Below are 131284 nucleotides of genomic sequence, written 5' to 3'. Positions count from 1 at the left end.
TACAGGAATATAGCTACTATAATACTGCACCTATGTACAAGAATATATCTACTATAATACTGCTCCTATGTGCAAGAATATAACTACTATAATACTGCTCCTATGTGCAAGAATATAACTAATATAATACTGCTCCTATATACAGGAATATAGCTACTATAATACTGCTCCTATATACAAGAATATAACTACTATAATACTGCCCCCTATGTACAAGAATATAACTCCTATAATACTGCTCCTATGTACAAGAATATAACTACTATAATACTGCCACCTATGTACAAGAATATAACTACTATAATACTGCTCCTATGTATAAGAATATAACTACTATAATACTGTCACCTATGTACAAGAATATAACTACTATAATACTGCCCCTATATACAGGAATATAACTACTATAATACTGTCATATAGGGTCTACAACAGCACAAAACGTGAGCCACAGTACAAGTAATGCCACCACACAGTGCGCGGCGGCTTTAGTGTACATACACATACTATACCATGCTCAGATACTAGCATGCAGTCTGTAATACCACAATACCGTACACCACTGCGATAGAGGCCACGTAATACATTAGGGAAGTATTATTGGCCCATTCTCTTAAGGAATATCGTTACAAGATGCACAAATAATACTGCCATACCGCGTCCACACAACTCCCCGGACCTGCCATCACTGGGTGTGTTTGAGGTACTTGGACACTATATGGCAGTATTATGATGGAGAACACACTATTTCCCATCCTCCATGCTGCACCGCTCACACGTCTGTGCAACGATCACTATTGACAGCCGGGACACAGCGCTGTCACTGCACCTGCCAATAATAAATGCGCAGCGAGGGGAAGATAATGGAGGCGGCGTCCCGGGGGGAGACCCCGGCACATGGACGACGCTGATAAGACCCCGGCACAAAGGAGAGACGAGAAGTGACACCATCACAAGGTTAATGGACTGTTCTACAAAGCCGCAGCAGAACAGCAATCAGTACAGGTGTACAAAGCATAGTATAGGGGCATAATAGGAAGATACCCAGGTTATAGCAGCTGTACATATATAATTATATACAGGAGATGTCCAGGTTATAGCAGCTGTACATATATAATTATATACAGGAGATACCCAGGTTATACCAGCTGTACATATATAATTATATACAGGAGATGCCCAGGTTATACCAGCTGTACATATATAATTATATACAGGAGATGCCCAGGTTATACCAGCTGTACATATATAATTATATACAGGAGATGTCCAGGTTATACCAGCTGTACATATATAATTATATACAGGAGATGCCCAGGTTATACCAGCTGTACATATATAATTATATACCGGAGATGGCCAGGTTATACCGGCTGTACATATATAATTATATACAGGAGATACCCAGATTATACCGGCTGTATATATATAATTATATACAGGAGATACCCAGGTTATACCGGCTGTACATATATAATTATATACAGGAGATGCCCAGGTTATTCCAGCTGTACATATATAATTATATACAGGAGATGCCCAGGTTATACCAGCTGTACATATATAATTATATACAGGAGATGTCCAGGTTATACCGGCTGTACATATATAATTATATACAGGAGATGTCCAGGTTATACCGGCTGTACATATATAATTATATACAGGAGATGCCCAGGTTATACCGGCTGTACATATATAATTATATACAGGAGATACCCAGGTTATACCAGCTGTACATGTATAATTATATACAGGAGATGTCCAGGTTATACCGGCTGTACATATATAATTATATACAGAAGATGCCCAGGTTATACCGGCTGTACATATATAATTATATACAGGAGATGCCCAGGTTATACCAGCTGTACATATATAATTATATACAGGAGATGCCCAGGTTATACCAGCTGTACATATATAATTATATACAGGAGATGTCCAGGTTATACCAGCTGTACATATATAATTATATACAGGAGATGTCCAGGTTATACCAGCTGTACATATATAATTATACACAGGAGATGCCCAGGTTATACCAGCTGTACATATATAATTATATACAGGAGATGTCCAGGTTATACCAGCTGTACATATATAATTATATACAGGAGATGCCCAGGTTATACCGGCTGTACATATATAATTATATACAGGAGATGTCCAGGTTATACCAGCTGTACATATATAATTATACACAGGAGAGGCCCAGGTTATACCAGCTGTACATATATAATTATACACAGGAGATGCCCAGGTTACACCAGCTGTACATATATAATTATATACAGGAGATGCCCAGGTTATACCAGCTGTACATATATAATTATATAAGGAGATACCCAGGTTATACCAACTGTACATATATAATTATATACAGGAGATGCCCAGGTTATACCAGCTGTACATATATAATTATATACAGGAGATGCCCAGGTTATACCAGCTGTACATATATAATTATATACAGGAGATGCCCAGGTTATACCAGCTGTACATATATAATTATATAAGGAGATACCCAGGTTATACCAACTGTACATATATAATTATATACAGGAGATGCCCAGGTTACACCAGCTGTACATATATAATTATATACAGGAGATGCCCAGGTTACACCAGCTGTACATATATAATTATATAAGGAGATACCCAGGTTATACCAACTGTACATATATAATTATATACAGGAGATGCCCAGGTTATACCAGCTGTACATATATAATTATATACAGGAGATGCCCAGGTTATACCAGCTGTACATATCTAATTATATACAGGAGATGCCCAGGTTATACCAGCTGTACATATATAATTATATACAGGAGATACCCAGGTTATACCAGCTGTACATATATAATTATATACAGGAGATGCCCAGGTTATACCAGCTGTACATATATAATTATATACAGGAGATGCCCAGGTTATTCCAGCTGTACATATATAATTATATACAGGAGATGTCCAGGTTATACCAGCTGTACACATATAATTATATACAGGAGATGCCCAGGTTATACCAGCTGTACATATATAATTATATACAGGAGATGCCCAGGTTATACCAGCTGTACATATATAATTATATACAGGAGATGTCCAGGTTATACCAGCTGCACATATATAATTATATACCGGAGATACCCAGGTTATACCAGCTGTACATATATAATTATATACAGGAGATGTCCGGGTTATACCGGCTGTACATATATAATTATATACAGGAGATGCCCAGGTTATACCAGCTGTACACATATAATTATATACAGGAGATACCTAGGTTATACCGGCTGTACATATATAATTATATACAGGAGATGCCCAGGTTATACCAGCTGTACATATATAATTATATACAGGAGATGCCCAGGTTATACCGGCTGTATATATATAATTATATACAGGAGATGCCCAGGTTATACCAGCTGTACATATATAATTATATACAGGAGATGTCCAGGTTATACCAGCTGTACATATATAATTATATACAGGAGATGTCCAGGTTATACCGGCTGTACATATATAATTATATACAGGAGATGTCCAGGTTATACCGGCTGTACATATATAATTATATACAGGAGATGCCCAGGTTATACCGGCTGTACATATATAATTATATACAGGAGATGTCCAGGTTATACCAGCTGTACATATATAATTATATACAGGAGATGCCCAGGTTATACCGGCTGTACATATATAATTATATACAGGAGATGTCCAGGTTATTCCAGCTGTACATATATAATTATATACAGGAGATGCCCAGGTTATACCGGCTGTACATATATAATTATATACAGGAGATGCTCAGGTTATACCAGCTGTACATATATAATTATATACAGGAGATGCCCAGGTTATACCAGCTGTACATATATAATTATATACAGGAGATGTCCAGGTTATACCAGCTGTACATACATAATTATACACAGGAGATGCCCAGGTTATACCGGCTGTACATATATAATTATATACAGGAGATGCCCAGGTTATACCGGCTGTACATATATAATTATATACAGGAGATGCCCAGGTTATACCAGCTGTACATATATAATTATATACAGGAGATGTCCAGGTTATACCAGCTGTACATACATAATTATACACAGGAGATGTCCAGGTTATACCGGCTGTACATATATAATTATATACAGGAGATGCCCAGGTTATACCGGCTGTACATCTATAATTATATACAGGAGATGCCCAGGTTATACCGGCTGTACATATATAATTATATACAGGAGATGCCCAGGTTATACCGGCTGTACATATATAATTATATACAGGAGATGTCCAGGTTATACCAGCTGTACATATATAATTATACACAGGAGAGGCCCAGGTTACACCAGCTGTACATATATAATTATACACAGGAGATGCCCAGGTTACACCAGCTGTACATATATAATTATATACAGGAGATGCCCAGGTTATACCAGCTGTACATATATAATTATATAAGGAGATACCCAGGTTATACCAACTGTACATATATAATTATATACAGGAGATGCCCAGGTTATACCAGCTGTACATATATAATTATATACAGGAGATGCCCAGGTTATACCAGCTGTACATATATAATTATATACAGGAGATGCCCAGGTTATACCAACTGTACATATATAATTATATACAGGAGATGCCCAGGTTATACCAGCTGTACATATATAATTATATACAGGAGATGCCCAGGTTACACCAGCTGTACATATATAATTATATACAGGAGATGCCCAGGTTATACCAGCTGTACATATATAATTATATAAGGAGATACCCAGGTTATACCAATTGTACATATATAATTATATACAGGAGATGCCCAGGTTATACCAGCTGTACATATATAATTATATACAGGAGATGCCCAGGTTATACCAGCTGTACATATATAATTATATACAGGAGATGCCCAGGTTATACCAGCTGTACATATATAATTATATACAGGAGATGCCCAGGTTATAGAAGCTGTACATATATAAATATATACAGGAGATGCCCAGGTTATAGAAGCTGTACATATATAATTATATACAGGAGATGTCCAGGTTATACCAGCTGTACACATATAATTATATACAGGAGATGCCCAGGTTATTCCAGCTGTACACGTATAATTATATACAGGAGATGTCCAGGTTATACCAGCTGTACATATATAATTATATACAGGAGATGCCCAGGTTATAGAAGCTGTACATATATAAATATATACAGGAGATGCCCAGGTTATAGAAGCTGTACATATATAATTATATACAGGAGATGTCCAGGTTATACCAGCTGTACACATATAATTATATACAGGAGATGCCCAGGTTATTCCAGCTGTACATGTATAATTATATACAGGAGATGTCCAGGTTATACCAGCTGTACATATATAATTATATACAGGAGATGTCCAGGTTATACCAGCTGTACATATATAATTACATACAGGAGATGCCCAGGTTATACCAGCTGTACATATATAATTATATACAGGAGATGCCCAGGTTATACCGGCTGTACATATATAATTATATACAGGAGATGTCCAGGTTATACCAGCTGTACATATATAATTATATACAGGAGATGCCCAGGTTATACCGGCTGTACATATATAATTATATACAGGAGATGTCCAGGTTATACCAGCTGTACATATATAATTATATACAGGAGATGCCCAGGTTATACCAGCTGTACATATATAATTATATACAGGAGATGTCCAGGTTATACCAGCTGTACATATATAATTATATACAGGAGATGCCCAGGTTATACCGGCTGTACATATATAATTATATACAGGAGATGTCCAGGTTATACCAGCTGTACATATATAATTATACACAGGAGATGCCCTGGTTATACCAGCTGTACATATATAATTATACACAGGAGATGCCCAGGTTATACCAGCTGTACATATATAATTATATACAGGAGATGTCCAGGTTATACCAGCTGTACATATATAATTATATACAGGAGATGCCCAGGTTATACTGGCTGTACATATATAATTATATACAGGAGATGTCCAGGTTATACCAGCTGTACATATATAATTATACACAGGAGAGGCCCAGGTTATACCAGCTGTACATATATAATTATATACTGGAGATGCCCAGGTTATACCGGCTGTACATATATAATTATACACAGGAGATGCCCAGGTTATACCAGCTGTACATATATAATTATATACAGGAGGTGCCCAGGTTATACCAGCTGTACATATATAATTATATACAGGAGATGCTCAGGTTATACCGGCTGTACATATATAATTATATACAGGAGATACCCAGGTTATAGCGGCTGTACATATATAATTATATAAGGAGATACCCAGGTTATACCAACTGTACATATATAATTATATACAGGAGATGCCCAGGTTATACCAGCTGTACATATATAATTATATACAGGAGATGCCCAGGTTATTCCAGCTGTACATATATAATTATATACAGGAGATGTCCAGGTTATACCAGCTGTACATATATAATTATATACAGGAGATGTCCAGGTTATACCGGCTGTACATATATAATTATATACAGGAGATGCCCAGGTTATACCGGCTGTACATATATAATTATATACAGGAGATGTCCAGGTTATACCGGCTGTACATATATAATTATATACAGGAGATGCCCAGGTTATACCGGCTGTACATATATAATTATATACAGGAGATGTCCAGGTTATTCCAGCTGTACATATATAATTATATACAGGAGATGCCCAGGTTATACCGGCTGTACATATATAATTATATACAGGAGATGCTCAGGTTATACCAGCTGTACATATATAATTATATACAGGAGATGCCCAGGTTATACCAGCTGTACATATATAATTATATACAGGAGATGTCCAGGTTATACCAGCTGTACATATATAATTATATACAGGAGATGTCCAGGTTATACCAGCTGTACATATATAATTATACACAGGAGATGCCCAGGTTATACCAGCTGTACATATATAATTATACACAGGAGATGTCCAGGTTATACCAGCTGTACATATATAATTATATACAGGAGATGCCCAGGTTATACCGGCTGTACATATATAATTATATACAGGAGATGTCCAGGTTATACCAGCTGTACATATATAATTATACACAGGAGAGGCCCAGGTTATACCAGCTGTACATATATAATTATACACAGGAGATGCCCAGGTTACACCAGCTGTACATATATAATTATATACAGGAGATGCCCAGGTTATACCAGCTGTACATATATAATTATATAAGGAGATACCCAGGTTATACCAACTGTACATATATAATTATATACAGGAGATGCCCAGGTTATACCAGCTGTACATATATAATTATATACAGGAGATGCCCAGGTTATACCAGCTGTACATATATAATTATATACAGGAGATGCCCAGGTTATACCAACTGTACATATATAATTATATACAGGAGATGCCCAGGTTATACCAGCTGTACATATATAATTATATACAGGAGATGCCCAGGTTACACCAGCTGTACATATATAATTATATACAGGAGATGCCCAGGTTATACCAGCTGTACATATATAATTATATAAGGAGATACCCAGGTTATACCAACTGTACATATATAATTATATACAGGAGATGCCCAGGTTATACCAGCTGTACATATATAATTATATACAGGAGATGCCCAGGTTATACCAGCTGTACATATATAATTATATACAGGAGATGCCCAGGTTATACCAGCTGTACATATATAATTATATACAGGAGATGCCCAGGTTATAGAAGCTGTACATATATAAATATATACAGGAGATGCCCAGGTTATAGAAGCTGTACATATATAATTATATACAGGAGATGCCCAGGTTATACCAGCTGTACATATATAATTATATACAGGAGATGCCCAGGTTATACCAGCTGTACATATATAATTATATACAGGAGATGCCCAGGTTATACCAGCTGTACATATATAATTATATACAGGAGATGTCCAGGTTATACCAGCTGTACACATATAATTATATACAGGAGATGCCCAGGTTATTCCAGCTGTACACGTATAATTATATACAGGAGATGTCCAGGTTATACCAGCTGTACATATATAATTATATACAGGAGATGTCCAGGTTATACCAGCTGTACATATATAATTATATACAGGAGATGCCCAGGTTATACCAGCTGTACATATATAATTATATACAGGAGATGTCCAGGTTATACCAGCTGTACATATATAATTATACACAGGAGATGCCCTGGTTATACCAGCTGTACATATATAATTATACACAGGAGATGCCCAGGTTATACCAGCTGTACATATATAATTATATACAGGAGATGTCCAGGTTATACCAGCTGTACATATATAATTATATACAGGAGATGCCCAGGTTATACCGGCTGTACATATATAATTATACACAGCAGATGTCCAGGTTATACCAGCTGTACATATATAATTATACACAGGAGAGGCCCAGGTTATACCAGCTGTACATATATAATTATATACTGGAGATGCCCAGGTTATACCGGCTGTACATATATAATTATACACAGGAGATGCCCAGGTTATACCAGCTGTACATATATAATTATATACAGGAGGTGCCCAGGTTATACCAGCTGTACATATATAATTATATACAGGAGATGCTCAGGTTATACCGGCTGTACATATATAATTATATACAGGAGATACCCAGGTTATAGCGGCTGTACATATATAATTATATACAGGAGATGCCCAGGTTATACCAGCTGTACATATATAATTATATACAGGAGATGTCCAGGTTATACCAGCTGTACATATATAATTATATACAGGAGATGCCCAGGTTATACCGGCTGTACATATATAATTATATACAGGAGATGTCCAGGTTATACCAGCTGTACATATATAATTATATACAGGAGATGTCCAGGTTACACCAGCTATACATATATAATTATATACAGTAGATGCCCAGGTTATACCAGCTGTACATATATAATTATACACAGGAGATACCCAGGTTATACCAGCTGTACATATATAATTATATACAGGAGATGCCCAGGTTATACCAGCTGTACATCTATAATTATACACAGGAGATACCCAGGTTATACCGGCTGTACATCTATAATTATATACAGGAGATGCCCAGGTTATACCAGCTGTACATCTATAATTATACACAGGAGATACCCAGGTTATACCAGCTGTACATATATAATTATATACAGGAGATGCCCAGGTTATACCAGCTGTACATCTATAATTATACACAGGAGATACCCAGGTTATACCGGCTGTACATCTATAATTATATACAGGAGATGCCCAGGTTATACCAGCTGTACATCTATAATTATACACAGGAGATACCCAGGTTATACCAGCTGTACATCTATAATTATACACAGGAGATACCCAGGTTATACCGGCTGTACATATATAATTATATACAGGAGATGCCCAGGTTATACCAGCTGTACATCTATAATTATACACAGGAGATACCCAGGTTATACCGGCTGTACATCTATAATTATATACAGGAGATGCCCAGGTTATACCAGCTGTACATCTATAATTATACACAGGAGATACCCAGGTTATACCAGCTGTACATCTATAATTATACACAGGAGATACCCAGGTTATACCGGCTGTACATATATAATTATATACAGGAGATGCCCAGGTTATACCGGCTGTACATATATAATTATATACAGGACATGGCCAGGTTATACCAGCTGTACATATATAATTATATACAGGAGATGCCCAGGTTATACCGGCTGTACATATATAATTATATACAGGAGATGCCCAGGTTATACCAGCTGTACATCTATAATTATACACAGGAGATACCCAGGTTATACCGGCTGTACATCTATAATTATATACAGGAGATGCCCAGGTTATAGAAGCATGCTCCGCATCATCATATAGGAGAGACCCCAGTCACGCACCCAGAAGTAGTCGCAGTAGCTCCACTCTCCAGGCTTCAGCAGCTGCTGCTCCGGCATGGTGTCAGGATGAGGAAACGTCACACAGTTTATCTGGAGAAGACAAAAACTATTTACAATTAAAAAAGAGAAAAAGTTTTTTTTTCCCCCTATTTTATACCTAAATTATCGTACAGAATAAAGATGGTGGCGGCTTCACCTCATGGACCTTCACTCTCCTTGTCCTACGTTGTCCCTGACCAGGTCTGTCATAGGATTCTCATGTGACCGGACCTCTTTGGATTTCTTGGACATTAATAAGGACATCTATCATTGACCGTGTCTAGAAAATCCCCAACCCTCAGACTTCCTCATAGAAGGACCCTCAGAAGGTGGCCACCCATCTTAAAATCGGATGAGTTGGCTGCTCCTTGTGACGATACAGAGGAGCAGGTCGGAGGAAGAGGATTCAGCCATTGCATGAAGCCTTTAGTACCAGACATATTGTACGAGAACCTCAAATGTGATGGAGGACAACTCAACTCCACCCAGACAACAGGAATAAATGGAGGCCTTGACCCACCAAGCATAAATCTAAGAGAGTGAAGCGTCTGAGGAGACCAATCTCATCCTCACGATGTAGAAGGTTTGCGTACTCAACCTCAGTAGGGTCTTGAGCTTGAAGATCATGTAGGACCTCTTGGTTGAGTAAGATTTCTTAAGCATCTGACGAGACCAATCTCATCCTCACGAGGTAGAAGGTTTGTGTACTCAACCTCAGTAGGGTCTTGAGCTTGAAGATCATGTAGGACCTCTTGGTTGAGTAAGATTTCTTTAGCGTCTGAGGAGACCAATCTCATCCTCACGATGCAGAAGGTTTGTGTACTCAACCTCAGTAGGGTCTTGAGCTTTAAGATCATGTAGGACCTCTTGGTTGAGTAAGATTTCTTTAGCGTTTGAGGAGACCAATCTCATCCTCACGATGTAGAAGGTTTGCGTACTCAACCTCAGTAGGGTCTTGAGCTTGAAGATCATGTAGGACCTCTTGGTTGAGTAAGATTTCTTGGTCATTGAGAGTAATTTCAAGATTCTTTTCCTGGCTGCTCTTAAGCTGAATCTTTGTGTATACATGAGGTGACCATGTCTATTCTGTATTGATAGGGCATTATGGTGGCTACTGTATGGCTATACTTAAGGGTCTGAAAGACCATAAATGAGGTCACCTTTTGTTAGGCCCATAATTTTCATTCTCAGTGAAAGTTCTGTCATGGGGATACAAGAGATGTGTACGTATCCACTGTATGACATATGGTATGTTGTAAAGGACCAGGTTTTTTTGTTGTTTTTTTTACACATTTTTGAAAATTGCAGACCCTTCATCAGGACAGGTCAGTATGGATTAACAGAAAAGATGTAGCCAAAGAAATGGTGAAGAGAAGGATGTGAGTAGAAGGTGCAAGTAAAAAATTCTGATAACTCCTGTCTTCAATATTTTTGAAGTTTTCTTTAAAGAATAGGATGTGAAGGTCATCAGTAGAGAAGTCTAAGATGGAGATACCACTAACATGACCTCCAAAAAGGGTGGTCACACCATGAAACTTATGCAAAACTAGACTCCTTGACCAGCTAAAACGTTGCATCTGTCAGAAACTCTGAACCCCCGACCCGAGAAATCGAGGCAGCTCCCCCGACCCGAGAAATCGAGGCAGCTCCCCCGACCAGAGATATCGAGGCAGCTCCCCCGACCAGAGATATCGAGGCAGCTCCCCCGACCAGAGATATCGAGGCAGCTCCCCCGACCCGAGAAATAGAGGCAGCTCCCCCGACCCGAGAAATAGAGGCAGCTCCCCCGACCCGAGAAAGAGAGGCAGCTCCCCCGACCCGAGATATCGAGGCAGCTCCCCCGACCCGAGAAATAGAGGCAGCTCCCCCGACCCGAGAAATAGAGGCAGCTCCCCCGACCCGAGAAATAGAGGCAGCTCCCCCGACCCGAGAAATAGAGGCAGCTCCCCCGACCCGAGAAATAGAGGCAGCTCCCCCGACCCGAGAAATAGAGGCAGCTCCCCCGACCCGAGAAATAGAGGCAGCTCCCCCGACCCGAGAAATAGAGGCAGCTCCCCCGACCCGAGAAATAGAGGCAGCTCCCCAGACCCGAGAAATAGAGGCAGCTCCCCAGACCCGAGAAATAGAGGCAGCTCCCCAGACCCGAGAAATAGAGGCAGCTCCCCAGACCCGAGAAATAGAGGCAGCTCCCCAGACCCGAGAAATAGAGGCAGCTCCCCAGACCCGAGAAATAGAGGCAGCTCCCCAGACCCGAGAAATAGAGGCAGCTCCCCAGACCCGAGAAATAGAGGCAGCTCCCCCGACCCGAGAAATAGAGGCAGCTCCCCCGACCCGAGAAATAGAGGCAGCTCCCCCGACCCGAGAAATAGAGGCAGCTCCCCCGACCCGAGAAATAGAGGCAGCTCCCCCGACCCGAGAAATAGAGGCAGCTCCCCCGACCCGAGAAATAGAGGCAGCTCCCCCGACCCGAGAAATAGAGGCAGCTCCCCCGACCCGAGAAATAGAGGCAGCTCCCCCGACCCGAGAAATAGAGGCAGCTCCCCCGACCCGAGAAATAGAGGCAGCTCCCCCGACCCGAGAAATAGAGGCAGCTCCCCCGACCCGAGAAATAGAGGCAGCTCCCCCGACCCGAGAAATAGAGGCAGCTCCCCCGACCCGAGAAATAGAGGCAGCTCCCCAGACCCGAGAAATAGAGGCAGCTCCCCCGACCCGAGAAATAGAGGCAGCTCCCCAGACCCGAGAAATAGAGGCAGCTCCCCAGACCCGAGAAATAGAGGCAGCTCCCCCGACCCGAGAAATAGAGGCAGCTCCCCCGACCCGAGAAATAGAGGCAGCTCCCCCGACCCGAGAAATAGAGGCAGCTCCCCCGACCCGAGAAATAGAGGCAGCTCCCCCGACCCGAGAAATAGAGGCAGCTCCCCCGACCCGAGAAATAGAGGCAGCTCCCCCGACCCGAGAAATAGAGGCAGCTCCCCAGACCCGAGAAATAGAGGCAGCTCCCCCGACCAGAGATATCGAGGCAGCTCCCCCGACCCGAGAAATAGAGGCAGCTCCCCCGACCCGAGAAATAGAGGCAGCTCCCCAGACCCGAGAAATAGAGGCAGCTCCCCCGACCCGAGATATCGAGGCAGCTCCCCCGACCAGAGATATCGAGGCAGCTCCCCAGACCAGAGATATCGAGGCAGCTCCCCCGACCAGAGATATCGAGGCAGCTCCCCAGACCAGAGATATCGAGGCAGCTCCCCCGACCAGAGATATCGAGGCAGCTCCCCCGACCCGAGAAATAGAGGCAGCTCCCCCGACCAGAGATATCGAGGCAGCTCCCCCGACCCGAGAAAGAGAGGCAGCTCCCCCGACCCGAGAAAGAGAGGCAGCTCCCCAGACCCGAGAAATAGAGGCAGCTCCCCAGACCCGAGAAATAGAGGCAGCTCCCCCGACCCGAGAAATAGAGGCAGCTCCCCCGACCCGAGAAATAGAGGCAGCTCCCCCGACCCGAGAAATAGAGGCAGCTCCCCCGACCCGAGATATCGAGGCAGCTCCGCCGACCCGAGAAATAGAGGCAGCTCCGCCGACCCGAGAAATAGAGGCAGCTCCGCCGACCCGAGAAATAGAGGCAGCTCCCCAGACCCGAGAAATAGAGGCAGCTCCCCAGACCCGAGAAATAGAGGCAGCTCCGCCGACCCGAGAAATAGAGGCAGCTCCGCCGACCCGAGAAATAGAGGCAGCTCCCCCGACCCGAGAAATAGAAGCAGCTCCCCCGACCCGAGAAATAGAGGCAGCTCCCCCGACCCGAGAAATAGAGGCAGCTCCCCCGACCCGAGAAATAGAGGCAGCTCCCCAGACCCGAGAAATAGAGGCAGCTCCCCCGACCCGAGATATCGAGGCAGCTCCCCCGACCAGAGATATCGAGGCAGCTCCCCCGACCAGAGATATCGAGGCAGCTCCCCCGACCAGAGATATCGAGGCAGCTCCCCCGACCAGAGATATCGAGGCAGCTCCCCCGACCAGAGATATCGAGGCAGCTCCCCCGACCCGAGAAATAGAGGCAGCTCCCCCGACCCGAGAAAGAGAGGCAGCTCCCCAGACCCGAGAAATAGAGGCAGCTCCCCCGACCCGAGAAATAGAGGCAGCTCCCCCGACCCGAGAAATAGAGGCAGCTCCCCAGACCCGAGAAATAGAGGCAGCTCCCCAGACCCGAGAAATAGAGGCAGCTCCGCCGACCAGAGAAATAGAGGCAGCTCCCCCGACCCGAGAAATAGAGGCAGCTCCCCCGACCCGAGAAATAGAGGCAGCTCCCCAGACCCGAGAAATAGAGGCAGCTCCCCAGACCCGAGAAATAGAGGCAGCTCCCCAGACCCGAGAAATAGAGGCAGCTCCCCAGACCCGAGAAATAGAGGCAGCTCCCCAGACCCGAGAAATAGAGGCAGCTCCCCCGACCCGAGAAATAGAGGCAGCTCCCCCGACCCGAGAAATAGAGGCAGCTCCCCCGACCACAGATATCGAGGCAGCTCCCCCGACCCGAGAAATAGAGGCAGCTCCCCAGACCCGAGAAATAGAGGCAGCTCCCCAGACCCGAGAAATAGAGGCAGCTCCCCCGACCCGAGAAATAGAGGCAGCTCCCCCGACCAGAGATATCGAGGCAGCTCCCCCGACCAGAGATATCGAGGCAGCTCCCCCGACCAGAGAAATAGAGGCAGCTCCCCAGACCCGAGAAATAGAGGCAGCTCCCCCGACCAGAGATATCGAGGCAGCTCCCCCGACCAGAGATATCGAGGCAGCTCCCCAGACCAGAGATATCGAGGCAGCTCCCCAGACCCGAGATATCGAGGCAGCTCCCCAGACCCGAGATATCGAGGCAGCTCCCCAGACCCGAGAAATAGAGGCAGCTCCCCCGACCCGAGAAATAGAGGCAGCTCCCCCGACCAGAGAAATAGAGGCAGCTCCCCCGACCAGAGAAATAGAGGCAGCTCCCCAGACCCGAGAAATAGAGGCAGCTCCCCCGACCAGAGATATCGAGGCAGCTCCCCAGACCAGAGATATCGAGGCAGCTCCCCAGACCAGAGATATCGAGGCAGCTCCCCAGACCCGAGAAATAGAGGCAGCTCCCCCGACCCGAGAAATAGAGGCAGCTCCCCCGACCCGAGATATCGAGGCAGCTCCCCCGACCCGAGAAATAGAGGCAGCTCCCCCGACCCGAGAAATAGAGGCAGCTCCCCAGACCCGAGAAATAGAGGCAGCTCCCCAGACCCGAGAAATAGAGGCAGCTCCCCCGACCAGAGATATCGAGGCAGCTCCCCCGACCCGAGAAATAGAGGCAGCTCCCCCGACCCGAGAAATAGAGGCAGCTCCCCAGACCCGAGAAATAGAGGCAGCTCCCCCGACCAGAGATATCGAGGCAGCTCCCCCGACCAGAGATATCGAGGCAGCTCCCCAGACCAGAGATATCGAGGCAGCTCCCCAGACCCGAGATATCGAGGCAGCTCCCCAGACCCGAGATATCGAGGCAGCTCCCCCGACCCGAGAAATAGAGGCAGCTCCCCCGACCAGAGAAATAGAGGCAGCTCCCCCGACCAGAGAAATAGAGGCAGCTCCCCCGACCCGAGAAATAGAGGCAGCTCCCCCGACCAGAGAAATAGAGGCAGCTCCCCAGACCAGAGATATCGAGGCAGCTCCCCCGACCAGAGAAATAGAGGCAGCTCCCCAGACCCGAGAAATAGAGGCAGCTCCCCCGACCCGAGAAATAGAGGCAGCTCCCCCGACCCGAGAAATAGAGGCAGCTCCCCCGACCCGAGAAATAGAGGCAGCTCCCCAGACCCGAGAAATAGAGGCAGCTCCCCAGACCCGAGAAATAGAGGCAGCTCCCCAGACCCGAGAAATAGAGGCAGCTCCCCAGACCCGAGAAATAGAGGCAGCTCCCCAGACCCGAGAAATAGAGGCAGCTCCCCAGACCCGAGAAATAGAGGCAGCTCCCCAGACCCGAGAAATAGAGGCAGCTCCCCAGACCCGAGAAATAGAGGCAGCTCCCCAGACCCGAGAAATAGAGGCAGCTCCCCCGACCCGAGAAATAGAGGCAGCTCCCCCGACCCGAGAAATAGAGGCAGCTCCCCCGACCAGAGAAATAGAGGCAGCTCCCCCGACCAGAGAAATAGAGGCAGCTCCCCCGACCAGAGAAATAGAGGCAGCTCCCCCGACCAGAGAAATAGAGGCAGCTCCCCCGACCAGAGAAATAGAGGCAGCTCCCCCGACCAGAGAAATAGAGGCAGCTCCCCCGACCAGAGAAATAGAGGCAGCTCCCCCGACCAGAGAAATAGAGGCAGTTCCCCCGACCAGAGAAATAGAGGCAGCTCCCCCGACCAGAGAAATAGAGGCAGCTCCCCCGACCAGAGAAATAGAGGCAGCTCCCCCGACCCGAGAAATAGAGGCAGCTCCCCCGACCCGAGAAATAGAGGCAGCTCCCCCGACCCGAGAAATAGAGGCAGCTCCCCCGACCCGAGAAATAGAGGCAGCTCCCCAGACCAGAGAAATAGAGGCAGCTCCCCCGACCAGAGAAATAGAGGCAGCTCCCCCGACCCGAGAAATAGAGGCAGCTCCCCCGACCCGAGAAATAGAGGCAGCTCCCCCGACCCGAGAAATAGAGGCAGCTCCCCCGACCCGAGAAATAGAGGCAGCTCCCCCGACCCGAGAAATAGAGGCAGCTCCCCCGACCCGAGAAATAGAGGCAGCTCCCCCGACCAGAGAAATAGAGGCAGCTCCCCCGACCAGAGAAATAGAGGCAGCTCCCCCGACCAGAGAAATAGAGGCAGCTCCCCCGACCCGAGAAATAGAGGCAGCTCCCCCGACCCGAGAAATAGAGGCAGCTCCCCAGACCAGAGAAATAGAGGCAGCTCCCCCGACCAGAGAAATAGAGGCAGCTCCCCAGACCAGAGAAATAGAGGCAGCTCCCCCGACCCGAGAAATAGAGGCAGCTCCCCCGACCCGAGAAATAGAGGCAGCTCCCCCGACCCGAGAAATAGAGGCAGCTCCCCCGACCCGAGAAATAGAGGCAGCTCCCCCGACCCGAGAAATAGAGGCAGCTCCCCCGACCCGAGAAATAGAGGCAGCTCCCCCGACCCGAGATATCGAGGCAGCTCCCCCGACCCGAGATATCGAGGCAGCTCCCCCGACCCGAGATATCGAGGCAGCTCCCCCGACCCGAGATATCGAGGCAGCTCCCCCGACCAGAGATATCGAGGCAGCTCCCCCGACCAGAGATATCGAGGCAGCTCCCCCGACCAGAGATATCGAGGCAGCTCCCCCGACCAGAGATATCGAGGCAGCTCCCCCGACCAGAGATATCGAGGCAGCTCCCCAGACCCGAGAAATAGAGGCAGCTCCCCCGACCCGAGAAATAGAGGCAGCTCCCCAGACCCGAGAAATAGAGGCAGCTCCCCCGACCCGAGAAAGAGAGGCAGCTCCCCAGACCCGAGAAATAGAGGCAGCTCCCCAGACCCGAGAAATAGAGGCAGCTCCCCCGACCCGAGAAATAGAGGCAGCTCCCCCGACCCGAGAAATAGAGGCAGCTCCCCCGACCCGAGAAATAGAGGCAGCTCCCCCGACCCGAGAAATAGAGGCAGCTCCCCCGACCCGAGAAATAGAGGCAGCTCCCCCGACCCGAGAAATAGAGGCAGCTCCCCCGACCCGAGATATCGAGGCAGCTCCCCCGACCAGAGAAATAGAGGCAGCTCCCCCGACCAGAGATATCGAGGCAGCTCCCCCGACCAGAGATATCGAGGCAGCTCCCCAGACCCGAGAAATAGAGGCAGCTCCCCCGACCCGAGAAATCGAGGCAGCTCCCCCGACCCGAGAAATCGAGGCAGCTCCCCCGACCCGAGAAAGAGAGGCAACTTCCCCGACCCGAGAAATAGAGGCAGCTCCGCCGACCCGAGAAATAGAGGCAGCTCCCCCGACCCGAGAAAGAGAGGCAACTTCCCCGACCCGAGAAATAGAGGCAGCTCCCCCGACCCGAGAAATAGAGGCAGCTCCCCCGACCCGAGATATCGAGGCAGCTCCCCCGACCCGAGATATCGAGGCAGCTCCCCCGACCCGAGATATCGAGGCAGCTCCCCCGACCCGAGATATCGAGGCAGCTCCCCCGACCCGAGATATCGAGGCAGCTCCCCCGACCAGAGATATCGAGGCAGCTCCCCCGACCAGAGATATCGAGGCAGCTCCCCCGACCAGAGATATCGAGGCAGCTCCCCCGACCAGAGATATCGAGGCAGCTCCCCCGACCAGAGATATCGAGGCAGCTCCCCCGACCAGAGATATCGAGGCAGCTCCCCCGACCAGAGATATCGAGGCAGCTCCCCCGACCAGAGATATCGAGGCAGCTCCCCCGACCAGAGATATCGAGGCAGCTCCCCCGACCAGAGATATCGAGGCAGCTCCCCCGACCAGAGATATCGAGGCAGCTCCCCCGACCAGAGATATCGAGGCAGCTCCCCCGACCAGAGATATCGAGGCAGCTCCCCCGACCAGAGATATCGAGGCAGCTCCCCCGACCAGAGATATCGAGGCAGCTCCCCCGACCAGAGATATCGAGGCAGCTCCCCCGACCAGAGATATCGAGGCAGCTCCCCCGACCAGAGATATCGAGGCAGCTCCCCCGACCAGAGATATCGAGGCAGCTCCCCCGACCAGAGATATCGAGGCAGCTCCCCCGACCAGAGATATCGAGGCAGCTCCCCCGACCAGAGATATCGAGGCAGCTCCCCCGACCAGAGATATCGAGGCAGCTCCCCCGACCAGAGATATCGAGGCAGCTCCCCCGACCAGAGATATCGAGGCAGCTCAACATGACCTGAAGTATAGAGACACCTCCTGTGACCTGAGAAGGTCTCAAGTTCAGAAGCAGTGTCTATCAAAACGTTGAAGTTTAGGAGGACTAACATTGTCGAACTGGTCGGCTTTGCTCGCCTACGACCAGGAGAGGTCTGGATTTCAGTACCAGTTTTTCTGTGTGATAACTACCTGAGAGTTCACTGAAAGTCCGCAGAAGACAACATATGTGAACCCACCAACAAGGAGAACAGAAAAGGCTCTGCTCAGAAGGTCTTAGAGCATCTAAGGACAAGAATGGAGCAGGAGCATTGAAGTCTCAGAAAGCAAGTAACAAAAAGCAGAACATGCAGTGGACAGACGAAAGAAATTCCACCAGGAGACAACTGGATGATCAAGAGAACTGGTTGATATCGACAAGCAGAAGACGCAGGAGTCAGTCTCAATCTCTGACCTGATCCAAGAACTAGAGATTAAGAAAAATCAATGAACCAAGGACCATCGGTGAGCTGTCAGCTGCAAGAGCAGAAATCAATGACAGATTATTTTTTTGATACTCGAGATGTTACACTCCTCCAAATTCGATCCAGATGAAAATTCTATGGTTCGCCTACACAACATCACCAAACCATCACATGCTGTAAATACAGACAAAGCCTGAGTTCTGCTCCAGAATTAGCCACTCTTCACAATAAAGTCCTCCATGCCGTAAACACAAATCAGGTAAAAAAAAGTCACTTTTATCAATAGGTGTGAAAACGCAGCTGATTTTGATTCTGATATTTCACACACACCTCGGTCCCAGAACATGGCTAATATAGATGGATCACTCCACCAATCAACCTTCCCAATCCCTAAAACAGACAAGATGAGGACATGTCCACCAATAGCGAAGACCTGTTGAATCAGGGTTTCACCTCTGAGCTTCTTCCTGGGATGTGATGCCCCACCTACATACCTGAAGGTGTGTAGATGCCTAATGCCCCAGAAGAAGCAGAGGTGAAACCATGAATCAACAAGTCTTAACTATTGAAGGACATGTGCTCTTAAGGATGGCAGTAACGTTGAGCTGTATCCAAAGCCTATCATGCGTGAGCCACAAGGAACAAACCTAGTCGGAACAAGGACTGCCTGGTGGGGAGGTGGTCTAAAAAACGAGGGGGGAAACAAAATAATGCAGATGTCCGCTAATAAGTGGGGGACAAGATAAAGCAGAGGATCTGACCCCATCATGGGGCTCAAAATTGTCAACATAGTGTCCTCTACAATCCCGATCATTAGAGATCTGGACCACCATTCATAGAAGACCAAGCGCCAACAACTTCTCTAAATAGTCAACATTTTGCCCAAACAAAACACAAATGGAGCAAAAATAAAGAAAATTACGTCAATTCCAAATCTACCCAGAAACTCTGCACCGTTACAAAAATTTTCTCTTGGCTTTCATTTATAAAAAAAAAAACAAGATGGCAGCTTCTCCGAGGACTGAAAATCGTAATTCCTAGCAATGATCGGGAAGGAGGAGACAGAAGACCGTTGTGGATTGGATAAATATGGGATATACAGTCCTGGCTCTTCTGTTTTCCACCAGTTTCTTATTTTTCAGTAATTTTTTTCATAAAACATTTGCAGAAAATTGTTAAAAATTTATCAAAATTAATTACAAAATTGTATTGAAAATTGGAAAAAAAAAAAAAATCCATTAATTAGGATCTGGAGTAATAGGGTTAACAGGGGACGGAGGTTACATAATTTGGATTGCTGCAGTGTTCACATGACATTACATGAACGCTCGGAGGGAATTCCATCCACCACGGAGCAGCGTATGCATCTCATCTGCTGGGCATGAGCCCTCCCCCTCCGAAGCCCCCCTTACCCACACAGAGTCTCTCCTACTCGCTGTCAATCACCCAAGAATGCAGAAGAAGAGATTAATTACTTTACATTTTTTTTTTGTAAGAATTTAGAATTTTTGTGCCTTTTGGAGCAGATGGCGACAGTGGAGTCGGCAGCGGAGTCGACAGCGGAGTCGGCAGCAGAGACTTTTTTTTTTTTTTTTTTTTTGCCTGTTGCTTCCAGGGATGTAAACAGCTGATTAGACACCTGCACCTTTTTTTTTTTTTTTAATATTTCATAGACTGATGTAAATTCTACACTATTTCCGGATCAATCTTGAAGAATGAAAATAAAATTAAAAAAAAAAAAAAAAAAAAATCGATATTTTTTTTTTTACATTTTTTTTTCCCCTACCATAAAATGCAAATTCTAAGAATGCTCAAAAAAATGTTACATAAGAGAAAAAAAAATACATAGAAATTAACCCCTACGATATCAAAGATCAATTGTCCCTTGTGGGTAGAGGAGGAAATGTAAAAATATATAAAATTAACATGAATGAAAAATGTAAAAAAAAATAATCAGGTAATGAAGACCGTGAATTTTCACGCCTTCCACCCTCCTCCTCAGTAATAATTACGAGCCCCTCAGTATTTTAAGACCATTTTTTTTTTTTTTTGAGTTTGGATACAATGTAACGAGCCGCGGTCGTCTCCATATTTGCAGCTTCTTGCTGCAGTTCTCATGGCTACATTGTCATAGTAACAAGGATGAGGACACTCACCGTGATGGTGGTCTCCTTGTTCTGCTTTCTGGTGGGTGACGGGGACCCCGGACTCTGCGGAGAGAGGCAAGAAGCATCGTCAAAGCTGGTCTCAATGTCTGACATTTTTCTTTTTTTGGGAAGGCGATGTATCTGCTGCGGTGAGGAGGACGGACGGACGGACGGGCTCAGGAGCTGCACATTAGCCCTCCGCGCTCGCAGGGAGCTGCATTAATTCTGTCACCGTGTCCTGGAGGTATCAGCGACGATCGTTTGCCACATGAAGCTCATGTACTCTGCCCAGTCAAGCGGCACGCCGAGCCGAAACGCGCTCACACCTCCCCTCCTTCTCGGCACCGAAGGGTTAATCACAGCTGCTCACACACAAAAATATAGAAAAAAAAAAAAAATTCGAAGAGCAGGGAAACCCCAGAATGGAGACTGAATGAAAGGTAGAAAAATCCAACATCTACACGTCCCCGAGTGATGAAACCAAGCACAAGTCCAAGAAAAATCATCGACAGAGAGAGAAAAATATATAAGAGAAGAGAAAACAAAAGCTGTAACAAAAGAATCCTAAAAATCACAATGTATCTATCGTAAAAGCAAAATCCACTCTTCTATGCCTTTTGAACTCCAAAAATTAGTTTTATTATTTCCTCTATTTTCTTTTACACACGTCCTTCAGCGATCGTTACAAATCGCATCTAATAAAAAGGATCATCTACATAAATCATCTATATGGGAACATCTATATGGGAAAAATCATCGACAGAGAGATAAAAATATATAATACGAGAAGAGAAAACAAAAGCCGTAACAAAAGAATCCTAAAAATCACAATGTATCTATCGTAAAAGCAAAATCCACTCTTCTATGCCTTTTGAACTCCAAAAATTTGTTTGATTATTTCCTCTATTTTCTTTTACACACGTCCTTCAGCGATCGTTACAAATCGCATCTAATAAAAAGGATCATCTATATGGGAACATCTATATGGGAAAAATCATCGACAGAGAGATAAAAATATATAATACGAGAAGAGAAAACAAAAGCCGTAACAAAAGAATCCTAAAAATCACAATGTATCTATCGTAAAAGCAAAATCCACTCTTCTATGCCTTTTGAACTCCAAAAATTTGTTTTATTATTTCCTCTATTTTCTTTTACACACGTCCTTCAGCGATCGTTACAAATCGCATCTAATAAAAAGGATCATCTACATAAATCATCTATATGGGAACATCTATATGGGAAAAATCATCGACAGAGAGATAAAAATATATAATACGAGAAGAGAAAACAAAAGCCGTAACAAAAGAATCCTAAAAATCACAATGTATCTATCGTAAAAGCAAAATCCACTCTTCTATGCCTTTTGAACTCCAAAAATTTGTTTGATTATTTCCTCTATTTTCTTTTACACACGTCCTTCAGCGATCGTTACAAATCGCATCTAATAAAAAGGATCATCTATATGGGAACATCTATATGAGAAAAATCATCGACAGAGAGATAAAAATATATAATACGAGAAGAGAAAACAAAAGCCGTAACAAAAGAATCCTAAAAATCACAATGTATCTATCGTAAAAGCAAAATCCACTCTTCTATGCCTTTTGAACTCCAAAAATTTGTTTTATTATTTCCTCTATTTTCTTTTACACACGTCCTTCAGCGATCGTTACAAATCGCATCTAATAAAAAGGATCATCTACATAAATCATCTATATGGGAACATCTATATGGGAAAAATCATCGACAGAGAGATAAAAATATATAATACGAGAAGAGAAAACAAAAGCTGTAACAAAAGAATCCTAAAAATCACAATGTATCTATCGTAAAAGCAAAATCCACTCTTCGATGCCTTTTGAACTCCATGTCTTTTGAACTCTATGCCTTTTGAACTCCAAATTTGTTTTATTATTTTTTTCTATTTTCTTTTACACACGTCCTTCAGCGATCGTTACAAATCGCATCTAATTAAAAGGATCATTTGCATAAATCATCTATATGGGAACATATATACAGGTTTGATGATTATTTGTTTTTTTTTTTTTAGTGAGGAGGGGGGCGCTGCCTCCTTATGTCGGCCATTAATATCTGGACGCTGACATCCTCGCTGCCTCTTGTCACCGTTATATATTATAGCGGTGTAATGCACTTCAGGCAGCGATGATGGAGTAGATGATAATAATGTATGAAGCCCAGGGCGATAGAGATTCATCACAACAACTACAAAAAAAAATACAGATTGAAGTCGTGGAGTTAAAAAAAAAACAAAACAATTCTTAAATATAGGAAAATGGCCACATCTGATGGTCAGAAGTGTAGGGTGAGAGTTGTTTTAGGGGTTGGGTCATGGATAGCCGTCGCAGAGATTGATCAGCTGCAGGACCGACTCCTGGAACCCCAAGTGATCAGCTGCAGGACCGACTCCTGGAACCCCAAGTGATCAGCTGCAGGACCGACTCCTGGAACCCCAAGTGATCAGCTGCAGGACCGACTCCTGGAACCCCAAGTGATCAGCTGCAGGACCGACTCCTGGAACCCCAAGTGATCAGCTGCAGGACCGACTCCTGGAACCCCAAGTGATCAGCTGCAGGACCGACTCCTGGAACCCCAAGTGATCAGCTGCAGGACCGACTCTTGGAACCCCAAGTGGTCAGCTGTGGGTCCGACTCTTGGAACCCCAAGTGGTCAGCTGTGGGTCCAGCTCCTGGAACCCCCTCCAGTGATCGGCTAAGGGTCCAGCTCATGAATCTCCCCCCTAGTGATCAGCTAAGGGTCCAGCTCCTGGAACCCCACCCCCCCAGTGATCAGCTAAGGGCTCAGCTCCCGGAACCTCAAGTGGTCAGCTGAGGGTCCAGCTCCTGGAAGCCCAAGCGGTCAGCTGTGGGTTCAGCTCCTGGAACCCCAAGTGGTCAGCTGTGGGTCCAGTTTCTGGAACCACCCAATGATCAGCTAAGCGTCCAGCTCCTGGAACCTCCACCCCAGTGATCAGCTAAGGGTCCAGCTCATAAATCCCCCCCCCCAGTGATCAGCTAAGCGTCCAGCTCCTGGAACCCCCCCAGTGATCAGCTAAGGGTCCAGCTCCTGGAAGCCCAAGTGGTCAGCTAAGGGTCCAGCTCCTGGAAGCCCAAGTGGTCAGCTAAGGGTCCAGTTTCTGGATCCACCCAGTGATCAGCTAAGCGTCCAGCTCCTGGAACCTCCACCCCAGTGATCAGCTAAGGGTCCAGCTCATAAATCCCCCCCCCCAGTGATCAGCTAAGCGTCCAGCTCCTGGAACCCCCCCAGTGATCAGCTAAGGGTCCAGCTCCTGGAAGCCCAAGTGGTCAGCTAAGGGTCCAGTTTCTAGAACCACCCAGTGGTCAGCTAAAGGTCCAGCTGCTGGAACCCCAAGTGGTCAGCTGTGGGTCCAACTCCTGGAACCCCCTCCAGTGATCAGCTAAGCGTCCAGCTCCTAGACCCCCACTCCAGTGATCAGCTAAGGGTCCAGCTCATGAATCTCACCCCCAGTGATCAGCTAAGGGTCCAGCTCCTAGACCCCCCCCAGTGATCAGCTAAGGGTCCAGCTCCTGGAACCCCAAGTGGTCAGCTGAGGGTCCAGCTCCTGGAAGCCCAAATGGTCAGCTGTGGGTCCAGTTTCTGGAACCACCCAGTGGTCAGCTAAAGGTCCAGCTGCTGGAACCCTTCCCCCTCCAGTGATCAGCTAAGAGTCCAGTTCCTGGAATGCCCCAGTTATCAGTTAAAGGTCCAGCTCCAGAAACCACAAGTGATCAGCTAAAGGTCCATCTCCGGGATAATCAAAACGTGCTCCCTGCAGCTCACCAGGACAAAAAAGCCTCATTTCTTTCTTCTTCAACCTCTAAACCGTAACATTTTGATAAATTATCCATCCTCGTAATTGCCAACAATGAAGTTCCTCTGCAGAGGGGACTCCTACACAGATTCTAACATCCAAAAGCAAAGGGGTCGGGACCAACCAGAGATGGACCCAGCTGTCTCTAAGAACCCCAAAGGAGCTGCATGGGGTAAGTGGAGACAGACATGGTGGGAACTGCTCTTATTATGCTGAGATAGAAGGTTCTGAGTTAAGAACCATCCACTATGAGGTCTATATGGACATAAGGAGTTAAAAGGGGTATTCCAGTCTACATAAATTACCAGGCTTCTTTCCCGCCCTTGGCAGCTTCTATTGTCTGTTGACGGCTTAATTAGCTTTGAGGTTATCGGGTCACCGGAATATAAATGGATTCCATCACGAACAATAAATGGGAATCGGCCCGCGGTATTGATGGAGTCATGATGGTTAATTATCTGGTGGCAGGTCAACGGAGTTCCAAAGGAGGAACCTACCATTTCCTCATCTCCATACGTAATCAGGATGTACGGTGAAAAAAATGCAGAAATTATGGAAATTTTGTTTTAGTTTTTGGCCCCAATTTTTCTATGGACTGGAGGAGAGGAATCCATACACAGTGCTGCGCCACCACTCGCCTGACATTGAGCATACGTAACACTATTGACTTTTGGTTTTGAACAACTCCTCTGCCCATTGGACTCTACGGGCCTTTCGATAGACTGAGGTTGACTTCGGCCCTACCTTACAGGCCATTAGATTGGACAGATCAGGTTGACTTATCTCCTCTTGTGACCCTATGATGTGTTCCTTCTGAAGCCCTCGTCTGATGTTGGCTCTTAAAGCTTTTGAGTGGTGTCTTCATGACTCTAGCCTCCAACTTGATGATGATCGTAAAAGAGAAGGATGACCAAGTCTCCCGATCATAATGATTTTCTCCAGTAAGGTGGACCTTCCCAAGACAAGGAAAAGCGCCAGTCTGGCCCTAAAAGCTCCTGAAACACCCCCTTCCCTTATCAGTGATCAGCTGTGGGATGGCTCTTGGAACAACCCTTCCACCCCCAAGAAATCAGCAGCAGATCCAGCTCCTAGAATCCCCCTGGTGATCAGTCGCAGGTCCGTCTCCTTAAAACAGTCACCTCAGTGATCAGCTGCAGGTCAGCTTCGGAAACACTCCCCCCAGTCATCAGTTGTGGGAACTCTTTCGGTGATCGGACAATGGTCCAGCTCCTAGAATAACCCCTTGGTCAATACTGGGTCCGACCACTGGAAACCTCATCGGTGATCCGGTTCCTAGAACTCCCCCTACTTGTGGTCAATCGTGGGTCTGACTTCTGGAAACCCCTTCGGTAATCAGCCATGGGTCCGACTCCTAGAAAACCCCCATCACCACCACAGTGATCAGTCGTGAATTTTGCTTCAGGAACTCACAGCCTACCCACCCATCACCACAGTGATCAGTCACGGGTCCAGCTCCTGGAACCCACCGGAGATCAGCCATGAGTTCGGATCCTAGAACCTCAGTGATCAGATGTGAGCCCAGCTCTAGGAACCCATCAGTTACCAGCCATGGGTCCGGATCCTAGAACCTTAGTGATCAGTCTTGGGCTCCAGAAACCCACTAGTGATCAGTCATGAGTCTGGATCCTAGAACCTCAGTGATCAGTCATGGGTCCAGCTACAGGAACCCACCGGTGATCAACGATGGGTCCATATCCTAGACCCTCAGTGATCAGTTGTGAGCCCAGCTCTAGGAACCCATCAGTGACCAGCCATGGGTCCGGATCCTAGAACCTTAGTGATCAGTCGTGGGCTCCAGAAACCCACCAGTGATCAGTCATGAGTCTGGATCCTAGAACCTCAGTGATCAGTCGTGGGTCCAGCTACAGGAACCCACCGGTGATCAGCCATGAGTTCGGATCCTAGAACCTCAGTGATCAGTTGTGAGCCCAGCTCTAGGAACCCATCAGTGATCAACGATGGGTCCATATCCTAGAACCTCAGTGATCATGTTGTGGGCCCAGCTCCTGGATTTTCTCTAGTGATCAGGAGTCTAGCTCCTAGAATCCCCCGCTAGTACCCCCGTGGGCCCTGCTACCGGAAGCCTTGTGATCTACTTGTGGGTCTGCTTCTTGGACCCCATGGACATCAGCTTTGGTCTGGTAGAAGATCAGGTCTTGATTTCTTCTAGAAGCCAAATGTTTGTCCTCAAAAGGCGCCAATTTTTTTTTTCCTTTTCTTCTTCACCACTCCATCAAGAAGGGGCCTCCTCTCATATTGGAAAAACCGCCTCTAGTTCTTCGGTGATTGCCAAATTTACGTAGTAAAATAAAAATAAAAAATATAAAAAATATTAAAAAAAAAATACTAAAAAAATAAAGATATTTTAAAAGAAAAATCTTAAAAAGGAAAAATAATGGACAACAAAAAAAACTACAAAAATTCCCCCAAAAATGAGAATACGTAGAGTACAAGTGAATCGGACGTTGGTATTTTTGGGGCAGCAGGGGTTAAAGCGACAGATCATTAGCGGGGCTCTGCCTTCGCTGCCGCAGACGAGCGCGGATTTAGCAGAGCCGTTATGGCCGATGATACAAGATTGCTGCAATTTTTTTACACTCCACAAAACTCCGGCAGACGAGGAGATGCCGCATAAGGAGGGGGAAGAGCAGGGGCTGCGGAAGGCGGCAGGACCCGATAGGACCGGGATGGTGGATACCTTGATAACCGGGGTCCGCTATGCACCTACGTCACAGGTCCCCACAGCGATGCATAATTCCATGCACTGTGACAGATCATCCGTGGGGTGGGGGAACCGGCCGGCAGTGCACATCCCTGGCTTTCTAGCTCATGAATACAATGCCGTTATTACAGTGTGCACTGACACAGGAAAAGATCCAGAGTTGCAAATTGATTACTAGAGGTCGATTATGAGGTCGATATGGGGGGCTCCCCAGCTGAGACCCCTCTCTTCACCCCTAGCTGTGGGGTGACGTCACCTCCGTAAAGCCCACGGCCCCCCCAACGCGCGTTCTCCCGGCAGCTGCAGAGGAAAGCAGGATCTCCAGAGAACAGATGTTTCCTTACGGGGCCCGGCTGGACCGAGTCCATGATGAGAGACGGCACGGGGGAAAAAAATATATATTTAAAGGGGAACTCCACTTGTGATGAACGCCTGCTCACCTGGGGGTCCCCGCTGGGCTTTCGGACGGTCACATGACTCGTGTCGTGCTGATGTGAGGGGGATCCCGAGGGATGGAATCCATTTACTAGAAAAGAGAAAAAAGATCTGTTGTTACAACTGCTCTGGAATGACACATTATCTGCACTGATACATTGTAACAAACCTACATAAACAGGAATTTAGCTGACATTATCGTCTAGATGAGATACATTGTAACAAACCCGCATTACCCGACGATGAATATTCACTGATACACAAAGTTCTAAAACTTCACGACAATAATTACGTTGAACTTATAGACAATCCCTTTAATTAAAGAACGTGGCCCGTTTGCTGGATTTGGATGCCCTTCCCCCGACGCGTCCATCGCCGCCCGCCGACGAGCAGATTCAGCTGAGATCACACAATGTTACTTGATGACCCCGATATTTCCGGATTCCGCCGCCGGTCACATGACATTCATTATCATCAACACAAAAAACAAGAGAAATGGAACATTCCGGCGAATCCGAGAAGAATAATCGGATATTAATCAAATCTATTGTTCTGGAATCTGTGAAATAAAACATTAAAAAAAAATAAATAAAATCAGAATAAAGACTGAAAAGGACTATTAAAGGGGAAGTCCACCCTACAAAGAAATGCTTTGTTTTCAAGCGTTTCTCTGTGGCCGTCTTCTACATCCTCACCCACTGATCTCATTGCATTCATGACTTCAGCCATTTTTTTTCCAGAAGTCGCCTGACAGCTCTCCGCTTTCCCTTCATTTCTTATTTCCTGTGGTCATTGCATTATATTATGGATCCTTTAATATTTGCTTTCTGAATATCAGAGACCCAGACGTCTAGGTCATGTGAACCTATTCATTGTGTCCAGAGTCATCCAGGATAGTGCAGTTGTCTCCTTGGAATTTCACAGGGTGTCCTTCAGCGGTCACACTCTTTATGGATATTAGCCTTCCTTCTAGGTTGGGAATATACAACATGTCGTTTACTGGTACGGCTAAACTTTGTCCATTTTTACTGGGCACGTGAGGACGCCACATCCAGGACCTTCTGCATTTATTCTACTTGCACATTCTTCTGTCACTCGCCAGGTGACTTGTTGCTTCGCACTCGAAGTGCCATCCTCTGATCATAGCTTTATTCAGTCCCTAAAGTCCTCTGTTGTACAGTTTTTCTTGTATTTGTCACTATAAGGACGCAGTTAGACAGCCATATAAATCGGACCAAGATCGGACTACAATGCATGGACCCACTTCTCACCCAGCGTCTTACTTATGGTTTTGTAGCCCATTCCAGCTTTGTGCAGGTCCATGATCTTGTCCCTGACATCCTTAGACAGCTGTTTGGTCTTGCCCATGTTGTAGGGGTCAGAGTCTGACTGATTGAGTCTGTGGACAGGAGTCTTTTATACAGGTGACTATGTAAGACAGCTGTCTTTAATGCAGGTAACGAGTTGATTAGGAGCGTCTAACCGGTCTGTAGGGGATCAAATACTTATTTCCCCCACTGTATGTGCTTCCTTGCAGATGGAGGATTACAGGAAGGACAAATTCCTTGTATCCGTCTCTTCCCCGTGCTGTTCTCGGTGGGTGACCGGGCCGTATATCATGTCACACAGGTCTCACTACTGCCCCCTATTGATGTACATTCACTGTGTAGTCCAGGCCTCACAACGTGGCTTCAGTCCAATATGGCCGCCACACAATTAACACAGCGGTGACCAGGTGATATAACCTGCGGCTCGGCCCCTCGCTCCCCCCGGCGGCGCCCGTGTGTCGATCCCGTGGATCTGGTCCTCGGTGTCGGGATTTTTCTTATTTAAACAAGTCAGATATAAAAATAAATTGTCTCTTCCGAGGGTCTTAAGACGTTTTCCTGCAGCTCGGTTGCCGTAGCAACTGGATTTCCAAGCGTTCGAGGCAGCGAGATGCAGAAAGTCGAGGACGACGACGCGCAAAAGTACAAGGCGGGAACGCGCAGGGGGCGCCCACACTTATCCTTATTCAGCCATTTTTCTTGGTTGCCGGGAGACTAGTAAAAATGGCGGCTCCTCCCCTCCCCCAATAATTGAGAACGACGATTATAGTGTTAATATTACACTAATCTGAGGGTGAGTGAGGGACCCCCCACATATAGGGACTCCCGAGGGGACGTCGCCACAGACTATGGCCTCCCGAGGGGACGTCGCCACAGACTATGGCCTCCCGAGGGGACGTCGCCACAGACGGGGGGCCTTCCGAGGGGACGTGTCGCCACAGACGGGGGACCTTCCGAGGGGACGTGTCGCCACAGACGAGGGGGCCTTCCGAGGGGACGTGTCACCACAGACGAGGGGGCCTTCCGAGGGGACGTCGCCACGGGGGGGGGGATGGGGGCGCCTCCCGAGGGGACGTCGCCAGAGACAGGGGGGGACATCGCCACAGACGAGGGGGCCTCCTGAGGGGACGTCGCCACAAACGAGGGGGACCTCCCGAGTGGACGTCGCCACAGATGGGGGGGGGACGTCGCCACAGACGAGAGGGCCTCCTGAGGGGACGTCGCCACAAATGAGGGGGCCTCCCGAGGGGACGATGCCCCAGACAGGGGGGGACCTCCCGAGTGGACGTCGCCACAGATGGGGGGGGGGGGGGCGCCTCCCGAGGGGATGTCGCCACAGACAGGGGGGGGGGGCGCCTCCCGAGGGGATGTCGCCACAGACAGGGGGGGGCTCTCCAGGGGACGTCGCCACAGACAGGGGGGGGGCTCCCGAGGGAACATCGCCACGTACGGGGCCTACAGAGGGTACGTCGCCACAGACGGGGGGACCTCCCGAGGGGACATCACCAGAGACAGGGGGGGGTTACGTCGCCACAGACGGCGAGGGAGGGGACGTCGCCACAAACAGGGGGGGGGGGGTCTCCCGAGGTAACATCGCCACATACGGGGCCTACAGAGGGTACATCGCCACAGACGAGGGGGCCTCCCGATGGGACGTCGACTGAGACGGGGGGGACCTCCCAAGGGAACATCGCCACATACGGGGCCTACAGAGGGTACGTCGCCACAGAGTGGGATACATAGCTCAACAGAATACATAATAGGATTAGATACACGTCTCAGCAGAAAGTATCACACAGGATAGGCTTGGATACAGCAGTCGTCCATCTCACCTTGGGGCAGTGACGTCTTCTTCACCAGAGGACTTTTCATGCTCACAGGTGACGTGTTCGGTCTTTCCCACGTCGTCTCTTAAAAAGAAGCAGAGGACATTTACACGCGTGTGATACGAGACGTCACGTGTCAGCACATGGACACACAGAATATTCTCTTAAAGTGACAGACGCGGGGCGGTACGAGGGGGCGGACATGTGATGATCGGGCAGACTGCAGAGCTGCAGCATCTAGTGGCCGGACGTGGTACTGCAGGTTATTCCAGCTCGTTCTGACCCTCTATGTCCATGTCTGACCCCTTGGTACAGAGGAGGCACAGGTCAGCTGGACTAGTTCTTCATTATTGAGCTAAATTTTCTTAGTCCTTTCCAATGAACAATTGACTTTAAACCTCACTAAAAAGTTTTGCCAAATGTTTAGGGTGCGGAGCGGAGCTGGAAGAAAACGCACCTGCAGGAAGACTTTCACATTGAAGTCGGTCCTCACCTTTGCTAAACGGGACGACTCAACAACCTTCATCATATCTTCTGTGTCCCACAACCCCAAACAGTTAGTCTACACTTTTACCTCCTCCGCCCCCTCAGACCTCCCTAAACTCGGCAGGAGACTTTGCCGTACATTTCAAAAACAAGATCGACAAGGAAGCAAGGAAAGTCTTTACTGCTCAACCACCACAGCCCCAACGTATAACCGACCACTTCCCCCACCACAACCTTCATCATATCTTCTGTATCCCACAACCCCAAACAGTTATTCTACACTTTTACCTCCTCCGCCCCCTCAGACCTCCCTAAACTCGGCAGGAGACTTTGCCGTACATTTCAAAAACAAGATCGACAAGGAAGCAAGGAAAGTCTTTACTGCTCAACCACCACAGCCCCAACGTATAACCGACCACTGCCCCAACCACAACCTTCCTCCCCACCATCACTGAAAGAGAACTCACTCATCTCCTCTCCAAATCACCCCTCACCACTTCTGCTCTTGACCCCATCCCATCCCACCTCCTCCGCAACCTCACCACCACGCTGATCCCAGCCCCAACCCATCTCTTCAACCTATCACTAACTTCTGGTACCTTCCCTTTTGCTTTCAAACATGCCACAACCACACCTATCCTGAAGAAATTGCTCCCGTTCGCCTCCAAACTCCTCAAACAGCATGTCCATGATGAATTTTCCTCCCACCTCTCATCTAACCGACTCTTTGATAACCTTCAAACCGGCTTCCGTCTCCACCACTCCACCGAAACTGCCCTAACCAAAAATTATCAACCACTTACTGTCAAAGCCAATGGACAATTCTCTATACTCCTCCTTCTAGACTTGTCCTTTGCCTTCGACACAGTCGATCACTCGTTCCTACTACAAATCCTCTCTTCTTTTGGAGTCAAAGACCTGGATCTCCTCATACCTCTCTCCAAATGCACATTTAGCATCGCCAACTCCCACACTACATCCTGAACCCGCTCTTGGTGTTCCTTAGGGCTTTATCCTAAGACCCCTACTCTTATCAATCTATACCTTTGGCCTGGGACAACTCAAAGTCCCATGGCTTCCAATAACACCTATATTCTGATGACACTCAGATGTACATCTCTGGTCTAGACGTCACCTCTATACTTTCCAGAATCCCAGCCATATCCTCCTCCTTCTCCTCTCGCTTGCTAAAGCTCAATGTGAAGAAAACTGATCTCATCATCTTTCCTCCATCTCACCTAACTCTCCTACCTAATCATGCTTTCCCCTGTACCTGAAGTCCACTGCCTCGGAGTAACCCTAGACTTTGCCTTGTCCCTGAAACCGCACATCCAAGCTCTGACCACCTCAAAAATATTTCCAGAATCCATCCCTTCCTCAACCCCCGAATCTACTAAAATGCTTGTGCATGCCCTCGTCATCTCTGGACTTGGTTACTGCAATGTCCTCCTCTGTGGCCGCCTTAACACTCTCGCACCTCTCCAGTCCGTCCTTAACGCTGCAGCCCGACTAATCCACCTGTGCTCCCTACTCCTCTGCAAATCCCTTCGTTGGCTTCCAATTCCCCAATGTATCGAGTTCAAACTACCAACATTGACCTACAAAGTCGTCCATAATCTGCCTCCTCCGTATAGCTTTGAACTAATCTCCCAACAAGTAAATCTCAGGTTCTCTCAAGACCTCTTTTTCTCCTCCACACTTAGAAGTTTTGGAGGCGATTGGATGAGGAACATATCCCATGTATCCCGTCAACTGGAATTCTGTGCTCCAACACGTCATATTATTATCCACCACACTCGGCACTTTCAGACGGAACTTGAAAAACTCATCTCAAGAAAGCTACAGTCCTCATCACAACCTCACCACCACCAGAGCGGCCACCTCACCACCACCAGAGCGGCCACCTCACCACCACCAGAGCTGCCACCTCACCACCACCAGAGCTGCCACCTCACCACCACCAGAGCTGCCACCTCACCACCACCAGAGCTGCCACCTCACCACCACCAGAGCTGCCACCTCACCACCACCAGAGCTGCCACCTCAACACCACCAGAGCTGCCACCTCAACACCACCAGAGCTGCCACCTCAACACCACCAGAGCTGCCACCTTACCACCACCAGAGCTGCCACCTCGCCACCACCAGAGCTGCCACCTCACCACCACCAGAGCTGCCACCTCAACACCACCAGAGCTGCCACCTTACCACCACCAGAGCTGCCACCTCACCACCACCAGAGCTGCCACCTCAACACCACCAGAGCTGCCACCTCACCACCACCAGAGCTGCCACCTCAACACCACCAGAGCTGCCACCTCAACACCACCAGAGCTGCCACCTTACCACCACCAGAGCTGCCACCTCACCACCACCAGAGCTGCCACCTCACCACCACTAGAGCTGCCACCTCACCACCACTAGAGCTGCCACCTCACCACCACCAGAGCTGCCACCTCACCACCACAACCTATTATCATCTCCTCTACATTATCTTGTCGACCGTAAGCCCCGAGGGCAGGGCCTCTCCCTCTGTACCCGGTCAATCATTGTTCGTCTGTTCTTGGATCTTGTGTGTAACCCCTTCTCATGTACAGAACCGGGAATCAATGGTGCTCCAAAAATAATTTTAAGACCACATACAGCAACTGACTCTCTCCAATGAAAACCAGTGCATCTCCTACGTGAATCTCGATCTTCATGAGGTCGGTAGGTCATGGTGGCCACATCATCAGGAGATGAGGTCCCGTGCCGTTAAATTCTACGCCATATTTGACCCAGCACGATCAAAAACAAAAAACAACCTCAAAATTAAAAACCACAATTTGCACAAGGGATTGATTTGCTGCCATGAATTAATAATGTTGTTTACGAGGATGCGGGAAGGAGGGAAGAGATAAGAACGCCGCAGTCTCGCTGACTGATCCATCGCCCGATAAGTTCTGGAGTTTTGAATAATGGCATCGGGGCGGCTCCAAGCTTCAAACTGCTGACGCTCAAGGATTGGGGGAGAATTAATGAGTCTTCAGAGTCTGAGCCCAACCTAGAAGATGAGGCGGAAGATGAAGGGTCTCCTTATACAAAACACACAAGGTCTTGGGAAGTAACAAGGGCGGAACTTGGCTTGAACCTCGAGTAATGGCGACTTCACCACAAAAATATAGTGATGATGTAACCAGATAAATACTATGCATGAGGAACCATGGAGAACACTTCAAGGGGTCAACCATCCAGTGCCCAGAGGAAGAAGACGGGAGGTCTACCAGTTATTCAAAGATTGAAGATGTCTTAAGGTGCTGAGCCAAGAGAAGAGCAACCTGCCTCCCAGCGGCACATTGCCCAACACCCTGCCTCCCAGCGGCACATTGCCCAACACCCTGCCTCCCAGCGACACATTGCCCAGCACGTCGCCCAGCAGCCTGCCTCCAACCAGCACACCATCCAGCATCCTGCCTCCCAGCGACACATTGCCCAGCACGTCGCCCAGCAGCCTGCCTCCAACCAGCACACCATCCAGCATCCTGCCTCCCAGCGGCACATTGCCCAGCAGCCAGCCTCATGCCATCTAGCACCCTGCCTCCCGCCAGCATGTCGCCCAGCATCCTGCCTCCCAGCGACACATTGCCCAGCACGTCGCCCAGCAGCCTGCCTCCAACTGGCACACCACCCAGCATCCTGCCTCCCAGTGGCACATTGCCCAGCAGCCTGCCTCATGCCACCTAGCACCCTGCCTCCTGCTGGCACGCCATTCAGCACTCTGCCTCCCGCTGGCACGTCATTCAACACCCTGCCTTCCGCTGGCACACCATTCAGCACCCTGCCTTCCGCTGGCACACCATTCAGCACCCTGCCTTCCGCTGGCACGCCATTCAGCACCCTGCCTCCCCCTGGCACACCATTCAGCACCCTGCCTCCCACTGGCACGCCATTCAGCACCCAGCCTCCCACTGGCACGCCATTCAGCACCCTGCCTCCCCCTGGCACGCCATTCAGCACCCAGCCTCCCACTGGCACGCCATTCAGCACCCAGCCTCCCACTGGCACGCCATTCAGCACCCAGCCTCCCACTGGCACGCCATTCAGCACCCAGCCTCCCACTGGCACGCCATTCAGCACCCTGCCTCCCACTGGCACGCCATTCAGCACCCTGCCTCCCACTGGCACGCCATTCAGCACCCTGCCTCCCACTGGCACGCCATTCAGCACCCTGCCTCCCACTGGCACGCCATTCAGCACCCTGCCTCCCACTGGCACGCCATTCAGCACCCTGCCTCCCGCTGGCACGCCATTCAGCACCCTGCCTCCCGCTGGCACGCCATTCAGCACCCTGCCTCCCACTGGCACGCCATTCAGCACCCTGCCTCCCACTGGCACGCCATTCAGCACCCTGCCTCCCACTGGCACGCCATTCAGCACCCTGCCTCCCACTGGCACGCCATTCAGCACCCTGCCTCCCACTGGCACGCCATTCAGCACCCTGCCTCCCGCTGGCACGCCATTCAGCACCCTGCCTCCCACTGGCACGCCATTCAGCACCCTGCCTCCCACTGGCACGCCATTCAGCACCCTGCCTCCCACTGGCACGCCATTCAGCACCCTGCCTCCCACTGGCACGCCATTCAGCACCCTGCCTCCCGCTGGCACGCCATTCAGCACCCTGCCTCCCACTGGCACGCCATTCAGCACCCTGCCTCCCACTGGCACGCCATTCAGCACCCTGCCTCCCGCTGGCACGCCATTTAGCACCCAGCACTGATCGATGGCCGTCTGCACCGCACAAAAAAACTAGAAATTAAAGAAAATTCGTATAAAATCCTGTAAAACGTCCTCATTACGAGGAACAAAAATGAGATTTCTGACATCTAATGTGTAGCGGAGATCTGGAGCACAGCAAATCCGCAGCGAGGAGGCGAGCGCTGCGCAGATGATTGCCCCCTGCGATTACAACACTCGGCGCGGTGCAGGTGCCGTGGACTCATTGGTTTCAATCAGCTCCAGCTAATCAGCGGCAGCTAACGAGCCCAGGATTAATCAGGCGTGCCGGCGTGTCCGCACAGGTGCGCGACACAGCGGGAAACAATTACTGCTCATGTCTCCGGAGAGATGGGATTCATGGATCCAGGTCGCTCTTCATGGAAGGATCCATCACTGAACCTCCTGAGATCACAACTTATCGAAAGGGGTTGGAAATAGGTTCCCCGGCTTACTCCAGAGCATTCGCCCCCTCACCCGGCTTACTCCAGGGCATTCGCCCCCCTCACCCGCTTACTTCAGAGCATTCGCCCCCCGCACCCGGCTTACTCCAGGGCATTCGCCCCCTGCACCCGGCTTACTCCAGGGCATTCGCCCCCTTCACCCGGCTTACTCCAGAGCATTCGCCCCCCGCACCCGGCTTACTCCAGAGCATTCGCCCCCCGCACCCGGCTTACTCCAGAGCATTCGCCCCCCTCACCCGGCTTACTCCAGAGCATTCGTCCCCCTCACCCGGCTTACTCCAGAGCATTCGCCCCCTGCACCCGGCTTACTACAGAGCATTCGCCCCCTGCACCCGGCTTACTCCAGGGCATTCGCCCCCCTCACCCGGCTTACTCCAGAGCATTCGCCCCCTGCACCCGGCTTACTCCAGAGCATTCGCCCCCTGCACCCGGCTTACTCCAGAGAATTCGCCCCCTGCACCCGGCTTACTCCAGGGCATTCGCCCCCCTGCACCCGGCTTACTCCAGAGCATTCGCCCCCCGCACCCGGCTTACTCCAGAGCATTCGCCCCCCGCACCCGGCTTACTCCAGGGCATTCGCCCCCCGCACCCGGCTTACTCCAGAGCATTCGCCCCCCCGCACCCGGCTTACTCCAGGGCATTCGCCCCCCTCACCCGGCTTACTCCAGGGCATTCGCCCCCCGCACCCGGCTTACTCCAGGGCATTCGCCCCCCGCCCCCGGCTTACTCCAGGGCATTCGCCCCCCGCCCCCGGCTTACTCCAGGGCATTCGCCCCCCTCACCCGGCTTACTTCAGAGCATTCGCCCCCCTCATCCGGCTTACTCCAGAGCATTCGCCCTCTTCACCCGGCTTACTCCAGAGCATTCGCCCCCGCACCAGGCTTACTCCAGAGCATTCGCCCCCGCACCTGGCTTACTCCAGAGCATTCGCCCCCCTCACCCGGCTTACTCCAGAGCATTCGTCCCACCGCCCCCCCTGCTTACTCCAGGGCGTTTGCCCCCCTCACCCGCCTTACTCCAGGGCATTCGCCCCCCTCACCCGGCTTACTCCAGAGCATTCGCCCCCGCACCCGGCTTACTCCAGAGCATTCGCCCCCCTGCACCCGACTTACTCCAGAGCATTCGCCCCCTGCACCCGGCTTACTCCAGGGCATTCGCCCCCCTGCACCCGGCTTACTCCAGAGCATTCGCCCCCCGCACCCGGCTTACTCCAGGGCATTCGCCCCCCTCACCCGGCTTACTCCAGAGCATTCGCCCCCTGCACCCGGCTTACTCCAGAGCATTCGCCCCCTGCACCCGGCTTACTCCAGAGCATTCGCCCCCTGCACCCGGCTTACTCCAGGGCATTCGCCCCCCTGCACCCGGCTTACTCCAGAGCATTCGCCCCCCGCACCCGGCTTACTCCAGAGCATTCGCCCCCTTCACCCGGCTTACTCCAGGGCATTCGCCCCCCGCACCCGGCTTACTCCAGAGCATTCGCCCCCCCGCACCCGGCTTACTCCAGGGCATTCGCCCCCCTCACCCGGCTTACTCCAGGGCATTCGCCCCCCTCACCCGGCTTACTCCAGGGCATTAGCCCCCAGCACCCGGCTTACTCCAGGGCATTCGCCCCCCGCCCCCGGCTTACTCCAGGGCATTCGCCCCCCGCCCCCGGCTTACTCCAGAGCATTCGCCCCCCTCATCCGGCTTACTCCAGAGCATTCGCCCTCTTCACCCGGCTTACTCCAGAGCATTCGCCCCCGCACCAGGCTTACTCCAGAGCATTCGCCCCCGCACCCGGCTTACTCCAGAGCATTCGCCCCCCTCACCCGGCTTACTCCAGAGCATTCGTCCCACCGCCCCCCTGCTTACTCCAGGGCGTTTGCCCCCCTCACCCGCCTTACTCCAGGGCATTCGCCCCCTCACCCGGCTTACTCCAGAGCATTCGCCCCCGCACCCGGCTTACTCCAGAGCATTCGCCCCCCTGCACCCGACTTACTCCAGAGCATTCGCCCCTGCACCCGGCTTACTCCAGGGCATTCGCCCCCCTGCACCCGGCTTACTCCAGAGCATTCGCCCCCCGCACCCGGCTTACTCCAGGGCATTCGCCCCCCTCACCCGGCTTACTCCAGGGCATTCGCCCCCTCACCCGGCTTACTCCAGAGCATTCGCCCCCTGCACCCGGCTTACTCCAGAGCATTCGCCCCCTGCACCCGGCTTACTCCAGAGCATTCGCCCCCTGCACCGGCTTACTCCAGGGCATTCGCCCCCTGCACCGGCTTACTCCAGGGCATTCGCCCCCTGCACCCGGCTTACTCCAGAGCATTCGCCCCCCGCACCCGGCTTACTCCAGAGCATTCGCCCCCTTCACCCGGCTTACTCCAGGGCATTCGCCCCCCGCACCCGGCTTACTCCAGAGCATTCGCCCCCCCGCACCCGGCTTACTCCAGGGCATTCGCCCCCCTCACCCGGCTTACTCCAGGGCATTCGCCCCCCTCACCCGGCTTACTCCAGGGCATTCGCCCCCCGCCCCCGGCTTACTCCAGGGCATTCGCCCCCCGCCCCCGGCTTACTCCAGGGCATTCGCCCCCCGCCCCCGGCTTACTCCAGAGCATTCGCCCCCCTCACCCGGCTTACTTCAGAGCATTCGCCCCCCGCACCCGGCTTACTCCAGAGCATTCGCCCCCCGCACTCGGCTACTCCAGAGCATTCGCCCCCCGCCCCCGGCTTACTCCAGAGCATTCGCCCCCCGCCCCCGGCTTACTCCAGGGCATTCGCCCCCCTCACCCGGCTTACTCCAGAGCATTCGCCCCCCTCACCCGGCTTACTCCAGAGCATTCGCCCCCCTCACCCGGCTTACTCCAGAGCATTCGCCCCCTCACCCGGCTTACTCCAGGGCATTCGCCCCCCGCCCCCGGCTTACTCCAGAGCATTCGCCCCCCTCACCCGGCTTACTTCAGAGCATTCGCCCCCCCGCACCCGGCTTACTCCAGAGCATTCGCCCCCCGCACTCGGCTTACTCCAGAGCATTCGCCCCCCGCCCCCGGCTTACTCCAGAGCATTCGCCCCCCGCCCCCGGCTTACTCCAGGGCATTCGCCCCCCTCACCCGGCTTACTCCAGAGCATTCGCCCCCCTCACCCGGCTTACTCCAGAGCATTCGCCCCCCTCACCCGGCTTACTCCAGAGCATTCGTCCCACCGCCCCCCCTGCTTACTCCAGGGCGTTTGCCCCCCTCACCCGCCTTACTCCAGGGCATTCGCCCCCCTCACCCGGCTTACTCCAGAGCATTCGCCCCCGCACCCGGCTTACTCCAGAGCATTCGCCCCCCTGCACCCGACTTACTCCAGAGCATTCGCCCCCTGCACCCGGCTTACTCCAGGGCATTCGCCCCCCTGCACCCGGCTTACTCCAGAGCATTCGCCCCCGCACCCGGCTTACTCCAGGGCATTCGCCCCCCTCACCCGGCTTACTCCAGAGCATTCGCCCCCTGCACCCGGCTTACTCCAGAGCATTCGCCCCCTGCACCCGGCTTACTCCAGAGCATTCGCCCCCTGCACCCGGCTTACTCCAGGGCATTCGCCCCCTGCACCCGGCTTACTCCAGGGCATTCGCCCCCCTGCACCCGGCTTACTCCAGAGCATTCGCCCCCCGCACCCGGCTTACTCCAGAGCATTCGCCCCCTTCACCCCGGCTTACTCCAGGGCATTCGCCCCCCGCACCCGGCTTACTCCAGAGCATTCGCCCCCCCGCACCCGGCTTACTCCAGGGCATTCGCCCCCCTCACCCGGCTTACTCCAGGGCATTCGCCCCCCTCACCCGGCTTACTCCAGGGCATTCGCCCCCCGCACCCGGCTTACTCCAGGGCATTCGCCCCCCGCACCCGGCTTACTCCAGGGCATTCGCCCCCCGCCCCCGGCTTACTCCAGGGCATTCGCCCCCTTCACCCGGCTTACTCCAGGGCATTCGCCCCCCGCACCCGGCTTACTCCAGAGCATTCGCCCCCCGCACCCGGCTTACTCCAGAGCATTCGCCCCCCGCCCCCGGCTTACTCCAGAGCATTCGCCCCCCTCACCCGGCTTACTTCAGAGCATTCGCCCCCCCGCACCCGGCTTACTCCAGAGCATTCGCCCCCCGCACTCGGCTTACTCCAGAGCATTCGCCCCCCGCCCCCGGCTTACTCCAGAGCATTCGCCCCCCGCCCCCGGCTTACTCCAGGGCATTCGCCCCCCTCACCCGGCTTACTCCAGAGCATTCGCCCCCCTCACCCGGCTTACTCCAGAGCATTCGCCCCCCTCACCCGGCTTACTCCAGAGCATTCGCCCCCTCACCCGGCTTACTCCAGAGCATTCGCCCCCTTCACCCGGCTTACTCCAGGGCATTCGCCCCCCGCACCCGGCTTACTCCAGGGCATTCGCCCCCCTCACCCGGCTTACTCCAGGGCATTCGCCCCCTTCACCCGGCTTACTCCAGAGCATTCGCCCCCCTCACCCGGCTTACTCCAGGGCATTCGCCCCCCTCACCCGGCTTACTCCAGAGCATTCGCCCCCTTCACCCGGCTTACTCCAGAGCATTCGCCCCCTTCACCCGGCTTACTCCAGGGCATTCGCCCCCCTCACCCGGCTTACTCCAGAGCATTCGCCCCCTTCACCCGGCTTACTCCAGGGCATTCGTCCCCTTCACCCGGCTTACTCCAGAGCATTCGCCCCCGCACCCGGCTTACTCCAGAGCATTCGCCCCCCTCACCCGGCTTACTCCAGAGCATTCGTCCCACCGCCCCCCCTGCTTACTCCAGGGCGTTTGCCCCCCTCACCCGCCTTACTTCAGGGAATTCGTCCCCGGAACACTACAGGTGTTATGTATCCCACCATAAAGCCAGGACAAAGCTCGTTGCTGCTGCTGTGAGGACCCCGCAGCCGTCTGAGCAGGACTAGCTCATCCCTCTACTGCCCCCTGGTGTCTATCACTGGTACTACAGCTTTTATCCCACAACTTCACATTCCTCCACGATTCATTAATAAAATCTCCGGCTCTCGGTGAGAACATTCACGGGATCCGGCGGCGCTGGAGTGTAAGAACAAGTCAAGGAGCAGCCATAACAGTAATTAGCAAAATGATGAAATTACAGAAATCATCCCCGGCCCAGGAGGATAATAGCCGCTCTGCAAGGAGGAAAATCCCTAATTATCGTGCAAGAACAAAACCACTCGTCACAGGTACTGGGAGAAGAGCGGAAATACTGGGCGTCCCTCAGAAACTTAAGAAAAGACTAGAAGAAAATTGGTGCTGGAAGCAGACAGCAACATTAAAGGAGCTGCAGGAATGTGTGACCAGTCCAGGTTGTGTCCTGCATGTGACAGCAATCTCCCATATTCTTCATATGTCTGGCCAAATCCTCCATTCCAGAAGCGGAAACGTGTTCGGTCTGACGAGACAGAGGGGGAACTCTGTGGCCATGATTCCAAAAGGTGCAAAGCAGACACCGTACATCAGAAGATCACCATCCCCACAGTGAGGCATGGTGGGGGCAGCATTGTGCTCTGGGGCTGTTTTTAGGCAGCTGGAACTGGGGCTTTAGTCAAGAGGAAGGGGATTATGAACAGAACAAATTTTACATCAAAACCTTCAGGTCTCTGTTAAAAAGCTGAGGAATTTGACTTTTCAGCAGACAACGTCCCCGAGCGACCTCCAAATCACCAAAAAGAACGGATTCAAAAGAAGAAGATGGAAGTTCTGGAAGGGCCCGGCAAAGCCCGAGCCCAGACCTGAACACAAGGGTCAATCTGTGGCGACCTAAAGAGGGCGCTGTACACAGGAGATGCCCCCGCAATCTGACAGATGTGGAGCTGCTGCAAATAGGAGCCGGTGAAGATCGCCAATTCTAGATGTGCCGCGCTGATAGACCCCAACCCAGAAAGACAAAATGATTATAGAAATACACAGGGGGCAGCAACAAAGTGTTAGTCTAAAGGCAGGAGAGGGCAAATAATTTTCCCAAGGAGCCACGAGAGGCCCTGACTGTTCTGCATGCAGAATTCAATTCTGCTCATTATTATTCTTTTATATTACATTTTTATCACTTAATTTAGAGCAGAATTAAGTACCTTGATCAACAGCTGCCAAGACAGTATGACCTCACAGTCCCCTCACACAGTATGATGTCCCCATCATCCAATCACACAGTATGATGGCCCCACAGTCTCCTCACACAGTATGATGTCCCCACAGTCTCCTCACGCAGTATGATGGCCCCACAGTCTCCTCACGCAGTATGATGGCCCCACAGTCTCCTCACGCAGTATGATGTCCCCTCACACAGTATGATGTCCCCACAATCCCCTCACACAGTATGAAGTCCCCACAGTCCTCTCATACAGTATGTTGCTCCCAGTCTCCTCACACAGTATGATGGCCCCACAGTCTCCTCACGCAGTATGATGTCCTCACAGTCCCCTCACATAGTATGATGTCCCCACAGTCTCCTCACGCAGTATGATGGCCCCACAGTCTCCTCACACAGTATGATGGCCCCACAGTCTCCTCACGCAGTATGATGGCCCCACAGTCTCCTCACGCAGTATGATGGCCCCAGTCTCCTCACGCAGTATGATGGCCCCAGTCTCCTCACGCAGTATGATGTCCCCTCACACAGTATGATGTCCCCACAATCCCCTCACACAGTATGAAGTCCCCACAGTCCTCTCATACAGTATGTTGCTCCCAGTCTCCTCACACAGTATGATGGCCCCACAGTCTCCTCACGCAGTATGATGTCCCCTCACACAGTATGATGTCCCCACAATCCCCTCACACAGTATGAAGTCCCCACAGTCCTCTCATACAGTATGTTGCTCCCAGTCTCCTCACGCAGTATGATGGCCCCACAGTCTCCTCACGCAGTATGATGTCCCCTCACACAGTATGATGTCCCCACAATCCCCTCACACAGTATGAAGTCCCCACAGTCCTCTCATACAGTATGTTGCTCCCAGTCTCCTCACACAGTATGATGGCCCCACAGTCTCCTCACGCAGTATGATGTCCCCTCACACAGTATGATGTCCCCACAATCCCCTCACACAGTATGAAGTCCCCACAGTCCTCTCATACAATATGTTGCTCCCAGTCTCCTCACACTTTATTATATTCCCTCAGTCCGCTTATACAGTATGATGTCCCCACAGGCTCTTTCACGCAGTATGATGTCCTCACAGTCCAATCACATAGTATGATGGCCCCACAGTCTCCTCACACAGTATGATGTCCCCTCACACAGTATGATGTCCCTACAGTCCCCTCACACAGTATAATGTCCCTACAGTCCCCTCACACAGTATGATGTCCCCACAGTCCCCTCACACAGTATGATGTCCCTACAGTCCCCTCACACAGTATGATGTCCCTACAGTCCCCTCACACAGTATGATGTCCCTACAGTCCCCTCACACAGTATGATGTCCCCACAATCCCCTCACACAGTATGTTGTTCCCACAGTCCCCTCACACAGTATGATGTCCCCAGTCACCTCACACAGTATGTTGTTCCCAGTCTCCTCACACTTTATTATATCCCCTCAGTCCGCTTATACAGTCCCCTCACACAGTATGATGTCCCCACAGTCCCCTCACACAGTATGTTGTCCCCATAGTCCCCTCACACAGTATGATGTCCCCACAGTCCCCTCACACAGTATGATGTCCCCACAGTCCCTTCACACAGTATGATGTCCCCACAGTCCCCTCACACAGTATGATGTCCCCACAGTCCCCTCACACAGTATGTTGTTCCCACAGTCCTCTCACACAGTATGATGTCCCCACAGTCCCCTCACACAGTATGTTGTTCCCACAGTACCCCAGTTTTTCCATTCATTTAACCCCATTCCCCAGCTGCCTTAGTCCGTGCGGTGTACTGAGGCGCAGCTGGAGTGATATAGCGAGGTCATGGTGCCTGCTGCACTCTCAGAAGCACAGACTCAATGGTGGAACAAGGAGCGGACGGTTCTCTGCTCCACCATGTTGCTCACTGGTATCTGCATCCTCAGGATGAAATTGAGAGGGCAGGTGGCTGCGTCATGCAGGGGACACCATTGTTTCCAGCCTTTTGTTTGTCCCCATCCACACTTTGCTCAGGTCTAGTTTAAGGGTGTGAAGAATTATGCAACCACATTATTTTAGTTCTTTATTTTCCTTTTCCCACCCAAAATTTCAGTTTGTTTCTCAAATTAATTTGTACAATTTCTGGGCGACATTAAAAAGGGTAAAAAAAAAAGTTCTGAAATTATTTTCTTACATGACACAAATCTAGGATTTTACCAGGGGTGTGTAAACTTTCTGTATGCACTGCATATAGAGGAGCACGGAGCAGCACTGTATATAGGGAGGCTGCAGCCTCCATCGGCCTCGCTGATCGCAGCACAGAACATTTTCTCTCTTTTCACCACAACAAACTCATGAGACCCCGTGAATCTCGCAAAATCACACCCATTAGTCTCTGGATCACCGGAGAACACGATATTCCAAATGTCCTCGAGGTCACAGAGTAAAGTAAGTGCACCCTCCCTCCAAGTGTCCGATATTCTGGGATAGAGGGAGACGTCCGCATTTCATTTCTCCAAGAAAAAGGGGAGACGCCCGAGAACAGCTGCACGACATCAACCCCAGAGGGGAGACACTGACAAAGATCTTCCTGTAGAGAAGACATCACCACCCACACAAGGGGCTCGGCGTCCACAGAGCCGAGAAAAGGGTCTACACAATGCCTCGTAGAGGGGGGAGGGGATCAACGGGGGCAAAGAGGAGAGGGGATCAACGGGGGCAAAGAGGAGAGGGGATCAACGGGGGCAAAGAGGAGAGGGGATCAACGGGGGCAAAGAGGAGAGGGGATCAACGGGGGCAAAGAGGAGAGGGGATCAACGGGGGCAAAGAGGAGAGGGGATCAACGGGGGCAAAGAGGAGAGGGGATCAACGGGGGCAAAGAGGAGAGGGGATCAACGGGGGCAAAGAGGAGAGGGGATCAACGGGGGCAAAGAGGAGAGGGGATCAACGGGGGAGAAGAGGAGAGGGGATCAACGGGGGAGAAGAGGAGAGGGGATCAACGGGGGCGAAGAGGAGAGGGGATCAACGGGGGCAAAGAGGAGAGGGGATCAACGGGGGCAAAGAGGAGAGGGGATCAACGGGGGCGAAGAGGAGAGGGGATCAACGGGGGCGAAAAGGAGAGGGGATCAACGGGGGCGAAGAGGAGAGGGGATCAACGGGGGCAGAAGAGGAGAGGGGATCAACGGGGGCAGAAGAGGAGAGGGGATCAACGGGGGCAGAAGAGGAGAGGGGATCAACGGGGGCAGAAGAGGAGAGGGGATCAACGGGGGCAGAAGAGGAGAGGGGATCAACGGGGGCAGAAGAGGAGAGGGGATCAACGGGGGCAAAGAGGAGAGGGGATCAACGGGGGCAAAGAGGAGAGGGGATCAACGGGGGCAAAGAGGAGAGGGGATCAACGGGGGCAAAGAGGAGAGGGGATCAACGGGGGCAAAGAGGAGAGGGGATCAACGGGGGCAAAGAGGAGAGGGGATCAACGGGGGCAAAGAGGAGAGGGGATCAACGGGGGCAAAGAGGAGAGGGGATCAACGGGGGCAAAGAGGAGAGGGGATCAACGGGGGCAAAGAGGAGAGGGGATCAACGGGGGCAAAGAGGAGAGGGGATCAACGGGGGCAAAGAGGAGAGGGGATCAACGGGGGCAAAGAGGAGAGGGGATCAACGGGGGCAAAGAGGAGAGGGGATCAACGGGGGCAAAGAGGAGAGGGGATCAACGGGGGCAAAGAGGAGAGGGGATCAACGGGGGCAAAGAGGAGAGGGGATCAACGGGGGCAAAGAGGAGAGGGGATCAACGGGGGCAAAGAGGAGAGGGGATCAACGGGGGCAAAGAGGAGAGGGGATCAACGGGGGCAAAGAGGAGAGGGGATCAACGGGGGCAAAGAGGAGAGGGGATCAACGGGGGCAAAGAGGAGAGGGGATCAACGGGGCAAAGAGGAGAGGGGATCAACGGGGGCAAAGAGGAGAGGGGATCAACGGGGCAAAGAGGAGAGGGGATCAACGGGGCAAAGAGGAGAGGGGATCAACGGGGGCAGAAGAGGAGAGGGGGTCAACGGGGGCAGAAGAGGAGAGGGGATCAACGGGGGCAGAAGAGGAGAGGGGATCAACGGGGGCAGAAGAGGAGAGGGGATCAACGGGGGAAGAAGAGGAGAGGGGATCAACGGGGGGGAAAGGAGAGGGGATCAACGGGGGGGAAAGGAGAGGGGATCAACGGGGGGGAGGAGAGGGGATCAACGGGGGCAAAGAGGAGAGGGGATCAACGGGGGCAAAGAGGAGAGGGGATCAACGGGGCAAAGAGGAGAGGGGATCAACGGGGGGGGAAGAGGAGAGGGGATCAACGGGGGCAAAGAGGAGAGGGGATCAACGGGGCAAAGAGGAGAGGGGATCAACGGGGGCAGAAGAGGAGAGGGGATCAACGGGGGCAGAAGAGGAGAGGGGATCAACGGGGGCAGAAGAGGAGAGGGGATCAACGGGGGCAGAAGAGGAGAGGGGATCAACGGGGGCAGAAGAGGAGAGGGGATCAACGGGGGGGAAAGGAGAGGGGATCAACGGGGGGGAAAGGAGAGGGGATCAACGGGGGGGAGGAGAGGGGATCAACGGGGGGGAGGAGAGGGGATCAACGAGGGGGAAAGGAGAGGGGATCAACGAGGGGGAAAGGAGAGGGGATCAACGGGGGAGAAGAGGAGAGGGGATCAACGGGGGCAAAGAGGAGAGGGGATCAACGGGGGCAAAGAGGAGAGGGGATCAACGGGGGCAAAGAGGAGAGGGGATCAACGGGGGCAAAGAGGAGAGGGGATCAACGGGGGCAAAGAGGAGAGGGGATCAACGGGGGCAAAGAGGAGAGGGGATCAACGGGGGCAAAGAGGAGAGGGGATCAACGGGGGCAAAGAGGAGAGGGGATCAACGGGGCAAAGAGGAGAGGGGATCAACGGGGCAAAGAGGAGAGGGGATCAACGGGGCAAAGAGGAGAGGAGATCAACGGGGGCAAAGAGGAGAGGAGATCAACGGGGGCAAAGAGGAGAGGAGATCAACGGGGGCAAAGAGGAGAGGAGATCAACGGGGGGAAGAGGAGAGGGACTCAAAGGGGGAGAAGAGGAGAGGGGAAGAACAGGGGAGAAGAGGAGAGGGGATCAACGGGGGCAAAGAGGAGAGGGGATCAACGGGGGTGGGGGAGAGGAGAGGGGATCAACGGGGGCAAAGAGGAGAGGGGATCAACGAGAGGGGGGGAGAGGGGATCAACGGGGGAAGAAGAGGAGAGGGGATCAACGGGGGCAAAGAGGAGAGGGGATCAACGGGGGGGGAAGAGGAGAGGGGATCAACGGGGGGGGAAGAGGAGAGGGGAAGAACAGGGGAGAAGAGGAGAGGGGATCAACGGGGGCAAAGAGGAGAGGGGATCAACGGGGGTGGGGGAGAGGAGAGGGGATCAACGGGGGCAAAGAGGAGAGGGGATCAACGAGAGGGGGGGAGAGGGGATCAACGGGGGAAGAAGAGGAGAGGGGATCAACGGGGGCAAAGAGGAGAGGGGATCAACGGGGGGGGAAGAGGAGAGGGGATCAACGGGGGGGGAAGAGGAGAGGGGATCAAGGGGGGGGGAGAGGAGAGGGGATCAACGGGGGGGGAAGAGGAGAGGGGATCAACGGGGGAGAAGAGGAGAGGGGATCAACGGGGGAGAAGAGGAGAGGGGATCAACGGGGGGAAGAGGAGAGGGGATCAACGGGGGGGAAGAGGAGAGGGGATCAACGGGGGGGAAGAGGAGAGGAGATCAACGGGGGCAGAAGAGGAGAGGGGCTCAACGGGGCAGAAGAGGAGAGGGGCTCAACGGGGCAGAAGAGGAGAGGGGCTCAACGGGGGCAGAAGAGGAGAGGGGCTCAACGGGGGCAGAAGAGGAGAGGGGCTCAACGGGGGCAGAAGAGGAGAGGGGCTCAACGGGGGCAGAAGAGGAGAGGGGCTCAACGGGGGCAGAAGAGGAGAGGGGCTCAACGGGGGCAGAAGAGGAGAGGGGCTCAACGGGGGCAGAAGAGGAGAGGGGCTCAACGGGGGCAGAAGAGGAGAGGGGCTCAACGGGGGTAGAAGAGGAGAGGGGCTCAACGGGGGCAGAAGAGGAGAGGGGCTCAACGGGGGCAGAAGAAGAGAGGGGCTCAACGGGGGCAGAAGAAGAGAGGGGCTCAACGGGGCAGAAGAAGAGAGGGGCTCAACGGGGGCAGAAGAAGAGAGGGGCTCAACGGGGGCAGAAGAAGAGAGGGGCTCAACGGGGGGAGAAGAGGAGAGGGGCTCAACGGGGGGAGAAGAGGAGAGGGGATCAACGGGGGGAGAAGAGGGGAGGGGATTAACAGGGGGAGAGGAGAGGGGATCAACGGGGCGGGGGGGAGAGGAGAGGGGATCAACGGAGGGGGGAGAGGAGAGGGGATCAACGGGGCAAAGAGGAGAGGGGATCAACGGGGCAAAGAGGAGAGGGGATCAACGGGGCAAAGAGGAGAGGGGATCAACGGGGCAAAGAGGAGAGGGGATCAACGGGGCAAAGAGGAGAGGGGATCAACGGGGCAAAGAGGAGAGGGGATCAACGGGGCAAAGAGGAGAGGGGATCAACGGGGCAAAGAGGAGAGGGGATCAACGGGGCAAAGAGGAGAGGGGATCAACGGGGCAAAGAGGAGAGGGGATCAACGGGGCAAAGAGGAGAGGGGATCAACGGGGGCAAAGAGGAGAGGGGATCAACGGGGGCAAAGAGGAGAGGGGATCAACGGGGGCAAAGAGGAGAGGGGATCAACGGGGGCAAAGAGGAGAGGGGATCAACGGGGGCAAAGAGGAGAGGGGATCAACGGGGGAGAAGAGGAGAGGGGAAGAACGGGGGAGAAGAGGAGAGGGGATCAACGGGGGAGAAGAGGAGAGGGGATCAACGGGGCAAAGAGGAGAGGGGATCAACGGGGCAAAGAGGAGAGGAGAGGGGATCAACGGGGGGGGAGAGGAGATGGGATCAACGGGGGAGAAGAGGAGAGGGGATCAACGGGGGAGAAGAGGAGAGGGGATCAACGGGGGAGAAGAGGAGAGGGGAAGAACGGGGGAGAAGAGGAGAGGGGATCAACGGGGGCAAAGAGGAGAGGGGATCAACGGGGGCAAAGAGGAGAGGGGATCAACGGGGGCAAAGAGGAGAGGGGATCAACGGGGGCAAAGAGGAGAGGGGATCAACGGGGGCAAAGAGGAGAGGGGATCAACGGGGGCAAAGAGGAGAGGGGATCAACGGGGGCAAAGAGGAGAGGGGATCAACGGGGGCAAAGAGGAGAGGGGATCAACGGGGGCAAAGAGGAGAGGGGATCAACGGGGGCAAAGAGGAGAGGGGATCAACGGGGGCAAAGAGGAGAGGGGATCAACGGGGGCAAAGAGGAGAGGGGATCAACGGGGGAGAAGAGGAGAGGGGATCAACGGGGGCAAAGAGGAGAGGGGATCAACGGGGGCAAAGAGGAGAGGGGATCAACGGGGGCAAAGAGGAGAGGGGATCAACGGGGGCAAAGAGGAGAGGGGATCAACGGGGGCAAAGAGGAGAGGGGATCAACGGGGGCAAAGAGGAGAGGGGATCAACGGGGGCAAAGAGGAGAGGGGATCAACGGGGGCAAAGAGGAGAGGGGATCAACGGGGGCAAAGAGGAGAGGGGATCAACGGGGGGGAAAGGAGAGGGGATCAACGGGGGGGGAAAGGAGAGGGGATCAACGGGGGGGGAAAGGAGAGGGGATCAACGGGGGGGAAAGGAGAGGGGATCAACGGGGGGGAAAGGAGAGGGGATCAACGGGGGGGAAAGGAGAGGGGATCAACGGGGGGGAAAGGAGAGGGGATCAACGGGGGGGAAAGGAGAGGGGATCAACGGGGGGGAAAGGAGAGGGGATCAACAGGGGGGGAAAGGAGAGGGGATCAACAGGGGGGCAGAGAGGAGAGGGGATCAACGGGGGGGAGAAGAGGGGATCAACCGGGAGGGGGGGGGGGAGATAAGCAGGGGCAAACAGGAGAGGGGTTCAACGGGGGGGGGGGGGGAGGAGAGGGGATCAACGGGGGGGAAAGGAGAGGGGATCAACGGGGGGGAAAGGAGAGGGGATCAACGGGGGGGAAAGGAGAGGGGATCAACGGGGGGGAAAGGAGAGGGGATCAACAGGGGGGGGCAGAGAGGAGAGGGGATCAACGGGGGGAGAAGAGGGGATCAACCGGGAGGGGGGGGGAGAGGAGATCAGCAGGGGCAAACAGGAGAGGGGTTCAACAGGGGGGGGGGGGGAGAGGAGAGGGGATCAACGGGGGCAAAGAGGAGAGGGGATCAACGGGGGCAAAGAGGAGAGGGGATCAACGGGGGCAAAGAGGAGAGGGGATCAACGGGGGCAAAGAGGAGAGGGGATCAACGGGGGCAAAGAGGAGAGGGGATCAACGGGGCAAAGAGGAGAGGGGATCAACGGGGGCAAAGAGAGGGGATCAACAGGGGCAGAGAGGAGAGGGGATCAACAGGGGCAGAGAGGAGAGGGGATCAACAGGGGCAGAGAGGAGAGGGGATCAACAGGGGCAGAGAGGAGAGGGGATCAACGGTGGGGAGAGGAGAGGGGATCAACGGTGGGGAGAGGAGAGGGGATCAACGGTGGGGAGAGGAGAGGGGATCAACGGTGGGGAGAGGAGAGGGGATCAACGGTGGGGAGAGGAGAGGGGATCAACGGGGGGAGAGGAGAGGGGATCAACGGGGGGAGAGGAGAGGGGATCAACGGGGGCAAAAAGGTGAGAGGATCAACGGGGGCAAAAAGGTGACAGGATCAACGGGGGCAAAAAGGTGAGAGGATCAACGGGGGCAAAAAGGTGAGAGGATCAACGGGGGCAAAAAGGTGAGAGGATCAACGGGGGCAAAAAGGTGAGAGGATCAACGAGGGCATAGAAAATATTAAGAATTTCTCTCTCCCCAAACCCGTCTTCCTCCTCCCCTATACCATTTGTCAAAGGACGAGGAGCTAGCAATCTAGACAGCTGCTTTATGCAAATAGAAAAGGACAAAAGAAGCCCCAAACTCAATTATCTAGGCTAATTATCATACCAAACAGAGAGACATGGGTGATGAATAGGCACCTGGGTAACGAGGAAACAGCTCGTTTAAGCTTCAAAGAAATTATATCACACTCCGCACAATAGCAGGGTCATCCTCATTTGCAAACTCCTTTTGCTCACCAGTCTCGTAGGCACCAGCATGAAATATGGAATATCGGAAGTTCTATAATTCCGATAATGATGGGACCCACATTTTTAGCGGCGGGACTAGCTAAGGAACAATATGCACATTCTTCCGGATCTATGAGCCCTTCCGGTGAGCTATAACGCAAAAGTACAAAAATAAAGGACAGCAACCATGTCTTGTCTGGTCTCTACAGAAAAGTAAATTCGCAATAAAAAAATATGGCGTCACTTGCTAACTTCTGCGATCAGCCAACGAGAAGTTGACGCAGAAGTTTGAGGTTTAATAAAACCATGAGCGGCAGAGACCAGCCCACGTGAGGTCATCACAGGGGAGTGTGTGGGCAGGGTTCTCCCTTTGGCATAAAAGGTCCAGCTGAACATGGATCTATATTAATGCCGGGAGATAAATATTTTGTAAGCAGGGGTCACGTTCGATAACGGTCCATTGGAGCGCCTCCCCTCCAGCTAAACTGAATCGTCTCTGCGATCGGTCTAGTACGTTTCTTCCGTTAATCCCTTTTATTTTGTGTAACTTAATATTCTGTATTGTATTGTCCCCCTTTGTAAAATCTTTTGTATATTATTCATAAACACTGCCTCCCCTTTGGATTAAATATAAAACTTAATATTTCTGTTTCTTCTGTTTTGTAATCGTTCCTCCCCTGAAACCATATAAGCTAAGAGAAAGCAGGCGTCCGATCAGGCCTGTCTAGTATTTGAATATTTAAAACTGATTGGTGGTGGCAGCAGCGAATAATCTTAATTGGGGTATCGTGAAGCTGGCAGTGATCGTATGGGGCATATACATATATTCCAGGCGTTGGAATTTGGAGGTGTGTACACCATACTCTCACTGCTCGCTTGCTGATAGCTACGTAGTGAGTAATCGGGATCGTGCGTGTGCATGAATCCCTTACAAATTGGTGGCAGCGGCGGGATATTGTATGATCCTGCCGGTGTCTTGCAGACAAACGAGGGGGAAAGGGGGAGAAAGGGGGAGAAAGAGGAGAGGGGATCAACGGGGGCAAACATCACCTCAAAATATACACTGACAAATAGGGGGCAGTATTATAGTAGTTATATTCTTGTACATAGGAGCAGTATTATAGTAGTTATATTCTTGTACATAGGGGCAGTATTATAGTAGTTATATTCTTGTACAGAGGAGCAGTATTATAGCAGTTATATTCCTGTACATAGGGGGCAGTATTATAGCAGTTATATTCTTGTACATAGGGGGCAGTATTATAGTAGTTATATTCTTGTACATAGGGGGCAGTATTATAGTAGTTATATTCTTGTACATGGGGACAGTATTATAGTAGTTATATTCTTGTACATAGGGGCAGTATTATAGTAGTTATATTCTTGTACATAGGGGGCAGTATTATAGTAGTTATATTCTTGTACATAGGGGGCAGTATTATAGTAGTTATATTCTTGTACATAGAGGGCAGTATTATAGTAGTTATATTCTTGTACATAGGGGGCAGTATTATAGTAGTTATATTCTTGTACATAGGAGCAGTATTATAGTAGTTATATTCTTGTACATAGGGGCAGTATTATAGTAGTTATATTCTTGTACATAGGGGGCAGTATTATAGTAGTTATATTCTTGTACATAGGGGGCAGTATTATAGTAGTTATATTCTTGTACATAGGAGCAGTATTATAGTAGTTATATTCTTGTACATAGGGGCAGTATTATAGTAGTTATATTCTTGTACATAGGAGCAGTATTATAGTAGTTATATTCTTGTACATAGGGAGCAGTATTATAGTAGTTATATTCTTGTACATAGGAGCAGTATTATAGTAGTTATATTCTTGTACATAGGGGCAGTATTATAGTAGTTATATTCTTGTACATAGGAGCAGTATTATAGTAGTTATATTCTTGTACATAGGGAGCAGTATTATAGTAGTTATATTCTTGTACATAGGAGCAGTATTATAGTAGTTATATTCTTGTACATAGGGGCAGTATTATAGTAGTTATATTCTTGTACAGAGGAGCAGTATTATAGCAGTTATATTCCTGTATATAGGGGGCAGTATTATAGCAGTTATATTCTTGTACATAGGGGCAGTATTATAGTAGTTATATTCTTGTACATAGGGGGCAGTATTATAGTAGTTATATTCTTGTACATGGGGACAGTATTATAGTAGTTATATTCTTGTACATAGGGGCAGTATTATAGTAGTTATATTCTTGTACATAGGGGGCAGTATTATAGTAGTTATATTCTTGTACATAGAGGGCAGTATTATAGTAGTTATATTCTTGTACATAGGGGGGCAGTATTATTTAGTTTTAGTCTCGTTTCCATGTAATCAGCAGATATATAGGCTTGGTCTGTCCGCATTCTCTCCTACAGTGACGGGGTTAAGCCATTATCTGCTGCCTCGCCCTCCGCCCACATGGCAGAGATTACAGGGAGTCAGTACAATGTGAGATGTAACAGGAAACACATTTTGGGTCGGTTTCTGCTTGTTGCGGGATTCCTGTGCTTACATGGGATTAGACTTGGCTTGCGTCCACCAGGGATATGTAAAGTGACGGTTACATGGAGAACGCGGAGTGTCAGGCGGGAGAAGATGTTCTTCTGTTTCTGCACAGATCCTCCATCTACCTCCTTTTGGGTTTTTAGGGGAAACCACAATCTTTCTTACAACACGACTAACACAAAGTAACTTTGTAGTAAATGAACACGGCAGAGCCAAGATATCCTTTAATTCCTCCCCTAATAATATGTAATGAAACTCCAACAATTATGGCGCCCTCCCTCCTCCTTATCACCGGATTGCTTAAGATCCGCAAAACTCCCTGCACAACCCTGTAGAGTAAGAAACTTTTCCAGTCTCGGATCCTCAGGGGCGGAGCCTCCTCTCCTTATTTGGTAGCACTCTAATGCTTTGAACACCTTTGAACATACGGGACAGAGACTGAATGAGTTGTGTAGTTGACTAGAAGGAGATAGAAAACATCTCGCTAGGCTTCAAAGGGAATATATCACACTCCTGAGAATAGCTGGGTCATTCAGATTTTCCTTGAATCCCCAGACGCAGAGGCACTAAAATGTAATCTAGAATAGGAGAATTTCTATAACTCGGATTGTGATGGGACATATATTTTTAGCGGCGGGGCTAATTAAGGAACAATATGCATATTTTTCCATATCTGTGAGCTGTAACGCAACAGTGCTGAGATAACTGACAATGTTTGGTCATGTTTGATATCTAAGGAAAGGTAAAATACCAATAAAAAAATATGGCATCACTTGCTAACTTCTGTGATCATCGAGAAGCGAGATATCACAGAAATTAGAGATTTAATAAAACCATGAAGGGCGGAGACCAGCCCACGTGAGGTCATCACAGGGCCCAATCCTGCATAAAAGATCAAGCCGAATATTGATCTATGGTCATGCTGGGAGATGCATATTCGCGGAACGGCAAAATCAATTGGGGTGCTCCCCTCCGACTAAACTGAATCATCTCTGCGATCGGTATAGTAAGTTCTTCTACTAATCCCCTTTATTTTGTTTAACTGTATATGCTGTATTGTTTTGTTCCCCTTTGTAAAATCTTGTGTATATTTTTTCATAAACACTGCCTCCCTTTGGATTAAATATAAAATGTAATAGTTCTCTTTCTTCTGTTCTGTAATCGTTCCTCCCCCGAAACCACATGCTACCAATAAGGAGTCCAATCAGGCCTGTGTTTAAAACTGATCGGTGGTGGCAGCAATAATCTTTCTTGGGTTATCGTGAAGCTAGCAGTGATCGTAAGAGGGTGTATACATATATTCCATGTGTTGGAAGGAGGTGTGTACGCCATACGCTCACTGTTATCTTTCCAATAACTAATAAGTGAGTACAGTCTGTGGTCCCCTCGGTTGATCGTCGGCCAATCATGCAATTGTCTGGACGATAGTGGACGGCAGAGAGCTGTTCACTACAGGGATCACAGTGGTTGGTCTCTGTGAGTAATCGGGATTGGGTGACTATCCCTGACAAGCCTGGTCAAGATTCCATCATTCACTGCGCTCTGGTGCATCATGGGATGTCAGACTGCTTTATAGAGCCCCGAATAAAACCTCGCACTTCATCTCAGTGTAAACAGTGCCGTCGCGTGACCATCAAGAGGCGCCAAGCCATAAACTCCTGGTCCGGGGTCACTGAGGATATATTTATGTATACAGGGGAGGAGAGAAGGGTCAGGGGGATATGTTCATGTAGAGTCTTATACTCCTGTCACATCCGGAGCTGCATTCACAATCGGGGAATGGTCTGCCATGTTTTCCAGGGCATAACAGTGAGTTCGGTACAGTTTCTGACCCCAAGGTATTAAAGCCTGGCCGAAGTTGGAGAGGACCGACTGTCAGGGTTTCACAAGGACGACATCGGGGAGACCACGCAATATCTCGCTGTTGCCGTCACTCTGTCAGGATTTTGTCACAGATTCGCGAGCACACGATCCAGACTACTCCCTACTTAGGTATCGGCAAGCGACCAGTGAGCGTATGGTGTCACACATCTGGATTCCAACGCATGGAATATGTGTATACGACCCCCGTACGGTCACTGTCAGCTTCACGATAGCCCAATTATTGTTATTCGCTGCCACCACCATCTAGATTTGAAATATAATACAGGCCTGGCCGGACGCCTGCTTTCTGGTAGCGTATATGGCTTCGGGGGACAGAACGATTACAGAGCAAAAGAAACAGAGCTATTAAATTTTATATTTAATCCAAAAGGGAGGCAGTGTTTAGGAAAAATATACAAAGATTTTACAAATGGACATTTACAGTACAGAATAGACAGTTACATAAAATAAACAGGATTACAGAAGAAACTTACTATAGAGTTCGTAGAGACGAGTCAGTATAGCTGGAGGAGGGGCTCCCCGATTTGATTTGAGCGTTATCGAACGTGATCTGTTGCTAATAGTATCTGTACCCCCCTGGCAATGAATATGGATCAAACTTCAGTTGGCTCTTTTATGCGGAAGCAGGAGACCGGCCCACACGCCATTTGCGCTGACAACATGTGGGCACGGGCTCCACCCTTCATGTTTTTATTAAAATATCTAACTTCCGCGATAACTTGTCCCTGGTTGCCCGCAGAAGCGTGCAAGCGACGCCATATTACCCGTTATGAATTTACCTTTCTTTGGAGAGCAGGCATTCTGTAGCTGCGATCCGTTATTCTGGTACTTTTGCATTACCGCCCCCTGGAGGGGCTCAAAGCTAAGGAAAAATAAGCATATGGTTCCTTGGCTGACCCTGCCACTAAAAATATAGTTCCCGTTATTATCAGAATTATGGAACTTGAGCTATTGCATATTTTGTATCGGTCCCGGATGTCCTGGGAACTTGTAGCTGGGAATTGTTCTGATTATTTGCGAGAGTGTTTGAAGCCAAACGAGCTATTTCCTCTTTCCTTCAGTCTCTGCCCCTCTGCTGGAGGGGTCAATTTCACAGGTCTGTGTTTAATTCTCCCCTGCCTCTACCAGGGAGAAAGACCCTCACATGTTAACTAGGCTATAGCTTTACAAGTCACTTCTGCTGTAGGTGATAATTTGCAGAGAGATCACTCTTGAGATTGGTTCATATTTTGTATATATCTCCATGTCACTAACATTTAAAGGGCCAGTAACAATTATTTTCTCATCCAAACCTTCAAACAATACAACTAATTGCAACATCCCCAACTTCTACCCACAAAATGCATTGGTCACGCATTGCTTGTCTCATAAAGAGGGGGTTTAGGTCCCATTACATGACAGAAAGGTGCATTTGCCCCTCCTATTCTCAATCACCGCTCCTCGGGGGCGGATCTTACTGTCTATATAGTAACATTAGGATTCTCTGCATTAATTGAAGTGATTCGATGTAACTAAGCGCCTGCAAATATACAACCTGGCCCCATGGTAATGTCTTCTATGGAAAAGCCAGCTCCCCATGATTGTCTCCTCACTCTCTCTATAAGTGGAAGCCTTGTGTTTCCGCGATGCCTTTTGGCTTTGTAACTTCGCAGCTGGAGACACTTGAGAAGTAAAGTCTCTGCCCCTCCTCCCCCCCCAAACACGCCCGGATCCATACACAACACTCGAACCCTGCAGATGTTACATTTCTGTCCCCGCAGCACATTTCTTCCTCAGATAATAAAGCCGCCACTCTCGCCAGGATTATTCATGCGCCACTTACACAAAGAATCAAGATGTGCAAGTTCTGCTGATTATTTAATATTGTCGCTGATTTATCACAAACTTTAACTGGAATCATCAAAACGATTTGTGCCAGTAACAAAACCGCCAGCGGGAACTTATTAAAGGGGTTATTGTCAAAGCAGAAGTGTAGTAGTTATATTCCTGTACATAGGGGGCAGTATTATAGTAGTTATATTCTTATACATAGGAGCAGTATTATAGTAGTTATATTCTTATACATAGGGGGCGGTATTATAGTAGTTATATTCTTGTACATAGGGGCAGTATTATAGTAGTTATATTCTTGTACATAGGAGCAGTATTATAGTAGTTATATTCTTGTACATAGGGGCAGTATTATAGTAGTTATATTCTTGTACATAGGGGGCAGTATTATAGTAGTTATATTCTTGGACATAGGAGGCAGTATTATAGTAGTTATATTCTTGTACATAGGGGCAGCATTATAGTAGTTATATTCTTGTACATAGGGGGCAGTATTATAGTAGTTATATTCTTGTACATAGGGGGCAGTATTATAGTAGTTATATTCTTGTACATAGGGAGCAGTATTATAGTAGTTATATTCTTATACATAGGAGCAGTATTATAGTAGTTATATTCTTGTACATAGGGGGCAGTATTATAGTAGTTATATTCTTGTACATAGGGGGCAGTATTATAGTAGTTATATTCTTGTACATAGGAGCAGTATTATAGTAGTTATATTCTTGTACATAGGGGGCAGTATTATAGTAGTTATATTCTTGTACATAGGGAGCAGTATTATAGTAGTTATATTCTTGTACATAGGGGGCAGTATTATAGTAGTTATATTCTTGTACATAGGGGGCAGTATTATAGTAGTTATATTCTTGTACATAGGGGCAGTATTATAGTAGTTATATTCTTGTACATAGGGGGCAGTATTATAGTAGTTATATTCTTGTACATAGGGGGCAGTATTATAGTAGTTATATTCTTGTACATAGGGGCAGTATTATAGTAGTTATATTCTTGTACATAGGGGGCAGTATTATAGTAGTTATATTCTTGTACATAGGAGGCAGTATTATAGTAGTTTTATTCTTGTACATAGGGGGCAGTATTATAGTAGTTATATTCTTGTACATAGGAGCAGTATTATAGTAGTTATATTCTTGTACATAGGAGCAGTATTATAGTAGTTATATTCTTGTATATAGGAGCAGTATTATAGTAGTTATATTCCTGTACATAGGGGGCAGTATTATAGTTGCACATGTGGTAGTAGATCTTGCTCACTCACCATTGGTGTTGGTATTTACATAGTACCTCCGACCCTGTGGGGACATATAACACTGCCACCCCAGGGGTAGGGGACCTTGGCTTGAATCTTCTATTCTCTGTGGGTTCATCATTCCTGGTTTCTGTGGGTAAAAAAAAAACAAAAATGCAATTTAACAATTTGCTATAAGATGTTATTATATAAGTAGTAAATGTCCATTTCTGCAGTTAATGATGTAACAGAAGCTCTGATTTTTCACGGATCGTTGTGATACGTTCCTTTTATTTCGCATACTTCCCCTTTAAGACTCGGCGTCATCTATGACCTCTGACTATCCAGTGTATGATGGCGGTTGGGCTGCAGAGCTTACGATCACGCTGCTCGGGGAGATAAGATTATCTTCCTTATTGCTTCTGTGGTTTTTCTAAAGCAATAAGTAAACATTTCCTGTGGTCCCGTGACGCGCGTCTGGAGACCAGATACGCACTGGAGTATATAGTATACGGCTTAAACCGAAAAATAATCACCTTCAACAAATGAAAACCAGATCCACCAAAATAATATCCAACTGTGGAAGAACCACAACTCCCACAATGCTTTGGCAATTTTCTACATCTAAAGGCTGCCAGACCCCAAAGAAAAATCTGTGCCTCCTGTCATCATCCACAGTAAGATTAGGGACCCCTCAGGGGCCCGGGCCTAGGTGGGACAGTCATCTTTGCTCCCTCTTGAACTTCATTCCTATTTACATTAATTTTAAGTAAAAAAGAAACATTATTGCTCCATCTACAAGTTTTGGTGCTCCTCGGGGGCGTGGCAGTATAAGCATGGGCGGTATTTAAAGTTTAAAAATTACTTTTTATCCCTTTAAAAATACTTTTTTGGGGCACGTAATTAATGCTTTTAGGGATAATTTCCCATAACTTGGGTGTCTTCTACCGGATTGAAGGGGGTTTCTTCACTTCCTATATTAAAGGGAGTGACAACCTGACAAATGTCCTTAATTTTAGAGGAAAAAAAAAATATGTTTTACGAAATGAGTCTTCTGCTAAAAATAAAATGTTCCCCATTGCATTTTGGTGATGAATCCATCAGTCCATCATCACCAACCAGTGACAAAGACAAGTGGCCTGGTAGCAATGACCACACCGGCCCTGAGAACAGAATGACCCGATGTTTGTTTGGCCAGGTCAATGACTCTTGGATTTTTGACCCCAAGATATTGGTCCGATATGTATGGAAATGGACCATGACCAAGAATATTTAAACTATTTTGAGGAAGACGATGAGGGTAATACTCTAGCAAAAAAAAGAGGAAAGCAATACATATGGATTTCCTTGGAGGCTCGGCCAGGTCCAGCATGACGGGAGCTCCGTGTAGCACACTTCACCTCCTAACCCGACCCCCGAGGGCCGCACGCTTCGCCTCCTAACCCAACCTCCAGGGGCCAGAAAATTCACCTCGTGTCCCGACCTCCGAAGGCCGCACACTTCACCTCCTAAGCCGACCCCCAGGGCTGCACAGTTCACCTCCTAAGCGGACCTCCAAAGGCTGCAACACTTCACTTCCTATCCCGACCTCCGAGGGCCGCACACTTCACCTCCTATCCCGACCTCCGAGGGCCGCACACTTCACCTCCTATCCCGACCTCCGAGGGCCGCACACTTCACCTCCTATCCCGACCTCCGAGGGCCGCACACTTCACCTCCTATCCCGACCTCCGAGGGCCGCACACTTCACCTCCTATCCCGACCTCCGAGGGCCGCACACTTCACCTCCTAAGCCGACCCCCAGGGCTGCACAGTTCACCTCCTATCCCGACCTCCCAGGGCCGCACACTTCACCTCCTATCCCGACCTCCCAGGGCCGCACACTTCACCTCCTATCCCGACCTCCCAGGGCCGCACACTTCACCTCCTATCCCGACCTCCCAGGGCCGCACACTTCACCTCCTATCCCGACCTCCCAGGGCCGCACACTTCACCTCCTATCCCGACCTCCCAGGGCCGCACACTTCACCTCCTATCCCGACCTCCCAGGGCCGCACACTTCACCTCCTATCCCGACCTCCCAGGGCCGCACACTTCACCTCCTATCCCGACCTCCGAGGGCCGCACACTTCACCTCCTATCCCGACCTCCGAGGGCCGCACACTTCACCTCCTATCCCGACCTCCGAGGGCCGCACACTTCACCTCCTATCCCGACTTCCGAGGGCCGCACACTTCACCTCCTATCCAGACCTCCGAGGGCCGCACACTTCACCTCCTATCCAGACCTCCGAGGGCCGCACACTTCACCTCCTATCCAGACCTCCGAGGGCCGCACAGTTCACCTCCTAAGCCGACCCCCAGGGCTGCACAGTTCACCTCCTAAGCGGACCTCCAAAGGCTGCAACACTTCACATCCTATCCCGACCTCCGAGGGCCGCACAGTTCACCTCCTATCCCGACCTCCGAGGGCCGCACAGTTCACCTCCTAAACCGACCTCCAAAGGCTGCAACACTTCACTTCCTATCCCGACCTCAGAGGGCCGCACACTTCACCTCCTATCCCGACCTCCGAGGGCCGCACACTTCACCTCCTATCCCGACCTCCGAGGGCCGCACAGTTCACCTCCTATCCCGACCTCCGAGGGCTGCACAGTTCACCTCCTATCCCGACCTCCGAGGGCCGCACAGTTCACCTCCTATCCCGACCTCCCAGGGCCGCACACTTCACCTCCTATCCCGACCTCCCAGGGCCGCACACTTCACCTCCTATCCCGACCTCCCAGGGCCGCACACTTCACCTCCTATCCCGACCTCCCAGGGCCGCACACTTCACCTCCTATCCCGACCTCCGAGGGCCGCACACTTCACCTCCTATCCCGACCTCCGAGGGCCGCACACTTCACCTCCTATCCAGACCTCCGAGGGCTGCACACTTCACCTCCTATCCCGACCTCCCAGGGCCGCACACTTCACCTCCTATCCCGACCTCCCAGGGCCGCACACTTCACCTCCTATCCCGACCTCCGAGGGCCGCACACTTCACCTCCTAAGCCGACCCCCAGGGCCGCACACTTCACCTCCTATCCCGACCTCCCAGGGCCGCACACTTCACCTCCTATCCCGACCTCCCAGGGCCGCACACTTCACCTCCTATCCCGACCTCCCAGGGCCGCACACTTCACCTCCTATCCCGACCTCCCAGGGCCGCACACTTCACCTCCTATCCCGACCTCCGAGGGCCGCACACTTCACCTCCTATCCCGACCTCCGAGGGCCGCACAGTTCACCTCCTAAGCCGACCCCCAGGGCTGCACAGTTCACCTCCTAAGCGGACCTCCAAAGGCTGCAACACTTCACATCCTATCCCGACCTCCGAGGGCCGCACAGTTCACCTCCTATCCCGACCTCCGAGGGCCGCACAGTTCACCTCCTAAACCGACCTCCAAAGGCTGCAACACTTCACTTCCTATCCCGACCTCAGAGGGCCGCACACTTCACCTCCTATCCCGACCTCCCAGGGCTGCACAGTTCACCTCCTAAACCGACCTCCAAAGGCTGCAACACTTCACTTCCTATCCCGACCTCAGAGGGCCGCACACTTCACCTCCTATCCCGACCTCCGAGGGCCGCACAGTTCACCTCCTATCCCGACCTCCGAGGGCTGCACAGTTCACCTCCTATCCCGACCTCCCAGGGCCGCACACTTCACCTCCTATCCCGACCTCCCAGGGTCGCACACTTCACCTCCTATCCCGACCTCCGAGGGCCGCACACTTCACCTCCTATCCCGACCTCCGGGGGCCGCACACTTCACCTCCTATCCCGACCTCCGAGGGCCGCACAGTTCACCTCCTATCCCGACCTCCGAGGGCCGCACAGTTCACCTCCTATCCCGACCTCCCAGGGCCGCACACTTCACCTCCTATCCCGACCTCCCAGGGCCGCACACTTCACCTCCTATCCCGACCTCCGAGGGCCGCACACTTCACCTCCTATCCCGACCTCCGAGGGCCGCACACTTCACCTCCTATCCCGACCTCCGAGGGCCGCACACTTCACCTCCTATCCCGACCTCCGAGGGCCGCACACTTCACCTCCTATCCCGACCTCCGAGGGCCGCACACTTCACCTCCTATCCAGACCTCCGAGGGCCGCACACTTCACCTCCTATCCAGACCTCCGAGGGCCGCACACTTCACCTCCTATCCAGACCTCCGAGGGCCGCACAGTTCACCTCCTAAGCCGACCCCCAGGGCTGCACAGTTCACCTCCTAAGCGGACCTCCAAAGGCTGCAACACTTCACATCCTATCCCGACCTCCGAGGGCCGCACAGTTCACCTCCTATCCCGACCTCCGAGGGCCGCACAGTTCACCTCCTAAACCGACCTCCAAAGGCTGCAACACTTCACTTCCTATCCCGACCTCAGAGGGCCGCACACTTCACCTCCTATCCCGACCTCCGAGGGCCGCACACTTCACCTCCTATCCCGACCTCCGAGGGCCGCACACTTCACCTCCTATCCCGACCTCCGAGGGCTGCACAGTTCACCTCCTAACCTGACCTCCCAGGGCTGCACAGTTCACCTCCTATCCCGACCTCCCAGGGCTGCACAGTTCACCTCCTATCCCGACCCCCGAGGGCTGCACAGTTCACCTCCTAACCTGACCTCCCAGGGCTGCACAGTTCACCTCCTATCCCGACCTCCGAGGGCCGCACAGTTCACCTCCTATCCCGACCTCCGAGGGCTGCACAGTTCACCTCCTATCCCGACCTCCCAGGGCTGCACAGTTCACCTCCTATCCCGACCTCCGAGGGCTGCACAGTTCACCTCCTATCCCGACCTCCGAGGGCTGCACAGTTCACCTCCTATCCCGACCTCCCAGGGCTGCACAGTTCACCTCCTATCCTGACCTCCGAGGGCTGCACAGTTCACCTCCTATCCCGACCTCCGAGGGCCGCACAGTTCACCTCCTATCCCGACCTCCGAGGGCTGCACACTTCACCTCCTATCCCGACCTCCGAGGGCTGCACAGTTCACCTCCTATCCCGACCTCCGAGGGCCGCACACTTCACCTCCTATCCCGACCTCCGAGGGCTGCACAGTTCACCTCCTATCCCGACCTCCGAGGGCTGCACACTTCACCTCCTATCCCGACCTCCGAGGGCTGCACACTTCACCTCCTATCCCGACCTCCGAGGGCTGCACAGTTCACCTCCTATCCCGACCTCCCAGGGCTGCACAGTTCACCTCCTATCCCGACCTCCGAGGGCTGCACACTTCACCTCCTATCCCGACCTCCGAGGGCTGCACAGTTCACCTCCTATCCCGACCTCCGAGGGCTGCACACTTCACCTCCTATCCCGACCTCCGAGGGCTGCACACTTCACCTCCTATCCCGACCTCCGAGGGCTGCACACTTCACCTCCTATCCCGACCTCCGAGGGCTGCACACTTCACCTCCTATCCCGACCTCCGAGGGCTGCACACTTCACCTCCTATCCTGACCTCCGAGGGCTGCACACTTCACCTCCTATCCCGACCTCCCAGGGCTGCACAGTTCACCTCCTATCCCGACCTCCCAGGGCTGCACAGTTCACCTCCTATCCCGACCTCCGAGGGCTGCACACTTCACCTCCTATCCCGACCTCCGAGGGCTGCACACTTCACCTCCTATCCCGACCTCCGAGGGCTGCACACTTCACCTCCTATCCCGACCTCCGAGGGCTGCACACTTCACCTCCTATCCCGACCTCCGAGGGCTGCACAGTTCACCTACTATCCTGACCTCCGAGGGCTGCACACTTCACCTCCTATCCCGACCTCCCAGGGCTGCACACTTCACCTCCTATCCTGACCTCCGAGGGCTGCACAGTTCACCTCCTATCCCGACCTCCCAGGGCTGCACAGTTCACCTCCTATCCCGACCTCCGAGGGCCGCACAGTTCACCTCCTATCCCGACCCCCGAGGGCTGCACAGTTCACCTCCTATCCCGACCTCCGAGGGCTGCACAGTTCACCTCCTATCCCGACCTCCGAGGGCTGCACAGTTCACCTCCTATCCCGACCTCCGAGGGCTGCACAGTTCACCTCCTATCCCGACCTCCGAGGGCTGCACAGTTCACCTCCTATCCCGACCTCCGAGGGCTGCACAGTTCACCTCCTATCCCGACCTCCCAGGGCTGCACACGCTGTCTATTTCCTTACTGCAGAAATACATGGAGAAGGCTGTCCTGCTATTTCACTCATCACCTCCAGGTGGCACTGATGTCACTGCAGAAATATATACAGAGAAAGTTCGACAGATAGACAGATCAATAACAGATAGAAGATATAGAATGAGATTGATACATGGACGGATACAGTTATGGACAGTGCCCAGGGTTTCCCCAGTAATTATCTGCACATTACAGATATTTCCCTCTAAATCTTTAACTCTTTCAGCGCCAGCTTTCTCTTCTATGAGGCCTGGAGACGCCCGGACTTCGCTCCCGTCCGCCCAATCCGGCACAATGGCCCCATTCTCCCCAGAATACAATGCAGGATTGTGTGCGACGGGAGCCACATTCCTGACATAGCCCCGATTCCGACACCTCCACATCACACGCCCTGCCAGCCAAGGGCCAAAACATCCTCTGTGCTGCCTCCTCTCCTGAAATACTCTGTGCTGCTGCCCAACCTTATGGGCCAGAAAATGATCAAAATCAGCCAAGGAGGCTTTTACTAATGGGCAACCACCCCATGTTCCCCTTCCCCACCCATCGGATATCTGGAGGGACGGCAAAAAAAAGATGTCGAGCAGAAGAGGAAAATATTCTCTATTTTTTTTTTTCCAAATCTGTACTGGCCCTTTAAATGCTGGAGCAGATAGGAGAGGGTTAAAGTATATTGGGGGGGGGGGCTTTAATCCGGGGGTTCAACTCATTCACGGCTGATAAAACAAAAAAAAACGGAAGGAAACAATGAAAAATAAATCATAAACTAAGTAACAAAATGTAGCAAAAAAAAAAGGGAACTTCCTCTTTGCAACGTTACGCTGCTCCGGTCCGAGGACGATCAAAAGGGAAGAAAAATTAAAAAAAATCTAATATCCTAGGGCCTAAAACAGAGGGGGGAAAAAAGACGACACCCTCCGGACACCAGTGAAGGACGACCGAAAATATTTGGGTGTGTACCCCTTTAAAAAAAAAAATATTAAAAGGGGGTGTTAATATTGTAATATGCTCAGTTGGGAATGAGCAGGAGGAGGGGGGGGGGGATGCAGCTTCACATAATGGAGATGTATGGGTCAGTCAGAAGTGGTGGAAAGTTGGCCGACGATCCCTTCGATGGTGGCAATCATTAGGGATCTGTATCCAGCACCTGAGGGACGGAGGAGGAGAACCTGGTGAGTGTAAGCAGTAAATCAGAGCATTCTGTTTCTAGGCAGATACATTGTATGTTTCCATGACAACGCTCGTCCCCGACGCGCGTTTCTCGGTCAGGCTGGAAATCTTTTGATATCGCTCATTAATAGATCCGCTGTGATTCGGTGACAGCAATCGGCGGATTCGTAGAAAAGAAAAAAAAAAAAAAACGTGACGTTCCAGACGACGGGCGCCCGGGGGGGGGAAGCCTTTCATTCACGGCACCCTTTCAAGTCCGGATCAAAGAATTTCCCGGTTGTAAAGGCTGGACGGAATCTCCATGGAAATAGGATGCGGAAAAAAAAAAAAGGGCAAATATGAGAAATTTCCTGGACTCGAGAAAATAACATTTATCGAGCTTTATCTCAATGTCAGTAAGCTGCAAGTAAAGCTTGACAATTTGGTAAGACCCACCAAAATTAAATCATACATCTTATAGATTTCCCTAGTGGTCACGGCAATGACAGCCACATTTTAATCTCCAGAATTACAATTGCTGCTAAAGAAGAAGCTCAAGATACGGCAGAACGTAGCGGAGTAGGTTTCCGAGCCCTCAGGTTTCAGTCTTTATGTTTGGAGATATAGGAGGCCTAGGACTCTACGGCTGCCCCATGGCACCACTCAATACTCCTCGACTTTGTACAGCTTGGCTCGCCTTCAGGTCCCACAAAATCAGGTCTGTAGGTTCCTCCATTAAACCATTCTCATTCCGACACGAGCAAGAAGAAACAAACAAGACACAAACATCTCCAATCCTTCTGACCTCTGCCAGACGTGTAAGACTAGCTGCCAAACCCCAGATTAGACCCATGTGTCTCAGATGGAAAGAGGTGGATAAAAGGGCGATTAGGAGGGTTGCAAACATCTAATGAGGTCTCCTGAGCTACTAGACTATTGGGAGGTGGAGAGAGTCCAGACCTCCTAACGATCAGTGATGAGATGTTGGCATGGATGTGGCGTCGTGGCCCCGGCATTGTCTTGGCCGCTTCTTCAAGAACTTGTTCAAATCTCACTCCACAGGAGGTCCTGACGTTGGCCAGATGTTTGAACGCTGCAACATGAAAAGAGACTGGCTTATTAGAAAGAAAATCCATTCTTGGCCACATTGGTTGGAGCTAGAATTTCCACAGATTCGAGAAAGGAGGCGGAAGACATGCATGGTAGTGAATTCAAAGCTCATGGACATATTGGAGGAAATCGATGTGTAGTCCGAGATTCCCTGGCCCTCTGATGGTGGCAGCACACTGACAGTGGGGACAACACCAAGGAGAATGGCTCTTCAGAAGAAACTTTATCAGACTTTTCTTCTTCACCCCGGTTGCAAAGTAACTCAAAGGGTTTTTGAGTTTCAGAAGAAACTTTATCCGACTTTTCTTCTTGACCCTGGTTGCAAAGTAACTCATTGGGTTTTAGAGTTTCAGAAGAAACTTTATCCGACTTTTCTTCTTGACCCTGGTTGCAAAGTAACTCAGTGGGTTTTTAGAGTTTCAGAAGAAACTTTGTATCAGACTTTGAAATATTTTCCGACAAAGTCACATGCTGGGAAATCAAAGTAGGGGGACAGAGGAGTCAACCCACTAATGTTACCTATAAACACAGTTCTATCAATAAAAAGTACAATTACACAAAAAAAGTACAATTACGACTCTTTTGGGTGGGGATTGTGGTCATGGCCTATGTCCAAGACCAAAAATAATGAAAACACCCCATCCCCAGCGCAGGATTCGAGCAACGAGTTTTCTTTCTGGTTTTGCGTGGAGCGGTAATGTTAACGTAAGTAGTCGCTGACCGTTCGGAGACCTCTTTTTCAATTAAGAGTCTGTGTTGTGTCTCCAAATTACAAGTTATTTTCCTACCATCATTATTATTTATGTTCAAAAAGACTGATTGAGCCAAGAGGGAGGACAACTGAAAGACAAAGGTGTGAGATATCATTAGCTGAACTCAACTCTTTCCCAAGACATCCAACTTAGTCCATGGCTACATGACCACAGGGTTGTTCTGGAAGAACTGTACAACTTGGCCACCAGGATCCATTGCTTACAGAGACCAAGTTGTTTCTCAAACATCCTACAAATTCAATTGTGCAAGCCTTAGGCCATCAACAAAAGCCCTTGACCTTCAAAAAACCCTTTGATCCTATCAATGAGGCATGGAGGACAAAAACACCCGCATGTTTTCCCGAAATCCAACAATCTCAAAAAGTTCTTCTGAGTCTCATCTGTAGACGTGGAAGAATTGTATAAAATCAGAATCGGAACATTTCCCAACAACAACAAGACCAAAAACCATACTGAAATAATTTCATCGGGGGTGCACCACCCGAAAACATCTACCACATTTGTGACACTACCGCCTTAGCTCTGTTACAGGACTTAAGCTACATAGGTGTTTTTACACCTTGGTTAGGAGAAGTCCGTCTCCACCTGACCATGGCTTTTCGATCTCTCACTTCTTAGCCTCCTTCACAAACATCCTGTCACACACAGTGTGGGAAGACTAAGTGCAACACAAAGGGATGAGGGGAAGGAAGTCCAGACACCAGGAAAAGGGGGAGTGGAGACCCCTAGGCTGATCTAATAACACCCTACCTATCCTACCGTCCCTATATTGGTTCCACACCAATCATCAAGCAGGAAACTTAAGCCCTAGAGCTAGGCCCTTGATGGGGGGGGTGAATACTGGTCAGTCCCCACTATAAACTAAAGACAACAAGGGAGACAAACAAAGAGGGGAAACTTAGCTTGAGCACATACAAAAGAGTTAACACCAAACGTCTTCCCAGGGCACCAGAGAGGAAGTTAACTGACTACTATAGCTCCAAGCCTTCACAAGGGAAAATGTGAATATTACCGGCGACTCCCTGAAGCTGACAGAGTTTATAAACACCCAGACCAACCAGGGTGTGTCAATCAAAGCAGGAGGGAGGTTGCCGCTGGGTCCAAAAGTCAGAAGGATTAAGAAGGCGTTTGCTACAGTGAAGCTACTCGAGAGTTTGTTGTCAAAATGTTTGGAGGTGGTAAATCTTATAAAATCTTAAAACTGAATATGTAAAAGCCACCCAAGAGCAAGATAACTTAATGTAACGACTTTTCATCCATTGATGATGATGGAGAAACAGTTCAGTCCTGCAAACTATAGGTAAAAAGTGTATATGAGATGGAGCGGTAATATTTAGCCAATTCTAACATCTCAGATCCAAAGGCAAAAAGAAAACAACAAACTAAACATCAAGAAACCTGCAACAAATGTGACAAAACGGCGAAACACTGAAACCAGTTGGAAAATGCTGATCCATCTACTCAAACCAAGGAAGAAGATAGCAAAGCGATTTTAAGATGCCCTTTTCCTCAGTTTGAAATATATCTAAGAAATGTTAGTTACCTGGAACAGTGGAGGTCAAGATAAGGTCTGGAAGACCAAGCAAAATGTCAGCGAGGGCTGCTCGTAGGATTGCTAAAGAGGCAAATTAGAACCCCTGCTTGACTTCAAAAGACCTTCAGCAAGATTTAGCAGACTCTGGAGTTGTGGTACATTGTTCTATTGTTCAGAGACACCTGCACAAATATGGCCTTCATGGAAGAGTCATCAGAAGAAAACCTCTCCATAAAATTCAGAGTCAGAAGTTTGTAAAAGAACATCTAAACAAGCCTGATGCATTGTGGAAAAAAGTCCTGTGGACCGATGAGGTTAAAATAGAAATCTTTGACCACAATGATCAAAAGGTATGTGTTGAGAAAAAAGGGCACAGAATTTCAGGAAAAGAACATCCTGCCAACCATTAAGCATGGGGGTGGATCAATTATGCTTTGGGGTTCTGTTGCAGCCAATGGCACAGGGAACATTTCATGGGTAGAGGGAAGAATAGATTCAATGCAATTTCAACAAATTCTTGATGCAAACAGGACACCATCTGTAAAAAAAAGCTGAATTCGATAAGAGGATGGCTTCTACAAATGGAGAATGATCCTAAACACACGTCACAATCCACAGTAGACGACCTCAAAAAGCGCAAGATGAAGGTTTTACAATGACCCTCACAGTCCCCTGATCTGAACATCATTGAAAATCTGTGTCTGGACCTCAAAAGGATCAGAGCATGCAAGACGTCCCAGGAATCTCACAGAACTGGAAGAAGTCTCCAAGGAAGAACGCATTGAAATCCCCCAAACAAGGAGATCATTTCATCGTCCACTTGCCGAATTGTTCACAATAACAGTAATTTTGACCAGGGGTGCCTAAACTTTTACACGCCACTTACGCGCCCGGCGGACAGATCTGTAATGCAGTTTAGAGGGAGATTGGGTCTCTGGCTACATAAATTCTGCGGGATTAACGGGAATAAGTGAAAGGAATATTGATAATATCCATCCACCACTGCAACGTCCTCAGGAAGGGGATGAATTTGTATCGCATGAGCAATGCTTATGTTATACCGGCTGTACATATATAATTATACGCAGAATATGCCCAGGTTATAGCAGTGTGATTCGCCCCTTCTCGGACCCCCTGCAGAACCTTTCCTACGTCTCATCGATGTCGTTCAAGCCAAACATGTGAATCACAAACAGCAGAATAACATTTCTCGCTTTCACTCCGACATTGGCAGCGAGTTTGTTGTGCTGGAGAAGAATGAATTACGTGGCAGCGCTGGCAGAGGGCCTCCATGTCATCGTTATTGTCACACATGAGGCTGGGAAGAGACAGAACTAAGCGATGAATAAGTTATTAACCAGCGTTCCGCCATCAATCTACTTTAGCTTTCTGGTGTTTGGCATCCTCGAATTTAAAGAGAACCTGTCACCGGGTCCTTAGCGTCCGATGTAGATTCTTATTTTATTCCCGATGGTCCACTGATCATTCTATTTTTTGTTTCGTTAAAATCCGCCATACGGTTCCAGAGTTATGGGCTTTACATCTATGTGGCGGATCCTCGGGGGCGTGTATTTAAACTGCTCTGCATAAATTACCCCGTGAGCCACGCCCCCTACTAGAAAAAGTAGCACTAAATAAAACTGCCCATATCTCCGGAACCGTATGGCGGATTTTAAGGAAACAAAAAGCAAAATAATCAATGGCACAACGGGAAGAAAATTAAAAGAAAATCTTGCCACTTCTGACCTGGTGACAGGTGCTTCTTAAGATGGATTTTTACTAAAAAATAATACGAAAAATACGATAAAACATTATGATATGTCATTTAGATTAGTGCTAGGTAGCAGCAGAGCGAGCCGTCAGCAGTGAGAGACACACAACACTCCCCCAATAACAGTGCCCCCCAAAAGTCAGCCAGCCTATCTCCTGTGGGTCCACATTGGTGGCTTTCAAAATCCCCTTCCTATGTGAATATTGTGATTTTTGGAGGTAATTATGAAGGTTGCCCACAAAAATCAAGTAATCCCAGCCCCAGGGACCATGAGCAGTCCTTACCGAGTCCTCAGTTCCTCGGATCGTAGCTCTGGACGTCTCCGCTCGTGATCACTATGCTTGCAGGAAGTGATTACAGAAACAGAAGGGTAACACAAGGGCGATGGATGGGGCAATGCGGGTGACTCTCCTGCCCATCACCAACCATTCAAAACTTTCATTCGCACTTGTCACTTAGAGGAAGAGCAAAGACGAAAAAGGCTCAAAGTCCTCCCTCCTCCCGTCCCCTCCACCCTCTCCAGTCTGCACAGCCGGTTAGATCATACGGAGGACACAGCGGATACTTGTGGTCAAGTTTAGGGGAAGAAAAAGAAAGGATTGTAGTACATGACCTTGGACGTGAGCCCAATCCCTGAACATGTACAAAGAGCCCTATCAGGAGAAAAGTGAGGCAGCTCTGTTGTCTGGATGGTCGTCTCTTCTTCATGTCCTCCGGGCAGATCCATCAGTATCTGCCCCTCAAAAAGCTGGATGGACAGACACAGGACACATGGCAGAAAGCTTACACATAAATCACTATCCATCCCATATTATGTGACCTCCATCCTATAAATATCCATCCTATATAGAGACCTCCGTCCCATCGCTATCCATCCAATATCCAGAAACCTCTGTCCTGTCTCTATCCAACCCATGTTCAGAGACCTCTGTCCCATCGTTCTCCAGCACATATCCAGAGACCTCTGGCCAGCTTCTATCCATCCCATAACCAGAGACCTCCATCCTGTCTCTATGCATCCCACGTCTAGAGACCTCCATCCCATCGTTCACTATCCCATATCCAGAGACTTCTGCCCTGTCTCTATCCATTCCAAATCCAGAGACCTCCATCCAGCTTCTATCCATCCCATATCCAGAGACCTCTGCCTCATCTCATATCCAGAGACCTCCATCCCGTCTCTACCCATACCATGGCTATCTATCCCAAATCCAGAGACCTCCAGCCAGCCTCTATCCATCCCATATCCAGAGACCTCTGCCTCATCTCATATCCAGAGACCTCCATCCCATCGCTATCCATCCCATATCCATGACCTCCGGCCAGCCTCTATCCATCCCATATCCAGAGACCTCTGCCTCATCTCATATCCAGAGACCTCCATCCCATCGCTATCCATCCCATATCCATGACCTCTGGCCAGTATCTATCCATCCTAAATCCAGAGACCTCCAGCCAGCCTCTATCCGTCCCATATCCAGAGACCTCTGCCTCATCTCATATCCAGAGACCTCCATCCCATCGCTATCCATCCCATATCCATGACCTCCGGCCAGTATCTATCCATCCTAAATCCAGAGACCTCCAGCCAGCCTCTATCCATCCCATATCCAGAGACCTCTGCCTCATCTCGTATCCAGGACCTCCATCCCATTTCTACCCATACCATGGCTATCTATCCCAAATCCAAAGACCTCCGGCCAGCCTCTATCCATCCCATATCCAGAGACCTCCATCCCGTTTCTACCCATACCATGGCTATCTATCCCAAATCCAGAGACCTCCGGCCAGCCTCTATCCATCCCATATCCAGAGACCTCTGCCTCATCTCATATCCAGAGACCTCCATCCCATCGCTAGCCATCCCATATCCATGACCTTCGGACAGTATCTATCCATCCTAAATCCAGAGACCTCCAGCCAGCCTCTATCCATCCCATATCCAGAGACCTCGGCCTCATCTTATATCCAGAGACCTCCATCCCGTTTCTACCCATACCATGGCTATCTATCCCAAATCCAGAGACCTCCGGCCAGCCTCTATCCATCCCATATTATGTGATCTCCATCCTATCCATCCCAAATCCAGAGACCTCCGTCCCATCCCTATCCATCCCATATTATGTGATCTCCATCCTATCCATCCCAAATCCAGAGACCTCCGTCCCATCGCTATCCATCCCATATGTGACCTCCATCCTGGCCATCCCAAATCCAGAGACCTCCATCCCATCCCTATCCATCCCATATTATGTGACCCCCCATCTTATCCATCCCAAATCCAGAGACCTCCGTCCTATCATTATTCATCCCATATACATAGACCTCTATCCCATCACTATTTATCCCATATTATACGACTTCCATTCTATAGACCTCTGTCCCACCGCTATCCATCCCATTTCTAGACTTCTCTTTTTCCCTCTCTTGAGGTCCACTCCCCACCTTTGCAGAGGCTAAGTCCATGACAACCTGGAGATGAGCTTCTCGACCTGGTCAGTCTACTGATATCTCTCGACCCACAACCCATGCAATCCATAACCCAAGTCCTACTTCATCCCACCTTAGAATAAGTGGTCACCACAAGGCTTCAGACATGGATAACCCTTGAGAAGAATGTCGGGGACCGTGTATCATAGTGTGGAGCACGCCTTTCTAACATATTGTCCTCCTGCTGTGAGAAAGGATTAGACCCTCACAATACAGGCTGTCAAGAAGCTGGAGGGCGCAGGAGACGACTTGCGTACACTGGACAATACCATCCGGTTTCCTTCCTTGAGCACCACAAGCCTAGAACTGTAAGTGACATGTTTATAAGCAAGTGGAGTGCTGTACAAAGATACCGCAACTCGCCACTCGGAAGAATCAAGAAGGTCTTGGAGAGTATGTGAAGTAATGCAGTCTACTGATGGACTTGTATTGTTTTCGAAAATGATACAGATGGTTGTGACCTTTAAAACCAATTAAACATAATTCAAGGGGGCTAAAGGGGACCCAACACCTCTAACACCAACTTAACCTCATACATGGGTCTCCTAACACTTGGCCGGAGTCTCCTGAAAAAGTGAATATAGAAGACATTCAACGTCAGAGTTATCAAGAAAAAGGCGGGGAAGACCCTGGTGGACATATCTAGGCTCGAGTTCGAGTCGAAGGCCGTTAAAGAAAAATATAGTGTCACCACACAAGATTAAGACATAACCTTCAAAGTACCAGAAAAGCTTGTAATGGACCAAACTCTGACAAGTAAATAAGTCCTCTTAACACCGTCAACCTAAGGGGTAAAAATGGAAGCGAGATTATGGCGATTGACCTCCATCACGGTCATCTAGGAGGAATATGGAGACTAAAGGGGTTGGGGATATATCGACTGACATTTCAGCTTCAAAATTGATGGTAATTGATTGGTCTGATAATAGTCCATGTTGGTTGCATAGCATTACCTTCTCCAGATGACCATCTTCATGGTCACCTAGAACGTAGACATGGTGGAAGGATGGGACTAGGGTTGGAGATACTTTGGACTCTTGACTCAAAACTGATAGTATTTCTTAGCAAACAAAGACCATTATCGACCCAATCTATTACAGTATGCCACCAGATTTCCAGTAAACTATGGAGATACTTTGACTTGTCACCTTCACTTAAAACTCCCACATCAAGCAAGCTAACAAGAATGGGCCACGTTGGTGGCCTTTAACTAAGATTCTTTTGGAAATTTACTTGTGAGTGCTCCTCAAAGGCACTTCCGTTCCTAAATGAGAAGGTATTGGAAATTTACTTGTGAGTGCTCCTCAAAGGCACTTCCGTTCCTAAATGAGAAGTTATTGGAAATTTACTTGTGAGTGCTCCTCAAAGGCACTTCCGTTCCTAAATGAGAAGGTATCGGAAATTTACTTGTGAGTGCTCCTCAAAGGCACTTCCGTTCCTAAATGAGAAGGTATTGGAAATTTACTTGTGAGTGCTCCTCAAAGGCACTTCCGTTCCTAAATGAGAAGTTATTGGAAATTTACTTGTGAGTGCTCCTCAAAGGCACTTCCGTTCCTAAATGAGAAGGTATCGGAAATTTACTTGTGAGTGCTCCTCAAAGGCACTTGCGTTCCTAAATGAGAAGGGATTGGAAATTTACTTGTGAGTGCTCCTCAAAGGCACTTCCGTTCCTAAATGAGAAGGTATTGGAAATTTATTTGTGAGTGCTCCTCAAAGGCACTTCCGTTCCAAAACGAGAAGGTATTGGAAATTTACTTCTGAGTGCTCCTCAAAGGCACTTCCGTTCCTAAATGAGAAGTTATTGGAAATTTACTTGTGAGTGCTCCTCAAAGGCACTTCCGTTCCTAAATGAGAAGGTATTGGAAATTTATTTGTGAGTGCTCCTCAAAGGCACTTCCGTTCCTAAATGAGAAGTTATTGGAAATTTACTTGTGAGTGCTCCTCAAAGGCACTTCCGTTCCTAAATGAGAAGGTATTGGAAATTTATTTGTGAGTGCTCCTCAAAGGCACTTCCGTTCCAAAATGAGAAGGTATTGGAAATTTACTTCTGAGTGCTCCTCAAAGGCACTTCCGTTCCTAAATGAGAAGTTATTGGAAATTTACTTGTGAGTGTTCCTCAAAGGCACTTCCGTTCCTAAATGCGAAGGTATTGGAAATTTACTTCTGAGTGCTCCTCAAAGGCACTTCCGTTCCTAAATGAGAAGGTAGGGATCAGGATTTTGGGGGTATATCCAAGCGTCCAAAAACTGTATGGCCTACCATATTCAAGATGGCAACTTTAATCTCTTATGAATCGAGAGAGGGCATGAAGTTCCTACAGAAGTGACTTCCCCCATTGCCTTTGTATGTGTCAATAAAGGAAATCCCGAAGGAAGGAAGAACGACTTGTAAGTGTCCTCCTGAGAACGTGACTTTCTACATGGTGTAATGCTATGACCGGCAGAAGACGTCATCAGAAAACACGACATCTCTACGTCATCAGAAGCCACAACTCTGCTGCCCTTCTGTTGGCTCTCAGGATGGAGACTGCAGTGTGAGCGCCGCTCTGGAGGTGATCAGTGGTAATTGGGGCACAATGAGCTAGACGATGGCATTGTATAATGTGGAGTCCTGGATGCAGCAAGATATTCCGGCCGGAATATTAACATTTACAAGATGCCCGAGTGCGTAAGAGGCTCAATATCTGGAGTTTCCGCAAGTGACACCGGTCCTGACATCTGCGGTTTACGAGAAGCCGACACGAGTTCTGCTTTTTACACTTTCTTCATCCTATAACTTTTTTTTTTCTATGTTCATATATGACAGAATAATATTTGGTTTCTATGGTTTTCCGACTCTCCGTGCCCAAAAGTTCAGCAGCTTCTTACAGTGTTTGAGGCTTCAGTTACCATGGAGATGATTCACCGAGTGACAAAAGAAGGTAGATATAAATCCGAGCACTCGCTATAAAGCAACAACCACCACCACCAACACCACCACCACCACCATCACCAACATCACCACCACCACCACCACCATCTCAAGGTAACGAAGGAAAAAAACACAACGCGACGCCCAGATCACCAAGGAAGAGGCTGCGAAAACACAGAAAAGTACGGAGGATACAAGTATAATGTGAAAGAATACTATGTATACTAATTATTACTGCCCCCATGTACTATAATACTGCCCCCTATGTACAAAAATATAACTACTATAATACTGTTCCTATGTACAAGAATATAACTACTATAATACTGCCCCCTATGTACAAGAATATAACTACTATAATACTGCCCCCTATGTACAAGAATATAACTACTATAATACTGCTCCTATGTACAAGAATATAACTACTATAATACTGCTCCTATATACAAGAATATAACTACTATAATACTGCCCCCTATGTACAAGAATATAACTACTATAATACTGCCCCCTATGTACAAGAATATAACTACTATAATACTGCTCCCTATGTACAAGAATATAACTACTATAATACTGCCCCTATGTACAAGAATATAACTACTATAATACTGCCCCTATGTACAAGAATATAACTACTATAATACTGCTCCCTATGTACAAGAATATAACTACTATAATACTGCTCCTATGTACAAGAATATAACTACTATAATACTGCCCCCTATATACAAGAATATAACTACTATAATACTGCCCCTATGTACAAGAATATAACTACTATAATACTGCCCCTATGTACAAGAATATAACTACTATAATACTGCTCCCTATGTACAAGAATATAACTACTATAATACTGCCCCCTATGTACAAGAATATAACTACTATAATACTGCTCCTATGAATACTGTGACAATGACGTATGGTTTATAGATTTGCGGTACGTTACATTCGGGGTCGGGGTTATGAATCTTCTCTGTGTATTGGGGGTTTTCCGGTCTTTGATACTTCTGGTGGTGACAGATTGTTATACAGTAATATTTGCTTTGGGCCATTGAACTCTTTAAAGAACAAACCACAGAGATTCCTCTCCGTTCTGTTGAGGTTTTTTGGTCAGTTTTGATGGAAAGCTTTCTTAAGTCGCTTGGTTTTCCATAATACTTAAAATAAACCCACAAGCGCAGTAATTATTGGAGAGGAGGAGACCCTGGAAGTGGCGGAAATGAGAGGAAAGGTCTCCGCATATAATGTTTCGACACATGGTTCATCGAGAATAGTGCATTCTAATAGCGAGCATAGGGAACAGAGCATTCTAATAGCGAGCATAGGGAACAGAGCATTCTAATAGCGAGCAGAGGGAACAGAGCATTCTAATAGCGAGCAGAGGGAACAGAGCATTCTAATAGCGAGCAGAGGGAACAGAGCATTCTAATAGCGAGCATAGGGAACAGAGCATTCTAATAGCGAGCAGAGGGAACAGAGCATTCTAATAGCGAGCAGAGGGAACAGAGCATTCTAATAGCGAGCAGAGGGAACAGAGCATTCTAATAGCGAGCAGAGGGAACAGAGCATTCTAATAGCGAGCAGAGGGAACAGAGCATTCTAATAGAGAGCAGAGGGAACAGAGCATTCTAATAGCGAGCAGAGGGAACAGAGCATTCTAATAGAGAGCATAGGGAACAGAGCATTCTAATAGCGAGCAGAGGGAACAGAGCATTCTAATAGAGAGCATAGGGAACAGAGCATAGGGAACAGAGCATTCTAATAGAGAGCAGAGGGAACAGAGCATTCTAATAGCGAGCAGAGGGAACAGAGCATTCTAATAGAGAGCAGAGGGAACAGAGCATTCTAATAGCGAGCAGAGGGAACAGAGCATTCTAATAGCGAGCAGAGGGAACAGAGCATTCTAATAGAAAGCAGAGGGAACAGAGCATTCTAATAGCGAGCAGAGGGAACAGGGCATTCTAATAGCGAGCAGAGGGAACAGAGCATTCTAATAGAAAGCAGAGGGAACAGAGCATTCTAATAGAAAGCATAGGGAAGAGAGCATTCTAATAGCGAGCATAGGGAAGAGAGCATTCTAATAGCGAGCATAGGGAAGAGAGCATTCTAATAGCGAGCAGAGGGAAGAGAGCATTCTAATAGCGAGCAGAGGGAACAGAGCATTCTAATAGCGAGCAGAGGGAACAGAGCATTCTAATAGCGAGCAGAGGGAACAGAGCATTCTAATAGCGAGCAGAGGGAACAGGGCATTCTAATAGCGAGCAGAGGGAACAGGGCATTCTAATAGCGAGCAGAGGGAACAGAGCATTCTAATAGCGAGCAGAGGGAACAGAGCATTCTAATAGCGAGCAGAGGGAACAGAGCATTCTAATAGCGAGCAGAGGGAACAGAGCATTCTAATAGCGAGCAGAGGGAACAGAGCATTCTAATAGCGAGCAGAGGGAACAGAGCATTCTAATAGCGAGCAGAGGGAACAGAGCATTCTAATAGCGAGCAGAGGGAACAGAGCATTCTAATAGCGAGCAGAGGGAACAGAGCATTCTAATAGCGAGCAGAGGGAACAGAGCATTCTAATAGCGAGCAGAGGGAACAGAGCATTCTAATAGCGAGCAGAGGGAACAGAGCATTCTAATAGCAAGCAAAGGGAAGAGAGCATTCTAATAGCGAGCATAGGGAAGAGAGCATTCTAATAGCGAGCATAGGGAAGAGAGCATTCTAATAGCGAGCATAGGGAAGAGAGCATTCTAATAGCGAGCATAGGGAAGAGAGCATTCTAATAGCAAGCATAGGGAAGAGAGCATTCTAATAGCGAGCATAGGGAAGAGAGCATTCTAATAGCGAGCAAAGGGAAGAGAGCATTCTAATAGCGAGCAAAGGGAAGAGAGCATTCTAATAGCGAGCAAAGGGAAGAGAGCATTCTAATAGCGAGCATAGGGAAGAGAGCATTCTAATAGCGAGCATAGGGAAGAGAGCATTCTAATAGCAAGCATAGGTAAAAGAGCATTCTAATAGCAAGCATAGGTAAAAGAGCATTCTAATAGCAAGCAGAGGGAACAGAGCATTCTAATAGCAAGCAGAGGGAACAGAGCATTCTAATAGAGAGCATAGGGAACAGAGCATTCTAATAGCGAGCAGAGGGAACAGAGCATTCTAATAGCAAGCAGAGGGAACAGAGCATTCTAATAGCGAGCAGAGGGAACAGAGCATTCTAATAGAAAGCATAGGGAACAGAGCATAGGGAACAGAGCATTCTAATAGAGAGCAGAGGGAACAGAGCATTCTAATAGCGAGCAGAGGGAACAGAGCATTCTAATAGCGAGCAGAGGGAACAGAGCATTCTAATAGCGAGCAGAGGGAACAGAGCATTCTAATAGAAAGCAGAGGGAACAGAGCATTCTAATAGAAAGCAGAGGGAACAGAGCATTCTAATAGAAAGCAGAGGGAACAGAACATTCTAATAGCGAGCAGAGGGAACAGAGCATTCTAATAGCGAGCAGAGGGAACAGAGCATTCTAATAGCGAGCAGAGGGAACAGAGCATTCTAATAGCAAGCAGAGGGAACAGAGCATTCTAATAGCAAGCAGAGGGAACAGAGCATTCTAATAGCAAGCAGAGGGAACAGAGCATTCTAATAGCAAGCAGAGGGAACAGAGCATTCTAATAGCAAGCAGAGGGAACAGAGCATTCTAATAGCGAGCAGAGGGAACAGAGCATTCTAATAGCGAGCAGAGGGAACAGAGCATTCTAATAGCGAGCAGAGGGAACAGGGCATTCTAATAGCGAGCAGAGGGAACAGGGCATTCTAATAGCGAGCAGAGGGAACAGGGCATTCTAATAGCGAGCAGAGGGAACAGGGCATTCTAATAGCGAGCAGAGGGAACAGGGCATTCTAATAGCGAGCAGAGGGAACAGAGCATTCTAATAGCGAGCAGAGGGAACAGAGCATTCTAATAGCGAGCAGAGGGAACAGAGCATTCTAATAGCGAGCAGAGGGAACAGAGCATTCTAATAGCGAGCAGAGGGAACAGAGCATTCTAATAGCGAGCAGAGGGAACAGAGCATTCTAATAGCGAGCAGAGGGAACAGAGCATTCTAATAGAGAGCAGAGGGAACAGAGCATTCTAATAGCGAGCAGAGGGAACAGAGCATTCTAATAGCGAGCAGAGGGAACAGAGCATTCTAATAGCAAGCAAAGGGAAGAGAGCATTCTAATAGCGAGCATAGGGAAGAGAGCATTCTAATAGCGAGCATAGGGAAGAGAGCATTCTAATAGCGAGCATAGGGAAGAGAGCATTCTAATAGCGAGCATAGGGAAGAGAGCATTCTAATAGCGAGCATAGGGAAGAGAGCATTCTAATAGCGAGCAAAGGGAAGAGAGCATTCTAATAGCGAGCAAAGGGAAGAGAGCATTCTAATAGCGAGCAAAGGGAAGAGAGCATTCTAATAGCGAGCATAGGGAAGAGAGCATTCTAATAGCGAGCATAGGGAAGAGAGCATTCTAATAGCAAGCATAGGTAAAAGAGCATTCTAATAGCAAGCAGAGGGAACAGAGCATTCTAATAGCAAGCAGAGGGAACAGAGCATTCTAATAGAGAGTATAGGGCACAGGGCATTCTAATAGCGAGCATAGGGCACAGGGCATTCTAATAGCGAGCAAAGGGAAGAGAGCATTCTAAAAGCTAGCATAGGGAACAGAGCAATCTAACAGTGAGCATAGGGCACTGGCGCAGGGCATTCTAATAGCAAGCATAGGGAACAGGGCATGCTAATCTCGAGCATAGGGCATGCTAATCGCGAGCATAGGGCATGCTAATCGCGAGCATAGGGCATGCTAATCGCGAGCATAGGGCATGCTAATCGCGAGCATAGGGCATGCTAATCGCGAGCATAGGGCATGCTAATCGCGAGCATAGGGCATGCTAATCGCGAGCATAGGGCATGCTAATCGCGAGCATAAGGAAGAGAGCATTCTAATATCGAGTAAAAGGAACATGGCATTCTAATAGCGAGCATAGGGCATCATAATAGAGATAGTAAGTCACAAGGAATTCTAATGGGGAACATAGAATGCTCTGTGCCCCACATTTTATTAGAATGCCTTGTGACTTACAATCGCTATTATGATGCACTATGCTCGCTATTAGAATGCCATGTTCCTTTTACTCGATATTAGAATGCTCTCTTCCTTATGCTCGAGATTAGCAAACTCTGTTGTCGATATTAGAATGCTCTGTGCCCTTTAATTTATCAGAATGCCCTAATATAGAGCATAGGGCATACTAATAAAATGTAGGGCACAGGACATTATAATAGTGCGCATAAGGTACAAGGCATTCTAATAGCGAACACAGCACTATAAGAAAGAATGTAGACCATAGGCAAATGTACTAAGTGTAATCCAGAGAGCATTCTAATAATGAGCCCAGGACACTGAGCATTCTAATAATGAGCCCAGGACACTGAGCATTCTAATAATGAGCCCAGGACACTGAGCATTCTAATAATGAGCCCAGGACACTGAGCATTCTAATAATGAGCCCAGGACACTGAGCATTCTAATAATGAGCACAGGACACTGAGCATTCTAATAAAGAATGTTCTAAGGCTTTTCTTTGTAATGGAGCTAAGAACAAGAAGTTCATAAGGAGTGGTTAATCGTTGTTTCCATTAACTGCCCTGTCGGGCTAAGAGCTGGTGCCGGCACTGGATGCCATCTTGTATCATCACTACATGAATACATCTTTCTTTACGCGAGCAGGGGGACAGCGGGACCGCACGTTCTGGCAGTGACTGCTTTCCTGTGCGCGGATCGGGTGTGATCTCTGCTCCTGTGCTGCGGAGGGAGGTGATGTCATCATATTTATTTATTTATGCTAATTTCTCCAGCTCATTAGAGCGGCTCCTACTTAATGCTTTAATTTATCACAAAACAAGAGCAGCTGTTTCCTCTCTGCAAATTTCACTTTCAGCTGTTGCGGCGTCTGGGGTTTTCTACGATGGAGATCATTACCGCCGGTAGGCGCCGAGCGGAGACGTCGAGAAAGAAGAATTTTATATAAAGACGGCGACTTAAAGCAGACGGAACACTGTTACCAAAAGCATTTATACCGGTGTGGTCTACAAGGGTCCTGGTGGTCTAGAGTATATCGAAGTCATTGTGTCCACTGCTGCCAGTCCTGTAAAGTGTCGACAGGAGAACATCGTACGCAACTCCAGGGAAAGAAGCAAAAATTTTAGGTGTTCATATTTTGAGGCGAGAACAAGCTCCCATTAATGGCTCCTGGCAGCAAAGCACAAAGAGCGGCTCTACCCCTACAGCTTCATAAACAGGGAGGAGATCAGAGTGTACCCCGCGACGCGCGTCCAGCAAAAAAACAGATCATTAGCCCATAAGCTGCAGCACGGTGCCGACACTTATGGCACGGACCGGGGGAAAGTTCTTGCAAAGTTTATTCCTGTTCTTCAAAAAATAAAAATCCATCATCGATTTGGGCATCAATAGACGACGAAGTCTGATAAGATTTCAGAAACTAAAGGGTCTATGGAGACCAAGTAAGAACAGTAAATGTCAAAAGAAGAAGAGTAAATGAGAGACCCCCCAGGACCCCAGAGACACTGGACAACTTCCTGCACTACAGATGATAAAGTATCCCCATCATCAGAGGATAAAGGAGACAAGGAACATCTGTGGGGTCCAGAGAAACATCCCAGCCGGAGACCATCAATAACGTCCCACAGTGGGAGGTCAACAGCGACTACAATGTATCACCAGTCTGAGAGTCTGTTTCATAGGATACATCATCTTATATTCTTCTACATAGGGGCAGTATTATAGTAGTTATATTCTTGTACATAGGGGGCAGTATTATAGTAGTTATATTCCTGTACATAGGGGCAGTATTATAGTAGTTATATTGTTGTATATAGGGGGCAGTATTATAGTAGTTATATTCTTGTACATAGGGGGCAGTATTATAGTAGTTATATTCTTGTACATAGGGGGCAGTATTATAGTAGTTATATTCTTGTATATAGGGGGCAGTATTATAGTAGTTATATTCCTGTACATAGGGGCAGTATTATAGTAGTTATATTGTTGTATATAGGGGGCAGTATTATAGTAGTTATATTCTTGTACATAGGAGCAGTATTATAGTAGTTATATTCTTGTACATAGGGGCAGTATTATAGTAGTTATATTCTTGTACATAGGGGACAGTATTATAGTAGTTATATTCTTGTACATAGGGGGCAGTATTATAGTAGCTATATTCTTGTACATAGGAGCAGTATTATAGTAGTTATATTCTTGTACATAGGGGCAGTATTATAGTAGTTATATTCTTGTACATAGGAGCAGTATTATAGTAGTTATATTCTTGTACATAGGAGCAGTATTATAGCAGTTATATTCTTGTACATAGGGGGCAGTATTATAGTAGTTATATTCTTGTACATAGGGGCAGTATTATAGTAGTTATATTCTTGTACATAGGAGCAGTATTATAGTAGTTATATTCTTGTACATAGGGGCAGTATTATAGTAGTTATATTCTTGTACATAGGAGCAGTATTATAGTAGTTATATTCTTGTACATAGGGGCAGTATTATACTAGTTATATTCTTGTACATAGGAGCAGTATTATAGTAGTTATATTCTTGTACATAGGGGCAGTATTATAGTAGTTATATTTTTGTACATAGGGGCAGTATTATAGTAGTTATATTCTTGTACATAGGGGGCAGTATTATAGTAGTTATATTCTTGTACATAGGGGCAGTATTATAGTAGTTATATTCTTGTACATAGGGGCAGTATTATAGTAGTTATATTCTTGTACATAGGAGCAGTATTATAGTAGTTATATTCTTGTACATAGGGGCAGTATTATAGTAGTTATATTCTTGTACATAGGGGCAGTATTATAGTAGTTACATTCTTGTACATAGGGGCAGTATTATAGTAGTTATATTCTTGTACATAGGAGCAGTATTATAGTAGTTATATTCTTGTACATAGGGGCAGTATTATAGTAGTTATATTCTTGTACATAGGAGCAGTATTATAGTAGTTATATTCTTGTACATAGGGGCAGTATTATACTAGTTATATTCTTGTACATAGGAGCAGTATTATAGTAGTTATATTCTTGTACATAGGGGCAGTATTATAGTAGTTATATTCTTGTACATAGGGGCAGTATTATAGTAGTTATATTCTTGTACATAGGAGCAGTATTATAGTAGTTATATTCTTGTACATAGGGGGCAGTATTATAGTAGTTATATTCTTGTACATAGGGGACAGTATTATAGTAGTTATATTCTTGTACATAGGAGCAGTATTATAGTAGTTATATTCTTGTACATAGGGGCAGTATTATAGTAGTTATATTCTTGTACATAGGAGCAGTATTATAGTAGTTATATTCTTGTACATAGGGGCAGTATTATACTAGTTATATTCTTGTACATAGGGGCAGTATTATAGTAGTTATATTCTTGTACATAGGAGCAGTATTATAGTAGTTATATTCTTGTACATAGGGGCAGTATTATAGTAGTTATATTCTTGTACATAGGGAGCAGTATTATAGTAGTTATATTCTTGTACATAGGGGCAGTATTATAGTAGTTATATTCTTGTACATAGGAGCAGTATTATAGTAGTTATATTCTTGTACATAGGGGCAGTATTATACTAGTTATATTCTTGTACATAGGGGCAGTATTATAGTAGTTATATTCTTGTACATAGGGGCAGTATTATAGTAGTTATATTCTTGTACATAGGAGCAGTATTATAGTAGTTATATTCTTGTATATAGGGGGCAGTATTATAGTAGTTATATTCTTGTACATAGGAGCAGTATTATAGTAGTTATATTCTTGTACATAAGGGGCAGTATTATAGTAGTTATATTCTTGTACATAGGGGCAGTATTATAGTAGTTATATTCTTGTACATAGGGGGCAGTATTATAGCAGTTTACATCTAGCATTACTCAGTAGTGCCCCCTGAGTTTGGTATAATGTACCTCCCCCAAGTGTATACAGGCAGTATATCCGGTCTTCCCCTCCCGGGTGACATGAGGTGGAGGACACAGATGTTGGGGTCGGATCTCGTGCTCGCTCAGGATCCCCCGATGTTCCTGGGAGACCCCCGCGTCGGGCTGACATTACAGACAGCTGTGCTCCATCTGTGCCGGGACGAAAACCTTAATGGGGGAAACCTGTACCTGGGCCAATAGAGGAGGAATAGAGCCGCTGCTGACGATCGCGCTCCACATCCAGATACACAGAAGATTCCGATAATCCACAATGTCTGATCCGTTACATCGCACTGCGGGAGTCTCCGCTGTTACTGCAGATCGTCCCAATAACTCTGTCAAATAATTCCATTTGATTTGTGCTGATATCCCCATTATTGGGGGTGCGATGCTCTGCACCTCTATCGCCCCAGGGTGCTGATATCCCCATTATTGGGGGTGCGATGCTCTGCACCTCTATCGCCCCCTGGGTGCTGATATCCCCAGTATTGGGGGTGCGATGCTCTGCACCTCCATCGCCCCAGGGTGCTGATATCCCCAGTATTGGGGGTGCGATGCTCTGCACCTCTATTGCCCCCTGGGTGCGGATATCCCCAGTATTGGGGGGTGTGATGCTCTTGGGGGTGTGTGATGCTCTGCACCTCTATCGCCCCAGGGTGCTGATATCCCCATTATTGGGGGTGCGATGCTCTGCACCTCTATCGCCCCCTGGGTACTGATATCCCCAGTATTGGGGGTGCGATGCTCTGCACCTCTATCGCCCCCTGGGTGCTGATATCCCCAGTATTGGGGGTGCGATGCTCTGCACCTCTATCGCCCCCTGGGTGCTGATATCCCCAGTATTGGGGGTGCGATGCTCTGCACCTCTATCGCCCCAGGGTGCTGATATCCCCAGTATTGGGGGTGCGATGCTCTGCACCTCTATTGCCCCCTGGGTGCGGATATCCCCAGTATTGGGGGGTGTGATGCTCTTGGGGGGGTGTGATGCTCTGCACCTCTATCGCCCCAGGGTGTGGATATCCCCAGTATTGGGGGTGCAATGCTCTGCACCTCTATCGCCCCAGGGTGCTGATATCCCCAGTATTAGGGGTGCGATGCTCTGCACCTCTATCGCCCCAGGGTGCTGATATCCCCAGTATTAGGGGTGCGATGCTCTGCACCTCTATCGCCCCAGGGGGCTGATATCCCCAGTATTGGGGATGCGATGCTCTGCACCTCCATCGCCCCAGGGGGCTGATATCCCCAGTATTGGGGATGCGATGCTCTGCACCTCCATCGCCCCAGGGGGCTGATATCCCCAGTATTGGGGGTGCGATGCTCTGCACCTCCATCACCCCAGGGGGCTGATATCACCAGTATTGGTGGTGCGATGCTCTGCACCTCCATCGCCCCAGGGTGCTGATATCCCCAGTATTGGGGGTGCAATGCTCTGCACCTCTATTGCCCCAGGGTGCTGATATCCCCAGTATTGGGGGTGCAATGCTCTGCACCTCCATCGCTCCCTGGGTGCGGATATCCCCAGTATTGGGGAGGTGTGAAGCTCTTGGGTGGGTGTGATGCTCTGCACCTCCATCGCTCCCTGGGTGCGGATATCCCCAGTATTGGGGGTGTGTGATGCTCTTGGGTGGGTGCGATGCTCTGCACCTCTATCGCCCCAGGGTGCTGATATCCCCAGTATTGGGGATGCAATGCTCTGCACCTCTATCGCCCCACGGTGCTGATATCCCCAGTATTAGGGGTGTGATGCTCTGCACGTCTATCGCCCCGGGGTGCTGATATCCCCAGTATTAGGGGCATGTCTGGTGGGCTCCTTGGTTTTCAGCTTTATCCCTGACCTGTCTGGGGGGCTCCTTGGTTTTCAGTTTTATCCCTGACCTGTCTGGTGGGCTCCTTGATTTTCAGCTTTATCCCTGACCTGTCTGGTGGGCTCCTTGGTTTTCAGCTTTATCCCTGACCTGTCTGGTGGGCTCTTTGGTTTTCACGTTTTATCCTTGACCTGTCTGGTGGGCACCTTGGTTTTCAGCTTTATCCCTGACCTGTCTGGTGGGCTCCTTGGTTTTCACGTTTTATCCCTGACCTGTCTGGTGGGATCCTTGGTTTTCAGCTTTATCCCTGACCTGTCTGGTGGGCTCCTTGGTTTTCAGCTTTATCCTTGACTTGTCTGGTGGGCTCCTTGGTTTTCAGCTTTATCCTTGACTTGTCTGGTGGGCACCTTGGTTTTCATGGTTTTGCTTGATCCCTAATGTTCTCACACAAACCTCTGAGGCCTTCACAGAACAGCTGTAGTTATACTGAGAAGAAATCACACCTAGGGGGACGCAATGTACTAATTATGTGACTTCAGGAGGCGATTGGTCACTCAGGATGTTATTTGAAGAGATCAGACTACAGGGGGCTGAATACTAATGCACAGAACAACTATCAGATTTATATTTGTAAGATAATTAGTGACCTCATATCATTTCCTTTACACATCGCAAATACTTATTACTTTGTGTCATCACAAAAAATCCCAATAAAATACATGGAAGTCTGTGGGTGTAATGTGGAAAATGTTCACAGGGCGTGAAGACTTTTCCAAGGCTTATCAGCCCCTTCTAACGCTCCGAAGCTGATGGAACCGCAGAATTTCGCTTTCACATTTGCTCTCAACCTTCCGGTTTTTCCCGTCAGCGACATTCGAGCCCAGATCCGTCCAATCGCAACAAAGGGAGAAGTGACGACTCTGAGCGAAAAGTACCACAACCCCCATCATCACCGGACGAGGAACGGGAACCGAAACTTCAACCCCCGACCACAAGGAGCAAAGCCACAGCGGTATCACATGGATTAGATACATGGCTCAGCAGACAGTATCACACAGGAGAGGATTAGATACACGGGTCAGCAGACAGTATCACACAGGAGAGGATTAGATACACGGGTCAGCAGACAGTATCACACAGGAGAGGATTAGATACACGGCTCAGCAGACAGTATCACACAGGAGAGGATTAGATACACGGCTCAGCAGACAGTATCACACAGGAGAGGATTAGATACACGGCTCTGCAGACAGTATCACACAGGAGAGGATTAGATACACGGCTCAGCAGACAGTATCACACAGGATAGGATTAGATACACGGCTCAGCAGACAGTATCACACAGGAGAGGATTAGATACACAGCTCAGCAGACAGTATCACACAGGATAGGATTAGATACACGGCTCAGCAGTCAGTATCACACAGGAGAGGATTAGATACACGGGTCAGCAGACAGTATCACACAGGAGAGGATTAGATACACAGCTCAGCAGACAGTATCACACAGGATAGGATTAGATACACGGCTCAGCAGTCAGTATCACACAGGAGAGGATTAGATACACGGGTCAGCAGACAGTATCACACAGGATAGGATTAGATACACGGCTCAGCAGTCAGTATCACACAGGAGAGGATTAGATACACGGCTCAGCAGACAGTATCACACAGGAGAGGATTAGATACACGGGTCAGCAGACAGTATCACACAGGAGAGGATTAGATACACAGCTCAGCAGTCAGTATCACACAGGAGAGGATTAGATACACGGCTCAGCAGTCAGTATCACACAGGAGAGGATTAGATACACGGCTCAGCAGTCAGTATCACACAGGAGAGGATTAGATACACGGCTCAGCAGACAGTATCACACAGGAGAGGATTAGATACACAGCTCAGCAGACAGTATCACACAGGATAGGATTAGATACACGGCTCAGCAGTCAGTATCACACAGGAGAGGATTAGATACACGGGTCAGCAGACAGTATCACACAGGAGAGGATTAGATACACAGCTCAGCAGACAGTATCACACAGGATAGGATTAGATACACAGCTCAGCAGTCAGTATCACACAGGATAGGATTAGATACACGGCTCAGCAGTCAGTATCACACAGGATAGGATTAGATACACAGCTCAGCAGACAGTATCACACAGGATAGGATTAGATACACGGCTCAGCAGTCAGTATCACACAGGAGAGGATTAGATACACGGCTCAGCATTCAGTATCACACAGGAGAGGATTAGATACACGGCTCAGCAGACAGTATCACACAGGATAGGATTAGATACACGGCTCAGCCGACAGTATCACACAGGAGAGGATTAGATACACGGCTCAGCAGTCAGTATCACACAGGATAGGATTAGATACACGGCTCAGCCGACAGTATCACACAGGAGAGGATTAGATACACGGCTCAGCAGACAGTATCACACAGGATAGGATTAGATACACAGCTCAGCAGTCAGTATCACACAGGATAGGATTAGATACACGGCTCAGCAGTCAGTATCACACAGGAGAGGATTAGATACACGGCTCAGCAGACAGTATCACACAGGAGAGGATTAGATACACGGCTCAGCAGTCAGTATCACACAGGATAGGATTAGATACACAGCTCAGCAGACAGTATCACACAGGATAGGATTAGATACACGGCTCAGCAGTCAGTATCACACAGGATAGGATTAGATACACAGCTCAGCAGACAGTATCACACAGGAGAGGATTAGATACACGGCTCAGCAGACAGTATCACACAGGAGAGGATTAGATACACGGCTCAGCAGTCAGTATCACACAGGATAGGATTAGATACACAGCTCAGCAGTCAGTATCACACAGGATAGGATTAGATACACGGCTCAGCAGACAGTATCACACAGGAGAGGATTAGATACACGGCTCAGCAGTCAGTATCACACAGGATAGGATTAGATACACAGCTCAGCAGACAGTATCACACAGGAGAGGATTAGATACACAGCTCAGCAGTCAGTATCACACAGGAGAGGATTAGATACAGGGCTCAGCAGACAGTATCACACAGGATAGGATTAGATACACGGCTCAGCAGTCAGTATCACACAGGATAGGATTAGATACACAGCTCAGCAGTCAGTATCACACAGGAGAGGATTAGATACAGGGCTCAGCAGACAGTATCACACAGGATAGGATTAGATACACAGCTCAGCAGACAGTATCACACAGGATAGGATTAGATACACGGCTCAGCAGACAGTATCACACAGGATAGGATTAGATACACGGCTCAGCAGACAGTATCACACAGGAGAGGATTAGATACACGGCTCAGCAGACAGTATCACACAGGAGAGGATTAGATACATGGCTCAGCAGTCAGTATCACACAGGGAGAGGATTAGATACACGGCTCAGCAGGCAGTATCACACAGGATAGGATTAGATACACGGCTCAGCAGACAGTATCACACAGGATAGGATTAGATACACGGCTCAGCAGACAGTATCACACAGGATAGGATTAGATACACGGCTCAGCAGTCAGTATCACACAGGATAGGATTAGATACACAGCTCAGCAGTCAGTATCACACAGGATAGGATTAGATACACAGCTCAGCAGAGAGTATCACACAGGATAGGATTAGATACACGGCTCAGCAGACAGTATCACACAGGAGAGGATTAGATACACGGGTCAGCAGACAGTATCACACAGGATAGGATTAGATACACGGCTCAGCAGACAGTATCACACAGGATAGGATTAGATACACGGCTCAGCAGACAGTATCACACAGGAGAGGATTAGATACACGGCTCAGCAGACAGTATCACACAGGATAGGATTAGATACACGGCTCAGCAGACAGTATCACACAGGATAGGATTAGATACACGGCTCAGCAGACAGTATCACACAGGATAGGATTAGATACACGGCTCAGCAGACAGTATCACACAAGATAGGATTAGATACACGGCTCAGCAGACAGTATCACACAGGATAGGATTAGATACACAGCTCAGCAGACAGTATCACACAGGATAGGATTAGATACACGGCTCAGCAGACAGTATCACACAGGAGAGGATTAGATACACGGCTCAGCAGACAGTATCACACAGGATAGGATTAGATACACGGCTCAGCAGACAGTATCACACAGGAGAGGATTAGATACACGGCTCAGCAGACAGTATCACACAGGGAGAGGATTAGATACACGGCTCAGCAGGCAGTATCACACAGGATAGGATTAGATACACGGCTCAGCAGACAGTATCACACAGGATAGGATTAGATACACGGCTCAGCAGACAGTATCACACAGGATAGGATTAGATACACGGCTCAGCAGACAGTATCACACAGGATAGGATTAGATACACGGCTCAGCAGACAGTATCACACAGGAGAGGATTAGATACACGGCTCAGCAGACAGTATCACACAGGATAGGATTAGATACACGGCTCAGCAGACAGTATCACACAGGAGAGGATTAGATACACGGCTCAGCAGGCAGTATCACACAGGATAGGATTAGATACACGGCTCAGCAGGCAGTATCACACAGGATAGGATTAGATACACGGCTCAGCAGACAGTATCACACAGGATAGGATTAGATACACGGCTCAGCAGACAGTATCACACAGGATAGGATTAGATACACGGCTCAGCAGACAGTATCACACAGGATAGGATTAGATACACGGCTCAGCAGACAGTATCACACAGGATAGGATTAGATACACGGCTCAGCAGACAGTATCACACAGGATAGGATTAGATACACGGCTCAGCAGTCAGTATCACACAGGATAGGATTAGATACACGGCTCAGCAGTCAGTATCACACAGGGAGAGGATTAGATACACGGCTCAGCAGGCAGTATCACACAGGATAGGATTAGATACACGGCTCAGTAGACAGTATCACACAGGAGAGGATTAGATACACAGCTCAGCAGTCAGTATCACACAGGAGAGGATTAGATACACGGCTCAGCAGACAGTATCACACAGGAGAGGATTAGATACACGGCTCAGCAGACAGTATCACACAGGATAGGATTAGATACACGGCTCAGCAGTCAGTATCACACAGGATAGGATTAGATACACGGCTCAGCAGACAGTATCACACAGGAGAGGATTAGATACACGGCTCAGCAGACAGTATCACACAGGATAGGATTAGATACACGGCTCAGCAGTCAGTATCACACAGGGAGAGGATTAGATACACGGCTCAGCAGGCAGTATCACACAGGATAGGATTAGATACACGGCTCAGCAGACAGTATCACACAGGAGAGGATTAGATACACAGCTCAGCAGTCAGTATCACACAGGAGAGGATTAGATACACGGCTCAGCAGACAGTATCACACAGGAGAGGATTAGATACACGGCTCAGCAGACAGTATCACACAGGATAGGATTAGATACACGGCTCAGCAGTCAGTATCACACAGGATAGGATTAGATACACAGCTCAGCAGTCAGTATCACACAGGATAGGATTAGATACACGGCTCAGCAGACAGTATCACACAGGATAGGATTAGATACACGGCTCAGCAGACAGTATCACACAGGATAGGATTAGATACACGGCTCAGCAGACAGTATCACACAGGAGAGGATTAGATACACGGCTCAGCAGACAGTATCACACAGGATAGGATTAGATACACGGGTCAGCAGACAGTATCACACAGGATAGGATTAGATACACGGCTCAGCAGACAGTATCACACAGGATAGGATTAGATACAGGGCTCAGCAGACAGTATCACACAGGATAGGATTAGATACACGGCTCAGCAGACAGTATCACACAGGATAGGATTAGATACACAGCTCAGCAGACAGTATCACACAGGGGAGGATTAGATACACGGCTCAGCAGACAGTATCACACAGGATAGGATTAGATACACGGCTCAGCAGTCAGTATCACACAGGATAGGATTAGATACACGGGTCAGCAGACAGTATCACACAGGATAGGATTAGATACATGTCACCTTTATGCCTTTATGTTTTCACACCTATGTGGCCATTAAGGGGCCCCCGCAGACATGGTTCCGGGGGGGATTCTGGGTATACTTGGTCACCTGATGTTCCTATTGGCCAATGACAGGAGAGGAGGTTGGGGATTATTTTTGGACATTCGCCACTTGGTGTGATTCCTCCGCCCCCTCCTACCTCCTGACTGTCTCCTTCATATATCTGAGGATGTCAGACCTCCGCCCCCTCCTACCTCCTGACTGTCTCCTTCACATATCTGAGGATGTCAGACCTCCGCCCCCTCCTACCTCCTGACTGTCTCCTTCACATATCTGAGGTTGTCATACCTCCGCCCCCTCCTACCTCCTGTCTCCTTCATATATCTGAGGATGTCAGACCTCCGCCCCCTCATACCTCCTGACTGTCTCCTTAATATATCTGAGGATGTCAGACCTCCGCCCCCTCCTACCTCCTGACTGTCTCCTTCACATATCTGAGGATGTCAGACCTCCGCCCCCTCCTACCTCCTGTCTCCTTCATATATCTGAGGATGTCAGACTTCCGCCCCCTCCTACCTCCTGACTGTCTCCTTCATATATCAGAGGATGTCAGACCTCCGCCCCCTCCTACCTCCTGTCTCCTTCATATATCTGAGGTTGTCATACCTCCACCCCCTCCTACCTCCTGACTGTCTCCTTCATATATCAGAGGATGTCAGACCTCCACCCCCTCCTACCTCCTGACTGTCTCCTTCATATATCTGAGGATGTCAGACCTCCGCCCCCTCCTAAATCCTGACTGTCTCCTTCATATATCTGAGGATGTCAGACCTCCGCCCCCTCCTAAATCCTGACTGTCTCCTTCATATATCTGAGGATGTCAGACCTCCGCCCCCTCCTACCTCCTGACTGTCTCCTTCATATATCTGAGGATGTCAGACCTCCGCCCCCTCCTACCTCCTGACTGTCTCCTTCATATATCCGAGGATGTCACACCTCCACCCCCTCCTACCTCCTGACTGTCTCCTTCATATATCTGAGGATGTCAGACCTCCGCCCCCTCCTAAATCCTGACTGTCTCCTTCATATATCTGAGGATGTCAGACCTCCGCCCCCTCCTACCTCCCGACTGTCTCCTTCATATATCCGAGGATGTCAGACCTCCGCCCCCTCCTACCTCCTGTCTCCTTCATATATCTGAGGATGTCAGACTTCCGCCCCCTCCTACCTCCTGTCTCCTTCATATATCTGAGGTTGTCATACCTCCACCCCCTCCTACCTCCTGACTGTCTCTTTAATATATCTGAGGATGTCAGACCTCCGCCCCCTCCTACCTCCTGTCTCCTTCATATATCTGAGGATGTCAGACCTCCGCCCCCTCCTACCTCCTGACTGTCTCTTTAATATATCTGAGGATGTCAGACCTCCGCCCCCTCCTACCTCCTGACTGTCTCCTTCATATATCTGAGGATGTCAGACCTCCGCCCCCTCCTACCTCCTGACTGTCTCCTTCATATATCCGAGGATGTCAGACCTCCGCCCCCTCCTACCTCCTGACTATCTCCTTCATATATCTGAGGATGTCAGACCTCCGCCCCCTCATACCTCCTGACTGTCTCCTTCACATATCTGAGGATGTCAGATCTCCGCCCCCTCCTACCTCCTGACTGTCTCCTTCACATATCTGAGGATGTCAGACCTCCGCCCCCTCCTACCTCCTGACTGTCTCCTTCATATATCTGAGGATGTCAGACCTCCGCCCCCTCCTACCTCCCGACTGTCTCCTTCATATATCCGAGGATGTCAGACCTCCGCCCCCTCCTACCTCCTGACTATCTCCTTCAAATATCGGAGGATGTCAGACCTCCGCCCCCTCCTACCTCCTGACTGTCTCATTCCTACAATCGGCGGATGTCAGACCTCCGCCCCCTCCTACCTCCTGACTGTCTCATTCCTACAATTGGCGGATGTCAGACCTCCGCCCCCTCCTACCTCCCGACTGTCTCCTTCATATATCCGAGGATGTCAGACCTCCGCCCCCTCCTACCTCCTGACTATCTCCTTCAAATATCGGAGGATGTCAGACCTCCGCCCCCTCCTACCTCCTGACTGTCTCATTCCTACAATCGGCGGATGTCAGACCTCCGCCCCCTCCTACCTCCTGACTGTCTCATTCCTACAATTGGCGGATGTCAGACCTCCGCCCCCTCCTACCTCCTGACTGTCTCCTTCATATATCAGAGGATGTCAGACCTCCGCCCCCTCCTACCTCCTGACTGTCTCCTTCCTATAATATTAGGATGTCAGACCTCCGCCCCCTCCTACCTCCTGACTGTCTCCTTCATATATCTGAGGATGTCAGACCTCCGCCCCCTCCTACCTCCTGACTGTCTCCTTCCTATAATATTAGGATGTCAGACCTCCGCCCCCTCCTACCTCCTGACTGTCTCCTTCATATATCCGAGGATGTCAGACCTCCGCCCCCTCCTACCTCCTGACTGTCTCTTTAATATATCTGAGGATGTCAGACCTCCGCCCCCTCCTACCTCCTGACTGTCTCCTTCATATATCTGAGGATGTCAGACCTCCGCCCCCTCCTACCTCCTGACTGTCTCCTTCATATATCCGAGGATGTCAGACCTCCGCCCCCTCCTACCTCCTGACTATCTCCTTCATATATCTGAGGATGTCAGACCTCCGCCCCCTCATACCTCCTGACTGTCTCCTTCACATATCTGAGGATGTCAGATCTCCGCCCCCTCCTACCTCCTGACTGTCTCCTTCACATATCTGAGGATGTCAGACCTCCGCCCCCTCCTACCTCCTGACTGTCTCCTTCATATATCTGAGGATGTCAGACCTCCGCCCCCTCCTACCTCCCGACTGTCTCCTTCATATATCCGAGGATGTCAGACCTCCGCCCCCTCCTACCTCCTGACTATCTCCTTCAAATATCGGAGGATGTCAGACCTCCGCCCCCTCCTACCTCCTGACTGTCTCATTCCTACAATCGGCGGATGTCAGACCTCCGCCCCCTCCTACCTCCTGACTGTCTCATTCCTACAATTGGCGGATGTCAGACCTCCGCCCCCTCCTACCTCCCGACTGTCTCCTTCATATATCCGAGGATGTCAGACCTCCGCCCCCTCCTACCTCCTGACTATCTCCTTCAAATATCGGAGGATGTCAGACCTCCGCCCCCTCCTACCTCCTGACTGTCTCATTCCTACAATCGGCGGATGTCAGACCTCCGCCCCCTCCTACCTCCTGACTGTCTCATTCCTACAATTGGCGGATGTCAGACCTCCGCCCCCTCCTACCTCCTGACTGTCTCCTTCATATATCAGAGGATGTCAGACCTCCGCCCCCTCCTACCTCCTGACTGTCTCCTTCCTATAATATTAGGATGTCAGACCTCCGCCCCCTCCTACCTCCTGACTGTCTCCTTCATATATCTGAGGATGTCAGACCTCCGCCCCCTCCTACCTCCTGACTGTCTCCTTCCTATAATATTAGGATGTCAGACCTCCGCCCCCTCCTACCTCCTGACTGTCTCCTTCATATATCTGAGGATGTCAGACCTCCGCCCCCTCCTACCTCCTGACTGTCTCCTTCATATATCAGAGGATGTCAGACCTCCGCCCCCTCCTACCTCCTGACTGTCTCCTTCATATATCAGAGGATGTCAGACCTCCGCCCCCTCCTACCTCCTGACTGTCTCCTTCCTATAATATTAGGATGTCAGACCTCCGCCCCCTCCTACCTCCTGACTGTCTCCTTCATATATCAGAGGATGTCAGACCTCCGCCCCCTCCTACCTCCTGACTGTCTCCTTCACATATCTGAGGATGTCAGACCTCCGCCCCCTCCTACCTCCTGACTGTCTCCTTCACATATCTGAGGATGTCAGACCTCCGCCCCCTCCTACCTCCTGACTGTCTCCTTCATATATCTGAAGATGTCAGACCTCCGCCCCCTCCTACATCCTGACTGTCTCCTTCATCTGATGCTTCGTGTTCTGGTCACTGAGAACAGACCACATTAGGAGGATGACGACACGCAGGCTCGGCCTCCACCGCCGCGGACTTCCTTCCCAAATGCTAAGTATCAGCCAGAGATTCATTTCCTCATGAGCGGAGGAGACTTCGGCTTCTTCTGAGAAAAGCGACGAGGAAACAAGTTTGGTTTATTAAGGAAATTTTAAAATAAAATCTTGAAAATGAAAACGTCTGATATCAGTGACACCGGAGAGTGTAATGCGATACCTAAATAATACCGCAATACAGCGCCTACAGACTGCCACCATACAGAGCCTACATAATACCGCCAGACAGCACCTACATAAAACCGCCACACAGCGCCTACATAAAACCGCCATACAACGCCTACATAAAACCGCCATACGCCTACATAAAACCGCCATACGCCTACCTAAAACCGACACACAGCGCCTACATAAAACCGCCATACAGTGCTCAAGTAGCAGTTCCATATGTTTCACAAACAATACTGCAATTCAGCAACCAAATTAAAGAAAACTTACATACAATGCAAAAAAAAAGAAAAAATCATGAAAGGCGAATATTACCGCTATACAGTGCTCAGTACCAAAGAAAAATGATAAACTGCACCGAAATACTACTACCGTTTAATACCCAAATAATGCCGTCATACCACGCTGTAGTAAACCACCACCATACAGTGATCACACTACGAAGCCCACGTATGTCACATATCATTACTAGAAATACCGCCATACAATGTCCACACAACTTAGGATTTTCTCATTCTGCGCTCTCTACTTGCCCGGGTCCTGGTGGCTCAGACTGAAGGCGGTCGGGTCACTGGGCCATTATACCGCCAAGTCCTCCTCACTGACAGCAAATCCTGGGGTGGAGCAGAGGATCCGGACTGTGAATAGTCACCGGAAACCGAATATATGTATCACCCAGACAAGCGACAAATCAGAGCCGACCCGCAACGTGTGCGGCCGACGTAACACCGATATCCTCCAACACTGCAGCCCATCCCCCGCCCAAAACACAGAAAAAACTGCTCCCAGTGATTCACCCCGCAAACAACCCTCCTGTGTAACATCAAATGCTGGCAGCAAAGAACTCCGACCATACTGCTCATATACTCAGGAAAACGGGACGGAGGTCAGAGCGGCCAGAAGAGAAGAGAAAGAGGGGAGACCTGAGTACAGGAGGGATCACAGGAAGAGGAGAGCGCTATACACTATAATACTGCCCCCTATAGACAAGACTATAACTACTATAACACTGCCCCCTATGTACAAGAATATAACTACTATAATACTGCCCCTATGTACAAGAATATAACTACTATAATACTGCTCCTATGTACAAGAATATAACTACTATAATACTGCCCCTATGTACAAGAATATAATTACTATAATACTGCCCCTATGTACAAGAATATAACTACTATAATACTGCTCCCTATGTACAAGAATATAACTACTATAATACTGCCCCTATGTACAAGAATATACTATAATACTGCTCCTATGTACAAGAATATAACTACTATAATACTGCCCCCTATGTACAAGAATATAACTACTATAATACTGCTCCTATGTACAAGAATATAACTACTATAATACTGCCCCTATGTACAATAATATAACTACTATAATACTGCCCCCTATGTACAAGAATATAACTACTATAATACTGCCCTCTATAGACAAGAATATAACTACTATAATACTGCTCCTATGTACAAGAATATAACTACTATAATACTGCTCCTATGTACAAGAATATAACTACTATAATACTGCCCCCTATGTACAAGAATATAACTACTATAATACTGACCCCTATGTACAAGAATATAACTACTATAATACTGCTCCTATGTACAGGAATATAACTACTATAATACTGCTCCTATGTACAAGAATATAACTACTATAATACTGCCCCTATGTACAAGAATATAACTGCTATAATACTGCCCCCTATGTACAAGAATATAACTACTATAATACTGACCCCTATGTACAAGAATATAACTACTATAATACTGCTCCTATGTACAGGAATATAACTACTATAATACTGCCCCCTATGTACAAGAATATAACTACTATAATACTGCCCCTATGTACAAGAATATAACTACTATAATACTGACCCCTATGTACAAGAATATAACTACTATAATACTGCCCCCTATGTACAAGAATATAACTACTATAATACTGCCCCTATATACAAGAATATAACTACTATAACACTGCCCCCTATGTACAAGAATATAACTACTATAATACTGCCCCCTATGTACAAGAATATAACTACTATAATACTGCCCCCTGTGTACAAGAATATAACTACTATAATACTGCTCCTATGTACAAGAATATAACTACTATAATACTGCCCCCTATGTACAAGAATATAACTACTATAATACTGCCCCCTATGTACAAGAATATAACTACTATAATACTGCCCCCTATGTACAAGAATATAACTACTATAATACTGCCCCCTATGTACAAGAATATAACTACTATAATACTGCTCCTATGTACAAGAATATAACTACTATAATACTGCTCCTATGTACAAGAATATAACTACTATAATACTGCCCCTATATACAAGAATATAACTACTATAATACTGCCCCTATGTACAAGAATATAACTACTATAATACTGCCCCTATGTACAAGAATATAACTACTATAATACTGCTCCTATGTACAAGAATATAACTACTATAATACTGCCCCTATGTACAAGAGTATAACTACTATAATACTGCTCCTATGTACAAGAATACTATAATACTGCCCCTATATACAAGAATATAACTACTATAATACTGCTCCTATGGACAAGAATATAACTGCTATAATACTGCTCCTATGGACAAGAATATAACTACTATAATACTGCCCCCTATATACAAGAATATAACTACTATAATACTGCCCCTATGTACAAGAGTATAACTACTATAATACTGCTCCTATGTACAAGATTATAACTACTATAATACAGCCCGCTATGTACAAGAATATAACTACTATAATACTGCCCCTATGTACAAGAATATAACTACTATAATACTGACCCCTATGTACAAGAATATAACTACTATAATACTGACCCCTATGTACAAGAATATAACTACTATAATACTGCCCCTATATACAAGAATATAACTACTATAACACTGCCCCCTATGTACAAGAATATAACTACTATAATACTGCCCCCTATGTACAAGAATATAACTACTATAATACTGCCCCCTGTGTACAAGAATATAACTACTATAATACTGCTCCTATGTACAAGAATATAACTACTATAATACTGCCCCCTATGTACAAGAATATAACTACTATAATACTGCCCCCTATGTACAAGAATATAACTACTATAATACTGCCCCCTATGTACAAGAATATAACTACTATAATACTGCCCCCTATGTACAAGAATATAACTACTATAATACTGCTCCTATGTACAAGAATATAACTACTATAATACTGCTCCTATGTACAAGAATATAACTACTATAATACTGCCCCTATATACAAGAATATAACTACTATAATACTGCCCCTATGTACAAGAATATAACTACTATAATACTGCCCCTATGTACAAGAATATAACTACTATAATACTGCTCCTATGTACAAGAATATAACTACTATAATACTGCCCCTATGTACAAGAGTATAACTACTATAATACTGCTCCTATGTACAAGAATACTATAATACTGCCCCTATATACAAGAATATAACTACTATAATACTGCTCCTATGGACAAGAATATAACTGCTATAATACTGCTCCTATGGACAAGAATATAACTACTATAATACTGCCCCCTATATACAAGAATATAACTACTATAATACTGCCCCTATGTACAAGAATATAACTACTATAATACTGCTCCTATGTACAAGAATATTACTACTATAATACTGCTCCTATGTACAAGACTATAACTACTATAATACTGCCCCTATGTACAAGAATATAACTACTATAATACTGCCCCCTATAGACAAGAATATAACTACTATAATACTGCCCCCTATGTACAAGAATATAACTACTATAATACTGCCCCTATGTACAAGAATATAACTACTATAATACTGCTCCTATGTACAAGAATATTACTACTATAATACTGCTCCTATGTACAAGAATATAACTACTATAATACTGCTCCTATGTACAAGAATATAACTACTATAATACTGCTCCTATGTACAAGAATATAACTGCTATAATACTGCTCCTATGTACAAGAATATTACTACTATAATACTGCTCCTATGTACAAGAGTATAACTACTATAATACTGCTCCTATGTACAAGAATATAACTACTATAATACTGCCCCTATGTACAAGAATATAACTACTATAATACTGCTCCTATGTACAAGAATATAACTGCTATAATACTGCTCCTATGTACAAGAATATAACTGCTATAATACTGCTCCTATGTACAAGAATATAACTACTATAATACTGCTCCTATGTACAAGAATATAACTACTATAATACTGCTCATATGTTCAAGAATATAACTACTATAATACTGCTCCTATGTACAAGAATATAACTACTATAATACTGCTCCTATGTACAAGAATATAACTGCTATAATACTGCTCCTATGTACAAGAATATAACTACTATAATACTGCTCCTATGTACAAGAATATAACTACTATAATACTGCTCCTATGTACAAGAATATAACTACTATAATACTGCTCCCTATGTACAAGAATATAACTACTATAATACTGCCCCCTATGTACAAGAATATAACTACTATAATACTGCCCTCTATAGACAAGAATATAACTACTATAATACTGCTCCTATGTACAAGAATATAACTACTATAATACTGCTCCTATATACAAGAATATAACTACTATAATACTGCCCCTATGTACAAGAATATAACTGCTATAATACTGCTCCTATGTACAAGAATATAACTACTATAATACTGCTCCTATGTACAAGAATATAACTACTATAATACTGCCCCTATGTACAAGAATATAACTACTATAACACTGCTCCCTATGTACAAGAATATAACTACTATAATACTGCCCCCTATGTATAAGAATATAACGGCTATAATGCTGCCCCTATGTACAAGAATATAACTACTATAATACTGCTCCTATGTACAAGAATATAACTACTATAATACTGCCCCTATGTACAAGAATATAACTACTATAATACTGCCCCTATATACAAGAATATAACTACTATAACACTGCTCCCTATGTACAAGAATATAACTACTATAATACTGCCACCTATGTACAAGAATATAACTACTATAATACTGCCACCTATGTACAAGAATATAACTACTATAATACTGCTCCTATGTACAAGAATATAACTACTATAATACTGCCCCTATGTACAAGAATATAACTACTGTAATACTGCTCCCTATGTACAAGAATATAACTACTATAATACTGCTCCTATATACAAGAATATAACTACTATAATACTGCTCCTATGTACAAGAATATAACTACTATAATACTGCCACCTATGTACAAGAATATAACTACTATAATACTGCTCCTATATACAAGAATATAACTACTATAATACTGCTCCTATATACAAGAATATAACTACTATAATACTGCCACCTATGTACAAGAATATAACTACTATAATACTGCCACCTATGTACAAGAATATAACTACTATAATACTGCTCCTATGTACAAGAATATAACTACTATAATACTGCCCCTATGTACAAGAATATAACTACTGTAATACTGCTCCCTATGTACAAGAATATAACTACTATAATACTGCTCCTATATACAAGAATATAACTACTATAATACTGCCCCTATGTACAAGAATATAACTACTATAATACTGCCCCTATGTACAAGAATATAACTACTATAATACTGCCCCTATGTACAAGAATATAACTACTATAATACTGCCCCTATGTACAAGAATATAACTACTATAATACTGCTCCTATGTACAAGAATATAACTACTATAATACTGCCCCTATGTACAAGAATATAACTACTGTAATACTGCCACCTATGTACAAGAATATAACTACTATAATACTGCCCCTATGTACAAGAATATAACTACTATAATACTGCTCCTATGTACAAGAATATAACTACTATAATACTGCCCCTATGTACAAGAATATAACTACTGTAATACTGCTCCTATATACAAGAATATAACTACTATAATACTGCCCCCTATGTACAAGAATATAACTACTATAATACTGCCCCTATGTACAAGAATATAACTACTATAATACTGCCCCTATGTACAAGAATATAACTACTATAATACTGCCCCTATGTACAAGAATATAACTACTATAATACTGCCCCTATGTACAAGAATATAACTACTATAATACTGCTCCTATATACAAGAATATAACTACTATAATACTGCTCCTATGTACAAGAATATAACTACTATAATACTGCTCCTATGTACAAGAATATAACTACTATAATACTGCTCCTATGTACAAGAATATAACTACTATAATACTGCCCCCTATGTACAAGAATATAACTACTATAATACTGCCCCCTATGTACAAGAATATAACTACTATAATACTGCCCCTATGTACAAGAATATAACTACTATAATACTGCTCCTATGTACAAGAATATAACTACTATAATACTGCCCCTATGTACAAGAATATAACTACTGTAATACTGCTCCTATGTACAAGAATATAACTACTATAATACTGCCCCTATGTACAAGAATATAACTACTATAATACTGCTCCTATATACAAGAATATAACTACTATAATACTGCCCCTATGTACAAGAATATAACTACTATAATACTGCCCCTATGTACAAGAATATAACTACTATAATACTGCTCCTATATACAAGAATATAACTACTATAATACTGCCCCTATGTACAAGAATATAACTACTATAATACTGCCCCTATGTACAAGAATATAACTACTATAATACTGCCCCTATGTACAAGAATATAACTACTATAATACTGCCCCCTATGTACAAGAATATAACTACTATAATACTGCTCCTATGTACAAGAATATAACTACTATAATACTGCTCCTATGTACAAGAATATAACTACTATAATACTGCCCCTATGTACAAGAATATAACTACTATAATACGGCCCCTATGTACAAGAATATAACTACTATAATACTGCCCCCTATTTACAAGAATATAACTACTATAATACTGCCCCTATGTACAAGAATATAACTACTATAATACTGCCCCTATGTACAAGAATATAACTACTATAATACTGCCCCTATGTACAAGAATATAACTACTATAATACTGCCCCTATGTACAAGAATATAACTACTATAATACTGCTCCTATGTACAAGAATATAACTACTATAATACTGCCCCCTATGTAGAAGAATATAACTATGATAATACTGCTCCTATATACAAGAATATAACTACTATAATACTGCCCCCTATGAACAAGAATATAACTACTATAATACTGCCCCTATATACAAGAATATAACTACTATAATACTGCTTCCTATGTACAAGAATATAACTACTATAATACTGCTCCTATATACAAGAATATAACTACTATAATACTGCTTCCTATGTACAAGAATATAACTACTATAATACTGCCCCTATGTACAAGAATATAACTACTATAATACTGCCCCTATGTACAAGAATATAACTACTATAATACTGCTCCTATATACAAGAATATAACTACTATAATACTGCCCCTATGTACAAGAATATAACTACTATAATACTGCCCCTATATACAAGAATATAACTACTATAATACTGCCCCTATGTACAAGAATATAACTACTATAATACTGCCCCTATGTACAAGAATATAACTACTATAATACTGCCCCTATGTACAAGAATATAACTACTATAATACTGCCCCTATGTACAAGAATATAACTACTATAATACTGCCCCTATGTACAAGAATATAACTACTATAATACTGCCCCTATGTACAAGAATATAACTACTATAATACTGCTCCTATGTACAAGAATATAACTACTATAATACTGCCCCCTATGTAGAAGAATATAACTATGATAATACTGCTCCTATATACAAGAATATAACTACTATAATACTGCCCCCTATGAACAAGAATATAACTACTATAATACTGCCCCTATATACAAGAATATAACTACTATAATACTGCTTCCTATGTACAAGAATATAACTACTATAATACTGCTCCTATATACAAGAATATAACTACTATAATACTGCTTCCTATGTACAAGAATATAACTACTATAATACTGCCCCTATGTACAAGAATATAACTACTATAATACTGCCCCTATGTACAAGAATATAACTACTATAATACTGCTCCCTATGTACAAGAATAGAACTACTATAATACTGCCCCTATATACAAGATATAACTACTATAATACTGCTCCTATGTACAGGAATATAACTACTATAATACTGCTCCTATGTACAGGAATATAACTACTATAATACTGCCCCTATGTACAAGAATATAACTACTATAATACTGCCCCTATGTACAAGAATATAACTACTATAATACTGCCCCTATGTACAAGAATATAACTACTATAATACTGCTCCTATGTACAGGAATATAACTACTATAATACTGCCCCTATGTACAAGAATATAACTACTATAATACTGCTCCTATGTACAAGAATATAACTACTATAATACTGCCCCCTATGTAGAAGAATATAACTACGATAATACTGCTCCTATATACAAGAATATAACTACTATAATACTGCTCCTATGTACAAGAATATAACTACTATAATACTGCTCCTATGTACAAGAATATAACTACTATAATACTGCTCCTATGTACAAGAATATAACTACTATAATACTGCCCCCTATGTACAAGAATATAACTACTATAATACTGCCCCCTATGTACAAGAATATAACTACTATAATACTGCCCCTATGTACAAGAATATAACTACTATAATACTGCTCCTATGTACAAGAATATAACTACTATAATACTGCCCCTATGTACAAGAATATAACTACTATAATACTGCTCCTATATACAAGAATATAACTACTATAATACTGCTCCTATGTACAAGAATATAACTACTATAATACTGCTCCTATGTACAAGAATATAACTACTATAATACTGCTCCTATGTACAAGAATATAACTACTATAATACTGCCCCCTATGTACAAGAATATAACTACTATAATACTGCCCCCTATGTACAAGAATATAACTACTATAATACTGCCCCTATGTACAAGAATATAACTACTATAATACTGCTCCTATGTACAAGAATATAACTACTATAATACTGCCCCTATGTACAAGAATATAACTACTGTAATACTGCTCCCTATGTACAAGAATATAACTACTATAATACTGCTCCTATATACAAGAATATAACTACTATAATACTGCCCCTATGTACAAGAATATAACTACTATAATACTGCCCCTATGTACAAGAATATAACTACTATAATACTGCCCCTATGTACAAGAATATAACTACTATAATACTGCCCCCTATGTACAAGAATATAACTACTATAATACTGCTCCTATGTACAAGAATATAACTACTATAATACTGCCCCTATGTACAAGAATATAACTACTATAATACTGCCCCTATGTACAAGAATATAACTACTATAATACTGCCCCCTATGTACAAGAATATAACTACTATAATACTGCCCCTATGTACAAGAATATAACTACTATAATACTGCCCCTATGTACAAGAATATAACTACTATAATACTGCCCCTATGTACAAGAATATAACTACTATAATACTGCCCCTATGTACAAGAATATAACTACTATAATACTGCTCCTATGTACAAGAATATAACTACTATAATACTGCCCCCTATGTAGAAGAATATAACTATGATAATACTGCTCCTATATACAAGAATATAACTACTATAATACTGCCCCCTATGAACAAGAATATAACTACTATAATACTGCCCCTATATACAAGAATATAACTACTATAATACTGCTTCCTATGTACAAGAATATAACTACTATAATACTGCTCCTATATACAAGAATATAACTACTATAATACTGCTTCCTATGTACAAGAATATAACTACTATAATACTGCCCCTATGTACAAGAATATAACTACTATAATACTGCCCCTATGTACAAGAATATAACTACTATAATACTGCTCCTATATACAAGAATATAACTACTATAATACTGCCCCTATGTACAAGAATATAACTACTATAATACTGCCCCTATATACAAGAATATAACTACTATAATACTGCCCCTATGTACAAGAATATAACTACTATAATACTGCCCCTATGTACAAGAATATAACTACTATAATACTGCCCCTATGTACAAGAATATAACTACTATAATACTGCCCCTATGTACAAGAATATAACTACTATAATACTGCCCCTATGTACAAGAATATAACTACTATAATACTGCCCCTATGTACAAGAATATAACTACTATAATACTGCTCCTATGTACAAGAATATAACTACTATAATACTGCCCCCTATGTAGAAGAATATAACTATGATAATACTGCTCCTATATACAAGAATATAACTACTATAATACTGCCCCCTATGAACAAGAATATAACTACTATAATACTGCCCCTATATACAAGAATATAACTACTATAATACTGCTTCCTATGTACAAGAATATAACTACTATAATACTGCTCCTATATACAAGAATATAACTACTATAATACTGCTTCCTATGTACAAGAATATAACTACTATAATACTGCCCCTATGTACAAGAATATAACTACTATAATACTGCCCCTATGTACAAGAATATAACTACTATAATACTGCTCCCTATGTACAAGAATAGAACTACTATAATACTGCCCCTATATACAAGATATAACTACTATAATACTGCTCCTATGTACAGGAATATAACTACTATAATACTGCCCCTATGTACAAGAATATAACTACTATAATACTGCCCCTATGTACAAGAATATAACTACTATAATACTGCCCCTATGTACAAGAATATAACTACTATAATACTGCTCCTATGTACAGGAATATAACTACTATAATACTGCCCCTATGTACAAGAATATAACTACTATAATACTGCTCCTATGTACAAGAATATAACTACTATAATACTGCCCCCTATGTAGAAGAATATAACTATGATAATACTGCTCCTATATACAAGAATATAACTACTATAATACTGTCCCCTATGTACAAGAATATAACTACTATAATACTGCTCCCTATATACAAGAATATAACTACTATAATACAGCCCCCTATGTACAGGAATATAACTACTATAATACTGCCCCCTATATACAAGAATATAACTACTATAATACTGCTCCCTATGTACAAGAATATAACTACTATAATACTGCCCCTATGTACAAGAATATAACTACTATAATACTGCCCCTATGTACAAGAACATAACTACTATAATACTGCCCCTTATGTACAAGAATATAACTACTATAATACTGCTCCCTATGTACAAGAATATAACTACTATAATACTGCACCCTATGTACAAGAATATAACTACTATAATACTGCCCCTATGTACAAGAATATAACTACTATAATACTGCACCCTATGTACAAGAATATAACTACTATAATACTGCCCCTATGTACAAGAATATAACTACTATAATACTGCTCCCTATGTACAAGAATATAACTACTATGATACTGCCCCCTATGTAGAAGAATATAACTATGATAATACTGCTCCTATATACAAGAATATAACTACTATAATACTGCCCCTATGTACAAGAATATAACTACTATAATACTGCCCCCTATGTAGAAGAATATAACTATGATAATACTGCTCCTATATACAAGAATATAACTACTATAATACTGCACCCTATGTACAAGAATATAACTACTATAATACTGCCCCCTATGTAGAAGAATATAACTATGATAATACTGCTCCTATATACAAGAATATAACTACTATAATACTGCCCCTATGTACAAGAATATAACTACTATAATACTGCCCCCTATGTAGAAGAATATAACTATGATAATACTGCTCCTATATACAAGAATATAACTACTATAATACTGCCCCTATGTACAAGAATATAACTACTATAATACTGTCCCCTATGTACAAGAATATAACTACTATAATACTGCTCCCTATATACAAGAATATAACTACTATAATACAGCCCCCTATGTACAGGAATATAACTACTATAATACTGCCCCCTATATACAAGAATATAACTACTATAATACTGCTCCCTATGTACAAGAATATAACTACTATAATACTGTCCCCTATGTACAAGAACACACGACGACACACTCGGCTCCGCCCCGCCGGGGCGCCTGCCGACACACTCGGCTCCACCCCGCCGGGGCGCCTGCCTTTGGGAGGCTTGTCCGCATTAGGAGAGGGGTTACCACTTTCAGCATCTTCCCTTTCATGTGAGGTTTCTGTTACAATGTGTCATTCCAGCTCCTTTATTCCACACACCACTAACTTTCGTGCCAAACTTTTTGAACTTTTTCCAAGCAGCTTGTAAGCAGCCGGCTCGCCCTGCCGTGTCCTGAAGCTGCACTGATGACTCACGCGCCTCACGGGGGGGGGGATCATCGCTCCATCCCACGAGTCACCGACGGGGCGAGCGGCGCCCGGAGGGTTAAACTGCGCCGTGAACCCGATCGTGGCGCAAACACGAGAAACGTGGCGGCCAAAACAAACGCCAACGAGAGCGGAACAAGACACGGCTCCGAATACTGGGAGGCTTAGATACACAGCAGGATCAGATACACTGGACAACTGATGGTATCACACATTGGGCTTAGATACACCGGTGCTGATAGGGTACCACCAGTCGAACTGCTGCATCTCATCCTATAGCATAGGATTGGGTACACTCCTTGATGGTATCCTGTTATAGGCTGAGATACAGCAGCTCACCAGATCGTACCACACATGGTAGAATTAGATACATAGCTCAGCAACATACGATAAGCTTAGATGCATTAGTTGAACAAATGTATCCCACATTGTAGAATTAGATACACAGCTCAGCTGATGATATCCCACATGATAGGCTGAGATACATTATCACATTTGATGAGCTGTGTATCCAATCCCCTAATCTGACATCGTCTGCTAAGAGTGTGATACTGTCTGCTGAGTATCTAATCCCATGTACAAGAATATGGGCTGTGATACGGCTTCTCAGCAGACATGAGACTAGCTGAGCTATGTAGCTCATCCTATGCTGAGCAGATCGTATCACACGCGATAGGATTAGATACACCGCTGTATCCACATTCCCCTGTCTGCTCCTCATGGCTTCCTATCACCAGAGCAGTATCTCATCCGGCCAGGAATGTATCCGAGCTCTCGGCCCCCTGATGATGCCCGTCCCCCGGCTGATCACCGCTTATGGATGGATAATGAGCAGATTAATGGCGGCAGATTGTCATCACCGACAAGACCGCAGACCCGTCAATAAGCAGGAAAGACGACCAACGCTGCAATCAGACTCCTCAGGGGCGGAGCCGGGTGACTCCTCCCCAATCACATCATCAACCAATCAAGAAATGACTAAAGGACCCTCCAACTTTGGTTTTACAAGTCGTTACCTCCTGTCCTATCGGCAGCACCGAGCTCGGGGTCTCCTCCCTCAGGTCTCCTGTACATTAGGTAACCTGCTGCGCCAGGGCGCCCGTCCCCAGACACACACTCGGCCCTGCCGCGCCAGGGCACCCGTCCCCAGACACACTCGGCCCTGCCGCACCAGGGCGCCCGTCCCCAGACACACACACACGGCCCTGCCACGCCAGGGCGCCCGTCCCCAGACACACACTCGGCCCTGCCGCGCCAGGGCGCCCGTCCCCACACACACACACATAGCCCTGCCGCACCAGGGCACCCGTCCCCAGACACACACTCGGCCCTGCCGCACCAGGGCACCCGTCCCCAGACACACTCGGCCCTGCCGCACCAGGGCGCCCGTCCCCAGACACACACACACGGCCCTGCCACGCCAGGGCGCCCGTCCCCAGAGACACTCGGCCCTGCCGCACCAGGGCGCCCGTCCCCAGACACACACTCGGCCCTGCCGCACCAGGGCACCCGTCCCCAGACACACTCGGCCCTGCCGCACCAGGGCGCCCGTCCCCAGACACACACACACGGCCCTGCCACGCCAGGGCGCCCGTCCCCAGAGACACACACACACGGCCCTGCTGCGCCAGGGCGCCCATCCCCAGACACACACGCACGGCCCTGCCACGCCAGGGCGCCCGTCCCCAGACACACACACACACGACCCTGCCGCGCCAGGGTGCCCGCCCCCACACACACTCTGCCCTGCTGCGCCAGGGAGCCCGTCCCCAAACACCCCCACACACTCAGCCTTGCCGCATCAGGGCGCCCGTCCCCAGAGACACACACACACGGCCCTGCTGCGCCAGGGCGCCCGTCCCCAGACACACACACACGGCCCTGCCACGCCAGGGCGCCCGTCCCCAGACACACACACACGGCCCTACCGCGACAGGGCGCCCGTCCCCACACACACACACTCGGCCCAGCCGCACCAGGGCGCACGTCCCGAGACACACTCGGCCCTGCCGCACCAGGGCGCCCGTCCCCACACACACTCGGCCCTGCCGCACCAGGGCGCCCATCCCCACACACACTCGGCCCTGCCGCACCAGGGCGCCCGTCCCCACACACACACACTCGGCCCTGCCGCGCCAGGGCGCCCGTCCCAACACACTCACTCGGCCCTGCCGCGCCAGGGCGCCCGTCCCCACACACTCACTCGGCCCTGCCGCGCCAGGGCGCCCGTTCCCACACGCAACCACACACTCGGCCCTGCCGCGCCAGGACGCCCGTCCTCCCCCCACACACACTCGGCCCTGCCGTGCCGTGCCAGGGCGCCCGTCCTCCCCCCACACACACTCGGCCCTGCCGTGCCGTGCCAGGGCGCCCGTCCTCCCCCCACACACACTCGGCCCTGCCGTGCCGTGCCAGGGCGCCCGTCCCCCCCCCACACACACACTCGGCCCTGCCGTGCCAGGGCGCCCGTCCCCACACACACACACACACACACACACTTGGCCCTGCCGCGCCAGGGCACCCGTCCCCACACACACACACACACACACACACTTGGCCCTGCCGCGCCAGGGCACCCGTCCCCACACACACACACACACACACACACACACTTGGCCCTGCCGCGCCAGGGCGTCCATCCCCACACACACACACACACACACACTTGGCCCTGCCGCGCCAGGGCGCCTGCCCCACACACACTCTGCCCTGCTGCGCCAGGGAGCCCGTCCCCAAACACCCCCACACACTCAGCCTTGCCGCATCAGGGCGCCTGTCCCCACACGCACCCACACACACTCGGCCCTGCCGCGCCAGGGTGCCCGTCCCCACACACACACGCACTTGGCCCTGCCGCGCCCGGGCGCCCGTCCCCACACACACACACACTCGGCCCTGCCGTGCCAGGGCGCCCGTTCCCACACACACACACACTTGGCCCTGCCGCGCCAGGGCGCCCGTCCCCACACACACTTGGCCCTGCCGCGCTAGGGCGCCCGTCCCCACGCACACACACACACACTTGGCCCTGCCGCACCAGGGCATCCATCCCCACACACACTCGGCCCTGTCGCACCAGGGCGCCACTCCCCAGACACACTTGGCCCTGCCGCGCCAGGGCGCCCGCCCCCACACACACTCTGTCCTGCTGCGCCAGGGAGCCCGTCCCCACACACCCCCACACACTCAGCCTTGCCGCACCAGGGCGCCTGTCCCCACACGCACCCACACACACATTCGGCAATGCCGCATCAGGGCGCCTGTCCCCACACGCACTTGGCCCTGCCGCGCCCGCCCCCACGCACCCCCACACACACTCAGCCTTGCAGCACCATCAGGTGAGGAGCCATAACACAAAGGTTAGTAAAATGTCACCCATAGATCTCTTTTCTATGTATCTGGGGCGCAACCCCGGCCCAAACCCAGATAAATGCACTAATCTAACTCTAAAGGTAAGAAGACCCCCTCCAGCCCGGCACGGTATGGGGGAGACGGTGAATAATGGTTCAATGAGTCTTTGGGTATTTCACGAAGCAGAGATTGTGCCCCCCGGTGGGCGTGCGGCGCACAGATGTCCTGTGTATAATACCTCAGGACCGGGGGGAGTCAGTATTCTGGACCATCTCCAGAACGTGATCTTCCCGGGTTTCCAGTCACTCGTGGGCTGCGCTGTCGGTGCGGGGACGGAGGAGGAGGAGGAGGAGGAGGAGGAAGAGGAAGAAGAAGAGGAAGAAGAAGAGGAAGAGGAAGAAGAAGAATCTCCCAAGGACAAAGACCTATTATCTAAGGAAACAATGTAACAAAGGAAGAGACAAGGAGCCATTGACAGGGGAGGAATCCTGCAACTGCCAAGATATCAGGGAAAACAACTGGATCTATAATGATGGATCACGCACAGTACCACTGTATACACACACTGCACAGTACCACTCCTCCTGTCCTGTATATATACACTGCACAGTACCACTCCTCCTGTACTGTATATATACACTGCACAGTACCACTCCTCCTGTATATATACACTGCACAGTACCACTCCTCCTGTCCTGTATATATACACTGCACAGTACCACTCCTCCTGTATATATACACTGCACAGTACCACTCCTCCTGTCCTGTATATATACACTGCACAGTACCACTCCTCCTGTCCTGTATATATACACTGCACAGTACCACTCCTCCTGTCCTGTATATATACACTGCACAGTACCACTCCTCCTGTCCTGTATATATACACTGCACAGTACCACTGTATACACACACTGCACAGTACCACTCCTCCTGTCCTGTATATATACACTGCACAGTACCACTCCTCCTGTCCTGTATACACACACTGCACAGTACCACTCCTCCTGTATATATACACTGCACAGTACCACTCCTCCTGTCCTGTATATATACACTGCACAGTACCACTCCTCCTGTATATATACACTGCACAGTACCACTCCTCCTGTCCTGTATATATACACTGCACAGCACCCCTTCTCCTGTCCTGTATATATACACTGCACAGTACCACTCCTCCTGTCCTGTATATATACACTGCACAGTACCACTCCTCCTGTCCTGTATATATACACTGCACAGTACCACTCCTCCTGTCCTGTATATATACACTGCACAGTACCACTCCTCCTGTCCTGTATATATACACTGCACAGTACCACTCCTCCTGTCCTGTATATATACACTGCACAGTACCACTCCTCCTGTCCTGTATATATACACTGCACAGTACCACTCCTCCTGTCCTGTATATATACACTGCACAGTACCGCTCTTCCTGTATATATACACTGCACAGTACCACTCCTCCTGTCCTGTATATATACACTGCACAGTACCACTCCTCCTGTCCTGTATATATACACTGCACAGTACCACTCCTCCTGTCCTGTATATATACACTGCACAGTACCACTCCTCCTGTATATATACACTGCACAGTACCGCTCCTCCTGTATATATACACTGCACAGTACCACTCCTCCTGTTCTGTATATATACACTGCACAGTACCACTCCTCCTGTCCTGTATATATACACGGCACAGTACCACTCCTCCTGTATATATACACTGCACAGTACCACTCCTCCTGTCCTGTATATATACACTGCACAGTACCACTCCTCCTGTATATATACACTGCACAGTACCACTCCTCCTGTATATATACACTGCACAGTACCACTCCTCCTGTCCTGTATATATACACTGCACAGTACCACTCCTCCTGTCCTGTATATATACACTGCACAGTACCACTCCTCCTGTATATATACACTGCACAGTACCACTCCTCCTGTCCTGTATATATACACTGCACAGCACCACTCCTCCTGTATATATACACTGCACAGTACCACTCCTCCTGTATATATACACTGCACAGTACCACTCCTCCTGTATATATACACTGCACAGTACCACTCCTCCTGTATATATACACTGCACAGTACCCCTCCTCCTGTCCTGTATATATACACTGCACAGTACCACTCCTCCTGTCCTGTATATATACACTGCACAGTACCACTCCTCCTGTATATATACACTGCACAGCACCACTCCACCTGTCCTGTATATATACACTGCACAGTACCACTCCTCCTGTATATATACACTGCACAGTACCACTCCTCCTGTCCTGTATATATACACTGCACAGCACCACTCCTCCTGTATATATACACTGCACAGTACCACTCCTCCTGTATATATACACTGCACAGTACCACTCCTCCTGTCCTGTATATATACACTGCACAGTACCACTCCTCCTGTCCTGTATATATACACTGTACAGTACCACTCCTCCTGTCCTGTATATATACACTGCACAGTACCACTCCTCCTGTCCTGTATATATACACTGCACAGTACCACTCCTCCTGTCCTGTATATATACACTGCACAGTACCACTCCTCCTGTCCTGTATATATACACTGCACAGTACCACTCCTCCTGTCCTGTATATATACACTGCACAGTACCACTCCTCCTGTCCTGTATATATACACTGCACAGTACCACTCCTCCTGTCCTGTATATATACACTGCACAGTACCACTCCTCCTGTCCTGTATATATACACTGCACAGTACCACTCCTCCTGTATATATACACTGCACAGCACCACTCCACCTGTCCTGTATATATACACTGCACAGTACCACTCCTCCTGTATATATACACTGCACAGTACCACTCCTCCTGTCCTGTATATATACACTGCACAGCACCACTCCTCCTGTATATATACACTGCACAGTACCACTCCTCCTGTATATATACACTGCACAGTACCACTCCTCCTGTCCTGTATATATACACTGCACAGTACCACTCCTCCTGTCCTGTATATATACACTGCACAGTACCACTCCTCCTGTCCTGTATATATACACTGTACAGTACCACTCCTCCTGTCCTGTATATATACACTGCACAGTACCACTCCTCCTGTCCTGTATATATACACTGCACAGTACCACTCCTCCTGTCCTGTATATATACACTGTACAGTACCACTCCTCCTGTCCTGTATATATACACTGCACAGTACCACTCCTCCTGTCCTGTATATATACACTGCACAGTACCACTCCTCCTGTCCTGTATATATACACTGCACAGTACCACTCCTCCTGTCCTGTATATATACACTGCACAGTACCACTCCTCCTGTATATATACACGGCACAGTACCACTCCTCCTGTCCTGTATATATACACTGCACAGTACCACTCCTCCTGTCCTGTATATATACACTGCACAGCACCACTCCTCCTGTCCTGTATATATACACTGCACAGTACCACTCCTCCTGTATATATACACTGCACAGTACCACTCCTCCTGTATATATACACTGCACAGTACCACTCCTCCTGTCCTGTATATATACACTGCACAGTACCACTCCTCCTGTCCTGTATATATACACTGTACAGTACCACTCCTCCTGTCCTGTATATATACACTGTACAGTACCACTCCTCCTGTCCTGTATATATACACTGTACAGTACCACTCCTCCTGTCCTGTATATATACACTGCACAGTACCACTCCTCCTGTATATATACACTGCACAGTACCACTCCTCCTGTCCTGTATATATACACTGCACAGTACCACTCCTCCTGTCCTGTATATATACACTGTACAGTACCACTCCTCCTGTCCTGTATATATACACTGCACAGTACCACTCCTCCTGTCCTGTATATATACACTGCACAGCACCACTCCTCTTGTCCTGTATATATACACTGCACAGTACCACTCCTCCTGTATATATACACTGCACAGTACCACTCCTCCTGTCCTGTATATATACACTGCACAGTACCACTCCTCCTGTCCTGTATATATACACTGCACAGTACCACTCCTCCTGTCCTGTATATATACACTGCACAGTACCACTCCTCCTGTCCTGTATATATACACTGCACAGCACCACTCCTCCTGTATATATACACTGCACAGTACCACTCCTCCTGTCCTGTATATATACACTGCACAGTACCACTCCTCCTGTCCTGTATATATACACTGCACAGTACCACTCCTCCTGTATATATACACTGCACAGTACCACTCCTCCTGTCCTGTATATATACACTGCACAGTACCACTCCTCCTGTCCTGTATATATACACTGCACAGTACCACTCCTCCTGTCCTGTATATATACACTGCACAGTACCACTCCTCCTGTATATATACACTGTACAGTACCACTCCTCCTGTCCTGTATATATACACTGTACAGTACCACTCCTCCTGTATATATACACTGTACAGTGCCACTCCTCCTGTATATATACACTGCACAGTACAGCTCCTCCTGTCCTGTATATATACACTGCACAGTACCACTCCTCCTGTCCTGTATATATACACTGCACAGTACCACTCCTCCTGTCCTGTATATATACACTGCACAGTACCCCTCCTCCTGTCCTGTATATATACACTGCACAGTACCACTCCTCCTGTCCTGTATATATACACTGCACAGTACCACTCCTCCTGTATATATACACTGCACAGTACCACTCCTCCTGTCCTGTATATATACACTGCACAGTACCACTCCTCCTGTATATATACACTGCACAGTACAGCTCCACCTGTATATATACACTGCACAGTACCACTCCTCCTGTATAGATACACTGCACAGCACCACTCCTCCTGTCCTGTATATATACACTGCACAGTACCACTCCTCCTGTCCTGTATATATACACTGCACAGTACCACTCCTCCTGTCCTGTATATATACACTGCACAGTACCACTCCTCCTGTCCTGTATATATACACTGCACAGTACCACTCCTCCTGTATATATACACTGCACAGTACCACTCCTCCTGTCCTGTATATATACACTGCACAGTACCACTCCTCCTGTCCTGTATATATACACTGCACAGTACCACTCCTCCTGTCCTGTATATATACACCGCACAGTACCACTCCTCCTGTCCTGTATATATAAACTGCACAGTACCACTCCTCCTGTCCTGTATATATACACTGCACAGTACCACTCCTCCTGTATATATACACTGCACAGTACCACTCCTCCTGTATATATACAATGCACAGTACCACTCCTCCTGTATATATACACTGCACAGTACCACTTCTCCTGTCCTGTATATATACACTGCACAGTACCACTTCTCCTGTCCTGTATATATACACTGCACAGCACCACTTCTCCTGTCCTGTATATATACACTGCACAGCACCACTCCTCATGTATATATACACTGCACAGTACCACTCCTCCTGTATATATACACTGCGCAGTACCACTCCTCCTGTATATATACACTGCACAGTACCACTCCTCCTGTATATATACACTGCGCAGTACCACTCCTCCTGTATATATACACAGCACAGTACCACTCCTCCTGTATATATACACTGCACAGTACCACTCCTCCTGTATATATACACTGCACAGTACCACTCCTCCTGTATATATACACTGCACAGTACCACTCCTCCTGTCCTGTATATATACACTGCACAGTACCACTCCTCCTGTATATATACACTGCACAGTACCACTTCTCCTGTCCTGTATATATACACTGCACAGTACCACTTCTCCTGTCCTGTATATATACACTGCACAGTACCACTCCTCCTGTCCTGTATATATACACTGCACAGTACCACTCCTCCTGTCCTGTATATATACACTGCATAGTACCACTCCTCCTGTATATATACACTGCACAGTACCACTCCTCCTGTATATATACACTGCACAGTACCGCTCCTCCTGTATATATATACTGCACAGCACCACTCCTCCTGTCCTGTATATATACACTGCACAGTACCACTCCTCCTGTCCTGTATATATACACTGCACAGTACCACTCCTCCTGTATATATACACTGCACAGTACCGCTCCTCCTGTATATATATACTGCACAGTACCACTACTCCTGTCCTGTATATATACACTGCACAGTACCACTCCTCCTGTATATATACACTGCACAGTACCGCTCCTCCTGTATATATATACTGCACAGCACCACTCCTCTTGTCCTGTATATATACACTGCACAGTACCACTCCTCCTGTATATATACACTGCACAGCACCACTCCTCCTGTCCTGTATATATACACTGCACAGTACCACTCCTCCTGTCCTGTATATATACACTGCACAGTACCACTCCTCCTGTATATATACACTGCACAGTACCACTCTTCCTGTATATATACACTGCACAGTACCACTCCTCCTGTCCTGTATATATACACTGCACAGTACCACTCCTCCTGTATATATACACTGCACAGTACCACTCTTCCTGTATATATACACTGCACAGTACCACTCCTCCTGTCCTGTATATATACACTGCACAGCACCACTCCTCCTGTATATATACACTGCACAGTACCACTCCTCCTGTCCTGTATATATACACTGCACAGCACCACTCCTCCTGTCCTGTATATATACACTGCACAGTACCACTCCTCCTGTATATATACACTGCACAGTACCACTCCTCCTGTATATATACACTGCACAGTACCACTCCTCCTGTCCTGTATATATACACTGCACAGTACCACTCCTCCTGTCCTGTATATATACACTGCACAGTACCACTCCTCCTGTATATATACACTGCACAGTACCACTCCTCCTGTCCTGTATATATACACTGCACAGTACCACTCCTCCTGTCCTGTATATATACACTGCACAGTACCACTCCTCCTGTATATATACACTGCACAGTACCGCTCCTCCTGTATATATACACTGCACAGTACCGCTCCTCCTGTCCTGTATATATACACTGCACAGTACCGCTCCTCCTGTATATATACACTGCACAGTACCACTCCTCCTGTCCTGTATATATACACTGCACAGTACCACTCCTCCTGTATATATACACTGCACAGTACCACTCCTCCTGTCCTGTATATATACACTGCACAGTACCACTCCTCCTGTCCTGTATATATACACTGCACAGTACCACTCCTCCTGTCCTGTATATATACACTGCACAGTACCACTCCTCCTGTATATATACACTGCACAGTACCACTCCTCCTGTATATATACACTGCACAGTACCACTCTTCCTGTATATATACACTGCACAGTACCACTCCTCCTGTCCTGTATATATACACTGCACAGCACCACTCCTCCTGTATATATACACTGCACAGTACCACTCCTCCTGTCCTGTGTATATACACTGCACAGTACCACTCCTCCTGTCCTGTATATATACACTGCACAGTACCACTCCTCCTTTCCTGTATATATACACTGCACAGTACCACTCCTCCTGTCCTGTATATATACACTGCACAGTACCACTTCTCCTGTATATATACACTGCACAGTACCACTCCTCCTGTATATATACACTGCACAGTACCACTCCTCCTGTCCTGTATATATACACTGCACAGTACCACTCCTCCTGTATATATACACTGCACAGTACTACTCCTCCTGTCCTGTATATATACACTGTACAGTACCACTCCTCCTGTCCTGTATATATATACTGCACAGTACCACTCCTCCTGTCCTGTATATATACACTGCACAGTACCACTCCTCCTGTATATATACACTGCACAGTACCCCTCCTCCTGTCCTGTATATATACACTGCACAGTACCACTCCTCCTGTCCTGTATATATACACTGCACAGTACCACTCCTCCTGTCCTGTATATATACACTGCACAGTACCACTCCTCCTGTCCTGTATATATACACTGCACAGTACCACTCCTCCTGTATATATACACTGCACAGTACCACTCCTCCTGTATATATACACTGCACAGTACCACTCCTCCTGTATATATACACTGCACAGTACCACTCCTCCTGTCCTGTATATATACACTGCACAGTACCACTCCTCCTGTATATATACACTGCACAGTACCACTCCTCCTGTATATATACACTGCACAGTACCACTCCTCCTGTCCTGTATATATACACTGCACAGTACCACTCCTCCTGTCCTGTATATATACACTGCACAGTACCACTCCTCCTGTCCTGTATATATACACTGCACAGTACCACTCCTCCTGTCCTGTATATATACACTCTGCACAGTACCACTCCTTCTGTATATATACATTGCACACTACCTCTTCTGTATATATACACTCTGCACACTACCTCTTCTGTATATATACACTCTGCACACTACCTCTTCTGTATATACACTCTGCACACTACCTCTTCTGTATATATACACTCTGCACACTACCTCTTCTGTATATATACACTCTGCACACTACCTCTTCTGTATATATACACTCTGCACACCACCTCTTCTGTATATATACACTCTGCACAGTACCTCTTCTGTATATATACACTCTGCGCACTACCTCTTCTGTATATATACACTCTGCGCACTACCTCTTCTGTATATATACACTCTGCACACCACCTCTTCTGTATATATACACTCTGCACACTACCTCTTCTGTATATATACACTCTGCACACTACCTCTTCTGTATATATACACTCTGCACACTACCTCTTCTGTATATATACACTCTGCACACTACCTCTTCTGTATATATACACTCTGCACACTACCTCTTCTGTATATATACACTCTGCACACTACCTCTTCTGTATATATACACTCTGCGCACTACCTCTTCTGTATATACACACTCTGCGCACTACCTCTTCTGTATATATACACTCTGCACACTACCTCTTCTGTATATATACACTCTGCACACTACCTCTTCTGTATATATACACTCTGCACACTACCTCTTCTGTATATATACACTCTGCACACTACCTCTTCTGTATATATACACTCTGCACACTACCTCTTCTGTATATATACACTCTGCACACTACCTCTTCTGTATATATACACTCTGCACACTACCTCTTCTGTATATATACACTCTGCACACTACCTCTTCTGTATATACACACTCTGCACACTACCTCTTCTGTATATATACACTCTGCACACTACCTCTTCTGTATATATACACTCTGCACACTACCTCTTCTGTATATATACACTCTGCACACTACCTCTTCTGTATATATACACTCTGCACACTACCTCTTCTGTATATATACACTCTGCACACTACCTCTTCTGTATATATACACTCTGCACACTACCTCTTCTGTATATATACACTCTGCACACTACCTCTTCTGTATATATACACTCTGCACACTACCTCTTCTGTATATACACACTCTGCACACTACCTCTTCTGTATATATACACTCTGCACACCACCTCTTCTGTATATATACACTCTGCACACTACCTCTTCTGTATATATACACTCTGCGCACCACCTCTTCTGTATATATACACTCTGCGCACTACCTCTTCTGTATATATACACTCTGCACACCACCTCTTCTGTATATATACACTCTGCACACTACCTCTTCTGTATATATACACTGCACACTACCTCTTCTGTATATATACACTCTGCACACTACCTCTTCTGTATATACACACTCTGCACACTACCTCTTCTGTATATATACACTCTGCACACCACCTCTTCTGTATATATACACTCTGCACACTACCTCTTCTGTATATATACACTCTGCACACTACCTCTTCTGTATATACACTCTGCACACTACCTCTTCTGTATATATACACTCTGCACACCACCTCTTCTGTATATATACACTCTGCACACTACCTCTTCTGTATATATACACTCTGCGCACCACCTCTTCTGTATATATACACTGCACAGTACCACTCCTCCTGTATATATACACACTGCACACCACCTCTTCTGTATATATACACTCTGCGCACTACCTCTTCTGTATATATACACTGCACAGTACCACTCCTCCTGTATATATACACACTGCACAGTACCACTCCTCCTGTCCTGTATATATACACTGCACAGTACCACTCCTCCTGTATACATACACTGCACAGTACCACTCCTCCTGTATATATACACTGCACAGTACCACTCCTCCTGTATATATACACTGCACAGTACCACTCCTCCTGTCCTGTATATATACACTGCACAGTACCACTCCTCCTGTATATATACACTGCACAGTACCACTCCTCCTGTCCTGTATATATACACTGCACAGTACAACTCCTCCTGTATATATACACTGCACAGTACCACTCCTCCTGTATATATACACTGCACAGTACCACTCCTCCTGTATATATACACTGCACAGTACCACTCCTCCTGTATATATACACTGCACAGTGCCACTACTCCTGTATATATACACTGCACAGTACCACTCCTCCTGTCCTGTATATATACACTGCACAGTACCACTCCTCCTGTCCTGTATATATACACTGCCCAGTACCACTCCTCCTGTATATATACACTGCACAGTACCACTCCTCCTGTATATACACACTGCACAGTACCACTCCTCCTGTCCTGTATATATACACTGCACAGTACCACTCCTCCTGTCCTGTATATATACACTGCACAGTACCACTCCTCCTGTCCTGTATATATACACTGCACAGTACCACTCCTCCTGTATATACACACTGCACAGTACCACTCCTCCTGTCCTGTATATATACACTGCACAGTACCACTCCTCCTGTCCTGTATATATACACTGCACAGTACCACTCCTCCTGTCCTGTATATATACACTGCACAGTACCACTCCTCCTGTATATATACACTGCACAGTACCACTCCTCCTGTCCTGTATATATACACTGCACAGCACCCCTTCTCCTGTCCTGTATATATACACTGCACAGTACCACTCCTCCTGTCCTGTATATATACACTGCACAGTACCACTCCTCCTGTCCTGTATATATACACTGCACAGTACCACTCCTCCTGTCCTGTATATATACACTGCACAGTACCACTCCTCCTGTCCTGTATATATACACTGCACAGTACCACTCCTCCTGTCCTGTATATATACACTGCACAGTACCACTCCTCCTGTCCTGTATATATACACTGCACAGTACCACTCCTCCTGTCCTGTATATATACACTGCACAGTACCGCTCTTCCTGTATATATACACTGCACAGTACCACTCCTCCTGTCCTGTATATATACACTGCACAGTACCACTCCTCCTGTCCTGTATATATACACTGCACAGTACCACTCCTCCTGTCCTGTATATATACACTGCACAGTACCACTCCTCCTGTATATATACACTGCACAGTACCGCTCCTCCTGTATATATACACTGCACAGTACCACTCCTCCTGTTCTGTATATATACACTGCACAGTACCACTCCTCCTGTCCTGTATATATACACTGCACAGTACCACTCCTCCTGTCCTGTATATATACACTGCACAGTACCACTCCTCCTGTATATATACACTGCACAGTACCACTCCTCCTGTATATATACACTGCACAGTACCACTCCTCCTGTCCTGTATATATACACTGCACAGTACCACTCCTCCTGTTCTGTATATATACACTGCACAGTACCACTCCTCCTGTATATATACACTGCACAGTACCACTCCTCCTGTCCTGTATATATACACTGCACAGTACCACTCCTCCTGTATATATACACTGCACAGTACCACTCCTCCTGTCCTGTATATATACACTGCACAGCACCACTCCTCCTGTCCTGTATATATACACTGCACAGTACCACTCCTCCTGTCCTGTATATATACACTGCACAGTACCACTCCTCCTGTCCTGTATATATACACTGCACAGTACCACTCCTCCTGTATATATACACTGCACAGTACCACTCCTCCTGTATATATACACTGCACAGTACCACTCCTCCTGTATATATACACTGCACAGTACCACTCCTCCTGTCCTGTATATATACACTGCACAGTACCACTCCTCCTGTCCTGTATATATACACTGTACAGTACCACTCCTCCTGTCCTGTATATATACACTGTACAGTACCACTCCTCCTGTCCTGTATATATACACTGTACAGTACCACTCCTCCTGTCCTGTATATATACACTGCACAGTACCACTCCTCCTGTCCTGTATATATACACTGCACAGTACCACTCCTCCTGTCCTGTATATATACACTGCACAGTACCACTCCTCCTGTCCTGTATATATACACTGCACAGCACCACTCCTCCTGTATATATACACTGCACAGTACCACTCCTCCTGTCCTGTATATATACACTGCACAGTACCACTCCTCCTGTCCTGTATATATACACTGCACAGTACCACTCCTCCTGTATATATACACTGCACAGTACCACTCCTCCTGTCCTGTATATATACACTGCACAGTACCACTCCTCCTGTCCTGTATATATACACTGCACAGTACCACTCCTCCTGTCCTGTATATATACACTGCACAGTACCACTCCTCCTGTATATATACACTGTACAGTACCACTCCTCCTGTCCTGTATATATACACTGTACAGTACCACTCCTCCTGTATATATACACTGTACAGTGCCACTCCTCCTGTATATATACACTGCACAGTACAGCTCCTCCTGTCCTGTATATATACACTGCACAGTACCACTCCTCCTGTCCTGTATATATACACTGCACAGTACCACTCCTCCTGTATATATACACTGCACAGTACCACTCCTCCTGTCCTGTATATATACACTGCACAGTACCACTCCTCCTGTATATATACACTGCACAGTACCACTCCTCCTGTCCTGTATATATACACTGCACAGTACCACTCCTCCTGTCCTGTATATATACACTGCACAGTACAGCTCCACCTGTATATATACACTGCACAGTACCACTCCTCCTGTATAGATACACTGCACAGCACCACTCCTCCTGTCCTGTATATATACACTGCACAGTACCACTCCTCCTGTCCTGTATATATACACTGCACAGTACCACTCCTCCTGTATATATACACTGCACAGTACCACTCCTCCTGTCCTGTATATATACACTGCACAGTACTACTCCTCCTGTCCTGTATATATACACTGCACAGTACCACTCCTCCTGTCCTGTATATATACACCGCACAGTACCACTCCTCCTGTCCTGTATATATAAACTGCACAGTACCACTCCTCCTGTCCTGTATATATACACTGCACAGTACCACTCCTCCTGTATATATACAATGCACAGTACCACTCCTCCTGTATATATACACTGCACAGTACCACTTCTCCTGTCCTGTATATATACACTGCACAGTACCACTTCTCCTGTCCTGTATATATACACTGCACAGCACCACTTCTCCTGTCCTGTATATATACACTGCACAGCACCACTCCTCATGTATATATACACTGCACAGTACCACTCCTCCTGTATATATACACTGCGCAGTACCACTCCTCCTGTATATATACACTGCACAGTACCACTCCTCCTGTATATATACACTGCGCAGTACCACTCCTCCTGTATATATACACTGCACAGTACCACTCCTCCTGTATATATACACTGCACAGTACCACTCCTCCTGTATATATACACTGCACAGTACCACTCCTCCTGTATATATACACTGCACAGTACCACTCCTCCTGTCCTGTATATATACACTGCACAGTACCACTCCTCCTGTATATATACACTGCACAGTACCACTTCTCCTGTCCTGTATATATACACTGCACAGTACCACTTCTCCTGTCCTGTATATATACACTGCACAGTACCACTCCTCCTGTCCTGTATATATACACTGCACAGTACCACTCCTCCTGTCCTGTATATATACACTGCATAGTACCACTCCTCCTGTATATATACACTGCACAGTACCACTCCTCCTGTATATATACACTGCACAGTACCACTCCTCCTGTCCTGTATATATACACTGCACAGTACCACTCCTCCTGTCCTGTATATATACACTGCACAGTACCACTCCTCCTGTATATATACACTGCACAGTACCGCTCCTCCTGTATATATATACTGCACAGTACCACTACTCCTGTCCTGTATATATACACTGCACAGTACCACTCCTCCTGTATATATACACTGCACAGTACCGCTCCTCCTGTATATATATACTGCACAGCACCACTCCTCTTGTCCTGTATATATACACTGCACAGTACCACTCCTCCTGTATATATACACTGCACAGCACCACTCCTCCTGTCCTGTATATATACACTGCACAGTACCACTCCTCCTGTCCTGTATATATACACTGCACAGTACCACTCCTCCTGTATATATACACTGCACAGTACCACTCTTCCTGTATATATACACTGCACAGTACCACTCCTCCTGTCCTGTATATATACACTGCACAGTACCACTCCTCCTGTATATATACACTGCACAGTACCACTCCTCCTGTCCTGTATATATACACTGCACAGTACCACTCCTCCTGTATATATACACTGCACAGTACCACTCTTCCTGTATATATACACTGCACAGTACCACTCCTCCTGTCCTGTATATATACACTGCACAGTACAGCTCCTCCTGTATATATACACTGCACAGTACCACTCCTCCTGTATATATACACTGCACAGTACCACTCTTCCTGTATATATACACTGCACAGTACCACTCCTCCTGTCCTGTATATATACACTGCACAGCACCACTCCTCCTGTATATATACACTGCACAGCACCACTCCTCCTGTATATATACACTGCACAGCACCACTCCTCCTGTATATATACACTGCACAGCACCACTCCTCCTGTCCTGTATATATACACTGCACAGTACCACTCCTCCTGTATATATACACTGCACAGTACCACTCCTCCTGTATATATACACTGCACAGTACCACTCCTCCTGTCCTGTATATATACACTGCACAGTACCACTCCTCCTGTCCTGTATATATACACTGCACAGTACCACTCCTCCTGTATATATACACTGCACAGTACCACTCCTCCTGTCCTGTATATATACACTGCACAGTACCACTCCTCCTGTCCTGTATATATACACTGCACAGTACCACTCCTCCTGTCCTGTATATATACACTGCACAGTACCACTCCTCCTGTCCTGTATATATACACTGCACAGTACCACTCCTCCTGTATATATACACTGCACAGTACCGCTCCTCCTGTATATATACACTGCACAGTACCACTCCTCCTGTATATATACACTGCACAGTACCACTCCTCCTGTCCTGTATATATACACTGCACAGTACCACTCCTCCTGTCCTGTATATATACACTGCACAGTACCACTCCTCCTGTCCTGTATATATACACTGCACAGTACCACTCCTCCTGTATATATACACTGCACAGTACCACTCCTCCTGTATATATACACTGCACAGTACCACTCTTCCTGTATATATACACTGCACAGTACCACTCCTCCTGTCCTGTATATATACACTGCACAGCACCACTCCTCCTGTATATATACACTGCACAGTACCACTCCTCCTGTCCTGTGTATATACACTGCACAGTACCACTCCTCCTGTCCTGTATATATACACTGCACAGTACCACTCCTCCTGTCCTGTATATATACACTGCACAGTACCACTCCTCCTGTATATATACACTGCACAGTACCCCTCCTCCTGTCCTGTATATATACACTGCACAGTACCACTCCTCCTGTCCTGTATATATACACTGCACAGTACCACTCCTCCTGTATATATACACTGCACAGTACCACTCCTCCTGTATATATACACTGCACAGTACCACTCCTCCTGTCCTGTATATATACACTGCACAGTACCACTCCTCCTGTATATATACACTGCACAGTACCACTCCTCCTGTCCTGTATATATACACTGCACAGTACCACTCCTCCTGTCCTGTATATATACACTGCACAGTACCACTCC

The 131284-nt window shown here is 47.6% G+C and overlaps 1 protein-coding gene across 1 annotated transcript; it reads right to left on the bottom strand.

Annotated features, from left to right (window-relative positions):
- Positions 1 to 9996: 9996 nt before the first annotated feature.
- Positions 9997 to 115529, bottom strand: LOC141176443 (growth arrest-specific protein 7-like). Its single transcript, XM_073660422.1, has 6 exons — positions 115409 to 115529; positions 60165 to 60285; positions 31706 to 31783; positions 28551 to 28636; positions 21524 to 21577; positions 9997 to 10137 (listed from the first exon to the last, which is right to left on the bottom strand). The coding sequence occupies exons 2-6, from the start codon at positions 60274 to 60276 to the stop codon at positions 9997 to 9999; spliced, it is 471 nt and encodes a 156-aa protein (XP_073516523.1). The 5' UTR covers positions 60277 to 60285; positions 115409 to 115529.
- Between the last annotated feature and the right edge of the window lie 15755 nt (positions 115530 to 131284).

Source organism: Phyllobates terribilis, unplaced genomic scaffold (assembly GCF_046119375.1).
Source record: "Phyllobates terribilis strain yellow unplaced genomic scaffold, ASM4611937v1 Scaffold_25__1_contigs__length_18738178, whole genome shotgun sequence".
In the NCBI taxonomy this organism is placed as follows: Eukaryota; Metazoa; Chordata; class Amphibia; order Anura; family Dendrobatidae; genus Phyllobates; species Phyllobates terribilis.
The sequence above is the reverse complement of the archived record's forward strand: the minus strand, read 5'-3'. Positions and strand labels throughout refer to the sequence as shown.

Coding starts and splice junctions, on each gene's coding strand:
- LOC141176443 (XM_073660422.1), bottom strand. CDS start 60,276: ATGATGAACCCACAGAGAATAGAAGATTCAAGCCAAGGTCCCCTACCC. Junction 31,784..60,164: donor TGTAAATACCAACACCAATG/GTGAGTGAGCAA, acceptor CTTCTTTTTAAG/AGACGACGTGGGAAAGACCG. Junction 10,138..21,523: donor ACAAGGAGACCACCATCACG/GTGAGTGTCCTC, acceptor TGTCTTCTCCAG/ATAAACTGTGTGACGTTTCC.